At 44.0% G+C, this 144,179-nt stretch overlaps 1 protein-coding gene and 1 non-coding gene across 3 annotated transcripts; both read left to right on the top strand.

Annotated features, from left to right (window-relative positions):
- The first annotated feature begins 38,668 nt into the window (after positions 1-38,668).
- On the top strand, positions 38,669-98,220 carry ATP6V1H (ATPase H+ transporting V1 subunit H). Of its 2 annotated transcripts, XM_038766602.1 has the most exons (14): positions 38,669-38,746; positions 41,361-41,505; positions 50,760-50,862; positions 53,495-53,584; positions 56,161-56,274; positions 57,585-57,689; positions 61,384-61,437; positions 69,152-69,249; positions 71,068-71,260; positions 76,206-76,384; positions 78,145-78,270; positions 86,639-86,740; positions 88,794-88,907; positions 97,838-98,220. In XM_038766602.1, exons 2-14 carry the CDS (start codon positions 41,393-41,395, stop codon positions 97,896-97,898), a joined length of 1,452 nt encoding a protein of 483 aa, XP_038622530.1. In that variant the 5' UTR covers positions 38,669-38,746; positions 41,361-41,392; the 3' UTR covers positions 97,899-98,220. The 2 variants fall into 2 exon arrangements, with proteins under 2 accessions (XP_038622530.1, XP_038622531.1); XM_038766603.1 differs by lacking the exon at positions 61,384-61,437.
- Positions 98,221-110,730: 12,510 nt separating this feature from the next.
- On the top strand, positions 110,731-110,868 carry LOC119945602. The gene has a single exon (XR_005456264.1). It is a non-coding gene; the product is annotated as a small nucleolar RNA SNORA7 (small nucleolar RNA).
- The last annotated feature ends 33,311 nt before the right edge of the window (positions 110,869-144,179 follow it).

Here is a 144,179-nt window from a genome sequence, read left to right as displayed (position 1 = left end):
TTTGCTAAAGTCCAGGGCATTGCTAACACATGCTCCATTTCCCTCTGTAGGCTAGCCACATATTATTAATATCATGGGGCTCCCGAGGACAGTTTTCTCCAGAGAAATTCTCTCCACTAGAGAAATCATCAACTTTTTCCATAAATAATTACCAGATTTTTCTGCCCCCTGCCTTGTCTCTCCACTGGGTTGTGTGTTATTGGCCCTGATTGGTCTGTTTCCAATTAGAGAACCTCTGGAGGTGGATTGTCATCCTTTATCCGCAGTGTCCTGCTGGGATTAATAGAGGCCTCAAGAGTGCCAACTCAGGATGCACTGCCTTCTTCAATGGCTCTCCGCAAGCTTGGATTCTCTTCCTGGCTCTGCCACTTGTCTGCTGACATTGGGCGAGTCACTTAACTTTTCTGTGCCTCAGTTACCTCACCTGGAAAATGGGCTTTAAGACTGTGAGACCTCTGTGGGACAGGGGCCGTGTCTAACCTGATTAACGGTGCCCGGCACATAGTAAGCGCTTAGCAAATACCGTAAGAAAAAAGCCTGACCATCTCGGTCTCCTGCCGTCGTTCCTGGATTTGTCGATTGTTCTCATCTTGCACCCCTGTCCTTCTCCAAGTTTGGGTCGTCTGTAGAGAAGGAAACTTAGGGCACCCACCCCAGGTCCCCACACTTTAGGGTGTCCCACCCTTCCACAGAGTAGCAGAACTGCCTCATCTAGGAGAATCGGCTGAGGTGAAATCAAATTGACCTTGGAGCCAACAGGCGGGCCACAATCTTCCCTCCTGGGGAATCATGCCTTTTGATTCATATTTAGGGAATTGTTTGGTCAAGGAAGTATCCTGGAGGGTCTAACACACACTAGCCATCGAATTGTGGACCAAACCCACCAAGCTAAGGCAAAGCGGCACCGAGGGGGAAGACCTCTGGGCTCTAAAAAAGAGATTCACATTCAGACCCCTGGTTGGCACTCGCTACAGTTCCAGGTGCATTCTGTAAATGGATGGAGGCATGTCTTATAAGTGGATTATGTGAAAAGAAGTGAGAGAGGTAAGCCAATGATCAGGGAAAAATCTGTCTCCCTTCAAGCAGATTTTTATAAGGGAATTGACACCGTAGGAATCCAAGGACCTGAGAAGGGAGTTAACCCTCCCTCCAAACAATCCAAATTGGTTCATGAGCAAATTTTTCATATTTGCTAATTGATCATTCACTTTACTGAATTGTAAATAATTATTTACAATAGTTATTTACATATAGATTTGTTATCTATAAGCCATAGAATTGTGGACCAAACCCTCCAAGCTAAGGCAGAGCAGCACCAAGGGGGAAGACCTCTGGGCTCTAAAAAAGAGATTCACATTCAGGCCCCTGGTTGGCATTCGCTACAGTTCCAAGTGCATTCTGTAAATGGATGGAGGCATGTCTTATAAGTGGATTATGTGAAAAGAAGTGAGAGAGGTAAGCCAATGATCAGGGAAAAATCTGTCTCCCTTCAAGCAGATTTTTATAAGGGAATTGACACCGTAGGAATCCAAGGACCTGAGAAGGGAGTTAACCCTCCCTCCAAACAATCCAAATTGGTTCATGAGCAAATTTTTCATATTTGCTAATTGATCATTCACTTTACTGAATTGTAAATAATTATTTACAATAGTTATTTACGTATAGATTTGTTATCTATAAGCCATAGAATTGTGGACCAAACCCTCCAAGCTAAGGCAGAGCAGCACCAAGGGGGAAGACCTCTGGGCTCTAAAAAAGAGATTCACATTCAGGCCCCTGGTTGGCATTCGCTACAGTTCCAAGTGCATTCTGTAAATGGATGGAGGCATGTCTTATAAGTGGATTATGTGAAAAGAAGTGAGAGAGGTAAGCCAATGATCAGGGAAAAATCTGTCTCCCTTCAAGCAGATTTTTATAAGGGAATTGACACCGTAGGAATCCAAGGACCTGAGAAGGGAGTTAACCCTCCCTCCAAACAATCCAAATTGGTTCATGAGCAAATTTTTCATATTTGCTAATTGATCATTCACTTTACTGAATTGTAAATAATTATTTACAATAGTTATTTACGTATAGATTTGTTATCTATAAGCCATAGAATTGTGGACCAAACCCTCCAAGCTAAGGCAGAGCAGCACCAAGGGGGAAGACCTCTGGGCTCTAAAAAAGAGATTCACATTCAGGCCCCTGGTTGGCACTCGCTACAGTTCCAAGTGCATTCTGTAAATGGATGGAGGCATGTCTTATAAAGTGGATTATGTGAAAAGAAGTGAGAAAGGTAAGCCAATGATCAGGGAAGACTCTGTCTCCCTTCAAGCAGATTTTTATAAGGGAATTGACACCGTAGGAATCCAAGGACCTGAGAAGGGAGTTAACCCTCCCTCCAAACAATCCAAATTGGTTCATGAGCAAATTTTTCATATTTGCTAATTGATCATTCACTTTACTTATTCATGATCTTGGTTTGTGAGCCCTCCAAGGTATAAGGACCATGTCTAATTCCCATCAGTGTATTCTCTTCCCGCTCTTACTGGAAAGAGAACGGGCTTGGGAGTCAGAGGACATGGGTTCTATTCCTGGCTCTGCCACTTGTCTGCTGTATGACCCTGGGGAAGCCACTTAACTTCTCTGTGCTTCAGTTACCTCATCTGTAAAATGGGGATGGAGACTGTGAGCCCCACGTGGGACAACCTGATTACCTTGTATCTACCCCAGTGCTTAGAATAGTGCTTGGCACAAAGTAAGCACATAACAAATACCATCATCATTATTACTATTATTACCCCAGCACTTAAAAGGGTGCTGGGCACTTAGTAAGCACTTAACAAATACCATAATTATTATTATTACCACCCACGCAGCAGGAGAGTGAAGGTGGCCATACCTATTGTACTTGGAAAGACCTAAAAAATTTCTAAATATGTGTGAGAATAATTAGATTAGAGACTAATCACCAAAATCAAGAAGATTGATGGATTTAATGACCAACGGAAGCCTTCGCAATCACATATCACTGTCGGATGAAAAGGAATACCCGTCGGATTTTACAAACTAACCTCTGTGCATGAGCCCCAAATTCAATGGCGTAGATTAGATTCAAGTTAATTTATTCTACTAACTCCTAATTCTACTGTGCCATGAGCATGCCAGCACACCATAAAGACACATCACAGTGCTCTGCACACAGTAAGCGCTCAATAAATCCGATTGAATGAATCGTACTTTATTGTGAATGGCCCCCTGAAAGCCCATTCAACTGTAGTATGACTGATTCACAACACACACCCACACAGAGACACACACACACACACACAGTGTTGTCTACACTCTCTAACGGCACAATCCAGCGTATTGGATCCAGATTCACATAGCGCTGGCTTAGTCAATGACTCACGCCTATTATACTAAATGCTGAGCTGTGACTCATATTGCACTGTGTAGGGATCTGACTGACACTGTGCTTGTTTGAATACTAGCTCACATTATGACTCACCTGGAAGTTTGTTAAGTACCGTTTCACAACATTCTTCATTGTACGGTGATTCAGACAGAACTCACACTGAAATCTGACTCTTCCCATGCTACTTCCAGGCTCTAGCACAGGTGGACTGCCCCCGGGGGAGCATTCAAGCGTCATTTCTGCGGTGCTAAGTCCTGACCCTCATCCGAGGACACGTAATGAGTGTTTTGGAAACACACTCAAGGGTCCCCCAAGTTCAATTCCACCACGAGAAAGATAATTGAGACTGAGTTTCGCCAAAGCCCTTAGTAGTACCCTCCTTCAATGGGTGCATTTCTGTAAATAACTCTATCACAACGCTCTGGATCGTTCCACACTGGATCTCTAGAGAAGGCCCATAAGGCTGATCTTGGAGATGGAGAAGCTGGCCAGGAGCCTAGCTTGCCCTGATGTTGCAGCACCTGGGCTTGAATGTTTCTTCCTTCTCCAATTCGATCTCAGTCACGGGGCTGGGGCAGTGAGGGGTTGTGGTTATGGACAATCGGAAGCCTTCCCTTCTCCACTTTTTGGAACCAATGCTCCAAGGCTGTCAAAGTCCTGTTTCCATAACGACGCCGTGCATGGTCCAGAATTTTTGACAGAATGTGAAGTGAATCAATTCTAGACGGTCTTATCATAAACGGTGCAGGGGATAATCAGTGGTTTCTATCACTGTGTGGGGCAAGGAACAGCTACTACTCTAGTGGGCTGAAAAGTCAAATCCCGGCTGCCCCTAGCTTGCTCAGAGGACCTGGGTTCTAATCCTGGCTCTACCCCTGGCCTGCTGTGTGACCTTGGGCAAGTCACTTAACTTCTCTGTGCTTGGGTTACTTCACCTGTAAAATGGGAGTTCGAAACCCATTTCCCTCCTATGGAGACTATGAGCCCCATGTGGGACGGGGACTATGTCTGTCCTGATGATCTTGTATTATCAGCGTAAGCGCTTAACAAATGCCATCATTATTATTATTGATACAGATGGGCGTACTGGTTCATTGAGCAGACTTGATTTTGCCCAGGGGCAATAGCATCGGTATCACCCTTCCTTCTGTCTAATTAAAGGAAGAATTCTTCTGTAGGGCTCCCTGATCTCCAGGATGCTTTCCCAAGCGCTAGACATGCCATAAATAAGGAATCAATCTGGGGACGGAGCGCCTGCTTGATAACAACCCAAAATGATCTTGGAGAAATTTCAAAGTCTCTAATTTCCACGAACAGCTTTTTACTCCAATGGTGTGAATACCACATTCAAGCGCAATTCTGATGATCTTGATCGGGCTGGTTTTTCTTGGGGATTGAGGGTGAGGCATGATGAGTTTTTGAGGCTTTTCAAATTTTTATTCTGAGGGACTACGGGGACACTAGATAAACCAGAATCACTTAGATCACCGCGGGGCTTTTGAAGTGAGAAAGGTCCTTGAGAGTGACTCAAATGAGAGCCGGTCCATTGTGCCTCTTAATCCTCCATTTGCCCCAGCGAGTCAACCTCCCTTAGAGGGATGAATACGTTCGGTGTCCCCCTTTCCTGCAGCAAGGAGCTATGGAGAGCCACCTGTGTCGATGGCCATCCTTCGATGGCCCGATGGACAAACCGTGGATTCTCACAGGAGAATGGAATGGCTGGGCTGGGGAAGAGGTGGGAGCTACAGAAAACGGGGCATGATGGCAAATTCTGGGACAACTCGCCCTCGCTTCCTAGGCGCTACTTTTCAGCTCTGCCTCTGAGCAGCCCAGAAGGCCTCAGAAGGGAACTGTGGCCGCAAGCGTTGTTATTGTGACTCTCGAAGCCCAAAGAGGAGAGTGGAGATGTCTAAAAAGCTTCTAAATAGAAGACTCACAGTGCCCAAGGGGTGGGTAAGAAAACCCTTTCGGAATCAAATTTGTTCCAAGTTCATGTGTTGCTCCCATAAAAGCGCTCCTTGGTCCAGAGATAGTCAGAAGGCTTTGTGCTTAACCATTGTCTTGATTCGTCTTTCCTCTTGCTTATTACATGGGGTTTCCCATTTTTTTTAATGGAATTTGTTAAGTGCTTACTATCTGCCGGGAACTGTACTAAGCACAGGGATGGGTACAAGCTAATAGGGTTGGACGCAGTCCACGTCCCTTTTGGGGCTCACAGATGAGGTAACCGAAGCACAGAGAAGTGAAGTGACTTGCCCAGGGTCACACAGCGGGCAAGTGGCAGAGGCGGGATTAGAACCTAGATCCTTTGGACTCCCAGGCCTGTGCTCTATCCATTAGGGCACGCTGATTCCACCTGTACTTTAAGTTAGGGGAGCAGCGTGGCTCAGTGGAAAGAGCCCGGGCTTTGGAGTCGGAGGTCATGTGTTCGAATCCCGGCTCCACCACTTGTCAGCTGTGTGATTTTGGGCAAGTCTGTGCCTCAGTTACCTCATCTGGAAAATGGGGGTTGAGACTGTGAGCCCCACGTGGGCTAACCTGATGACCGTGTATCTACCTCAGCGCTTAGAACAGTGCTTTGCACATAGTAAGCGCTTAATAAATGCCATTATTATTATTACGGTTTATTTATGTGGCTGATATATTTCAACAACATGTTAGATCCCTTCGTACCAGCCAAATAAATCAGCAGGGGCCAAGAGGCCTGGGGTCTGAAAGAGATCAGAGCGTGGGCGGGAACAAATTTTAATGGAACTGAAAAACCCAGCCCACAACACTGGTCTATTTTCAGGCTGTGGCTGCACTCTGCCATCAATCAATCAATCAATCGTATTTATTGAGCGCTTACTGTGTGCAGAGCACTGTACTAAGCGCTTGGGAAGTACAAGTTGGCAACATATAGAGACAGTCCCTACCCAACAGTGGGCTCACAGTCTAAAAGATGTATACCCTGGCACACCTACTCTTGGGAAGCATTGGGAATGGGGTTGTGTGTATGTGTGTATGTGTGTATGAGGCAGGGTGGGATGGTTTTCAGGATTCAACTCAAACGCACTCTGTAACCCCTGAAAGTGAAACTGGAGCTAAGCCGGACATTAAGGATTGGGAGAGAGCAGCAGGAGAGAGGCCTGGAGAGGCAGTGGGAACCAATTTAGGATTGGAGACTCGGCTTCTAGTCTCCCAGGTATCAGGAGTCCGGGTCAACGTTGGCCACTGATGGTGTGGGGACAGTTCCATCCCTCCCTCCAACCCTATTTCAAATGGCTCGTTGGAAAGAGCCCGGGGTTTGGAGTCAGAGGTCATGGGTTCAAATCCCTGCTCTGCCTACTGTCGGCTGTGTGACTTTGGGCAAGTCACTTTAATTCTCTGGGCCTCATCTGTAAAATGGGGATGAAGACTGTGACCCCCCTGTGGGACAACCTGATCACCTTGTAACCTCCCCAGCGCTGGGAACAGGGTTTTGCACACAGTAAGTGCTTAATAAATGCCATTATTATTATTAGAGACACCCTCACACACTCGGCTTTCTCTTCCTGGTACCAGTAGTTGTTTCCAGGTGGAGGCGGCGGTCCCATTGGGCACCAGGGAGGGTTTTCTGGGGGATGCTGCGGTAACCGCTCCGTGCCCGTCCCCTCCACACCTCTCCCGGCCCCCAGCCCTGTCTCCCCTACTCCTGTCGCTGACCTGCCCTCCTCTCCCTCTGCCTCCTTCTACCCCGAACATCTGGGGGAAAAAAGGCGGAGAGGAGGGATGAAGGGAAGATTTGGGAGCAGAGGGGTCCCCAAGCTGGCCTACCTCCAGGTTGCCTCTCCTCTTCCTCCTCCTTGCCCACTCCCACCCCTCGCTCGCCTTGCACTAGGTGGACCGGGCAGGATCAATCCATCAATCCCTGATATTTATGGAGCGATTACTGTGTGGACGGCACTGCCCTAAACGTTTGGGAGAGTACAATAGAGTAGGTGGTGATAGAGTCCTCTGGATATTCAGGCTCACCGCCCCTCCGTCCCGCAGCTGATGAAGGGGGTGTGTGCTCTCCTGAGTCTCCAGCAGCAGTATGGCGTAGTGGGTAGAGCACGGGCCCGCATGTCAGAAGGTTATGGGTTCTAATTCCGACTCCACCACTTGTCTGCTGCGGGACCTGGGGCAAGTCACTTTAGGAGAAGCAGCATGGCCTGGTGGCAAGAGCCTGGGCTTGGGAATCAGAGTTCGTGGGTCCTCATCCCAGCTACGCCACTTCTCTGCTGTGTGACCTTGGCCAAGTCACTTCACTGCTCTGGGCCTCAGTGACTTCATCTGTAAAATGGGGATTGAGACTGCGAGCCCCACGTGGGACAACCCGATTACCTTCTATCTTCCCCAGTGCTTGGAACAGTGTTTGGCACATAGTAAGTGTTCAACAAATACCATTATTATTATTACTATTTACTTCTCTGGGCCGCAGAAAACTCATCTGTAAAGTGGGGATTGAGACTGTGAGCCCCACGTGGGACAACCCGATTACCTTGTATCTTCCCCAGTGCTTGGAACAGTGTTTGGCACATAGTAAGTGTTCAACAAATACTATTATTATTATTACTATTTACTTCTCTGGGCCGCAGAAAACTCATCTGTAAAGTGGGGATTGAGACTGTGAGCCCCACCTGGGACAACCCGATTACCTTGTATCTTCCCCAGTGCGTGGAACAGTGTTTGGCACATAGTAAGTGTTTAACAAATACCATTATTATTATTACTATTTACTTCTCTGGGCCGCAGAAAACTCATCTGTAAAGTGGGGATTGAGACTGCGAGCCCCACGTGGGACAACCCGATTACCTTGTATCTTCCCCAGTGCTTGGAACAGTGTTTGGCACATAGTAAGTGTTTAACAAATACCATTATTATTATTATTATTATTTACTTCTCTGGGCCGCAGAAAACTCATCTGTAAAGTGGGGATTGAGACTGTGAGCCCCACGTGGGACAACCCAATTACCTTGTATCTTCCCCAGTGCTTGGAACAGTGTTTGGCACATAGTAAGTGTTTAACAAATTCTATTATTATTATTATTATTTACTTCTCTGGGCCGCAGAACACTCATCTGTAAAGTGGGGATTGGGACTGTGAGCCCCACGTGGGACAACCCGATTACCTTGTATCTTCCCCAGTGCTTGGAACAGTGTTTGGCACATAGTAAGTGTTCAACAAATACCATTATTATTATTATTTACTTCTCTGGGCCGCAGAACACTCATCTGTTAAGTGGGGATTGGGACTGTGAGCCCCACTTGGGACAGGAGGTGGGTCAACCCTATTTGCTTGTATCCCCCCGGCGCTTAGTACAGTGCCCGGCCCATAGGAAGTGGTTAACAAATGCCATAACTATTATTAATAGTTATCTGAGCTTCTCTTCCAGGTTCCCCCCAGGCAGGCCTTCGGGGCAGGGCGACTGCCCATGGCCCTAAAGCCACAAAGCAAGTTTAAGCCCCCCTCCTTTTCGCCAGTAAGTAATAATAATGATAATAATAATGATAGTGATGGTATTTGTTGAGCACTTACTGATCACCTTGTAACCTCCCCAGCGCTTAGAACAGTGCTTTGCACATAGTAAACGCTTAATAAATGCCATGCCATATGTTGCCAGCTTGTACTTCCCAAGCGCTTAGTACAGTGCTCTGCACACAGTAAGCGCTCAATAAATACGATTGATGATGATGATGAAAATGCCAGCCCAAGTGTCTGGGCCCAGAGGGGCTCATTCCCCTGGCCCAATTATCCAATTGAACTCTGCTCCTGACTCCCGCCCCCAATCCAGAGGGCACAAATCTCCTTTGGCTGTAAGAAATGCCCCTGCAGGGGCACTGATGACCATGCCCTCCCCAGGCCGCCAGCCCCCAGCAAGCCTGCCCTGTCGGCAACATATAATAATAATAATAATAATTATGATGGCATTCGTTAAGCGCTTACTATGTGCAAGGCACTGTTCTGAGCGCTGGGGGGGATACAAGGTGATCAGGTTGTCCCACGGGGGGGCTCACAGTCTTCATCCCCATTTTACAGGTGAGGGAACTGAGGCTCAGAGAAGTGAAGTGACTTGCCCAAGGGCACCCAGCAGACATGTGGCAGGGCCAGGATTGGAACCCATGACCTCAGACTCCAAAGCCTGGGCTCTTTCCACCAAGCCAAGCTGCCCTGTCCTTCCCGCCCCCTCCACAATACCCCAAAGGTCAGTGGGAGCAGTTGGGTGGGGGGAGAAGGGAATGGAGACCCCCCCCCCCCCCGAAACACATACACACATAAACACATTCCCAAGCCCCCAACCAGCTCGGCCCCCTGGATGGTTGGAAAGTTCCTTGTGGTCCTCCTGGACAGAAGAGACAAGTGACCCACCCACCCCCTGCCCCCAAACGGGAAGAGTGGCAGCTCCCCCAGCCCAGTCCCCTCTCCAGCTCCAGCCTCCTCCCCAACTCCAGTCCCCTTCCCTGCCCCCTTCCCAGCTCCAGGCCCCTTCCCAGGCCCCTTCCCATTCATTAATTCATTCAATCGTTTTTATCGAGCGCCTACTGCGTACAGAGCACTATACTAAGTGCTTGGGAAGTACAAATCGACAACATATATAGTCCCTACCCAACAACGGGCTCACAGTCCCCAGCCCCCTCCCCAGCTCCAGGCCCCTTCCCAGCCCCCTGCTCAGCCCCAGCCTCCTTCCTAGCCCCCTCTCCATTCATTCATTCATTCAATCGTATTTATTGAGCGCTTACAGTGGGCAGAGCACTGTACTAAGTGCTTGGGAAGTACAAATCGGCAACATATAGAGATAGTCCCTACCCAACAACGGGCTCACAGTCCCCAGCCCCCTGCCCAGCTCCAGTCCGCTTTCCCAGCCCCCTCCCCAGCTCCAGCCCCCTTTCCAGCCCCAGCCCCCTTTCCCAGCCCCTTGGCCAGCTCCAGTCCCCTTTCCCAGCCCCCTGCCCAGCTCCAGTCCCCTTTCCCAGCCCCCTGCCCAACTCCCGTCCCCTTCCCAGCCCCCTGCCCAGCTCCAGTCCCCTTTCCCAGCCCCCTGCCCAGCTCCAGTCCCCTTTCCCAGCCCCCTGCCCAGCTCCAGTCCCCTTTCCCAGCCCCCTGCCCAACTCCAGTCCCCTTCCCAGCCCCCTGCCCAGCCCCAGTCTCCTTCCCAGACCCCTCGCCATTCAGTCATTTATTCAATCGTATTTATTGAGCGCTTACAGTGTGCAGTGCACTGGACTAAGTGCTTGGGAAGTACAAATCGTCAACATATAGAGATAGTCCCCACCCAACAACGGGCTCACAGTTCCCAGCCCCCTTTCCAGCCCCCTGCCCAGCTCCAGTCCCCTTTCCCAGCCCCTTCCCCAGCTCCAGTCCCCTTTCCCAGCCCCTTGGCCAGCTCCAGTCCTCTTTCCCAGCCCCTTCCCCAGCTCCAGTCCCCTTTCCCAGCCCCTTGGCCAGCTCCAGTCCCCTTTCCCAGCCCCCTCCCCAGCTCCAGTCTCCTTTCCAGCCCCCTGCCCAGCTCCAGTCCCCTTTCCCAGCCACCTTCCCAGCCTCCTCCCCAGCTTCAGGCCCCTTCCCAGCCCCAGCCCCCTTTCCAGCCCTCTGCCCAGTTCCAGTCCCCTTTCCCAGCCCCCTGCCCAGGTCCAGTCCCCTTTCCCAGCCCACTGCCCAGCTCCAGTCCGCTGGCCAGCTCCAGTCCCCTTTCCCAGCCCCATTCCCAGCCTCCTCCCAGGCTTCAGGCCCCTTCCCAGCCCCCGGCCCAGCTCGTCCCCTTTCCCAGCCCACTGCCCAGCTCCAGCCCCTTGGCTAGCTCCAGTCCCCTTTCCCAGCCCCTTCCCCAGCTCCAGTCCCCTTTCCCAGCCCCTTGGCTAGCTCCAGTCCCCTTTCCCAGCCCCATCCCCAGCTCCAGTCCCCTTTCCCAGCCCCATGGCCAGCTCCAGTCCTCTTTCCCAGCCCCTTCCCCAGCTCCAGTCCCCTTTCCCAGCCCCTTGGCCAGCTCCAGTCCCCTTTCCCAGCCCCCTCCCCAGCTCCAGTCTCCTTTCCAGCCCCCTGCCCAGCTCCAGTCCCCTTTCCCAGCCACCTTCCCAGCCTCCTCCCCAGCTTCAGGCCCCATCCCAGCCCCAGCCCCCTTTCCAGCCCTCTGCCCAGTTCCAGTCCCCTTTCCCAGCCCCCTGCCCAGGTCCAGTCCCCTTTCCCAGCCCACTGCCCAGCTCCAGTCCGCTGGCCAGCTCCAGTCCCCTTTCCCAGCCCCATTCCCAGCCTCCTCCCAGGCTTCAGGCCCCTTCCCAGCCCCCGGCCCAGCTCGTCCCCTTTCCCAGCCCACTGCCCAGCTCCAGCCCCTTGGCTAGCTCCAGTCCCCTTTCCCAGCCCCTTCCCCAGCTCCAGTCCCCTTTCCCAGCCCCTTGGCTAGCTCCAGTCCCCTTTCCCAGCCCCTTCCCCAGCTCCAGTCCCCTTTCCCAGCCCCTTGGCCAGCTCCAGTCCTCTTTCCCAGCCCCTTCCCCAGCTCCAGTCCCCTTTCCCAGCCCCTTGGCCAGCTCCAGTCCCCTTTCCCAGCCCCCTCCCCAGCTCCAGTCTCCTTTCCAGCCCCCTGCCCAGCTCCAGTCCCCTTTCCCAGCCACCTTCCCAGCCTCCTCCCCAGCTTCAGGCCCCTTCCCAGCCCCAGCCCCCTTTCCAGCCCTCTGCCCAGTTCCAGTCCCCTTTCCCAGCCCCCTGCCCAGGTCCAGTCCCCTTTCCCAGCCCACTGCCCAGCTCCAGACCGCTGGCCAGCTCCAGTCCCCTTTCCCAGCCCCATTCCCAGCCTCCTCCCAGGCTTCAGGCCCCTTCCCAGCCCCCGGCCCAGCTCGTCCCCTTTCCCAGCCCACTGCCCAGCTCCAGCCCCTTGGCCAGCTCCAGTCCCCTTTCCCAGCCCCTTCCCCAGCTCCAGTCCCCTTTCCCAGCCCCTTGGCTAGCTCCAGTCCCCTTTCCCAGCCCCTTCCCCAGCTCCAGTCCCCTTTCCCAGCCCCTTGGCTAGCTCCAGTCCCCTTTCCCAGCCCCTTGGCCAGCTCCAGTCCCCTTTCCCAGCCCCTTGGCCAGCTCCAGTCCCCTTTCCCAGCCCCTTCCCCAGCTCCAGTCCCCTTTCCCAGCCCCCTGCCCAGCTCCAGTCCCCTTTCCCAGCCCCCTGCCCAGCTCCAGTCCCCTTTCCCATCCCCTTCCCCAGCCTCCTCCCCAGCTTCAGGCCCCTTCTCCTCCCCTTCCCCTTTCCCAGCCCCCTGGCCCGCTCCGGCCCCCTTTCCCAGCCCCCGTTCCCAGCCCCCTGGCCGGCCCCAGCCTCCTTCCCAGCCCCCTCGCCATTCAGTCAGTCGGTCAGTCAGTCAGTCAGTCCGTCGTACTCGCTGAGCGCTTGCAGTGCGCACAGCCCTGGACTAAGCGCTCGGGGTGGGGTGGGGTCCCCAATCGGCAGGAGAGCCGGGCCGGTGCCTGAGCGGGGGGGACACTTACCCTTTCGGCCGGGTGGGCGCCGGGGGAGCCGGGCCGGCGCCGGGGGGCCGGCTCCCGGCCGGGACCGGCCGGCTCAGCGCCCGGGGCGGGGGACGGGGGCGGCGGCGGCGGCGGCGGCGGGCACGGCGGCCCCGACATGCTTCTGCGGGCCGGGCTGCTCCGGGCTCGGCCCCCTGAGGCCCATTTGGAGGCCCTTCCCGCTGGCCCGGCTCCCCTCTGAGGACCCCTCCATCCCTCCCTCCCCTCCCTCCCTCCCTCCCTCCTCCTCCTCCTCCTCCTCCTCCTCCCTGCCCGCCTCCAAAGGAAAAGCAAGCGGTCGATCGATCGATCGGTCAGTCAGGCGGTGCCTTGGCCGCTCGTGTCCCCCCAGACACCTGCGCGCTCTCCTGGGCTCCCCGCCCGGCCGGCCCGGGCGCCGCGGCCCCGGGGGGGAGACGAGGCTGCAGGGGGGAGAGACAGACAGACAGAGAGAGAGGAGGCTGCAGGGGGGAGAGAGGGGAGGCTGCAGGGAGAGAGAGAGGAGGCTGCAGGGAGAGAGAGAGAGAGAGAGGAGGCTGCGGGGGGGGGGAGAGGAGGCTGCAGGGAGAGAGGAGGCTGCAGGGAGAGAGGAGGCTGCAGGGGGGAGAGGAGGCTGCAGGGGGGAGAGAGGAGGCTGCAGGGAGAGAGGAGGCTGCGGGGGGGAGAGAGGAGGCTGCAGGGAGAGAGAGGAGGCTGCAGGGAGAGAGGAGGCTGCAGGGAGGGAGGAGGCTGCAGGGGGGAGAGAGGAGGCTGCAGGGAGAGAGGAGGCTGCAGGGAGAGAGGAGGCTGCAGGGAGGGAGGAGGCTGCAGGGGGGAGAGAGGAGGCTGCAGGGAGAGAGGAGGCTGCAGGGGGGAGAGGAGGCTGCAGGGAGAGAGGAGGCTGCAGGGGGGAGAGAGGAGGCTGCAGGGGGGAGAGAGGAGGCTGCAGGGAGAGGAGGCTGCAGGGGGAGAGGAGGCTGCAGGGAGAGGAGGCTGCCCGGGGAGAGGAGGCTGCAGGGGGAGAGGAGGCTGCCCAGTTAGAGGAGGCTGCAGGGGGAGAGGAGGCTGCAGTGAGAGGAGGCTGCAGGGGGGAGAGGAGGCTGCAGGGAGTGGAGGCTGCAGGGAGAGGAGGATACGGGGGAGAGGAGGCTGCAGGGGGAGAGGAGGCTGCCGGGGCAGAGGAGGCTGGCCGGCGAGAGGGGTAGTGGTGAAGGCGGGATTGGAGGAAATGAGAAGTGAAGCGGGAGCGCCAGGGGCCCCCGAGGGCCGGGTAGAGCCCGCAGACAGACCCCCCGCCGCGCAGCCAGACACGGGGACAGGGACAGGGACAGGGGCAGAGGCAGAGAGGAACCCGGGCCGCCGCCGCCGCCGCCGCGGCAGGCGGGCTCCCCTTCCTCCCTCGCCCCTGGCCGGCCCCAGGCGGCAGCGGCGGGGGCCCCTCGGAAGCTGGGCACGGCCACGCTCGGCCGGACCACAGGAACAACAGCTAACGGGATCCCCTTGCTTGGGCCGCCTCCCTCCCTCCCTCCTTCTCTCTCTCTCTCTCTCTCTCTCTCTCTCCCTCTCTCTCTCCCTCTCTCTCTCTCCCTCCCTCCCTCCCTCCTTCTCTCTCTCTCCCTCTCTCTCTCTCTCCCTCCCTCCCTCCCTCCTTCTCTCTCTCCCTCTCTCTCTCTCTCCCCCCCCTCCCTCTCTCTCCCTCTCTCGTCTTCTAGACTGTGAGCCCACTGTTGGGTAGGGACCGTCTCTATATGTTGCCAACTTGTACTTCCCAAGCGCTTAGTACAGGGCTCTGCACACAGTAAGCGCTCAATAAATACGATTGAATGAATGAATGTCTCTCTCTTCTGTCTCTGTCTCTCTTTGCCAGTCTCGCCCTCCCTCTATCTCTGCGTCTCTGTCTCCCTCCGCCCATCTCTTCCTCCCCGTCTGTCTCTCCCTGTCTCCCTCACTTCCTTGCTCACCCCTCATCCACCCCGCCAAAGTCAGCGTGGCCTAGTAGAAAGAGCCCGGGCTTGGGAGACAGAGGACGTGGGTTCTAATCCCACTCCCACCACTCGTCTGCCGGGTGACCTTGGGCAAGCCGATTACCAACATCTGTAAAATGGGGATTGAGACTGTGAGCCCCACGGGGGACAACCTGATTACCTTGTATAGTAATGGTATTCGTTAAGCGCTTACCATGTGCCAAGCACTGTTCTAAGCGGTGGGGTAGATACAAGGTTATCAGCTTGCCCTATGTGGGGCTCACAGTCTGAATCCCCATTTTACAGATGAGATCACTGAGGCACAGAGAAGTGGACTTGCCCAAAGTCACCCAGCTGACAAGTGGCAGAGTCTGGATTAGAACCCACGACCTCTGACTCCCAAGCCCGAGCTCTTTCCACTAAGCTACACTGCCTCTCTTGAATGCATGGGGACATGCATTCACTCCCCTTTTAGACTGTGAGCCCACTGTCAGGTAGGGACTGTCCCTATAGGTTGCCAACTTGTACTTCCCAAGCGCTTAGTACAGTGCTCTGCACACAGTAAGCACTCAATAAATATGATTGATTGATTGATTGATTGATTCTCTTATATCTACTTGTATCTATCCCCAGTGCTTAGAACAGTGCTTGGCACATAATACTCACTTAACATTCATTCGATTGTATTTATTGAGCACTTACTGGGTGCAGAGCACTGTACTAAGCACTTGGGAAGTACAAGTTGGCAACATATAGAGACGGTCTCTACCCAACAACAGGCTTATAATAATAATAATGTTTCTCGGGGAATCACAGGCAATCGACATCTGTGTGTTGCATCTCTAATGAACACGGGGCTTGAGTGGGCGGGGGGCAGGATGGAGTAAATGCTCAATAAATATTAGTGATTAATTGATTGATTGTGGGGGCCTAAGGATGGGTGCTTGTGGGGCCTTGGGAAGTGGGAGAGAGAGCACCAGGCGAGGCTGCTGGGCCTGTGGGCCGTCTGCGTTTTCAGAAATTGGGTTTGTCTCGTCCGGCTTCCGTGTGTCATTTTAATTTCCGGGCCGGATCCCGGCCGTCCCCACCGAGTGGCCTCGTCTCACCTTTGCTCCCTCCCGGAGACTCGTTTCCCTGCCTCGCCGCCCCAGTTCGTTTCCTCTTTCCCTTTTGGATGGAGTAGATGCCCCCGGGCATCTTGGCCCATCTCCAGCTCGGCCCGGCCCACTCTGGCTCCAATGGAGAGACAAGGACAGGCCAGCTCCAACGCCACTACGGCCACTGAGTTTTTATAGAGCCCTGGACCCCAGGAAGGAAACACCGCAATAATAATAATAATAATAATGATGATAATAATAGTATTTGTTAAGCGCTTACTATGTACAAACCACAGAGTCCGAAGCCGCAGAGAGGATGCCGCCCTAGCCTTGTCCCCAGACCATCCTTCCCTTCCTCCCTCTCTCTCCCTCTTTCCTCTGTCCCTCTCCTAGCCTTCCTCCCGCTTCCCTCCTTCTCTCCCTCCCTCCCTCTCTCTTTAATAATGATAACAATGATGGTATTTGTTACTATGTGCCAAGCACTGTTCTAAGCGCTGGGGTAGATACAAGGTGATCGGGTTGTCCCACGTGGGGCTCACAGTCTTAATCCCCATTTTTTACAGATGGGTAACTGAGGCCCAGAGAAGTTGTGACCTGCCCAAAGTCACACAGCTGACAAGCGGCGGAGCCGGAATTAGAACCCATGACCTCTGACTCCCAAACCTAAGCTCTTTCCACTGAGCCACGGAATCCTCCCTCTGTCTCCCGTCCTTAATAATAATACAGTGCTCTGCACGCAGTAAGCACTCAATAAATACGATTGAATGAATAATAATTATGGTACTCGTTAAGCACTTACTATGTGCCAGGCACTGTACGAAGCGCCGGGGTAGATGCAAGCAAATCAAGTTGGACACGGTTCCTGTCCCACATGGGGCTCTCAGTCTCAATCCCCACTTTATAGAGGAGGTCACTGAGGCCCAGAGAAGTAAAGTGACTTGCCCAAGGTCACACAGCAGGTAAGTGGCGGGGCCGGGATTAGAACCCACGTCCTCTGACTCCGAACAACTCAAGCCTGCTCTTTCCTCCCTCCTTCCCTCCCTTTCACACCCGCGGAAGCAGTGTCGGGCTGTGGCACTGACATTGGCACTGACGCTGGCACGGCGGCTACTGCCCGGGGCCGAGGGGCTGCTGTCAGGGAGAAGAGAGATTTCCCTAGGAGCTAAAAACTGACCTGACTCAGAAATAACATCATGTCATTCAATCAATCAATCGTATTTATTGAGCGCTTACCGTGTGCAGAGCACTGTACTAAGCGCTTGGGAAGTACAAGTTGGCAACATATAGAGACGGTCCCTACCCAACAGTGGGCTCATTCATTTCCTCCCGGTGCGCTGGAGCCTTGGTGATACCAAGGACCGACAGACAGAGACGGAATGGGGCTCTGGGGAGACAGAGAAGGGGAGAGGCAAAGAGACCCAGGAAGACAGAGAGACAGGGAGAGACCGGGAGAGAGAGAGAGATATTGAGATTGAGATTTGAAACTCCCAGGGCAAAGCTAGGGGCATCCTCCTGGCTTTTATAGAGTCCTGGACCTCAGGAAGGAAACACCATAATCATAATAATAATGATAATAATATTATTTGTTCATTAATTCGTTCAATTGTATTTATTGAGCACTTACTATGTGCAGAGCACTGTACTAAGCGCTTGGGAAGTACAAGTTGGCAACATGGGGCATGGGGGAGATAGAGAAAGGGAGAGGTGGAGAGACACAGAAAGAGAGAGAGAGAGGGAGATATTGAGATTGAGATTTGAAACTCCCAGGGCAAAGCTAGGGGCATCCTCCTGGCTTTTATAGAGTCCTGGACCTCAGGAAGGAAACACCATAATAATAATAATAATAATAATAATAACAACAACAATAATAATAATATTTATTCATTCATTCATTCAATCATATTTATTGAGCGCTTACTGTGTGCAGAGCACTGTACTAAGCGCTTGGGAAGTACAAGTTGGCAACATGGGGCGCAGGGGAAACAGAGAAGGGGAGAGGCGGGGAGACACAGAAAGATAGAGAGAGAGGGAGATATTGAGATTGAGATTTGAAACTCCCAGGGCAAAGCTAGGGGCATCCTCCTGGTTTTTATAGAGTCCTGGACCTCAGGAAGGAAACACCATAATAATAATAATGATATTATTTGTTCATTCATTCGTTCAGTCGTATTTATTGAGCACTTACTGTGTGCAGAGCACTGTACTAAGTGCTAGGGAAGTACAAGTTGGCAACATGGGGCGCGGGGGAAACAGAGAAGGGGAGAGGCGGAGAGACACAGAAAGACAGAGAGAGAGGGAGAGACCGAGAGAGGGAGAGAGAGAGAGATATACTGAGATTGAGATTTGAAACTCCCAGGGCAAAGCTAGGGGCATCCTCCTGGTTTTTATAGAGTCCTGGACCTCAGGAAGGAAACACAATAATAATAATAATAATAATAATAATAATAATAATAATAATAATAATAATAATAATAATATTTGTTAAGCACTTACTATGTGCTAAGCACTTTTCAAAGCGCTGGGGTAGATACAAGGTAATCAGGTTGTCCCACGTGGGGCTCCAAAGTCTTAATCCCCATTGTACAGATGAGGGAACTGAGGCGCAGAGAGTGAAGTGGCTTGCCCAGGGTCACACGGCAGATGAGTGACGGAGGCGGGATTAGAACCCACGTCCTCTGACTCCCAAACCCAGATTCTTGCCATTAAGCCACGTCCCCGGGGGCTAAGGAAATCTCTAGCCATTGCCCACTGAGGAAAATTACAATTCGAGAAGCAGCGTGATGTGGTGGATAGAGCACGGGCCTAGGAATCAGAAGGTCATGGGTTCTAATCCAAGCTCTGCCACTGGTCTGCTGTGTGACCTTGGACAAGTCACTTCACTTCTCTGGGCCTCAGTGACCTCATCTGGAAAATGGGGATTGGGACTGTGATCCCCACAGGGGCCAGGGACGGTGTCCATCCCGATTTGCTTGTATCTACCCCAGCACCTAGTACGGTGCCTGATACATAGTAAGCGCTTAACACCATTATTATTATTATTATTATTATTATTATTATTATTATTATTATTATTATTATTATGTCCTTCCACTGCCGCTCTCCGAGGTGCTGAAGGCATCAAGCCCCGGCCCGCTTGGCCCCTTCGGGCTGCCCGGGCAACTGTAATAATAATAATAATGATAATAATAATAATAATGGCATTTATTAAGCACTTACTATGTGCAAAGCACTGTTCTAACCGCTGAGGAGGTTCCAAGGTGATCAGGTTGTCCCACATGGGGCTCACCGTCTTCATCCCAGGGCCGGGCTTTGGAGCCCAGGCTTTGGAGTCAAAGGTCATGGGTTCAAATCCCGGCTCCGCCACTTGTCAGCTGTGTGGTTTTGGGTGAGTCACTTCACTTCTCTGAGCCTCAGTTCCCTCATCTGTAAAATGGGGATGAAGACTGTGAGCCCCCCGTGAGACAACCTGATCACCTTGTATCCCCCCAGCGCTTAGAACAGTGCTTTGCACATAGTAAGCGCTTAATAAATGCCATTATTATTATTATTATCTTGGTCCTGGAATGAGCGTGGCCCTGGGATGAGCCCTGACTTGGGATGAGCCCGGCCCTGGGATGAGCCCTGACTTGGGATGAGCCCGGCCCTGGGATGATCTTGGCCCTGGGATGAGCCCTGGCCTGGGGTGAGCTTTGGCCTGGGATGAGCGTGGCTGGGACCTTCCTGACCAGACAGGCCTATTCATTCCAGTTTAATTTGGCAGCTCCCAGGTCTTAACGAAGAGCCATTCCCCTGGAATCGGTGACAACCAGGGAAGGGAGGAAATCAGGAGTGTTGTTTTCAGTGGAGCTCTTTTCCAGCCCAAACTCCTGGTTTTGGGGAATTAAAACACACACAGGAATTAAAACACACACACACACACACACACACACACAACCCCCGCCCCAGTTGGAGAGGAGGTGCATGGCTGGTACTTGTCTGGGGTGGGAATTTTTTTATTAACCTGGAGCTCGGTCTCAAGACATGAGACAGATGCTCTGCCGGCCCCAGAGAAGGCAGTGGGGAGGAGGAGGAAGAGGTGGAAATGGAAAAATAGAAGGAGGAGGAAGAAGAGAAGGGATGGAAAAGGAGGAGGGAAGAGGAAGAGGTGAGCCCACTGTTGAGTAGGGACTGTCTCTATATGTTGCCAACTTGTACTTCCCAAGCGCTTCGTACAGTGCTCTGCACACAGTAAGTGCTCAATAAATACAATTGATTGATTGACTGAAAATGAGGGAAAGTGGGAGAGGAGAAAGAAGAGGAGGAGGAGGCCACCACCAGATAGGGGGCCCTGGAGCAGGGTGGAACAGGGGCATAGACCCCTGAGGCGCGGAGGGAAGGGAGAGGTGGAGGGCACACCCTGTCAGGGGCTCATTTGATCTGAACAGAGGAGCACCTGGCAGCCCCGGGAGCCGCAGGGAAAACTGCCTTTCCTTGAGCTCCAGGGAGCCCTGCAGTTGCTTAGCAGCAAGGCTGGGCCTCCCCGCCACCGGCCGATGGTGAAGGAAGGACCGTGGAAGCCAAGCGGGCCGGGCTAGGCCAGGCCGGGGGGCCAGCTGTGATTTAGTCTGGGCGGGGACAGGTGGCTTCAGACCTAGGGAAGTGGGGAGACAGAGCCGAGACTTCCCCCGGGCCTCTGGTCTTCGAGGGGTGCCTTTAAACTGAGAAACAGGGGCAAGCGACTTTACCCATGGTGTCCGCTTCCTACCCCTGGCCCACGTCCTACCTCAGGCCTGGAATGCCCTCCCTCCTCACATCCACCAAACTAGCTCTCTTCCCCTTTTCCAAGCCCTACTGAGAGCTCACCTCCTCCAGGAAGCCTTCCCAGACTGAGCCTCCCTTTTTCTCTGCTCCTCCCCCATCCCCATCACCCCTACTCCCCCCCTTCCCTGCCCCGCAGCACTTGTATATTTGTACATATTTATTACTCTGCATATTTTATTAATGATGTGTATATATCTATAATTCTATATCTTTTGATGCTATTGATGCCTGTCTACTTGTTTAGTGGTCTGCCTCCCCCCTTCTAGACTGAGAGCCCGTTGTTGGGTAGGTTATACCCTATATATGTACCTGTATATACCTGTATATATGTATATATGTTTGTACATATTTATTACTCTATTTATTTTACTTGTATATATCTATTCTATTTATTCAATTTTGTTAGTATGTTTGGTTTTGTTCTCTGTCTCCCCCTTTTAGACTGTGAGCCCACTGTTGGGTAGGGACTGTCTCTATATGTTGCCAATTTGTACTTCCCAAGTGCTTAGTACAGTGCTGTGCACATAGTAAGCGCTCAATAAATACGATTGATGATGATGATGCTCCTCCAGGCCCTAGCACACATCACATTCATTCAGTCGTATATATTGAGCGCTTACTGTGTGCAGATCACATCACACATGGGAAGCAGCGTGGCTCAGTGGAAAGAGCCCGGGCTCTGGAGTCAGAGTTCATGGGTTCGAGTCCCGGCCTACCAGTTGTCAGCTGTGTGACTTTAGGCAAGTCACTTCACTTCTCTGGGCCTCAGTGACCTCATCTGGAAAATGGGGATGAAGACTGTGAGCCCCACGAAGGCTCCCTGGGCCACGAGGGGACAACCTGATCACCTTGTAACCTCCCCAGAGCTTAGAACGGTGCTTTGCACATAGTAAGCGCTTAACAAATGCCATAAAAAAAGTGCTTCAAAAAATACAAAATTCCCCACTTGGATGCTGAGGATGCATTCGAGTAATCTAAACAGCTGTTCAAATGGCCGGATAATTAGATTATTGGATGATCCAGGCCAGGGATTGTCTCTTCTATCTCCTTGATTCATTAGAGTGCTTGCAAACAGTAGGAGCTCAAGAATATACTATTGCTCTGGGTGTGTTAGTAATTCATTCAATCGTATTTATTGAGCGCTTACTGTGTGCATTCATTCATTCAGTCAGTCAGTCGTATTTATTGAGCGCTTACTGTGTGCATTCATTCATTAATTCATTCAATCGTATTTATTGAGTGCTTACTGTGTGCAGAGCACTGATACTAAGCGCTTGGGAACTACAAGTTGGCAACATACAAAGATGGTTCCTACCCAACAGCGGGCTCACAGTCTAGAAGGGGGAGACAGACAACAAAACAAAACATATTAACAAAATAAAATAAATAGAATAGTAAATTTGTACAAGTAAAATAGAGTAATAAATCTGTACAAACATATATACAGGTGCTGTGGGGAGGGGAAGGAGGTAAGGCGGGGGGATGAGGAGGGGGAGAGAAAGGAGGGGGCTCAGTCTGGGAAGGCCTCCTGGAGGAGGTGAGCTCTCAGTAGGCTGGACCCCAGGAAGGAAACACCGTAATAATAAATAATAATAATAATAATAATAATAATAATAATAATACATCCAGTTCATCATCCAGATGATGATGCAGAGCACTGTACTAAGCGCTTAGCACTGTACTAAGCGCTTATGACAGGCTCAGAGATAGCAATGATGATGATGATGATGGTGGCAATTTGTGACACGAGAGCACCCCAGTGCAGCAATTCGGATTCATTCATTCATTCATTCATTCAATCGTATTTATTGAGCACTTACTGTGTGCAGAGCACTGTACTAAGCACTTGGGAAGTCCAAGTTGGCAACATATAGAGACGGTCCCTACCCAACAGGGGGCTCACAGCCTAAAAAGGGGAGACAGACAGCAAAACAAAACATATTAACAAAATAAAATAAATAGAATAGTAAATATGTACAAGTAAAAATGGAGTAATAAATCTGTTCAAACATATATACAGGTGTTGTGGGGAGGGGAAGGAGGTAAGGCGGGGGGGATGAGGAGGGGGAGAGAAAGGAGGGGGCTCAGTCTGGGAAGGCCTCCTGGAGGAGGTGAGCTCTCAGTAGGATGGACCCCAGGAAGGAAACACTGCAATACTACTACTACTACTACTACTACTACTACTACTACTACTACTAATGTAGTAATAATAATAATAATAATAATAATAATAATAATAATAATAATAATAACAATGCATCCAGTTCATCATCCAGATGATGATGCAGAGCACTGTACTAAGCGCTTAGCACTGTACTAAGTGCTTATGACAGGCTCAGAGATAGCAATAATGATGATGATGATAATGATGGTGGCAATTTGTGACACGAGAGCACCCCAGTGCAGCAATTCGGCTTCTGCAGTGATCCGTCGTCCCAGCAGATGTCACCGTTTGCCCACCTTTGAATTTTCAGGTAATTCGGTTAATAACTAACCACAAACTCAGCAACCTCATCTACTTCCCACCTGGGCTGAAGCACCTGTCTTCTTCCCACGTGTTTAAACTGAGGCCTGGGTCCAATCAGAGAAAGCCAAGTCGCCCTGGCCCCGCTTCCCTGCTCTGTAACCTTGGGCAACTCACTTAACTTCTCTTTGCCTCAGTTTCCTCATCTGTAAAATGGGGATTAAATACCTGTTCTGCCTCCTACATAGACTGTAAAGTACTTGTGGGCAGGGCATGTGTCTGCCAACTCTTCTCGCCTACTCTCCCAAGTGCTTAGTCCAGCGTTCTGCACACAGTAAGTGCTCAATAAATACAAGGGATTGATTAATATCGGTGAGCCCCATGTGGGGCAGGGACTGTGTCCAACCTGATTAACCTTCTTGTCCAACCTAATTATCTTGTACCCGTCCCAGTGTTTAGCACAAGTGCTTGATATACAGGATGCTGAACCTGCTATTTCCCCCAACTGCTCTCCAGTGATAAATGAGCAAATGAGAGCCCCACCCCAAACTTCTCACACGTTCATCTGGAAACATGCCACCTCATACTAGCAACAATGAGAACAACTGTGGTATTTGTTAAGCGTTTACTATATACACTGTACTAAGCACTGGAGTAACAGATCAGAATGGTCTCTGTCCCAGTTGGGTTAGCGGGGAGGGGAAGCAGGTATTTAACCCCCGTTTTACAGGTGAGGAAACTCAGGCACAGAGAAATTAAGTGAATTGCCCAAGGTCACTCAATAGACAAATAGTGGAGCTGAGACCATTATTATTATTCCTTCTACTAATAATAATTATTGTGGTATTTGTTAATCAATCAATCATATTTATTGACTGCTTACTGCGTGTGTTAAGCCCTGACTATGTGCCAAGCACCGAACTCAGACCTGGGGTGTATACAAAATCATAAGGATATACACAGTCCCTGTCCCTCTTGGGGCTCAGAGTCTAAGAAGGGGGGAGATCACGTTTTGAATCCCCACTTTGCAGATGAGGAAAATGAGGCACAGAGAAGTTAATCCACTTGCTCATGGCCACACAGCAGACAAATGGCAGAGCCGGGATTAGAACCCAGGTCCCCCGCTTCCCAGGCCTGGGCTCTTTCCGGTAGGCCACATTGCATGTTTGCTGCCTTTCTCGGCTTTGGCTTCCCTCTAGGCCTGAAGCAGGCAGCGCCGAACCTAGCAACCGTGGCTGAGAAGAAGGGGAGAGACACACATGTGATTCTTGGGAAAGATTCCCAGTTATTCCAGAGGGTTGTCAACGGGACGGTCTGCTGTGAACGGGGAACTTTGTGTCTGACCACTTCCCCCGTGGTTGTTGAGCATCTGAATCATTGCTTCCCAATACTAACCTGTTCCTCCTGACAGGGAAGCAAAATAGTCATAAGTTCCACGGGAGGGAATATCAGGAGACTCTGACTAAAGGCCCATATGGCTCCTCTGCTCCCCGAGGAGCTGCCATCAGCACTGCTGCCTCATGCAGGCTTGGCCATCCTTGGGGCTACAGAGCTCGGGGCGTTTGGGGGCAGAGGTTGTCATCATCAATCGTATTTATTGAGTGCTTACTATGTGCAGAGCACTGTACTAAGCGCTTGACTGCACTAAGGTTGTCGGGGACAAGAGGGAGGAAGTGAGTGGTGGGAAGGGGGTGAAGCCTGACAAGAAAGGGGGAATGGGGCTGAATGGTGAGTGGTACAGGATGAGGTAGAAGAAGGGAAGCAGCGTGGCTCAATGGAAAGAGCCCAGGCTTTGGAGTCAGAGGTCATGGGTTCAAATCCCGGCTCTGCCAACTGTCTGCTGTGTGACTTTGGGCAAGTCACTTCACTTCTCTGTGCCTCAGTTACCTCATCTGGAAAATGGGGATTAAAACTGTGAGCCCCCCGTGGGACAACCTGATCACATTGTAACCTCCCCAGCGCTTAGAACAGTGCTTTGCACATAGTAAGCGCTTAATAAATGCCATTAAAAAAAAAGAAGTCTCCTCAGCCACCCTCCATCTTGCACTGGTTCCTTCTTCAGTCACCTCACCCTTCCTCTCTCCCTCCCTCCCTTCCCACCTTCACACATAATCTTTCGGGAGAGGTGTGGAGGCCTGGGGCTGCTCTCTTTTCCTTAAAAATCCCTTCTGTTTTTAGATCTCTTTGTGGGGGAAAAAGCCCATCACTTGAGCCTCTCAGGTCAAAACCTTTCAGGAGTGAGCAACCAAACACAGCCTAGACTTACAATCGAGACCACAGTTGCATTTTGTATCAATCAATCATTGGTATTTATTAAGCACTTACTGCATACAGAGTACTCTATGAAGTTCTTGGGAGAGTATAATTCATCAGGGTTGGTAGACATGATTCCCTCAGTGGCCTAGTGGAAAGAACATGGGCCACAAAGTCAGGGGATCTGGGTTCTAATTCTGACTCTGCCACTTGCCTACTGTGCGACCTTGGGAAAGACACAACTTCTCCGTACCTCAGTAACCTCATCTGTAAATTGGGGATTAAGACTGTGAGCCCCACTTGGGACAACCTGATCATCTAGTATCCTCCCCAGCGCTTAGAACAGTGCTCTGCACATAGTAAGCTCTTAACAAATGCCATCATCATCATTATTACTATTATTATTATGAGCATGAAGACTGTGAGCCCCACGTGAGACATGGATTGTGTCCAACCTAATAAATTTGTATCTATCCCAGGGCTTATTACGGTGCCTGGCACATAGTGAGTGCTTAACAAATGCACTTAAAAAAAAAGGGAGCTTACAGTCTAGAGGGGGAATGTCAAAACCGTACATCTTGTGAAGAGAAAGGTCTGTGGGTAACATATTTCTTGCTCTCTTTTCCCTGGATCCTTAGTTTAAAGGGACATCTGCATGATATTTTGAAAAAAACTGGTATTAGAAAGGCTAGCATACTCCTGTTTTACTAGCATTAGGCAGAATGGAATTACAGTGACTAACGAACAGTGATGTCTGTGCTTTCAGCAGAGCAGTTTTAAATAACGCCCTGATTGGTTTTCCAAGTTCTCATTATGCTTTCAGGAGGCATTCTGGATATCCCTCTTGAAATCCCCAGGACAAGCAGCATCTTGTCCTAGTGAGACACTGATTAGTATTAGAACTCTGCTCCCCAGATTCTCCCCTCTCCCTGATGGTGTGTTTATAATCATGAACTTTGTACTATGACCTCCCCTGGGGACCAGTGAGAGTGCAGCTGGTGGGAAGTGGGCAGGAATTGAATTAGAGTTGTGGTATTTAATGGTGGTGCGGGAAGGAAGACCGCAGAAATACACTTGTCTTCCTTGCTCCTCTTGGGTGTTCAGCTTTTATCCTGACTCAACTACTGAATCAGCCTCCTCGCAGACCTCCCTGCCACCCGTCACTCCCCTCTCCAGTCCATACTTCACTCTGTTTTCTGTATCTTTTTTTTAAAATATCATCCTGTGTATATCTCCCCACTCCTTGGTGGTGTTCTTCGTAGAGCAGGCACTCAAAAAGCACCACTGATTGACACCTCCAAATGGTCGCCCATCTTCTCATTGAGCAGAAACTTCTGACCACGGTCTTAAAAGCACTCAATCAGCTGTTTCTTCACTCCTCTCCCACTACACTTCAGCTTGTAAGCTTCACTCCTCTTGAGCCAACCTACTCACTTGTGTCTTGCTTTCATCTCCCTCACTGCCAACTTCTTGCTTGTACCCTGCCTCCTTCCTAGGAACCCCCCCACTCTTCACATCTGGCAGACCACTGTTCTTTCCATCACCTAAACTCTTTAAAGAACATATCTCTCCCAGGAGGTCTTCCCTGATTGATCTCTTATTTCCCACCCTATTTCCTCCACCACTGCCACTTAAACATTTCCACAACACTCAGACACTCATATCATCCTTTTGCTTATTAGTACATATCTTTGTACTCTATTGCTTCCTCCTAACTGTAATTTATTTTAGTATTCATCTTTTGCTAGATTGTAAGACCCTTGAGGTCTAGGGTCATATCTGCTAACTCTAATGTGCTCTGCACAGAGCAAGTGACCAATATATACTATTTATTCGTTTGACTGATTCAACACATTTTGTTCACATGTCCAGGACAACCCTTAGATTTCCGGAAAATTAATTCGAGGTGATTTTGGGCACTGCTTTGGCACAGTCTGATTTATTTTAATAATTGTAATAATGATATCTTTTAAGCACTTACTATGCGCCAGGCACTGTACTAAGTGCTGGGGTGGATACAAGCAAATTGAGTTGGTCACAGTCTCTGTCCCGTGTGGGGCTCACAGTCTCAATCCCCATTTTACAGATGAGGTGATTGAGGCACAGAGAAGTGAAGTGACTTGTCCAAGGTCACAAGCGGACAAGTAGCAGAGCAGGATTAGAACTCATGACCTTCTGACTCCTGTGCTCTAATGCACTACGCCATGCTCCTTTTCACCCCTAGTAAATAATTTTGTCAAACCTCTAAATGAAATCCTCTGTAAGAGCCAGAGCCTTGGCCAAAGAATATCGATTGGTCACCTCAGGAAGACTACCCTTTTCCTGCGGACATTTCTCCCCGCAGTCGGGAGGAATTCACAGACAGGCTGGAGGTGTGGAAAATCCAGCCCTCTGAGAAGATAAGATTCATTATTTCTTTTGTTGCTGAAACATAATTTTCAGCTCTTCTTTCTTGCCAAGGTCTCAGGCCTGAGTTCAAAGACCCCAGTTAACTGCTATTAAGAACCGCAGGAAGCTTGGCATGAACTGGCGTAGAAAGCTCTTCAGTCTGACAAGATTTCACTGGGCAAACAGCAGGAGGCACAGAGCGCAATACTGGTCTGGGGACGAAGATTTTGAAACCTTCTGTCATCAGACAAGGGGAAAGTGGGAAGGCTTGGGACTTTGGAAAAGCAATTTGATTTGCCCTCAAGCCCATCCAGGGGATAGGAGGTGAGACTCTTCAGATCAGTGGGGCCCCTAGGCAATTTGCAGCTATGGAGTGTTGCACCCTAGACTTCTGCTGAAACTGAAAAAGAGCACCTTTCCTCCCTGAACCCCCAGAACAGGCTGCAGTAGGACTCAGAGGCCTCGCGTTCCAGCCACAGCACTTTCCTATTGGGAAATTCCTAAAGGCTTTGGATCTGAGCATTCTCGATACAGAAGATGATTTCTGGCCAGGTCCTCCAGAGGAACAGGACGGAAAATTAATTAATTAATTCAAAACGGTATTTGTTAACCGCTTTCTATCATCAATCGTATTTATTGAGCGCTTACTGTGTGCAGAGCACTGTACTAAGCGCTTGGGAAGTACAAATTGGACAAGTAGCAGAGCAGGATTAGAACTCATGACCTTCTGCCTCCTGTGCTCTAATGCACTACGCCATGCTCTTTTTCACCCCTAGTACATAATTTTGTCAAATTTCTAAATGAACTCCTCTGTCCCTGTAAGAGCCAAAGAGTATCAATTGGTCACCTCAGGAAGACTGCCCTTTTCCTGCGGACTTTTCTCCCCGCAGTCGGGAAGAATTCACAGACAGGCTGGAGGTGTTGAAAATCCAGCCCTCTGAGAAGATGATAAGATTCATTTCTATGTTTCAAGCACTGTTTAAGCACTGGGGTAGACACAAGCTAATCAGGTTGGAAACGGTCGCCGTCCCACATGGGTTCACAGTCTTAATCCCCATTTTACAGATGAGGTAACTGAGGCCCAGAAAAGTGAAGCGCTTTGCCCAAGGTCACACAGCGGACAAATGGCAGAGCCGGGATTAGAATCCGTGACCTTCTGACTCTCACGCCCGTGCTCTATCCACTTTGCCATGTGGCAGGGCTGGGGGGGAATCTGTGAGAATGTGGACTAGATGGAGAGCAAGAAAGGGAGAGAAAGGGAAAAAGGAGAAAGGCCTGGGGCGGAAGGGATTTAAAGCAGCCCGATCTAGTGGAAAGAACGAGGGATTGGAAGTCAGGAGTCCTGGCCTAGCTTTGCCTCTAGCCCGTGGTATGACCTTGGGCAAGCCATTTAACCTCTCAGGGCTTCAGCTTCCTGTATGTAAAATGGGGATAATGATCCCTGTCTCTCCTTTCCTCAAAGGGATGTTTTGAGAATGAAATGAAATACCGTGAAAAAGTTTTGGAAAAATCCAAATGCTATATAAAAAGTGAGGTACTTTTCAAGGGAAGATCTTTTAAGGTTCTCTTATTTAAGGGACCTGTGAGAAAAATCAGTCAATCAATAAATCAATGGTATTTACTGAGCGCTTACTATAAGCACTCAGTACACTATAGTACAGTGCTCTGTACACAGTACAGTGCTATAGTACAGTGCTCTGCACACAGTAAGCGCTCAATAAATATGATTGAATGAATGTGCAGAGCACTATACTAAACGCTTGGGAGAGTAAAATACAGCAGAATTAGCAGAAACGTTCCCTGCCCATAATGCGTTTGCGGTCTAGAGGGGAGAAAGACATTAATATGAAAAAATAATTTACAATATATAATTTAAAGATATGTACGTACGTGTTGAAGGGTTTGGGGTGGGGTCAAAAAGTAATTTATATGTGTTAGCCCACTCCCGGTCATTTTATCTAAGCGATGATCACTTTAACAAGGCTGATTTAACCAGATGCAAAACCTATTAGGCTTTTGACAAGAAACCCTTAGAACAGTGCTGTGCACATAGTAAGCGCTTAACAAATGCCATTATCATTATTATTATTATTATTGCAAAGATGAGTAGCAGTCAGGAAAGCAGGGGAATTCTCTCTCACCACTGCCATCTTCTGCAGAGAGGAATTGCCAGCAGTAAAACCTGTGATAAGTATGTTTGTGATAGACCCTGAACGGAGCGGCAGGGAGCGTGAAAGGAAAAAAAAATCAAATTTCAAATGACCTTTTTATTTTTCCCTTTTTATTCCCTGTTCAACCGCTGATAAATAATAATCACTTTTTAAGGAGCCTCTCTACTCAGGAAAATGCATTTTACATTTTACAGGGGTAGAGACCCAATGGGTTAATCCAAAACTTGGGTTTTCTAACTCCTAATTCTAAACTCCAGTCATTTCGTTAAGTACTATCTTGAGGTCCCCAAAGCTAAAATTGCCTAAGAAACAGCCACGGTGTTCATTAGGTGGCAGAATTTACAGCCTGAAAGACTTAGGTTTTACATTCCGCAAAGGCACAGCCACGTTTGTCAGCAGAACTGAAGCGTCCTCGGAGATTAATTACATCTAATGGTAGATAAATCCCTATGCTTGGGAAGAATACAAAAAAGTCAGGCTCTAGCCTGTCCACTAGGATTGACATCAGAACAATTTTTGTCTCTAACCCTCTCTGTAAAGATTGAAGTTCCACAGAGATTGGCTGGCTCCTTCCTAACAATATCTGAAGCTGGTTAATAGCCAGGAGATCGAGGCCAGAAGATCCACACATCCCTCCTCTTTCCTTCGCCACATAAACACATATCCCTTTCTGATTATCTCCAGAACGCAAACCTAATTACCTAGAAATGATTTATGCTGATAAAAGTCACCCCTAAGAGAAAAGGCAGTCATTATTAATAGGACCCTTTGCAATCCCCTCTGATGGCCCTCACATCTCAATAATGAAAAGTTGGCAAGGCTCCCACTTGGGCTTGGCTTCTAATTCCTTTAGATCCACCTTCCTTTACCAATAAAGAAGACTGAATAACTCTCGAAAGCTCTTACCTTGACGTAGTACAGGGCTGCGGTGTCTTCCTCTTCATCTTTTCTGTTTTCCTTGGCCCGGTTGGCATTGTAGCTCTGAGTTCTAACGAGGAAGAGAATTTGCCTCCACATAGATGATCCTGGGGACTGTTTCTGGAGTCCCGCCTTGGTGGTCTAGGAAAAATTGGGATGTTGTTCTTTCACCATCGGACATAAACACATCTCAGCGCCCGGGGACTGATGCCAACAGAGTCAATTCTGCCTCTCCATTTCAGCAAGAGGCTGGGCCCAGCCCTCAGTGGGAGGCTTACAGAGGGCAAGGCAGAAAGGATTATCTGTTCCTTGGGAACCAGCGCTTGATCCATAGTCCTTTAGGCATATTGTTCCAGTGGAAAGACCAGTGGGTCTTAGTGGATGAGGAAAGCATTCAGAATGAAGAAAAACGTTCCCGGGTCAGATCCAGGGTGAGAAGTTTTGTAAGGGGCAAAAATCATCCACAGACTGGCGGCATAACTTAATGTCCTACCGTTAACAGTCTTCGGCTGCAGCTCCTGGAAGAAAGAAGGAATTAGGCATGGAGGTGACACAATTCTGCTCTAGAGACGCGTGTGAAACAGCCAAGTCTTGCCTAAGTCAGTCGTATTTGTCAGTCTTGTTCTGCACCGCTGACTGAACAGATGGTCTAGAGTTAATCTGCCCCGGATCACTGAAGAGAGCCTTTGAGTAGCAGCTCTGTCTGGAGTGAGGAGCTTAAACTGAACTGAAGCTGCAACTTAAGATCAACTATTAATAGACGCCTTGCCTTTGGTGATATGGTGCTACCAGAGGTTATTTTTCCAGATGAGTTCCTTATTCATTCAACTGTGATACGAACTGGCACTCAAACTTCACCATTTACTTCTACAGTAATTTGTTCTGTTGATAGATAAAGGTTCATGTGAGAACGGGAAGGATTGAGGGAAAAAAAGAAAAAGAACTGTGACATCATTAGAGAGCAGTAATGTTTGCTAAATAACGACAACCCTGGGGCCTGAAACTCAAGTTGACACACAGGAGTGAAACCCATGTTAATAAAGAGAGAGAGGGGTCGTTTTTTTCCCCAGAAAGAACAGAGAAGTTCATGGGGGATACGACTGAAGCGGAGCGGGGTGGTTGGACTCCCCTTGGCCACTCCAAGGTGGGTGCTCTTCGGCAGTCACTTTTGATCCCCGTGGGACTCCAGGAGGTTGGGAACTCCTGAACCACAAAGACGAGAGCCAAGCTGCTCTACCCTCATGTAATAATAATAATAACGGTATTTGTTAAGCGCTTACTATGTGCCAAGCACTGTTCTAAGCGCTGGGGTAATAATAATAATAATAATGTTGGTACTTGTTAAGCACTTACTATGTGCCAAGCACTGTTCAAGTGCTGGGGTAGATACAAGGTAATCAGGTTATCCCACGTGGGGCCCACAGTCTTCATCCTCATTTTACAGATGAGGGAACTGAGGCCCAGAGAAGTTAAGTGACTAGCCCAAGGTCACACAGCTGACAAGTGGCGGAGCCTGGATTTGAACCCACGACCTCTGACTCTAAAGCCCGGGCTCTTTCCACTGAGCCACGCTGCTTCCCGTAGTAGTTCCCGCAGAACTCCGTGGGTTAGGACCCAGACCATATTCGACAGGAGCGGCCTTCGCCATCCTTCCGCAAGGAAAGGGTCCTGGGGGATGGAGAAGGGGGTCAGTTTAGGCTCTGGGGATCCTCAAGTCAACCAAGCGCTTAGTCCAGTGCTCAGCACGCGGTAAGTGCTCAATAAATACGATTGAATGAACTTGAGGGGCTCTTTGGGGAGTCAGAGAGGTAAGGAGAGGGGTGTTGTCTGCCAGCCCCAAGAGTGTCTTCAACTGAACTAGAAAACAACATAATTTACCCAAGAGAAATACGTCTGCATTCCGTTTCAGAAAACACCATAATTTACCCAAGAGAAATACATCTGCATTCCGTTTCATTCATTCATTCATTCATTCATTCATTCATTCAATCGTATTTATTGAGCGCTCACTGTGTGCAGAGCACTGTACAAGTTGGCAACATATAGAGACAGTCCCTACCCAACAGCGGGCTCACAGTCTAGAAGGGGGAGGCAGAGAGCAAAACAAAACATATTAACAAAATAAAATAAATAGAATAAATATGGACAAATAAAATAAATAAATGGAGTAATAAATACGTACAAACATACATACATATATACAGGTGCTGTGGGGAGGGGAAGGAGGTAAGGCGGGGGGGGATGGAGAGGGGGGCGAGGGGGAGAGAAAGGAGGGGGCTCAGTCTGGGAAGGCCTCCTGGAGGAGGCCTTTGTATAGAGAAGTAGTCTCCACTCCAAAGCATCTCCTAGGGCCTGCCACAGCCTGGGAAAAAATAATAATAATAATAATAACAATAATAATACTGGCTAGTGTTCATACTTCTGTCCACTGGCAACATGTGTTTTTGAGTTTGAAACTAAAACTCTTTTGAGCTTTAAAAGTGAAAAGTAAAGAGATCATGGAGTGACAGAGTTGATGGTCACAAACTTCTGCTTGATACCGAGAGGGATAAAGTGACTTACCCAAGGTCACACAGCCGACATGTGGCCACGCCGGGACTAGAACCCGGATCCCAGAGAAGCCGCGTGGCTCAGTGGAAAGAGCACGGCCTTTGGAGTCAGAGGTCATGGGTTCGAATTCCGGCTCCCCCACAAGTCTCTTGTGTGACCTTGGGCAGGTCACTTCACTTCTCTGTGCCTCAGTTCCCTCATCTGTAAAATGGGGATTAAGACTGTGAGCCCCACGTGGGACAACCTGATCACCTTGTAAATTCCCCGGTGCTTAGAACAGTGCTCTGCACATAGTATGTGCTTAATAAATGCCATTATTATTATTATTATTATTATTATCTGTAAAACGGGGATTAAGACTGTGAGCCCCCCGTGGGACAACCTCCCCAGCGCTTAGAACAGTGCTTTGCACATAGTAAGTGCTTAATAAATGCCATTATCATTATTATTATTATTATTATTATTATTAAGTGCTCAGTATTGTTACTACTATTCATTCATTCATTCACTCGTATTTATTGAGCGCTTACTGTGTGCAGAGCACTGTACTAAGCGCTTGGGATGTACAAGTCGGAAACATATAGAGACAGTCCCGACCCAACAGCGGGCTCACAGTCTAGAAGGGGGAGACAGAGAACAAGACAAAACATATTAACAAAATAAAATAAATAGAATAAATATGGACAAATAAAATAGAGTAATAAAACATTATAGAGCTATAATTCTATTTATTCTATTTATTCTGACGGTTTTGACACCTGTCTACATGTTTGGTTTTGTCGTCTGTCTCCCCCTTCTAGACCGGGAGCCCGCTGTTGGGTAGGGACCGTCTCTATATGTTGCCGACTTGTACTTCCCAAGCGCTTAGTACAGCGCTCTGCACACAGTAAGCGCTCAATAAATACGAATGAATGAATGAATGATTGAACGACGGACTCACCGTCTAGAAGGGGGAGACGGACAAAACAAAACATGGAGACAGGTGTCCAAATCGTCAGAACAATTAATCAATCAATCAATCAGTCGTATTTATTGAGCGCTTACTGTGTGCAGAGCACTGGACTAAGTGCTTGGGAAGTACAAGTTGGCAACATATAGAGACAGTCCCTACCCAGCAGTGGGCTCACAGTCTAGAAGGGGGAGACAGAGAACAAAACCAAACATAGTAACAAAATAAAATATGTTATTTTATTTTATATATGTTAATATATAAATAGATAAATAGATATGTACTAGTAAAATAAATAATTAAATAGAGTAATAAATACAAACAAACATATATACATATATACAGGTGCTGTGGAGAAGGGAAGGAGGTCGTGGCTCTGTGGAAAGAGCCCGGGCTTTGGAATCAGAGGTCATGGGTTCAAATCCTGACTCTGCCACTCGTCAACTGGGTGACTTTGGGCAAGCCACTTCACTTCTCTGTGCCTCAGTTCCCTCATCTGTAAAATGGGGATTAAGACTGTGAGCCCCACATGGGACAACCTGATCACCTTGTAAATTGCCCGGCGCTTAGAACAGTGCTGTGCACATAGTATGCGCTTAATAAATGCCATTATTATTATTATTATTATTATCTGTAAAACGGGGATTAAGACTGTGAGCCCCCCGGTGGGACAACCTGATCACTGTAACCTCCCCAGCGCTTAGAACAGTGCTTTGCACATAGTAAGTGCTTAATAAATGCCATTATCATTATTAGTATTAAGTGCTCAGTATTGCTACTACTATTCATTCATTCATTCAATCGTATTTATTGAGCGCTTACTGTGTGTAGAGCACTGTACTAAGCGCTTGGGATGTACAAGTCGGAAACATATAGAGACAGTCCCGACCCAACAGCGGGCTCACAGTCTAGAAGGGGGAGACAGACAACAAGACAAAACATATTAACAAAATAAAATAAATAGAATAAATATGGACAAATAAAATAGAGTAATAAAACATTATAGAGCTATAATTCTATTTATTCTATTTATTCTGACGGTTTTGACACCTGTCTACATGTTTGGTTTTGTCGTCTGTCTCCCCCTTCTAGACTGTGAGCCCGTTGGTGGGGAGGGACCGTCTCTATCTGGTGCCGACTTGTAATAATAATAACGATGGCATTTATTAAGTGCTTACTATGTGCAAAGCACTGTTCTAAGCGCTTGGACTTCCCAAGCGCTTAGTACAGTGCCCTGCACACAGTCAGCGCTCAATAAATACGATTGAATGAATGCTTCTCTATTATTATGAGAAGCAGCGTGGCTCAGTGGAAAGAGCCCGGGCTTTGGAGTCAGAGGTCATGGGTTCGAATCCCGACCCCGCCAATTGTCAGCTGTGTGACTTTGGGCAAGTCGCTTCTCTGGGCCTCAGTTACCTCATCTGAGAAACGGGGATGAAGACTGTGAGCTCCCCCCGTGGGACAACCTTGTATCCTCCCCAGTGCTTAGAACAGTGCTTTGCACATAGTAAGCGCTTAACAAATGCCATTATTATTATTATTAATAAATGCCATTATTATTATTAATGAGAAATACGATGTTGGGTAGGGACCATCTTCATAGGTTGCCGGCTTGTACTTCTCAAGCGCTTAGTATAGTGCCATGCACACAGTAAGCGCTCAATAAATATGATTGAATGAATGAATGAACAATGCTATCAGTATTATTATTATAATAAATGCCATTATTATTATTAATGAGAAATACAATGTTGGGTAGGGACCATCTTCATATGTTACCGGCTTGTACTTCTCAAGCGCTTAGTATAGTGCCATGCACACAGTAAGCGCTCAATAAATATGATTGAATGAATGAATGAACAAATGCTATCTGTATTATTATTAAGAATAATAAATACCGTTATGATTATTAATGATAAATACGGTGTTGGGTAGGGACCATCTTTATAGGTTGCCGACTTGTACTTCTCAAGCGCTTAGTATAGTGCCATGCACACAGTAAGCACTCAATAAATACGAATGAATGAATGAATGAACAAATGCCATCATTATCATTATTATTATTAAGGATAAATACGATGTTGGGTAGGGACCATCTTTATATGTTGCCGCCTTGTACTTCTCAAGCGCTTAGTATAGTGCCATGCACACAGTAAGCGCTCAAAGAATACGATTGAATGAATGAATGAACAAATGCCATCATCATTATTATTATTATTAATGATAAATACGATGTTGGGTAGGGACCATCTTTATATGTTGCCGACTTGTACTTCTCAAGCGCTTAGTATAGTGCAGTGCACACAGTAATACTCAATAAATGCGACTGACTGACTGAATGAATGAATTAACGAATGCCATTATTATTATTATTATTATTAATGATAAATACGATGTTGGGTAGGGACCATCTTTATAGGTTGCTGCCTTGTACCTCTCAAGCGCTCAGTACAGTGCCATGCACACAGTAAGCGCTCAATAAATACGACTGAATGAACAAATGCCACCATTATTATTATTATTAATATTGACAAATACCATATTATTAATGATAAATAATTAACATTAATTAGTTAATGGCATTTAATTAATTTAATTTGTTGATGCCATTTGTTAATTAACGATAAATAATGCCATTATTATTAATAATAAATGCCATTATCATCATTAATGATAAATAGGATGTTGGGTAGGGACCATCTTTATAGGTTGCCGCCTTGTACCTCTCAAGCGCTCAGTACAGTGCCATGCACACAGTAAGCGCTCAATAAATACGACTGAATGAACAAATGCCACCATTATTATTATCATTATTATTAATACTAATATTGACAAATACCATAATTATTAATGAGAAATAATTAACATGAATTAATAGCATTTAATTAATTTAATTTGTTAATGCCATTTGTTAATTAATGATAAATAATGCCATTGTCATTAATAATAAATGCCATTATAATCATTAGTGATAAATAGGATGTTGGGTAGGGACCACCTTTCTATGTTGCCACGTTTTACTTCTCAAGCGCTCAGTACAGTGCCATGCACACAGTAAGCGCCCAATAAATACGACTGAATGAACAAATGCCACCATTATTATTATTATTAATATCGACAAATACCATGATTATGAATGATAAATAATTCACATTAATTAGTTAATGGCATTTAATTAATTTGATTTGTTAATGCCCTTTGTTAATTAATGATAAATAATGCCATTATTATTAATAAATGCCATTATTATCATTAATGAATGATAAATGATGCCATTATGATTATTAATAAATGCCATTATTATCATTAATGAATGATAAATAATGCTATTATTATTATTAATAACAAATGCCATTATTATCACTAATGAATGATAAATGATGCCATTATTATTATTATTATTAATAAATGCCATTATTATCATTAATGAATGATAGATAATGCCATTATTATTATTATTAATAAATGCCATTATTATCACTAATGAATGATAAATGATGCCATTATTGTTATTATTATTAATAAATGCCATTATTATCATTAATGAATGATAAATAATGCCATTATTATTATTAATAATAAATGCCATTATTATCACTAATGAATGATAAATGATGCCATTATTATTATTATTAATAAATGCCATTATTATCATTAATGAATGATAAATAATGCCATTATTATTATTATTAATAAATGCCATTATTATCATTAAGGAATGATAAATGATGCCATTATTATTATTAATAATAAATGCCATTATTATCATTAATGAATGATAAATACTGCCATTATTATTATTATTAATAAATGCCATTATTATCATTAAGGAATGATAAATGATGCCATTATTATTATTAATAATAAATGCCATTATTATCATTAATGAATGATAAATACTGCCATTATTATTATTATTATTAATAAATGCCATTATTATCATTAATGATAAATACGATGTTGGGGAGGGACCACTTTCTGCGTTGCCGCCTTGTACTTCCCAAGCGCTCAGTACAGTGCCACGCGCGCAGTAAGCGCTCAGTAAATAGGGCTGAATGAATGAATGAATGAAGGCGTGGCGTCGTCCGGGGGTGGGTCCCGCGAAGCGCGGCCCGTTTTGCCTTGGGCCTTCTCGGCCCCCGTCGCGCTTCTCGCGGGGTGGGGGGGGGGCGGGGTCACGTGCCCCGCGGAGTCACGCGCCGTGCCGACCCACGTGCGCGCGTGGCCACGTGACCCGGCCGATCGGGCGCCCGGCCCGCGCAGCCGCAGTCGGCGCTGCCGGTGGGGCCATCTGGTCGACCTGCGTCCTCCGTCCGCAGCCCCCAAGCGGTAAGCGGCGGCCTGGTGATGGGCTGGGGCTGGGGCCTGGGCCTGCTGTGCACTGAGCTAAACGTTGCGGGGAGGGGGTGGGAAAGCGAGACTCAAGCGCTTACTACAGTGCTCTGCACACAGTAAACGTTCAATAAATACGATTGATTGATTGAAACTCCCACCTTCCTGAGTCATTCCTCCTAGTCTCCTCCATCCTCCCCGCCTTACCTCCTTCCCCTCCCCGCAGCACCTGTATATATGTTTCTACACGTTTATTACTCTATTCATTTACTTTATTTGTACATATTCTGTTTATTTTATTTTGTTAATATGTTTGGTTTTGTTATCTGTCTCCCCCTTCTAGCCTGTGAGCCCGCTGTTGGGTAGGGACTGTCTCTAGATGTTGCCAACTTGGACTTCCCAAGCGCTTAATACAGTGGTCTGCACACAGTGAGCGCTCAATAAATACGATTGATTGATTTACTTTATTTGTACATATTCTATTTATTTTATTTTGTTAATTTGTTTTGTTCTCTGTCTCCCCCTTCTAGCCTGTGAGCCCACTGTTGGGTAGGGACCGTCTCTCTATGTTGCCAACTTGTACTTCCCAAGCGCTTAGTACAGTGCTCTGCACACAGTAAGCACTCAATAAGTACGATTGATTGATTGATTTACTTTATTTGTACATATTTATTTTATTTATTTTATTTTGTTAATTTGTTTTGTCGTCTGTCTCCCCCTTCTAGCCTGTGAGCCCATTGTTGGGTAGGGACCGTCTCTCTATGTTGCCAACTTGTACTCCCCAAGCGCTTAGTACAGTGCTCTGCACGCAGTAAGCACTCAATAAGTACGATTGATTGATTGATTTACTTTATTTGTACATATTTATTCTATTTATTTTGTTAATTTGTTTTGTTGTCTGTCTCCCCGTTCTAGCCTGTGAGCCCACTGTTGGGTAGGGACCGTCTTTCTATGTTGCCAACTTGTACTTCCCAAGCGCTTAGTACAGTGCTCTGCACACAGTAAGCGCTCAGTAAATACGATTGATTGATTCATTTACTTTATTTGGACATATTCTGTTTATTTCATTTTGTTAATTTGTCTTGTTGTCTGTCTCCCCCTTCTAGCCTGTGAGCCCGCTATTGGGTAGGGACCATCTCTCTATGTTGCCCACTTGGACTTCCCAAGCGCTTAGTACAGTTCTCTGCACACAGTAGGCGCTCAAGATATACGATGGAATTAATTCATCCAGCCCCCTCCTTCCTCTCCCCCTCTTCGCCCTTTCCATCCCCCCCGCCTTACCTCCTTCCCACAGCACCTGTATATATGGATATATGTTTGTATGGATTTATTACTCTATTTATTCTACTTGTACATATCTATTCTATTTATTTCATTTTGTTAATGTTTTGTTTTGTTGTCTGCCTCCCCCTTCTAGCTTGTGAGCCCGCTGTTGTGTAGGGACCGTCTCTATATGTTGCCAACTTGGACTTCCCAAGCGTTTAGTCCAGTGCTCTGCACACAGTAAGCGCTCAATAAATACGATTGAATGAATGAATAGGCTGGATGGCTCCAAGGCTCCTGTCCGGCCCAGCCCGGGCCTGTTTGTCCCGCCTGGGCCCGGCTTCTTGTTGAGGCATCAAGCCATCAGATGGGGAAGATTAGACAAGAGCTATTGAAGGTCAGCTGCTGCTGTTTGGGGTGTAAATTTGAGCCTTTTTGTGGCCCTCCCCTCCTCCAACCGCTCTGACGGCAAATCCCTGCGCGGGCGAACTGTGGAGGAAACAGACGTTTGTTCCGGATGGAAAAGTCCTTTAGCAATGTGGCTTGGGCTATCTGGGGATGACCCAGGTCTTGTCATGATGCAATAAATTCCTATTCATGCCCAACACTGAAATTTGGCAGAATTTTTAATAGCGTTCCTGCTATTTTTGACCGGATCAGGTCTTGAAAATGAAAAATTTAAAGAGATTTCCCTTCTGCCTTCAGTCGTGTTTCCATTTAACTGACAATGCAGCCGTTTTCCGGGAGGCAGTGGGGCCCAGCAGAAAAAGTCCTCTGAGTCAGAGGACTCTGAGTTTTAATCCCAGCTTTATCACTCACTTGCTGCGTGGGCAAGTCATTTCTCTGTGCCTTAGGTTCCTCATCTTTAAAATGGAGATTCAGTGCCCATTCTCTCTTCCACATAGACTGTGAGCCACACGTGGGACAGTGACTGTGTCTGGCCTGATTATCTTTTTCTATTCTATTGCTTAGTACAGAGCTGGGCACGTAGAAATGCTGTACAGATGCCATTATTATTTATTCTGGCAGGGCCTGCCTCTTTTTGTAATTCTTACAGCAAGGAGAAACTTGTAAAAGGACAATAAGGAATATTTTGGGAAAAAAACCTTTTTCTAGAAATTAGGGACAGTATTGCTTTGGTGGCACGACAGATTTGGAGAGGTTTACTGTCTCCAGTTATCCCATTTCCTCCTAATCCCATGGGGTGTCATTTTGGCACCCTAGGAAAATTTCTCAGTCAAGTTTCAGTGAAGCTTTCCCGGGCAAGTCTGGAAGGATTCAAAGATTTTATCTTTTGGTGTCCTGATCAAGTCTCCCATCTGACTAAATCTGCTTTGATTTGTCGAAGATCTGTTCAGAGTCTCCGGACCGCTAACCTCGATGACCAAAATGGATATCCGGGGTGCCGTGGATGCCGCCGTCCCGACGAACATCATTGCGGCCAAGGCAGCCGAAGTGCGGGCAAACAAAGTGAACTGGCAGTCCTATCTGCAGTAAGTATCCATTCTCTGCCAAATGGGACAGTCAGCTACTTCCCTTCCTCCTCCGCCACCAGACTGGTTTTTCCTTCTGCCAAGTTGTTCTGAGAGCCCCTGGAAAGATGCTATTGGAAGTGGGCGGAGAAAGCTTTGTCTTTACAGTAAGGAATTTGTTCTTTGTTAGGTTGCGATTTAATGCCTGGGATCTTTAGGGCAGAGGTGCATTTAAATAGAAAAATAAGAATTTGTTCTTTGTTAGGTTGAGATTTAATGTCTGGAATCTTTAGGGCATATGTTTGGTTTTGTTCTCTGTCTCCCCCTTTTAGACTGTGAGCCCACTGTTGGGTAGGGACTGTCTCTATATGTTGCCAATTTGTACTTCCCAAGCGCTTAGTACAGTGCTCTGCACATAGTAAGCGCTCAATAAATACGATTCATGATGATGATGATGTGCATTTAAATAGAAAAGTAAGCGTTCTGGGTTGGGAACAGACCCAGGCTGCTCTGATGTAAATGTTGGTTTTTATAGATGGTGGAAAGTGATATGGGGTATGTGGAAGAACTTCAAAAAATGAACTGTCTTGTATATACGGGTTGTGTTGTGGAACCCCGGAAACTTATTTATTTTTTGGCCAGAAAGAGTTTAAACTATAGTGCAAAAAGTCTAATTCTGGTCCAGTGGCCTCTACAGTTGCTTCAATGAGGTGTGCACCATTCGTTCTGACTGTCATTCCCCCTTAGCCATAGCAGCAGATGAGGATTTTTTCAAAAGAATGATGACAAAGTAATCTTTCACTTCCTCCCATCTACCCTGGTACCTGTATATTCTTTTCCCTTTCCTCTTGTCTTTTCATATGTATACTCTCTCTGTTCACTCTCTCTATTACACGCTCCTTCACCCTCATGTTATCCTTTTCCGTAATGGTCTCTCCCTTGCAGAATAGATTGTATATTCTCTTCAGGTGCTAAGTGAATGCCGTGATTTCTCCTTGAACCCTCTAATCAGTTTTTCAGAATTATTCATTCATCTTAGGGAGCGTGGATTGTGGAGGGGTGGTGGGCGGGGGGAAACCGAGTTTATTCTTTTGAGCTGATCCTGTCATGGACGATTGCCTTGTGGTATAGGGTCATGCCTTATTGTCTGAATTTGTATTTTTTGAGATGGGTATTTTATACAAGTTAATCAGGTTGGATACAGTCCCAGTCCCACATGGGGTTCCAGTCTAATTAGGATGGAGAACAGTAATTGACTCCCCCATTTTACAGATGAGGAAACTGAGGCACAGAGATGTTACGTGACTTGTCCAAGGGTTCACAGCAGGTGAGTGGCAGAGCTTGGAGTAGAACCCATGTTCTTTCCACTAGGCCACTCGGCTCCTGTGCTGTGGACAAACAACAATTTCAAGTACATTCCTTTCTTTTTGAGCTTTTCAATTCAACTCAATCATATTTATTGAGCGCTTACTGTGTGCAGAGCACTGTACTAAGCGCTTGGGAAGTACAAGTTGGCAACATATAGAGACGGTCCTTACCCAACAGTGGGCTCACAGTCTAGAAGGGGGAGACAGAGAGCAAAACAAAACATATTAACAAAATAAAATAAATAGAATAAACATATACAAATAAGAGTAATAGAGCTTTCACATGTGGATAATAATAATAATGGCATTTATTAAGCGCTTACTATGTGCAAAGCACTGTTCTAAGCACTGGGGAGGTTACAAGGTGATCAGGTTGTCCCACAGGGGGCTCACAGTCTTAATCCCCATTTTACAGGTGAGGGAACTGAGGCACAGAGAAGTTAAGTGACTTGCCCAAAGTCACACAGCTGACAAGTGGCAGAGCCGGGATTGGAACCCATGACCTCTGACTCCAAAGCCCGGGCTCTTTCCAGTGAGCCACGCTGGATCACTCTGTCATTCACAAGTCCCTGAAACATTATAAACAGAAGTGTTAAAGAGGGGCAGAGAATAGAGGATTTTTCCAAAAAGGGAGTGCTTATTAATACTCCACTTGGTGCAGTGAGAAATGTTTGAAGATTTCTCCTGATAAACTTTTGAAGTTGGACTCATCTTCATTTTCTGTAACCTAAAAGTTTGTGATGGAAAGTTTGTTCATCTCTGCTGTCTTCTTTTTGATTTGCCGACTAGTGCCAGTTCCCCTTATTAAGTGAATAGAGGAATGCTGCTCGGTAACATTAGGTTGTATCACATATGTGGAAATTTTGAAGTAGATATTCTTTTCCCGACAGACAGTTCAAACATAAGTCATTCCATCAGCTCTCTACTTCTCATTTTTCCGATCTCTTCTCCCACCATATCCCAGCTGACACTCATTATCCCCTCCCTGTGCTTTGTTCTCAGGTATTCCATCTCTCTTTTTGAGATGGACTGAATTCAGTGTTCAGGCTGTGTGCTACTCAGGAGAAAATCAAGAGGCTCCAATCTGAGCTGGTTTGGCTTGTTTGCGGTGATGCCCCAGAGGCATCTGTAGTGCGGCAAGTCAGTAGGGTGTTGTCTGTGGCCCATAAGTTACTCCCCCGCTTTTCTCTCAAGGCTAGCATTGTCGGCCTTTGAGTAGCCTTTTATGTGACTGCAAGTGTACGTACTTCTGAAACGGAGTGCCGGTAATCAGATCTTTTTTCTTAAAAGTTGTCCCGATCTAATCTTATGGAAACTTTTCATTCGTGTGAAACGAATGTAACGTCTTCGTTCCATTCGTAGGATCATAGTTTTGCTTTGTCAAATATCAAGGATTTCACCTGTGGGTTTGTATTTTGTGGTGATTTAATTATAAATAGCTTTATATAAGGGAGTGTCATAGCAGGACACAAAAATCAGGTGATTAGAGAATTCCATTAGCCTAGGAAAGCGAATATATTTAAACAGTGGCTCAGCATTTTTGACATTTCAGGATGATGGTGGCTGTGAGAGGATATCAGGACCGTGGATCATGACAGAGTATGGTTGAAGTTGGCTACTGACACCCCATTCTGGCTTTTGGGAGAAAAAAACTGGGGTGTTGCCTATGTCATCTTTTAGTCCTTCCCTCCCCACCGCCTCAGGTTAGGAAAGGAGGCTGGAGTTGGCCCCCAGTGCAGGTTGATGGCCGAATTACTGCCCCTGCTGCTTTGCTTCTAGAGGAAGAGTGCTGTGCAGTGGATGGGCCTCTCCCTTCCCCATCCTTTTGCTCGTTATTTCACCTTCTTCCCCCACATCCCTGTCTATGTCATGCTAGCTTGAGTTGTAGTGGAAACTAATGGTGTGGAAGGCAGCTGAGCGGTCAAAGAGGAGGACAGAGGAGCGCCCATCATTAAAAAAAAGGCTAAAAAAACGGTCATTGGAGAATATGATGAGTGCTACCTTGGGAAGGGTGTGCCAGCTAGGTTTCAGGGGGTCAAAATGAGAATTGGTGGGGGGACAGTAAGGCGACAGGTGATATTCTATTGAAGGAGCCCGGACAGGAATGGGAGGAAGAAGACTGGATGAAGAGAAGCTCTTTCCAGTGTCGGGGAGATGTGGGAATGTTTGAAAGCTGAGGGGAAGCATCAAGAGGAGAATGAGAGGTTGAAAATAGCAGGAAGGGAGTAGCGGAGGATGGGAGCAAGTGTTTTTGCTTGGGGATGGGGTCTGTGGCTCCAATAGAGACAGACAGACAGGCTCTCCTTAGGGGCCTGGGACCCTTCCTCACTGGGGACAGGCATGAGCTTGGGTGGGTCATGCTGGGGGGCCCCATGACCAACAGGGACTGGGTAACCCCCTTTAGACTGTAAGCTCTTTGAGGGAGGGGAACGTGTCTACCAACTCTTTTGCACTGTGCTCTCCCAAGCGCTTAGTACAGTGCTCCTCACTCAGTAAGCACTCAATAAATATCAGTGATTGGGTAACTGGGAATGATAGTAATTAAGGTACTTGTTAAGTGCCAAGTGCCGTACTAAGCAGTGAGTAGATGAAAGATCATCATCATCAATCGTATTTATTGAGCACTTACTATGTGCAGAGCACTGTACTAAGCGCTTGGGAAGTACAAAGTACAAAGATCATCGGATTGGACATGAGCCGGGCCCCAAATGAAGCTCACAGTCTAGTTGATGATGATGATGATGGTGTTTGTTAAGCGCTTACTCTGTGCAAAGCACTGTCCTAAGCGCTGGGGAGGATACAGGGTGATCACATTGTCCCACGTAGGGCTCACAGTCTTAATCCCCATTTTACAGATGAGGTAACTGAGACACAGAGAAGTTAAGTGATTTGCCCAAAGTCACACAGCTGACAATTGGCAGAGACGGGACTTGAACCCATGACCTCTGACTCCAAAGCCCGGGCTCTTTCCACTGAGCCACGCTGCTTCTCTGTAGAAGGGAGTAGGATCGAGTCCCCATTTTACAGATGAGTAGCTGAGATGCAGAGAAGCGGTGACTTGCCCAAGGTCATACGAGAGACAAGTGGTGGAGCTGGAATTAGAATCCAGGTCTCTGGGTGCAGGGCACAGTACTAAATGCTTGGGAAAATTGTTTTCTACAGAGTTGATAGACATGTTCCTTGCCCATCACGACTTTACAGTATTCACCACCAGAAGTACTGAAATGCCAATCAGTTAGTAGTTTTGACTTGTCACTGGTTCTTTTAAGAACTCAATCGATGGAAAATGGTATCTCTGGATTTTGGCATTTGCCAGAAATTAGCACCCCGCTGTTCTTTTCCTAACTTCTCCATCTCTGGGCAATCTGTGTCTTTCTCAATCAATAAGTAGTATTTACTGAGGGTCTATTGTGTGCAGAGCACTGTACTAAGCACTTGAGAGAGTCCAATAGAATAATAGACATGATTTTATTTTATTAGTATGTTTGGTTTTGTTCTCTGTCTCCCCTTTTAGACTGTGAGCCCATTGTTGCATAGGGACTGTCTCTATATGTTGCCAACTTGTACTTCCCAAGCGCTTAGTACAGTGCTCTGCACACAGTAAGCGCTCAATAAATACGATTGATGATGATGATGATGATTCCTGACCTCAAGAAATTTACAACCTAGTGGGGGAGGCAAGGCACTAAAATGATTTTCAGGGAGGAGGGAGGGACAGGAGGAAGCAGTAGAGTATAAAGAAATGGGTGTAAGTGTTCCAGAGTGATTGAGAGGGTGTGAGTGTCCTTTGCTTGGATGAAGCAGAAGGGCTGAGGTGGCCAGTAGGATGGGGAAATAGGAAATAGTAGGAAATAGTAGGAAATAGGATGGGGAAATGAGCAGTTAATCAGGGAAGGCCTCCCGCAGGTGATGGGCTTTCAGGAAGGTTTTGAAGATGCCAGTCACTTTCCAGGAAGGGAAATGACAATCATTTTATCACCAGATCATATTTGGACCCCAGGCTAACTTAGGTTTGAGAGAAATCAAGGCAGACGAGCTGGTACTAGTACTTTTTGGAGTCACTTAACTCAGGGGTTGGAGAGAGATTGAGATAAGTCCGCAAACGGAGATTTAGTTAGAGGCACATGAGTGAAAGCAGAGGGTATTGAAGTTATGCCATATTTGTTTGCTCTAAACCGTATTTATTCATCCCCGACTCTTACAGAACCCTTGGGTGTTTGTCCTTAGTCAGATCCATTAAATGCACGTCATCTTTGTGATTACAAAATATACATCCTTTGAGGAACTGATTAGACAAAATGTTTCCACCAAGTTAAAAGCTGCATTTAAATCCCCCCCCCCCCCCTTTTTTGGCTTGCCTCACTATTTCCATTATTAAATGGTCTTCTTAAATTTCATGTCTTCCCCCTGCCTTATTAGATCATTCCCCTCCCATTCCCAGAGTAGGACTTCCAAAAATATCAATAATTCCGTACTTTTCTCTGAGAAGTCTCCTTTGCATAGATCAGGCCGAGCTGGGCTCTGATGCTTCCATTGGATAAATGAAGTTTAAAGAAAGAGTGGTGTTTATGAAGACTGTGAGGAAGAGGAAAGTGGGTATGGGGGAAAGTGAGGCTGCCTTCAGCATTTGAATCCTTTCACCGCTATTCTACATAGAAAAGTTTGACTTTTTTGAGATCTTAATCTAGATTCAAGGGATTCTGTAATATCTGTACTTTCCCAATCAACTTTTTTAAGTAACCTTCAAATAGAAATCAAAAGACATTTCAAGGAGAAATTAGCTTTCAAGTTTTGTATGGTTAACCTCAAGAGAAAAAAGCACTTCTCTGGATAACCACTTCTTTTGTGATATGTTTTTGGTTTTTCTTTTCAAGAGCGCAAACCCTGTGTTAGGCAAACTCCTGCTTCAGTGTTCCTGTGCTCCGACAGGCTCGTGTTCGATGAAGGTTCTCTAATTCCTTAAGTGTGTTTTTGCAAGATGGCTAGTGAAAATTTGCACTATGGCAGAGTGAAGCATTCCTACTGGAGTGACTTATTAGATGATGAATTTTTGTCTTTTTAAGATTGTAGATAAAATAAGCGTGAATTCTTGCTTGTGGGAAGATGGTGGGGAGGGGCCCTGGGATTTTGAATAGTTCCTAGAGAAAGCTGAGTAAATACTTTGTTAGTAGCCTGTTATTTTCTTCCCACACCCTAGTCCAGGAGAGAACGAAGCCCTGTTTGACCTTCAAGGAAAGGCTTTAAACAAGTCAGCAAAATGTCCTGTACTGTGCCGGACTGGTAACTCACCTGTCATTCCAGCTCTGAAGTGGCTGTCTTTTTTTGTCGTTTTCTTTTGACTGATAAAGGTCATCAACCAGAGGTGAGATGGAAGGCTTTGGTTTAGCATGAAAGATGCTCAGTCAGCCCAGAACTATTCCAGAGGTCTGGTTTTAGAGGCGTCCGTATCACTCGAGACAGTGATTTCCCGAAAAGGAGGTGACTTATTTGTGAGATGTCCCAAGTACTCTTTATGAGTTGCCGGGTACCAGCGCTTTCATCGCTACTTTGGATCATAAGCATAGTTTCTTGTTTGAAATAGATGTTTAGCCACCCTGTTTGGATTGTAGGTTTTCGGAGAGTGCCTGCTTTTTCTTGCAGTGCATGAATTTGATAATGAGCTGGAAGAAACAATATTTGCAAGGAGTATACTGGAAGCATGCTCCTGGAGTGAATGTGTTGGAAATTCATTTTCACTCCTTGGGTTAATATTATCTATCTGAATATTTTGAAGGAGGAAAATGAGAGTTTCATAATCTGGAATTTAAAAATGTGCTGTGCTTTATCGTGAGGTGTATTTGGGAAGTGCTGTAGGTAGAGTTTGTCTTGAATCTTTATAGTCTGGGGAGCATATGGAAATTTACTGCTGTAGGAAGTTGTGGAGGCAGAAAATATCAATTGGTACTAGAAAGATTTGAATAAGTTTGTGAATGAGAGACTCATAATAGACCATCAGGAAGAAAGTCAGACAAATTATTTTTGTTTCTGAATCCGCCTTCACAATTTATTACGGTAACAATTTCAGAAATTGTCACCTTTTTTTATTAATTGACCAAAGTCAACTAAAGAGTCTTATCAACCTAAATGACTACTTCCTTTTTACGAAACTCAGGTGACCTTTGCTGAATCTTGGCTGTTAACTAACCACCAAGGCAAGCACCAAAAGTTTGAATTCCACCTAAAAGAAGGTGAATGTTAAAAATAGAATTGTTTCAAACAATATTTTGTATTGAGCACTTACAGTGTGCAGAGCACTGTACTAAGCAGTTGGGAGAATACAGTGCAGTAGTGTTAGGAGATATAATCTCTGTCCATAAGGACCTTAGGGATTGAAGACAATTTGTTAAAATCAATTTCTTTTAGTGACAAGAATTCTCTGCCCTTGCCCTGGCTAAGATTTCTATACCACCATGGATAGCTGACTTATTCAACTTTCTAATGAAACCTGCTTAACTGAAAGGTGAATTTTAAAAATTTAGTCTTAGCCCTCTATGTGAGTACTTTCACGTAAATTTATTTCTTTTTCTGAAATTTAGGATGTCCTGGCATTTACCAGATTGAAGTATCTTCCATTTTTCATCTATTTAGTTTTAGAGGTTAATGTCAGAATTTTAAACCTTTGCTCAACATTAAACTCAATGGATTAGTGAAAGAGATGCGGTTTTTGTTCCCTGTAGATCTCTCCTTAACTCTGATGTGAAAACATTAAGGGAAAAAGTCCATGGACCTGAAATAATTCCCCAATTCTAGTCCCATTCATTTGTCCCAACCTGGTGTGCAGATGCTTATGTATTTTAGGTACAGTATAAGTGATTTAGAATTGTGTAAAAAAAGATTCGGCTTTTCAGGACTCAACAGAGTCTGGTTTAGTAATTGTTTTTGCTGAGAGCCATCCTAGGCTTATCTCTCCTTGAGTGAGGGCTTCATAAAGAGTAAGAGGCAAGATTGAAAACAGAGATGACTTCTTGGTGGGGGACACCGTGGCTACCAGAGCTTGGACCATCATACATGTATATATGTTTGTACATATTTATTACTCTATTTATTTTACTTGTACATATCTATTCTATTTATTTTATTTTGTTAGTATGTTTGGTTTTGTTCTCTGTCTCCCCCCTTTTAGACTGTGAGCCCACTGTTGGGTAGGGAGTGTCTCTATATGTTGCCAATTTGTACTTCCCAAGCGCTTAGTACAGTGCTCTGCACATAGTAAGCGCTCAATAAATACGATTGATGATGATAATGATGGTGGGAATAGTGTGACCAGGGTGAGGTGGTCACTGATTGATCTCTTCGGTTACGTTTGCACCGTGGGTAGGATTTTACTGTCGTATTGTCATTATTGAAAGCGAAGGACAAGTCTCTCTCTCCTTTTCTTCTTCGTTCCCTCCCTGCTTTTAGTGTGCAGTGGAGAGGCAGCCTTTATTTTTGTAACTGAGTTAAGTGGGTTATCAAGTTCTACAGAAAATCGGCCCTTTGGGAGTGTGCGGAGACCAATTCACTTCACTTCACTTCTCTGGGCCTCAGTTCCCTCATCTGTAAAATGGAGATTAAGGCTGTGAGCCCCACGTGGGACAACCTGATCACTCTGTATCCTCCCCAGCGCTTAGAACAGTGCTTTGCACATAGTAAGCGCTTAACAAATGCCAATTATTATTATTATTAATTGTAGTTGGAGGGCTTTTTGTTATTTCAGTGAATTCAGCCTACCCAAGGTGGGCCAGAGTTGAGCTACTTATTTGACCACAGGCACTTTGTAGGTTTGTTACCTTGGACTTCTGTCTAACCCTTCAACAATAGAATGGTTCCCCAGTCTGACTTCCGCTCAGTTTGGCACGAACCAAACAAATCCTGCTCTTTTATTCCTAGGGGCCAAATGATTTCAAGTGAAGACTGTGAATTTATTCAGAGGTTTGAGTTGAAGAGAAGTGCAGAGGAGAAACAAGAGATGCTCCAGAATGAAGGCAACCAGGTGAGTGATCGTCCAGACCTGTTCGATCCTTCCCTCTAACTAGTTAGTCACCTTGCAGAAAGCTTAGCGATTTGGTAATGTGTGGTGCCTTTGACACCGTGTATCCCCAAACAAAAATTCATTGTCTTTTCAGAATCAATCAATCAGTCGTATTTATTGAGCACTTACTGTGTGCAGAACACTGTACTAAGCACTTGGGAAGTACAAGTTGGCAGCATATAGAGACAGTCCCTACCCAACAGTGGGCTGTGAGAAACCTAATTTCATTTTTAAGCAGTGCTCATGCCTTTTTTACTCTGCTTCTTGAATTGAGCAGTGTTTTGAAGACTCTTTTTTAATTAAAAATAAAATCTTTAGGGAAATGCCCTCCAGTGTATATTCTGTATATCAGGTGTTAGCATCTTTTGATACCTCGGTCAAACTTTGGTTAGGAAAGCACTTAATTCCTGAATGCTATGATTCTTTTAACACACACTATTGATCAGTGTTCACTGGGATATTGGCCCAAACACATGTGGAGGAAGTACTTTCTGGTTTGAAAAAGAGAAATATGACAGTCAGTTTTGAGGGGTGGGAGGAGGTGAATATTTTCAGGAAACCGGTAGTACTTTGGAAAATAAGTTGGAAAATTTTGCTAATAAGAACGGACAGTACCTTTCAGCTACCTCATGGTAACTCAGTGGGTAACAACTGCCGGTGACTTTTATATTTGCAATAGATTACCAATGCCTCTTCCTGCCCCCTGCTTTCCAGCGTGTTCTTGCCTAACATTTCTGAATCTTTTGAAATTGAATGTTGTTTTTTTTTTAATGATGATTTGGACGGTTCAGTGTACAAGGTCTCCCAACATCTGGTGAATTTCTTTCCCTTAAAAAAAGGGTCCATGGTTAGTTATACTAGGTGGCTTTGACAGTCACCTGCCTGAAAGCAGGGGGCATGGCCAGATGAGCTTTCCAAGTCTCATTCAGCTTTGAATCATTGATCAGTTCACCATTCAACTAGAACATCATGTACCAGCCGGTCAATTCCAAAGAAACAACACCTCCGTAGATGGCTAGCTTCAGAGCGTAGTGCAAGATCAGACACCACGATCTCCAGAGCTCTCCCTGAATTGAGCCTCTGGAAGTGGCTTTTTTGGTAAGGGAATGTCACAAGTTGAATAGTAATCATCATTGTAGGGTTGAGCGCTTATTATGGGCCAAAGCACTCTGCACAAAGCATGGGATAGATATAAGGCTACTTGGGGAAATCTGTACTGAAGGCTCCTGGGTTTGAGTGATATATATATATATATGTATATATGTTTGTACATATTTATTACTCTATTTTACTTGTACATATCTATTCTATTCATTTTATTTTGTTAGTATGTGTGGTTTTGTTCTCTGTCTCCCCCTTTTAGACTGTAAGCCCACTGTTGGGTAGGGACTGTCTCTATATGTTGCCAATTTGTACTTCCCAGGCGCTTAGTACAGTGCTTTGCACATAGTAAGCGCTCAATAAATGCGATTGATGATGATGATGATCTCAGCTGGATGGTCAGAGATGGGGGAACCATGATTCTCTTCACAGCACCCACACCTGTTCCCTCCAACTAGGATGGCCATTTGCTTAATTTTCTGCTGGTCTGTCTTTGTCTTGTACTCTACAGCACCAGATCCCTTTGTCAGTTTTTTTATTTTTCAACATCCGGCCACCCTCTGCCTCAGCTCTTGTTGCTCAGCCCTGCAACCCAGAAGGGAAAGTCATGTTTTGGGGGGCCTGGGAGGGGGAAAGTGTCCACCCAATGTCATACTTGCAAATTTCTAGAAAAATCTTGAGTGTGCGGTTGTGACACCCTTACTTATGTGACGAAAGTTAGATATTAGGGTTGACCACGAAGTATCTGGAATTTTTTTAGTGCAGTAAGTGACCACCCTACCCCCAGTTAGACTATGTCTCCTTGTTTCCCTAGAACTTTGAATGTAGCCAAGTCGACTTGTGATCAGACTGGATCTTGTGCAATCACCTCTCTCCTTCCAACTCCCCCTGCTACTTCCCCAAACAACGGTCAGAGGTGGGATGGACTTGGATTGAGGCAGTTTGACTAATGCTTCTCTCTTCCAGCCCCTTCTCTCCACCCTGTTTGGGTATTAGGATGGACTTGGAGCCAGCTTTGGGAAGACTAGGAAGTGCTTAGGACAAGCTGACAATTTTTGATCTATTCAGAGCTCTAAGTTTTCCTCCCTGGCTGATTTTTGAAGGAGGTGTATGCTAATTCGTATTGACCACATCAATTCTATTCTTTAGCGTGATGAAGGGATTGTTTTAAAGGTCTTGAAGTCCTGCCATTTCAATAGTCACTTAAAATATCAATATTTTTTAATATTGTTAAACATTCGACATTCCATCATTTGAGCAAACAACAGTACAGTACCATAGTGCACCTGGTGTACTCTATCAAAAATTGTTGTTGGAAAAGGTATTTAATGGGTTGCCATGTTTAACACTTCCATCATCAAAACAAAGCAAATTGTCATTCTGGTGAAAATTTATGGAAGCCAGAAAAAACCCATCAGGTAAGTTTTTTTTGCAGAATTATGATGGAGTAAAAACTGTAACGTGTATAAATGTCAATCTCTCATTTCTCTAGTGTGCCAAAACGTTCATTAACCTGATGACTCATATCTCCAAAGAACAGACAGTTCAGTACATACTAACTATGGTTGATGACATGCTTCAGGTAGGTTTTTTTTTTAACCTTCATTCAGTCGTATTTATTGAGTGCTTACTGTGTGCGAAGTACTGTACTAAACACTTGGGAGAGTACAATACAACAATAAGCAGACACATTCCATGCCCACAATGTTATATGATGGTTTTGTCCTTTGGAACATTTCCTGTCCTGGATCCAGAATCTAAGGGATTTTATTTAGAAATTATAACTTTTTTCCTTATTCTGTGAGTTGTGATTTGGTAGTGATTAAAATTGGATTATTGAGTTGTTATCATTATTGTATTTCAGCACTTACAGCGCGTCGAGCACTATTCTAAGTGCCGGAGTAGGTACGAGAAAATCAGGTTGGACACAGTCCCTGTTCCACATGATGCGTAGCTTTCCTTATTTTCTGAGACGATTAGCTGGTGTTTTATAAGTGTTTTATAAACTTGGAATGTTCATCCATTATTTAATTGTGCTCTGTGGGTTAAAGTCATGGGAAGTTTACAGAGAGTATCTAAAGGAATAAATTCATTATTGTATCAAAGATCTTTAATTTTTATTTGTGGGTTCACGTCTTCATTTTGCCATCATGCCATTTTCTTTATCACTGGTAGGAATAATGGAGTTTTTGCCTCTGTTGTCCCCAGATAATTTCCCTTTAAATGGTAGCTAGCAACTTCTACAAGTCATTGCTTTGGTGACCCCAAACACCTAGAAAGGGGGGGGGGGGGGAACTAGAGAGAACAAACACACCAATTTTGCGGAGTGCTCGAGTGCTGTAATGAAGTCAGAGCTGTGGAAGCATCCTAGACTCCCCAAGGCCTTTGAACGGTTGCTCAGCCTCCTGTATTCCCCAGGCCCAGTCTTGGGAGTTTAGGTTGGAACTGGACCAGCCTGAGACTTCCTTAGTATTCCCCACCTCAGTAGCAACTGCAGCTCCAACTGAACATTCCAGCAGCAAAGAGGTGTAAGTTAGTTTTTGCCATCTTTTTCAGATTTGATGTGTGGTTTGGTTAAGCGCTGGATTGAGGTTTGGAAATCTTGGCCACGGATTCCACCTCTACCACTTAATCAAGGTGACTGAGAGAAAGTTGCCTGCCTGCCTGCTGTGTCGCTGGGGACAAATAACTTACCTGCTGTGTGCCTCACTGTCCTCATCTGTAAAGTGGGGATTAAATTCCCCGTCTCCCTCCCCCTTAGACTGTGAGCCCCATATGGGACAGGGACTGTGCCCGACCTCATTATCCTGCATCTTCCCCAGTGCTTAGTACTATACTTGGCACATAGTAAATTCTTACAAATACCACTATTATTACATAACAGTTCTTATAATCCTCTACATCGCATAACTGTATGAAGCATTCTTCCATATAGCAAAGGGTGAGTCATCCACTTTTGCGATTATGCAAGTCATTAAGTTTTACAGTGTCAAATCAAACACCGTAAAAAACGTGGTCCTTTTCAAGGTGCTTTGCCTCGGGCCCATTTTACGGCTGCTGGCACTGATGCCGAGCGGGTTGAATTTAATTAAAAGTATATTTTAAAACAGGGATTCTCAAAGTATCATCCCTAGGCCAAATGTGATCTGGGATGGCATTTTGTGGGGCCTGTGAAAGCTTATATGAAAGTACAATAATCATCTGTGTTTCAGTAAGAGAAACATTCAGAGGCTATATATTTTCTATATGTTGAAAAGTGGCATGATAGGGAAGTGCATGTAAAGACAGTTAATTGCTCATTGCCTTTTTTATGTTGGGCAAATTTTACTGTGGGACCCACCAACCAATTCCCCACTTATTAAGTGGCAGTCCTTGACTCAAAACCCTGGAAATTTAGATTTTTGAAGTGTTTTTGAGTTCCTGAATGAAGTCACTGTCAGTTCATAATAATCTTATTTTTCATCTATTTGTGATACCATTTTATAAAATCCTGCGTATTCATGTTCCTTGAGCCTGTTGCAAGCTTTAAAATGCTGAACGTTTTGTAATTGAAAATAGAGAAAAAAATGGGTTAAACAATAGTAAATCAGCCCTGCCATAATGTATGTCTGCATTTCACCATCTGAACTGAAAGCTATTGGGGAATGTCTTTACAACCATGATACTGGTTTGGAAGAAATGTTTTTATGCATGTACGTGATGTAAGCGCTACAGTTCAAGATTTCTGTAAAGCACGGTTCTTCAAAAAAAAAAAAACCCACTCCCATGTTCTAAGACAAATGGCTTGTTATAAAGTTCCAGTCCGGGATGTTAGTTCTAAAGCTAAATTTACTGACCTTAGGAACTGCGTAACAGTGTATTCAGATGATCAAGGAAAGGGTGATTCGGGGAGAAGGGAATCTAACCAGGAGAGTGGATGGCAAGTCTCAAACTGTGGTTGTTCTTTGCGAGCGCCTGTCTTGACTTTGAAACTGTTGCTCAAAAGAGACAGCTTCTCTCTACCTCTGAACCTTCCCACCCATCATCAACATTTTTGCTCTTCCTTTCTCGTAACAACTGGGAGATAGTGTTCACACGGAAGTTAGGGTTCTAAAAAATGCCATATATGTGCCACCTCCTGAAGAATCCATGTTAAGAAATGAAATGTTTTTCTTTCAGGAAAATCACCAGCGAGTTAGCATTTTCTTTGACTACGCGAAACGTGGCAAGAACACCGCCTGGTCCTACTTCCTGCCAATGTTGAACCGCCAGGATCTTTTCACTGTCCACATGGTAAACTTAATCAAGTCCCTCAGGCAGAGGAGGGGAAACTTCTCAACTGGAACGAGTCGTAACTCACCCTCACTGTTGAATCCACCTGTGTCTTTTAGAAATTGGGTGTTGGAGAATGTGGAAGTGAAAGGAAATGGACCATCTTTCTTTCCAAACTTCATGAAAACAACTACAGAGATAGTGTCCTGAAAGATAAACATTTGGGATATTTTTGTTAAGCAGGAAGCAGTACTGGAGTGACTCTTTTTTCAGGGGGAAGTGTGTGGCACAATGTTTTAAACTGATTACAGTCGAATAAGCTGGCACTGGACAAGGTCAGCTAAAGAATTACTGCTAAGGGTTTAAAGTGTAGTCTTCCTTGGATAAAGTTTCCTCTGCTAAAATGACAGCTTCACTGTAGTAGCATGGGAAATCACACTTCCAGCCCAGAAATGGTACTCTCACCTGAGGTCCTCGCACTGGCAGAAAATCTGCTTCTGGCCGGCTCTGCCCATCAGCTATTTAATCTTCCTCTGCGCAGCAAAACGTCTTACCTGAGGAGGAGGGAGGGAATGGAAGAGAAACACGCAGGATCAGGCAAGCAGGGGTAGAGACTGGGAAGACAATCTTTTAGTAATGTGCAAGAGGCAGGGAAAGCTCTCTGCCTCACTGGGAGAGAGGATTGCAGCCCTGTTGGGAGCATCCTCTGTTGACACCCTGAGCAACATTCATTGATCACCTTTTCCTGCTTTGCTCTCCACTGCCAGAGGCCTGGGCTGCCAGGGAGAAAAGGAACAGGGCCTGGGGAGTGGGGAAGGAACATCATCAGTAGCATCGATGAAAAGGAAGCCGTAGTCCAGAGTTGGGGGCCAGGGCTCGTGGGAAAGGGGGGAATCTGTTTCTTGTGAGAAGGAGAAATGAGTGGATGAGCACCAGGAACTTGAGGGTGATCATTTGTTGGCTACATTCTTTTCTAGCTGATAAAGCTGACAACTTGATTTTGCTTGTATTTCCAAGGGACTGTTTTATTCCTCAGTTGGTTTGAGGATGGTCCCTTGAGGGGTCTCTGTCCAGGTTAGAGAGGTTATAGCCAAGCATTTGTTTTGATATTAAGGAATACTTTGCTGAGCTAGAAAACTAAAATAGCCCACAAAATCTTTAAAGAAAGCTCATTGGAGTGGAGATTTTGATGTTGCCTTATGAGTAATTTTGTGTATTCTTGAGTTTTGAGGGTCAGCAAACACCCTTGCAGTGCCTTTGGAATCAGGATTCCCTGGGCATTTTGATTTTCATTTCATGCAATTCAAATTTCTTTTTTCCTGCCTTTCTAGGCTGCAAGAATTATTGCCAAATTAGCAGCCTGGGGAAGAGAACTGATGGAAGGCAGTGACTTGAATTACTATTTCAACTGGATAAAATCTCAGCTCAGCTCACAGGTAAAAGAAACTTTGGGTGATGAGCATCCCCTGCCAATGAATCAACCTCCCCCTCCCCCATTCCTGCGCAGTACATTGCTCGAGCTTAGGCTGTGGCTCAGCCAAAGGCCGCTCTGAGCTTGTGAAAGGAAATAGCTCTAAGCGGACTATTGGGTGCTGTCTCCTTCACTTGTGTCCTGCTCTGAAGGGCTCATCCCTTTTCCCTCTCGTCTTCTTTCCTCCTCCTCCTTATTCTGGGTCTCTCAAGCAACAGCTGCATGCTGTCTATCCCTTGCTGCTGTCTCACTCCATCGTATCTTCCTTGTGTGGGATATTGGGCAGTAAGTAGTGGTGAGTTTCAGCCATGGGGTCCTCTCTTTTCCAGATCCATCACAGCCCCACTCCTCAGCTCCCGGGACTGAGAACAGGCCGGCCGGCTAGGAAAGCAGCGGCCGGGCCATTTTTCCTTCACCCCCGGAGTGGTCAGGAGTGGTGGCCGGGCCTGATGGGAGCAGAGTGGGTTCCACTGACAGGGTTAGCTTCGATAGAGTCCCCAGGATCTTTCGTGAGTCTTACCTTAGCCTTCAAGGAAGAAGTGAAGGGGAGACTCCATGGGGACGTTTGGGAGGTGGTGAGTCCCTGGGAATGGATGATGGGTGTGAGTGATAGAAGGAAATGGATCAGCGGTAGCTTGATGGGAATGAAGGCTTTATCTCGGGCGAGGACAGTCATGGAAAGGGCGTTAAGAGGAGGAGCAGGCTGGGGATCGACATTGGGATTGCGAGAGACCAGTGGTCCACTGTAATAGCTGGGTTCTAATCCCAGCTCCGTCACATCTGCAGAATGAGCTTGGGCAAATCACGTAACTTCTCTGTGCCTCAAGTTACCTTACCTGCAAAAGGGGGATGAAAACTGTGAGCCCTATGTGGGACATGGACGGTGTCCAACCTGATTAGCTGGTATCTACCCCAGTGCTTAGTACAATACCTGGCACATAGTAAGTGCTTAACAAACTCCATAAAAAAGGCAGGAATAGGTTTCTAGGCCAATGTACATTTAGACTCCTTTCTGAAAGGCATAGATACAACTGTAATCTCTATTGTAGATGGGTGCGACTTTCAAAATGTCAGTAAAAAGTCCCTTGCAAAAACATTAGATTGAAAATATCTGATTTTTCTGACATTTTGTAGGGGACTTATTTCTGAATAATGAGAATTGGAATACCAGTGTGATCATCACAGATTAAATAATTTCAGTGGTGCTTGAGCAATGTGGAAATAATATAGTGGCAAAAACTTCTGTGAATTGTAACCCTTCCATTCCTTCGTTGATTTTGGAAAAAATGCCGGTAGAAGGGCTAAACATTTTCACTCCAGTTGAATTTCTTAGGAGAACCGTGAAAGCACACTATCTCAGAAATTGATAGGTGTTTGAAAATGGGAAACAGATTTTAAAACCCTTCTTTCTCTGGATCAGAATTCTTAAACACAGCTAACACCATCTCAGTCTTATCATGTCTATTTTAAAAATGTGTTCTTGCTTTAATCAAGCTGTCAGCATTCTAACATAACCAACACTAATATTTCCATCAAATTTTGTTCTGAAATTCAATCTTTGACTTTCAGGAAAGGGAATTGGTAGGAAGGAAACTTAGGTTAGAATGACCCTCAGTATTTCTCTTAAGCCCTGGCTTCCAGTTCTCTTGGATTAAAATTTCCACTAACGCTCATAGCTAACAGAATGGCAACCTTCCTGAAGGAGCAATTGCTGTGGTTGCAGTTTTTAAATCAGAAACTGCTTTTTTCCTGTAGAAATGTAAAAAAAAAGCTTGCAAATAACATCTACATATTCACAAACTTCTGGATAAAAACCAAACAAGTCAGGAAGGATCTTCAGTTCTCTGCAGCTGTTTCTTTCTTAAACTAGCTCTTCTGTTTCAGATAAATGGATCCAAAGCGGGCTCTCTGCAAAGTTCTTGGTGTTTGCTTCTTTTGTCAGGAGTTCAGGAGCTCAGAAGATGAGGATGGTGGCATTGAGGCTTTTTAGATATCTGCATGTCTTCTTGCTGAAATAGCATACTTTTCAGGTTCTTGGTGCTTTACTGGGCTCTGACATCAATTTCTGCTTGCCTGTCTAGTAGAGCTTTGTGTCTATACTTGAAGGTGGGACACTTGTTAACATTTCTGCTCATGTGCTAGCATCGACCTCGATCTTCTGTTCTTCCAAGATTGCTGTGGTGCTGTTACTTTGGGTTCTGTTTACTTTTTCAAACACCAGAAAAGCGCGGTATTTCTCGAGGTGCCTATAAATGTTTTTTCACAGAGGGTCACTGTGTTTACCAGTTCACCATGTTCTGCTTCCCCTTTGGAGGGCCTTTTTAGAACACGGAAGCAGTTGCTAGGCTGTGTAGCAAGGCCACTTCAATGACGGATTAGGTTCCTTTCTGAACTTAATGTGCCTTGTGTTTATGGACAAGAAGCAGCATGGCCTAGTGAATAGAGCACAGGCCTGGGAATCAGAAGGACCTGAGTTCTAATCCTGGCTCTGCCACTTGTCTGCTGTGTGACTGTGTGCAAGTCACTTAAATTCTCTGTACCTCAATTAACTAATCTCTAAAATGGGGATTAAGACTGTGAGCCCATGTGGGACATGGACTGTAGCCAACCAATTTTTTTTCCTTTAATGGAATTAAAGCATTTACTCTGTGTCAGGCACCCTACTAAACACAGGGGTAGATACAAGCTAATCAGATTGGACACAAGCGGCGTGGCTCAGTGGAAAGAGCACTGGCTTGGGAGTCAGAGGTCAAGGGTTCAAATCCCGGCTCTGCCAATTGTCATCTGTGTGACTCTGGGCAAGTCACTTCATTCTCTGTGCCTCAGTTACTTCATCTGTAAAATGGGGATTGACTGTGAGCCCCCCGTGGGACAACCTGATCACCTTGTAACTTCCCCAATGCTTAGAACAGTGCTTTGCACATAGTAAGCGCTTAATAAATGCCATCATTATTATTATTATAGTCTCCCCATTTTATAGATGATGAAACTGAAACTGAAGAGAAGTTAAGTGACTTGCCCAGGGTCACACAGCAGACAAATTTTGGAGCCGGGATTAGAAACCAGATCCTTCTGACTCCTGGGCTGGTGCTCCATCCACTAGGCCAGGCTACTTCTATCTTGTATCTACCCCGGTTCCTAGTACAGTGCCTGGCAGTTAGTATGTGCTTAACAAATACTTTTTGTGTGTGTGTGTGTTTGCACACACACACTCATTTACACCCCGCCCCCCCCCCACTTTGGTTGCTGAAGAAACACTTAATGGAAGTAAGTCTTGAACAAGGCATAAAAACATGATAATAATACAGAGCTAGATCTTCTTCTCATAGGAAAAGTTAGGCTTTTAAATTCAGTCAACATAGTTCGTTAGCACCAGTAATAATTTATATTTATACTAAGTCTATGTAGTGGTAGAGCTTCTTTAAAAAAAGATAGCTTATGTTAGAGAATCTGTTAAAGATCTTCATACTACTTAACTCTTGAAGCTGTGTTTTTTTATTAGTTAGTAGAATACTGAATAGAATGGAAAATTAGAAATCCTTTCCCTACTAAATAGCATTAAGAAGAAAAAGGATTAAATTAGCTTTGCTTAATTCCATACTGTGTGAGGATACATTTAAAAAACCAAACTAAGTAATGAGTTATTTATTTTGCAATAGAAACTTCGTGGTAGCGGTGGTGCTGTTGAAACAGGAACGGTCTCTCCAAGTGATGTGAGTATCGAACTTCTTTAATTCGCCAGCCCCCAGAGCATACAAGCTTTGAATTACTGAAAAGAGTAACACAGATAAAGTTAGGAAGTTTAATAGTGCTAGTAATATGTAACCTGTCCCACAAACCCTCCACTAACATCAGAGAGCTTTTGGATAACCACTTGAGGTTTTCAAAATGTCATTTTTAGTAAATAAACGCGTTCGGTTTTCTTGCTCTAAGTGGACTTGTGCACATTGGGATTAGAAACAGTTTATATGCCTGCTCCAGTCTAAATTAGTTCTTCTAATTTGAAGCCTGTTAACTGTTCAAACTAATAAGTTACCTTGCAGATGATATTGTTGGGCAGAGAATGCTCAGTAGGTATATACCTACACACACTTTATAGGCATTTGTGGCTATGCCTATGTAGGCATTAAACAAACAGTGTGCTTAGTGGTTAGAGCAGGGGCCTGGGTGTCAGAAGGAAGTGGGTTATAATTCCGGTTCTGCCACATGTCTGCTGTCTGACCTTGGCCAAGTCACTTCACTTCTTTGGGCCTCAGTTGTCTCATCTGTAAAATGGGGATTAAGAGTGTGAGCCCCAGTGGGACAGGGACTGTTTCCAACCTGATCAACTTGTAACTATTCCAGCACTTGGAACAGTGCTTGGCACATAGTAAGCCTTAACAAATACCATTATTATTATTTATTATAAAAACTTAACTGTGAGCGCACACCTGTCTGTTCTAAAAATAGAATATGTTTGGTGAAAGTTAGGATTTAGTGGTTGTATGTGGAGGAGGAGGAGGAGGGAAGGGGAATTCTCCCTAAAGGATTAAAGTGACTGAAACAAACGTGGATGACTACCCTCTTGTGGGTCTGAATTAATTTCATAGTGGTTATAGAAAATAGCACTGGCCAGAGTACGTGTGTTAATTTAGTTTTTTCTCTTCTAATTAGTCCAGGATTTCACGGTTGAGGAAAATGTATGTATTTAACATTATATGCCATTCTGTTTGGCAAGATTTTGAAGAAAATGCCCTTATGTGTTTAGATTTATGGTTTTATTTCTGTTTGGATTGAAAAAACTGCATCTGGCACTGTTTTAATGTTTAGGCATACTTACAGGTTATTATGGCTTAGGTGATCAGAGCCCTAATGCCAGACCTTGATGTAAAGTTATTTTGACTTATGTGATGTAAAGTGGTTTGGTACAGCAGCAGTTCATCATTCTGCCACTCGATGGAACTGTAGAATAAAAGTTTCCTGATAGTGGTGCAAAATAAGACTATTTTAACCAGAACTAATAGGTAACCAGGTGTAAATCCAAATGTTCCAAGGCTATCCTTAAAACTGAGCAGTCCACTTAAAAAGCTATTCTATTTAAAATGTCATTGCAGAAGGTGGCTTTGCTATTAAATGCGCTGCCCTGGCTTTTTTGAATGTGGAAGTAGTAAGTTACATTAACTGAAATGTCCTGTCTTTGAACCTTAATGTAGATAGAATTCTTAGCAGTTTTGACTTGCTACATTATGGGCTAAAAGTGGCCTATAGAGCCACTGCTGCTTTAAAAAGATGCTTGCTACACAAGTGTCCATGTGATGTAAAAATCAGTGACCCAGGGGCTCTGAGGAACTCCATCAGCTCTCCCCCTTGTACTCTCATCCTTATGTTCATTTTCTTCCACTACACCCCAACTAGTGTTCTTCATTCCCTTCAAGCTAGCCTACTCACTGCGCCTCATTCTTTTCTCCCCTTCTGCCCACCCATATCTTCTCCCCTGTCTGGAACATTCTCTGCCTTTACGTCCAACAAACCACTGCTGTCCCCATCTTCCAAGCCCTAGTAAAAAAATCCCATCTCCTCCAGGATCCCTTCACTGATGAATTCCATGCCATGTTAGGATTTCACCACTCCCAAACCCCCACTCCCCACAGCACTTATGTTTATATCTATTCCTCCCAACTACATGTAATTAACTTTGGGGGTCTTCCTTGCTAGGTTATAAACTCCTTGAGGGCAGGAATCACATCTCCTAATCTTACTGTACTCTCCCAGGAAGCACTTAGCATCGTGTTGAGCACACAGGTGCTCATTAACTTGACCGATACGGCTGTTTTGCTCAAATCTGAGCATAGAAGAAGGAAGGAGTCTCTATTCCCTTTTTTTCCCCCTTCCATTCCTCTCAAGTATTTCACTTAGTAGAATGTGCCAGGGAAAAAAAAAAATGTTCTCTAGAATGCTTCCCCTCTCTGTCTTTCTTTTGGACTGTCAGTCACCTGCAGTGACTTGTAGGAAGACTGAGTCTTCCCGGTTTTAGTTGCAAGGAGCCTGGGGATCCAGGTTATTTTGTTTCCCACCTGATCCCAGTGGGCACCCTGAAACAGAGGGATGGTCCACTGCTGACCAGTATTCCCCAGGTGTGGCCTGCAAGGGCATCAGAAGCAGTTCCCAGGGACTTCCCCTCCTCTAGACTGTAAACTTGTTGTGGGTAGGGAATGTGTCTGTTTATTGTTGTATTGCACTGTCCCAAGTACTTAGTACAGTGCTCTGCACACACTAAGTGCTCAATAAATACGATTGAATGAATGAATGACTTGTCCCACCTTCTTTGTGTTGGTGTGAATTCCCTCCTGTCATATCCCCTTCCCCTGTTTTCATTCATTCATTCATTCAGTGGTATTTATTGAGCGCTTACTGTGTGCAGAGCACCGTACTAAGCGCGTGGGAAGTACAGATCGGCAACATATAGAGACAGTCCCAACCCAACAGTGGGCTCACAGTCTAGAAGGGGGAGACAGACAACAAAACAAAACAAACAGGCAGGTGAGAATGAGAAGCAGCATGGCCTTGTGAATAGAGCACGTGCCTGGGAATCAGAAGGACCTAAGTTCAAATCCTGGCTCTGCCACTTGTCTGCTGCGTGACCTTGGGCAAGTCACTTAACTTCTCTGTGCCTCAGTTACTTCATCTGTAAAATGGTAATTAAGACTGTGAGTCCCATAGGGGACATTGTCTGTATCCACCCTGATTAACTTGTATATATCCAGTGTCTGGCACATAGTAGGCTCTTAACACCATAAAAAAAGAAATTTCTCTTCCAAGTGGGTGACTTATTTCCAAGAAATGATCTCTTCTTAGTACAGCGCTCTACACACAGTAGGTGCTCAGTAAATGCTAGTGATTAATTCAGAATTGGATTCCAGTGGGATGCTTTCTCAGTGCTGTTAGTCCAGAATCCACTGTTAATTCTAACTGCGTTTGGATAGTCTTTGCCTTAGAGATGAATAAGTGCTAATAGTGGGCAAGATCAAAAAAAGACATTGGGTTACAAAGACAAGTGGGATTTTCTCAGCGCTTTGAATGCTATGAGCAGGACCCAGTAACATACCATGGCGGAAAGTATATGTGGCATCACTTAAAAAAAAAATCACTTCAGCAACTATTTGGAAAGGACCACGGATATTGTTATGACTCAAGACCCATAACAGAACCAGTTGCAATCACACATCTTGGGGAAGAATCTGTTTTTCACATGACTGTGAAGGTGCTTATTGTTTTAAATCCAACTTGTTTCCCTTTTTCACCAAACTCTCTATTGCTAAATTAAGTAAAGGGAGTTTCATCAGTGTTTCTGACATGAAGACCTGCCCGTAGTGTGGTGGCAAGACATTTAGCCTTTTAGGTACTGTGTTAATTTAAAACAGTATTTTTGATGGAAATCAGTATTAAACTTTTAAGGAACAAGATACCAGTTTTTCATTGTTGTCTTTGAATTTAGCCGGGTCCTCTAATTCCACTCTCATCACTTACTAAAAGTTTTAGTATTTTAATAGTTAAATTGGAAGAGTTTTGCCGGGGGAGGCGTATGTGTGTTTTTTCTTCAAATTATTAAAACTATTGAAGTAAGTGTCCTTGCGAATAGAAGCTGTTTACTGAAATGTGTCCTTGATGATGAGACAAGGAGTCTACCAGAGATGTGTGAGGCACTCTTTTGACCATGATCAGTACAATCCATGTAGGACATGCGTTTGTGTTGGTTTTTCCTCACTTAAATTCATGAAATGTTCAATGCAGAAGAGTTGATCCTTCAACCAGTGTAAATTTGCTAGTTATTGTCTTTAAGGCATAAGTGAAGTTTTGTGTTTCACAGCTTGAGTATTCTTATACAGCCTGTTCTCCCAAAGCATGAGTTTTCTCTCTCATGTTTTGGGTACTGTGCATGCTTAAATTTTCTGGGTGGTGAAATTTTTGCATTTCTCAGGCTATTGAATAGCAAAAAGAATACCTAGAAGTGTCAAAGTGCTTTGAGAATCTGATTTTTTTCCTTTCAGCAGCTGATTGGAAATCACTTTTTAGAATTGATTATAGCTATTAAATGAAATAAATTCACCTTAGGGGAGAATTTATTGGAAATGTGCTGGCTCTTCCACAAACACTAAGAATGAGCTACTTTCTTGGTTTTATATTTTAGGTACAGTAGCAGTTTAAATGCAGGGAATGGATTGCATTGCAGAACTGCAATATTTTATTTGCTTTTTTGATAGTTTTGGCCATTTGACTTAAATAATAATAATGGTATTTGTTAAGCACTTACTAATGCTTAATGATGTGGTTTGGACTCAATGGACAGAGATATCCTTTTAAAACGTTATTTGGAGGAAGAAAGCTGCTGATTCAGTAGTTTAGAGATTTTAAAAATCAACTAGTACCTAATTTTTTGGGTTAGAAATTTACTTTGTTGGTTTTTTGCATCAAGTTTAGAAGGATGACTTAAACGGTATATTATCAAGATGCGGTTTCGACCTTGGATGCAAGTAATAGGATTTTTTTGGAGGTCACCTAAAGGATATTTTCTCAAACTCCCAAAAAAGCAAGAGGCCACGGCTGGAGTCATATATTTTCATTTGAAGTCGTAGGTTTGTGTAGGATCCATCAGCCTATTCTTGAGTATCTGGGAGAGGAGTATCACTGGGAGAGGACCATTGGGGTGAGATGCTTAAATTATTTCCCCGACCCTGAGCCTGCCTTTCTTCTAGCCACCTTCCTTGCTACTGTACCCAAAGGCTATTGTGCAAGCGCCCTTGAGACTTCAGTGATCTGGTCTCACTACTTCATATTGCAGGCCAGACCTGAAACGTCCCGTCACAACTCACCGCATCTGTGTGGCAGTCTCCTATGCATCAGTTCTCCACCCCTGGTGTTATCTGAGCAGGTGCTTCCTTCTGTGAACAAAAATGATCAAGCATCGCCTGCTGCCAAATGGAAATCCAGTTGGAGCACATCTTGTGGTGTCGCTTGCTTGGACTGAGATTTCTTAAGCTTAAATGGAAAGCTCCGGCAGAAAATAAATAAGATACGCACTGCATAAAGTAATTAGAGTGTGTGAGGGGTAGGGAGGAGAGAAACGGGATTGAAAGCATTCATTAGCATTTTAGGAGAATGTGCTGCAGAGGAAATTGAAACCCTCCTGTTCAATCCTTTCAGTCTCTCTTCTACAGATCGTAGAAGAAAAACCAGATTAATTAGGACAGAGCACACTTGTGTTTTATTAGCTGCAGTTCTGTTGTGATGAACTGTAAATTCAGGGTATTTAAATGGGAGAAAACAGTAAACCAAAGACTTCTTTTCTCTCCCCAGTTCACATAAAACTTAGAATATTGAAGACTTTTAATAAAGCAGAAGATGGCGCAGTTTTATTGAAGACTTTGGTCAAATCTGCAGGCTTTGCAAGAAGCCTTGCCCTTTAGCATTCAGAGCACTGAGTTTGTTTGAGGTGAAGGTCAGGAGCAGCGGGCAGACTTACTGTAAAGTCCTTCAGGGGAGGCATCTTTAATTCTTAATGCTGAGCTAGTGCACCAGCCCGCCAGGTATGGGGCCATTAGCAAATATTTCCTTCGGTAGGGAGACCATGAACTTGGAGAATGAAACTTGGATGAAAATCCCAAGAATCAATAGGCTTTGTGACATCTTTTAACACTACAGGTAGAAAGAGCAGAGAAGAAAAGCCTTGTGGAGCCAAAATGTGCTATTTGAAGGGCATTCTGTTATCCTCTGGATTAGGAGAAAATGGAAGAGAGGGGTACAGTGCTCTTAGCTGCACTCTTCGTTTTACCTGAAAATTGCTCAAGCCATCTCTTTAAATGGGAATTGAAGAAGGGCAAAAAAATGCTAAAATCCTCCTCTTTCAGAAAGGAAAGCACTACCATTATCTGTGCCTTTTCCCATTAGGCAGAGATGTGGTTTTTCCACCAAAGGCGATGGTTGGAAGCCCCAGATTCACTGTTCCTTGGCCATTAATACTTATCAGTGATTTTAGCTGAGGTCCTTTCAGTTATTTTATTTGGCCTTTGTGTAAAAGTGTTCATCTTCACCCATCATCTCCTCTTAGGTTTTTATTCACCAAAACAAATTTTAGGACATCTAAAATGAAGTTTCTTGCTTACGCCAACACTTTCTAGTAAACAGAATATAATTCATAGGCTAATTAATGAAATCAATATTTGTGTTGGCACTTGGTAGCGTTGAACAATTTCTTGGTATTTAATTTCAAGGCACGAGTTTAGAATTTTTTGTTGGCAGCTCACATTGGCTTTGGGAAAATTCAGCACTGTTGGGCCAGAGATGCCAGGCCAGGGGCTGTGGAACGAGCATTTGGCTCCATTGGCCTGCAGTTGTGTTAGGAAGACATGATTCCATGTGTTTCCAGAGACTTTTCTCTTGGGCAGAAAGCAACAGGCTCCCAGTCCCTCCTTGCAGGGTGACTGGCAGAAAATCAGTGCCAAAGCAAGATTATGCCAGCAGCTCTGTCGCCCCTTCTCCCTCCTGAGCGAGTGGGAATGGTTGGTGGTGACCAAATTTGGGCAACTCTTTGGAAAAGTCCATCTCCCCCTTCTGCGTTTAGGGTGGACCTGTTCAGGAGTGTCAGATTTAACCATGAGGAAGCCATTCTAAAGAGTAAAACATAATTTGAAGTTGATTTAGCCAGTAAATGCCAATTAAAATGTGGACTTCAGATTCCCAAGTCCCCGCCACCCACTGTGTTTGTAGTGTCTCTGAAGGGTTAAAAAATAGAGAATGGGAGATGCCTGAGTCCTGGGATGACATCCACGGTGGAGCCGGAGCCCTCCGGCTGGGCCCTTGCAGTCACCTTCCTTGAGCTGGAAGGGGCCGCTTAGCCCACCTCCTGCCCAAAACCGGGTCCTGCCCAGAGCTCTGGTAAAGTCCCTCACCCCAAGACCCACAAATTAAAAATAGGTCTCCAATATTTTGGGAGACTTGATCTAACAGCATGATAAGACAAACTGCAGGTTTATGCGTAGTAGTATAATCCCATTTTACTACATTTAGAATTTTGCAGAATTTGGCAAGTCGCTCCTGATTCACGCTTCTCTGTATTATAGTAATATGCCAGGGGTGATGGTGCTGAACTCTTAAAATGGAGTAAAAAGTACATCCACTGTATCAAGTGTATAAGATAATCTTAAATTGGTTGACATTAGTTTGGTAGGCAAAACTTCTTAAACTTCTGAGAAGCAGTTGTAGCTGGAAATGAAGACAAACATTTAGGATTAACTTTTTTAAGAAGACTCCTAATTTTGGAAGATTCCAACAACCATCAGGATAAAAGTTGAGTGAAAGTTTTATGACTGGGTATTCTCATTATTTTTAGGTGTCCAGGCTCTCATACTTTTCACTTGCATCTTTCAAGACCCTTATTTTCTTTTCTCTCAGAGTTCCCAGTATGTCCAGTGTGTGGCTGGATGCCTTCAGCTGATGCTCCGAGTTAACGAATATCGCTTTGCCTGGGTGGAAGCTGACGGAGTAAATTGGTAAGTTTTTTGTAAGACTCTGATCCTGAAAACCTGTTAGAACACCTCTGCTAGTAATTCTCAAGTTCATTTGGACCTTGAATTAGAGGTGTAGGAGAACTTTGAAAGTAGGATCTGTTACCTAGTTAACTGACATTGGCACGTGGAGATAAATGTCATACGGGTTGGATTGGGGTTTCTCATCCTCGGGGTCAAAGTGGGGCACTACGTTCTGGGTAATTGGAGGCATGTAAATTCTTAAATCCAGGCAGCTGAATAGGCTTGACCATGGATTGGGTAGCAGTATTATCTTCCGACACCACAGCTGAATGGGTATACATTAGACCCTGGAAGAAAGATTTTATCTCTCTGTAGTTGTGACTGAAATGGTGGTCTCTCTGCTCAAGCAGTGGTATTTATTGAGTGTTTACTGAGTGCAGAGCACTGTACTAAGTGGCTTGGCGAAAGTAAAATAAAAGACAGTTAAGTGTGTATGCAATCCCTGCTCACAAGGAGCTTATGGTCTACAGGGGGAGATGTATTCAAATAAATTATACAGGAAAAAGTATACTGTAAGGATGTATACATAAGTGCTGTGGGGTGGGGGTGAGTATCAAAGTGCTTAAAGTTACACAACCGAGTGCTTAGTCTACCAGCAGGATGGTCTAGTGGTTAGAGGATTGGCCTGGTAGACAGAAGGACCTGGGTTCTAATCCTGGCTCCACCATCTGTCTGTTGTCAGAGCTCTTTATGAAAGATTTGCATTTTAGAATATTGAGTACTTGGTAATGAATACAAGCCACATTTTAACCAAATTAAAGCTGCTGATGTTCACTGGGCCATGTTTACTTCCACAAAAAGGGTTTTTCTAGTGCTGTTAGAGAATAAAATCTCCAATGCCACTCAGGAAGGATAACCATTGTTGAAGACTGTTACTCCATGGTCAGTAACACCATACTATCACATGGACCTTGTAAATGCCTGGGGACACTTGGTTCTCATTCCCAACCTGGGATGGGATAGTCTAGGGAGGTATTCTACCCCATTCCAGGTGTCTGTCCGATCTTGTGTGCTCAGAGAGGAAGGGGCTGAATGGGATGGAGGGTGCGTAGCTCTCATTTTAATCCCTAGTGGTGTTTGGTTAGAGGGAAGTAGCATGGCATAGTGGATAGAGCGTGGGGCTGAGAGGCAGAGGGTCATAGGTTATAATTTCAGCTCCATCACTTGTCTGCTTGACTGATCTCCAAAACCTGCATTCTGAGTTTTTGCATTAGCTGTCAAGTCCAACATTTTACTTATTCTATTTCCTGTAGCCTGAATAGAAGTTTGGTCTGCCAGATGAATTCTTAATCTTATTTATGTCAGTGGTGACAGATCCAAGTGATAATAATATTGTCTTAGCCATCAAAAGTAGTTAGTACTAGTTGGTGTACAAGGGGGTTCCTGTCCTATAGAGTGGCTCCATGGAGATACAGCAGAAAATACAGCCATTTGAGATTGAAATTTACAGCTGAAAGGGTGAGTTGTGGCCATGAATTCCAAACCAGAGTGGTGGCCAGTTTGTATTTTTTCTGCTGTTGAAGACTTTGTAATAAAGCTATTCTTTTTTTTTCCATTCCCCCTCTATTTTAGACCAAATGCAGGAAATACATTTCAAATAGTGTCTATTCTCCTGTCTCTTAGACTGTAAATTCTGAGTGGGAGAGAGACTCTGTCTAATGTGAATATACTGCATTCACCCCAGTGTTTAACATAGCGCATGGCACATTGTAAGCAATTAACATATACCACAATTATTCAACGTATTTACTCTAAACTTTTCTCTAAATTTCTTTTTAGTATCATGGGAGTTCTGAGTAACAAATGTGGCTTCCAACTTCAATATCAGATGGTTTTCTCGATTTGGTTATTGGCCTTTAGTCCTCAAATGTGTGAATATTTGCGTCGTTACAATATCGTCCCCGTCTTGTCCGATATTCTTCAAGAGTCCGTCAAAGAGAAAGTGACTAGAATCATTCTTGCAGCATTCCGGGTAAGTGACTACAACTGGGACACCGATCAGTGTATGTACTAGAAAGCTTAATGGGGAAACGGATCGGTGAACATTCTTCAAATCTATGCACTTACAAACTGTATCAACTTATCAAGTTTGGACACTTAGTAGTTGACACAATAATAGGTCGAGTCGAAACACTTGACTGGATTTTAATATCAAAATATTTGTATGTTTCTCAGTGATTGGAGTCAGAGTTCATGGGTTCAAATCCCGGCTCTGCCAATTGTCAGCTGTGTGACTTCGGGCAAGTCACTTCACTTCTCTGGGCCTCAGTTCCCTCATCTGTAAAATGGGGATTAAGATTGTGAGCCCCACGTGGGACAACCTGATCACCTTGTATCCCCCCAGCGCTTAGAACAGTGCTTTGCACATTGTAAGTGCTTAACAAGTACCATCATTATTAAGAAATACCATCTAACTCAGGGGCAAGTTAGCTTCAGTTAGGTTTTTTGTTATCATTTTGTAGTCCAAAAATTGTGGACTTTGGGGAAGAAAGTGGGCTTTTTGAGATCCAGCAGCTACCTGCCCCTAAACCCAGTGGTCTATATTCAAGTTGCTCATTATTTCATTATTATTTCAAAGTTTCTTGGCAGGAACTGACCATTAAGCAGGCCAACAAAAAGCCCCTAAAGACTGCTTGGTGAGCACACGCCACTGTCAAGGCATGGTTTCTTGGTTTAGCAGTTATTTCCAAGTGGAGACCATACCTCCACCATTGAAATTTTCATTATCAATTGGCTGAACTCCGAATTCTCCGGGCACACCACGTACCTGTGCAGTTAGTTGCCATGGCCCAGATATGCGGGATGTAACTTCACCAGTGCCGTCCCTTCCCCATTGTTTGAAGCAGAGGAAGACTGGGCTGCTACTGCTCCGTGAACCACGTTGGCCAAAGCCTAAACTCAGTGTGCACGTTGGTCCAGAGCTGCAGATAGGAGGACTGAATTATTGGGGAGATTGAAGAGAGAATCTGAAAGGATCTTTATTGACCTTCACTGCTTCCCCTTACCACTCCATTGCAGGGACTCAGTTGCAGCTTTTCACTGAAATGACTTAGTTCCCTCCTTGACTAACACCCGATTTTTAATTCACTCAGATTTACTGTGTCTACCGTGCCCAGACTAGAATTTTGGGGCGATCTTAAAACTGAGATACCTAACACCATTTCTTTACTTTTTGATATCCTTGGAATTCAGCTGAAGAAAGGGGGTGAAGAAAACAATTAGATGAGAAAGACTTGTAAGCTTTGAGTCCCACATAATGTTAATCCAAATAAGGTTGGTGAAGCTGGTTGTTCAGTCAATTAAATCCTACTTGTGTGTTCTTTCCTGTCACTTAGTACCCAGTACTTAATAAAAAAAGCATGGGCTTCGGAGTCAGAGGTTTTGGGTTCTAATCCTGGCTCCGCCACTTATCAGCTGTGTGTTAAGGCAAGTCAGTTAATTACCTGTGCCTGTTACCTCATCTGTAAAAGGGAGATTTAGACTGTGAGCCCCATGTGGTTCAACCTGATAACCTTGTATCTACCCTAGCACTTAGAACAGTGCTTTGCACATAGTAAGCGCTTAACAGATACCATCATCATCATCATCATGACTACTCTTACTAAATTAATTTCCTTTTGGGAGAGCAGTTGTGCTTATAGTAGTAACACAACCTGTAATTTGCAGTATTAGAGACTCTCTGGAACTAGCCCCATCATATGCAATTACATGCATTTTGGGATGCTGAAATTTTTTTCTTCTTGTAAGACCAAAGAACACTGGATGAGCCGATCAATTCTTTTGAGTTCTACCCTACTGTAAGATGGCTTCTGGGCCATTTCCTGCCCATCAGCTAATTGGGGATATCATCTGACAGGATTGCCATGAGGTTGAATTTTTTAAGTGTGTTGAGTTTCTTGGAGACAGGGGGCTTGATGTGCAGAAATGAGATAAATATGAATTGTAGCATATGATAAGCAGAGATGATGCTCGAGTTCAGCTGTTTTAAAGTCTGCTCTGTGACTGGGGCAGCAGATTGATTAGCTTTTACTGGCTCCATCAAAGATGAGTTAACAACATCCTATGTGCAGCAGCATTAACAGTGAATTCTTACCCACAAGATTTCTGACTTCAGATAGGCATCCCTATGTCCCTTAGCATGGGAGAGCGAACAGTCCATACCAATGGAGCTGAAAGAGCAATGTTTTGCTCTTGGAGCAAGAAAAAAGTGATCACTTTGACCTTAGGGAGCTTTCCTGAAGGCTGCTTATAAAATGCTGCTAAAGAAGGTTTGGAATTGTGAAGGTGCCAGGAGAAGGCAACAATAGGTAGGCGACGGGCCAAATTCAAGCAAGATCCAGGTTTTCTTCCCAGTCCTTGCCTCCCCCAACTCCTCGGGCAACTGGGGCCATCAGGGCCACTGTGGAATTTATAGCTTTGTGGCCCGTGGTCCTACTAGGTTAACGTTGGGGGCTGGGGAAGAACCCAACTCCACTTGAGTTACTCCAGGGTAGTGACTTGCAAGATGTTTGGCTATGCTTGAGTTCACTCTAGCAAGGCTGAAAGCGGGATTGTGTAATTGCTACAAAATCATCAATCGTATTTATTGAGCGCTTACTATGTGCAGAGCACTGTACTAAGCGCTTGGGAAGTACAAATTGGCAACATATAGAGACAGTCCCTACCCAACATTGGGCTCACAGTCTAAAAGGGGGAGACAGAGAACAAAACCAAACATACTAACAAAATAAAATAAATAGAATAGATATGTACAAGTAAAATAAATAAATAAATAAATAGAGTAATAAATAAATAAATAAATAGAGTAATAAATAGAGTAATAATCAGTAAAATGATTTGACCTCGGGATATACATCCTATATGATAGGGCCTGATCCGCATTATTACAAGAGTGGGGCGGACAACATCAGCAAGAGTTTAAACTTGCAACCGTTTAAGGGAATGAGCTCAATTGTGGATTGGCACGCCATACCTTGGGTCAGCTTTCCTTTGTTGCATCTGGTGTTCAACTTCCTCATTGCTGAAGTGTCCTAGAGACAGAGCACTTCAAGGCTTTTATTTTTTCCTTCCCTCCTTGTTTTCCTCCAGCTGCATAAAATATCTGACAGAGCTAATTTGTGTCCATGTGCTTTTCGAAAGCAGCGTGGCTCAGTGGAAAAAGCACAGGTTTGGGAGTCGGAGATCATGGGTTGTAATCTCGGCTTCGCCACTTGTCAGCTGTGTGATTTTGGGCAAGTCACTTAACTTCTCTGTGCCTCAGCTACCTCATCTGTGAAATGGGGATGAAGACTGTGAGCCCCATGTGGTACAACTTGATTTCCTTGTATCTACCCCAGCACTTAGAACAGTGCTTGGCACGTAGTAAGCGGTTAACAAATGCCATTATTACTATTATTATTTTAGGCTGGTTCTGACCTGGAGCAGTCAGCAAGGGACTGACAGAGAACTTGAAGCCAGTACACTGAAAACCAGGACTTTATTATGGCTTTCTTTTGTTCTCCAAATCCCTGATATCTTCTCAAAGACTTAGCAGAGATATTCTGTGTTACATCCTAAATCTGCGGAAGGGCAGCTTAATGCTAAAGAAGTCAGAAAGGTTGTTGAACTGCCATAAACTGACCCAATCCAGCAGCTGTTGAGCTGTTTCAAATGTAGCTGGGAATTAGTCCTCTCTGTTATTTGAAGCAGGTGCTGGGCTGGTGGGTTTGCAGTTTTTGGGATTGCTGGGTGCTGGCTAGGTTCGCAACTGCCTCTTTAATGCATGAAAAATAGAATGTTTAGGGGAGTTGACCGAATCCTACGTATCTTTCTCGAGAATCTTTCTCCTCCCTTGACCCTTCCGTGGCTTAGTGATCTCTGCGGCGGTCCATGTTGACTTCTTTAGCTTGTGTTTTTTCAGTACTGATTATGAGAGGATTCTAGAGCCAGTGGAAACAACTGGCATCAGTAGCGAGTGTGATTTCTCGGGTTTTGTTCTTTTATATCCTAACAGTAAGATTGAGCTGCTGCTCATTGTTTTAGACTTCCTGGATGTTGTGGCAGTGGTCCATTCTCCTGCCATATTCAGTTATGGTCTCCAGAGTGAAGGATTTGGAGTTAGGGCTTCCTGTTGGGTTGGGGTTGTGCTCTCTGGACTCATTTGGGGGCTTCTGGTGTGGTGTGAAGTGCTGGGGTTTCCAAAACTATTAGTTCAATCAGTCAATAATATTTATGGAGCGTTTACTGTATACAGAGCACTATACTAAACGCAGGGAATGGTACAATATAACAGAGGTGGTAGACGTGTTCCCTACCCACAAGGAGCTTACAGTGTAGACGGGGAGAGTTCAGCTGCCTTCAGGATTGTGACGTCTGTACTCTGGGTAAATATTGGCCCTGTGTGTTAGTCTAAAACAAAATGGACCAAGAAAGAGAGCAGAGAGGCAAAATAATGAGTTGGGGAGTGAGGGGGAAAAGAAAGATGAGTCCAGAAAGGGAACCTGGAAAAATGAAAGAAACAAGAGGATTCAAAAAGTAAAAACGGTTGGCAAGAGGGAAAGGGATAGAACCCGAAGGAGAAGGATGTAGGATCGGAGGATGTTCAGACAGAGAGAAAGGAATGCAAAATGGGATTTAGAAAAAGCAAAGGAAGAAAGAAAATGAAAAAAAGAAAGTGAAGAATGAGGAGGGGGGTACCAGAAAGAAGAAACATGAAGGGAGATTGAAAGAGAATGTGAACTTGTAGATAGTGAGATTTTTAAATTTTTTTAGGAGGGTGGGGGTCGACTATGTGCTAACGGGTTTGGGGAGGGAAGGAGTTTCAGGCCAAGGACACAGCACAGTGTTGGAGTGAAGAATTTCCTGTTATTCTTTGACCTCTGGTGTTTCCCAAGTTTTGTCAGTTTTGAAATGTATATGTTTTTATGTTTTCCTTTCAGAACTTTTTAGAGAAATCCACCGAAAGAGAAACACGCCAAGAGTATGCCCTGGCTATGATCCAGTGTAAAGTTCTGAAACAGCTGGAGAACTTGGAGCAGCAAAAATATGATGATGAAGATATTAGTGAGGATATTAAGTTTCTTTTAGACAAACTTGGTGAGAGTGTCCAGGATCTTAGGTAGGTAATATAACATACCTAGTGGAAATTTAAATAAGCAATCTGCTTCCTAGATTTGACTTTTTTTTCCTAAGCTTGTAGGAAAATTTTTTGAAATAAATCTCAGTTGACGTTTTCCTCCCATTTTCTTTGGAGTGTGATGATTTTTTTTTAATCAAGTTCGTAATTTTGTCAATATGCTCTGTGTTCCCTGTATTTATTTTTAGATTATGCTCATCAAGACACTTTATCAGAATGAAGCATAGGTTAAGATTTCCAGATTCAGCTGTCACTCATTGTAATATGGGTCCACAGTTCTAAGACCTAAAATTAAATCAAGATCAGGGAAAATAAGAGCAAAAAAAGGAATATTTGGCGTTAGATCCTGTTACTGTTATGTGAAACATTGGCTGATGTGAGAGGCTGGTAAAAAAAAAAAAAAATCTTGGCAGACAGCTCTGTCTTGATATAAATACAGTAACAGAGCTATATTACTCATCTGTAATTGACTAAACAATTCTGAGTAATTTTGCTTTTTTAAAAAAGTATATCAAGTCTTGGTTCAGGAACCAATTCAACATTTATAAAGTTGTTCCTATTGCAAAGTTTCCACCTTGGATAACAACTTGGTTCATGAAAACTGTGTTCAATCCACCAGTTAATTTTTGGAGGCCCTGAATTGAACTATTTCCTGGCCGAGATCATTCTATAGTTATAGCTGTGTTCTCTTACTATTCAATTAAAAACAGTTCAGCAGCTCTTCTATTCTTGATAACATACCCAGAATGAACAGGTAACAGTGGTAGCTGGCATTTCAAAGGATGCCACTAGCCTATTTATTTTTTGTTTGTTTTTGCTAAGTGCTTGCTATGTGCCAGGCACTGTACTAAGCGCTGAGGTTGATATAAGATAATCAGGTTAAATTATCACCTAAGGCAATGATGATTTAATTTTCATTTTTTGGAAGGGTGAGGAATGGTCATTCTAAGCTGCCTGAAGAGTAGTTTTATTATGCGGTTCCTGTGGGAAATGGGGCATGCAATGAGGTGTACTTTCGTCTCTTGTCACTTGAAGGTTCAGACTGTGTTGGGAAGCTGCTTTTGCTCACTTTTTATATGTGTCTAAAGCAGCCAATATGTTTAGAAACTGTTCCATTATATGCCAAGATGTTGCTGTACACAAGGACAAATTGCTGGTTACTGCAGAACAAATCCTGGTAACATGTAGTTCAGTCCATCAGTTCATTATTGAAGGCTCAGAAGGCTCATTTCCCGGCCCAGGTGTTTTTATAAGTCATAGCTATGTCCTTTTCTTGTGCATCTGAAATGAGGACAGGTACTCTCCCAAGTGCTTAGTACACCCTCAAGCTCAAGAATCTGTGAAAGTGTAACGTAAGACTATTTAGAGCATAGCTTAGTATTTCTTTAAGATTTGTTGACCTCTTTCTTTATAGTTCTGGGCACTTGGGTACCTGCTGATATTTTCTGTAGTGCCCTTGTAAATGGTAGAATATATGTGTATTACCACCAAATTGCCTTAGAAATGCCCTGATTAGCTGTTTTGTACAGTGCTAAGTGCTTAGTACAGTGCTCTGCACATAGTAAGTGCTCAATAAATACGATTGATGATGATGATTAATCAGGTGAACTTAATGGCTCAGGGCAACTGTTTCCCAACCATTTAGGAGTAAGAAAAACAGTGTTTCCCTGTGACTCAACCTGTTTCTAGAAGGATCCTCTAATGGCAGGTTTTACTTAACAGCTATATTTAAACTTTCCCAGCTCATTTGATGAATACAGTTCAGAACTCAAGTCGGGAAGATTGGAATGGAGCCCTGTACACAAGTCTGAGAAATTTTGGCGAGAGAATGCCGTGAGGTTAAATGAAAAGAACTATGAACTGTTAAAGTAAGTTTAGGAAATGAACTTCTGATTCCTTTGTACCATGAACTATTTTGTGTGTTTTTTCATATTAAGTTGAGCTCAAATTGTGGTGATTTTCGATCTGAAACAGTGTTCACCTCTTTGCTTTCCCTATGTGCTGTGTATTTACTCCTATATCTTCAAATAATTTGACAGTTACTGATCCAGGTAAATATTTGTGAGACTTTCACAGGGGTTAATTTAGATCTAGGCTCCTGTTTGTATATTCACCAAAACAGATCTTGTTTTTTGGGTGAGCTGCCTAAAGGGAAGTGAAAATAGAGAAAGAGATGATATGCCCTCAGACGCCTGGTACAGTGCCAGATATCCTTTGGATGCTCAATAAATGTGATTTATTGAGTACATTATTCTAGGGGACAGGTAACATGAATCTGGTAGACTAACTCCTTTGCTTACAGGCCAGAAGTCTTGCACCATTTAAACCCATAACTTTTTAAGTTGGCACTCTTAATGCCCAAGAGATTCTTTTCTAAAGGTGTTGAAGGGGCTGTAGACTCTCTTCCCTATGGATAGAAGCCCAGTCCCGCCAACGGGGAAATGCACAGGTGTGTTCATGAAACTCATTTTGCATTTTCCTACTGAGGGAATTCATTAGACATTTAGGTGAAAGTGATACAGAAAGGAAATATATGGATCAAATGCTTTAAGCTAAAATTTGCACTTTGGATAGTCCAATCACTTGTACATATTGGGTGACCTGGTTGTTGTGTGTCTCCTCCTCCTAGACTGTGAGCCCGTTGTTGGGTAGGCACCATCTCTATATGTTGCCAACTTGTACTTCCCAAGCACTTAGTACAGTGCTCTGCACACAGTAAGCGCTCAGTAAATGCAATTGAATGAATGAATGTTGTGAATTGGATGGTTTCAACTGCCCATGCTCCCAAGAACAGAATGATTACTCCTTGCTTCTGTTAAAGATAGAAAAGAAATTATGGTGGGGTGGGGTGGGGTGGGCAGAGGAGGCAGAAAATTGGGATTTTCAAGTATGCAAGGAAATCCAAGTAGTGGGGTGTTGTTTCAGTGTGAGTGTGTGTGTGTGTGACTGTGAGTGTGTACACACTCACATTTGGTTTTAACAAGTAACTCTTTTTATCCTAAGCTATTTTGAGGGACTCCAAAAAAAGGGAATCAAGAAAAAGATACTTGAACTTGATGGTAGCTTTTTCAGAAGCATTAGAGAAATTATCCTCACCTTGTTCTTGGGGAAAGTAAGCTAATTGCATTTGAGTAAAAATAGAAATCTTGTACCAGGTCTTTGTTCTCAAATGCAGCCGGCGTCCAAAAAAAAGAGTAAGCAAGCATGCTATTTCATTTTAAGATGTTCTTAATTTCAAGAGGAAGGCCTGTCTCCTCTTGGTGCAGCCAGTGTCAGAATGTAGCTGCTGTGGCCACAGGAAGGCACTTCTGGCCCTCAAAACTGTGTGATAATTGAAAAGCAGTAATGAATCCAAGAGTATCTAAAGCTGAACTGCCTTCATTTCAGTCTTAAAATTAATACTATTGTTTTGGGTCACTTCCTGAAGATATTCCTTTTGGCCTCAACTGTACCCTTGTTGACTTGTAATTTGCTAGGTTTTGCCCGTGCCCTCATTTTACCTGTGGAAGAAACAAAGCTGGCCTTGTTTAGCTGGCAGCTGAGAGTACCAACCATAATCATTCAGTCATATTTATTAAGCGCTTACTGTGTTAGGAGCACTGTTCTAAACGCTTGGGAAGTACAATCCCGGCTCTGCCACTTGTCAGCTGTCTGACTTTGGGCAAGTCACTTAACTTCTCTGTGCCTCAGTTACCTCATCTGTAAAATGGGGATTAACATTGTGAGCCCCCCGTGGGACAACCTGATCACCTTGTAGCCTCCCAGCACTTAGAATAGTGCTTTGCACATAGTAAGCACTTAATAAATGCCATCATTATTATTATTATTATTATTACAGGTCGGCAACATATAGAGACAGTCCCTATCCAACAGGGGGCTCACAGTCTAGAAGACTAGCACATCAGCCACTCTGAATTTATGCTGATATTTCACCAATTCATGTTCATCAAAAATTGCTGAGTGGGAAATAACCTCTTATGGGCATGTTTTGAGTGCCAAGTTCAGCACCAATAATAGTAGTAGTGGTGGTATTTGTTAAGTACTTACTAAATGCCAGGCACTGTACTAAGCGCTGGGATAAGTATAAGCAAAGTGGGTTAGGCACAACTTCTGTGCCACAGTCTGATCCCCATTTGACAGATGAGGTGACGGAGGCACAGAGAAGTGAAGTGACTTGCCCAAAGTCACACAGAGACAAGTGGCAGAGCTGGGATTAGAACCCAGGTCCTTCTGATTCCCAGGCCATGCTCTACCCACTAGGCTATGCTCTACTCACTACACCATGATGCTTCTCTTCCTTCTTTCCTCTCCTTCAAATAGGACCACCAGTGTCACTTATTACACTTACTGAAGCACACACATTTGATGAATATAAAACGTTTTTGTCAAGTGATGGACATGCCTGGCAGAGATCACGGAGCTCAGCACAGTCTTCTAGAAATCTTGTTCAGAGACCTTAGCGGGTATGGAGAGGAAGAGGCCTGCTAAACTGCTCAAATGGAGGACTGTAGCCCCATCTGGTACTCTGTCTGCCATCCCCTTAGCTAGATGAAAGTAGAAGGGAATGGGAGAGCCTGACACTTTGAGCATAAACACACCATTAATGACTTAGGCCTAGGTGGTGACTTCAGCATATTTATTAGCTATTGATATTTTGAAAATAGAGTTCTAGCAAATGTTTCATCCCAAAAGTTTCCAACACACTTGACCTCTTTCCTCAGTATTCTCTTTAGCTCGTTCATGCTTTTGCATATCTTAAAGAGCACAGTTTCATCCTGCACTATATTCAAGGGATTAGAGAAGATGCCTTTGCCTGCAGAAGGTGTGTTTTCTGTCACCTGTGGCGTGAAATTTTGATCCTTAATTGTAACCTCTACTGATACTAAAAATTGGGATGTTTGTCCCAGTTTTGTCCCCCTTTTAGACTGTGAGTCCACTGTTGGGTAGGGACTGTCTCTGTATGTTGCCAACTTGTACTTCCCAAGTGCTTAGTACAGTGCTCTGCACACAGTAAGCGCTCAATAAATACGATTGATTGATTGTCCCCTCATCCTTACTTACTGTGGGCCAAGCACCATGTTGAGTGCTGGGGAAGATACCATACAGTTAGATAGAAACAGTCTTTGTCCTACGTGAGGCTCTCAGCCTAAGCCAGAGGGAGACCAGGTGTTTCATCCCCATTGTACAAATGAGGAAAAGTCAAGTGACTTCTCCAAGGTCACACAACAGGCAAGTGGCAGAGGTAGAATTAGAACCTAGGACTTGTGACTCCCACTTTCTACTAAGTCTCCAACAACTAGAAGTTATTGCAGAAACCAAAGTGAGTAATTTGGGTGGGACTCCTGATTCAGTGGGGTGAAGCCACTAGAAATGCTCACTTTCTGAATTTTTTTTTTTAAAGCTTCATCTCCCTGTTTTTCAGCCATTCCAAAACAAAGATCGGAAATGGTATTTTTTTCATCCCAAGCCTTTGGCAACTCAAGTGTATTGAATGTGTTTGTTTTATACAAATTATTTATGAGATTAAGGACCTCCGGTACATTGTGTGGAAGCACAGTCTCTTGAAATGCTCTTCCTATCATAGAGAAGAGCACATTCTGTTTTAGGCTCTCCAGCCCTGTGCTTAGTGCTAAACGGGAAATAAAACCCGTGCCTCTTGGTGAGTTGATGAATAACCAAAAATAATGGCATATTTTGCTTTTCCCCTTTTATTTGGGTGGCGATAAGAGGTGTGGGGGACATTGTTTTGCTCTTCCTTCACCTTTTATGTTAGAGGCTGATAGATGAGGGGACAAGCTCTTACCATTCTTTCTAGATAAACTGAGGGATGAAATGGTGAACCTCAGTCTTTCTCATTTTTCCCAGACTCAGTTTGTCAGCTGGAAAGCATGTTGGTTGCTTTCCCAAGTTTCCCAAGTCATGGAGAAAGCCACTTGTCGAATCAATCAGTGGTATATATTGAGCACTGCTGTGTGCAGAGCACTGAACTAAGTGCTTGGGAGACTACAGTACAATAGAGAAGCAGCGTGGCTCAGTGGAAAGAGCCCGGGCTTGGGAGTCAGAGGGTCATGGGTTCAAATCCCGGCTTTGCCAATTGTCAGCTGTGTGACTTTGGGCAAGTCACTTAACTTCTCTGTGCCTCCGTTCCCTTATCTGTAAAATGGGGATTAAGACTGTGAGCCCCCCGGGGGACAACCTGATCACCTTGTAACCTCCCCAGTGCTTTGCACATAATAAGCACTTAATAAATGCTGTCATTATTATTATTATTATTAATAGAGTTGGTGGCCACGATCCCTACCCACCAGTCTGTAGTGGGAGACAGACATTAAAATAAATTACAGTTAGGGGAAAGTGGCAGAGTATAAGGATCTCTATATAAATACAGATGGGGCTGAGGATGGGATGGCTATCAAGTGCTTAAGGGGTACAAATCCAATAGCAATAAGCAAGGCAGAGAAGGTAAGACCAGTAGGGAAAATGAGGGCTTAGTCAGGGAAGCCCTTCATCTCCAACAATGCAGCAGTAGGTGAGCTAAAGAAGTCACTTTTTAGAGGAGAAAGGGTCAGAAAAAAAGTATCTACCCCATTAGAAAATGGGGAATGCCTGGGTCTAGCTCTCGGAAGGAAGAAGGAAGGAGGGGTAGCCAGAGTGGGCCCCGAAGAAGCCACATGAATCTTATTGTATTCACTGAGCACTTGGACACTGATAGAAAAGAAGGTGATTAATAAAGATGAAAAGAACTAGAACAAAGGAGTTTTAAAGAAGTAGACTGCACAACCTAAAATTGATTAGGAAGGTAGAGAGAGAGAGTGTGTACGTTTGTACATGTGCCTTCCTACCTTGGGCCCTCAGTAAACTTGTGGAGACACATCTTAAAGCAGGGAAAGGACACTGCCAGTCTCTATTGCTCCCTATCCCTTTCCCCCTTCCTCTCCTTCTCCTTGAAATCACCTGAGTATGGTCTCCTTTGTACTCCTGTGTATGTCTGTTTTACTATTTTAATGGCCTATTTTTCTTTTTGTCATTTGATTTCTGTTCTAACTATAACTTAGTATCTTGACAGTTTGTGTCAACTGTCTCTCCAGCAGACTGTAAACTCCATCATATAATTTCTTGTATATTCCCGAGCGTTCTGCACCCAGATCGAATGACAGATACAGCCCATTGTAAATTATGGTCCCCAATGCCTTGCCCTCTCTGACTCCAGTCCAGTTAATGTGTTGTTTGTGACCATTCCGATCAGAGGCCCCATTGTGAGCTTTTCCCAAATCTCTCTTGACTTTAGCAGTAATTTTAGTCTGTTAGTTATTGGGACCTAAGTTTGACTTTGCATTCCCTCCAGTTCTCCTGTTCTGTCTCTGAAGCCATAGTGAACTCTGAGGCATTTCTGGCTCAGTGGCAGGCGCACAGGTTTGGGAGTCAAAGGTCACTTGTCCGCCACTTGTCAGCTGTGTGACTTTGGGCAAGTCACTTAACTTCTCTGTGCCTCAGTTATCTCATCTGTAAAATGAGGATTAAGACTGTGAACCCCATGTGGGATAACCTGATAACCTTGTATGTACCCCAGTGCTTAGAACAGTGCTTGGCACATAGTAAGTGCTTAACAAATCCCATCATCATCATCATTATAATTATTATTATTACCAAAGTGACCTTTAGTTTTGGAAAGTAATTTTACATGATAGTGGTGAGAGAAGCCTTAGGGAGGAAGGGGTTTCAAAATTAGGGTTTTAGTGAAATGGTAAAAAGCCATAGTTAGGTGGGGTCTTGAGGAAAATATTTTGTGGAAGTAAACTGTCAGGGTTTATTCATCTCCATTTCTGAAGGCTATTCTAAATGTATTTACTCAGTCTTTTGTATGTGTCTAGGTGTTTTTCTCCTTTGAGACGTAACCACAGCCATCTCACGTAATATCACCTTCTCTGCGTGGTTGGATTGTTTCCAGGTTTCCATATTGTTTAACCTGTTCAAGACCTATACGTTATCCACGTTCAAGAGTTCTCACTGTGGGCAGGGAAGGTGTCTGCCAACTCTGTTGTATTGTACTCTTCCAAGTGCTTAGTACAGTGCTCTTCACCCAGTAAGCACTGAATAAATGCCATTGATTGATGTATCATCTTCAAATGCTTCTCCTTAAGTGAACTATTAATTATTCAAAATAATTCTGGTATTTGTTAAGCACTTATGTGCCAAGGACTATACTGGGATAATTAGATCGGTTGTAGACTCTGCCCCAAATTGACGCTCACGATCCAAGGGGGAGGGAGAACAGGTATTTCATCCCCGTATTCCAGAGAAGAAAACTGAAGCATCAAGGAGTTATGACTTTTCCAAGGTTACACAGCAGGCAAGGGGCAGAGTCTGGTTTAGAATCCAGATCCACTGACTCCCAAGCCTGTGTTTTCTCCTAGACCACACTGCTACTTGAAATTTATTGAAGATTTCATGTGGGCTTTTTTGGAACTCTTGTCTTCATCCTTAAATTTTTAGTATCCAGGCTGGTGCAGTGTGAGTTATTAACAAATATCTGTACCAGCCCTCCCCATCTTATTTCTAGATTGTACCTCTCTCGAGGACCAGGAACCATGAATAATTTTCATTCATGTACTTTTTCCCAGTGCTCGGTACAGTGTTTTGCACATCTCTATGTGTTGCTGACTTGTACTTCCCAAGCGCTTAGTATAGTGCTCTGCACACAGTAAGTGCTCAATAAATACGATTGAATAAATGAATAAATATTATTATTAGGGAAGCAGCTTGTCCTAGTGGAAAGAGCACAGTTCTGGGAGTCTGAGGATCTGGTTTGTAATCTTGACTTTGCCACGTGTTTGTTGTGTGACCTTGGGGTTGTCGCTTTTCTGTGCCTCAGTTCCCTCATCTGCCAAATGAGGATTCAATACGTGTTCTCCTTCATACTTATGCCGGGAGTTCCATGTGGGACTCAACTGTTTTATATCCACCCCAGCATCTATGAAATTAATAAGAGCATGAGCATCTCTGTATCTATGAAATTAATTCATGTCCAGACTTCTCTGATTCTCTCTGGTATTTAAAAAAAAACCCAAAACAAACAAAAAAACCTGGGCCTGTCATTGCCATATTTATTGAGCACTTACTGTGTCCAGCACACTGTACTAAGCACTTGGGAAGTACAATTCAGCAACAAACCATGCAGTAGTTTCCCAGTCCACTGCATTATTCTTTACCCAAATTTCTGTCATTCAGTAAGTAATGTGTGGAGCTTGGAAACTGGAAACCATCTGCTTGTACACTTTATTATGTGTTCCCTGGTGATTAAAAAATAGTACTGTGCTTGGTATATGGAAAAATAGAGTCTTGGTGTTGATCTTGAACGTTTACTACTGTTGTATTCACCCAAAAAATGAATGCACTTAAAAAATGCATTTGATCACCAAATTCACCGAATTTGGTCCATCCTTTTTCTTGAATTTTGGCGGTTTCACATTTCCATTCGATTTAAGTGTGTTCAAAGAAGTCCCTTTAGAATGTAAGTTCCTTGTAAGCAGGGAGCCTGTCTACCAACTCTGCTACACTGTACTCTCCCAAGTGCTTAATACAGTGCTGTGTCCATAGTACGTGCTCAGTCAATATGACTGATACAAGATTTCAAATCATAAACTGAACATTCAACAGTTTAAATGATTATTCCTTACCCCCAAATTTTGCGGTTAAGTTACCTGCCATGCTTTGGCTTTTTTTGTTTGTTTGTGTATCCTGTTTCAAATTGATCTTTGTTTTTCTGAAAAAAATAGTTTCTCCTCACCCTCGCATGAAAGAAGCAGTTGTTAAGCTATTTAATAGAATTTACAATCTCCAGCTTTCACTGCAGGTAATCACTGGTTGAAATTTAAAGAGGCTGTGTGCTGTGTTTGAAAGAAACTCTAAATGTGGAAGAAATGGAAGCATTCCTTTCAGTAGAGAGAAAATTCTTAAATATTAGGTTAGTGGGTCTCTGAAGCATTCAGTTTTCCCTTGTTATTTTCAGTTCCTTGTATGCAGCCAAGCACTCTGTACAGGACATGGCTCCAGGGGTGCTCCAGAAATACTTATTGCTACTACTTTAGTTAAGGTTATTACGCCACTTTTGTAGTCTGACTTTTTAATTAAAGAATCAACTGGTTTCATTGTATTATTATTGCCTTTTAAGAGCTGCTAAATACATTGCTCAGGGCAGGGAAAGCAGAAAATGATATCTTTCTTACTTTGATTTAGAATCTTGACAAAGCTTCTGGAGGTTTCGGATGATCCTCAGGTGTTAGCTGTTGCTGCTCATGATGTGGGAGAGTACGTCCGACATTACCCGCGGGGCAAAAGGTAAGAAAAAGACCCATCTGATTATCTCATATCTCCCCTAGTGCTTAACACAATGCTTGGAACATTGTAGGTGCTTAAGAAATACCGCAACTATTATTAAAAAGGGCACTTTCAGTATTTGCAAAACTGTTGGTGCCTCACTTAAAAAAAACCCGGTTCTTAAGAAGCCTCTATTAAGTAAACAAAAGCAACTATACGTTTTTGAGAATTGTGAATGATTGCTTTTGGTACATTTAATGAAAGACTATTTGTAATATTCTTCAAACTGAATCCTGTTTTATCCAGTGACTTCATTTCCTAACTAGGGATATTTTCCTTTCCTGCTCCTGCCTCTGTCAAGGGCTTCCCCAAAATCATACCCTCACCAAGAATGGTGTTGGGACAGAAGAGTGAGGGATTAAAGCTCACTGGTCCAAGGCTATTGAGGTGTTAAGTAGTCTCTGAACCACTGCTACCACACATCCAAACTAAAGCATTCTGTGTGGGTCGAAGGGTAAGTAACACCCCGAAAACCTCAAGCAGGTGAATTTTCACGCGGCCCCCACAATTGTAGTATTATCTCTCCAAGGTTGTTTCTGGGGGAGTTGTCCTAAGCCTCAGACATTTCGTAACTGGGGCCTTGAATGTTCTGAAAGCATGTTATAATTGCCGCCCTACATGTGACAGGCTAGCCTAACTGGCTGTTCCGTCACAATCCAAGGAATAGTTTTTTTTCCCTGCTCTACTAGGAGCCTGAATAAACTTTTAGGTACTTTTTGTGATAACGTTTGCAAAAGTTCAGCCCAGGCATGGAAGGATCCAAGAAGTAGATTCCTAAACTGGACAGTTGGCCAATTGGGACAGAAATACAGCAGGGCTCTGTCTGGAAGCCACCCCATTTCCACAAAAATGTAAATATTTTGGGAGGTCACGATTCAGTTATTCCACCGAAATATCTGAAAACCTCCTCCTTTATTTCCTTTTGTAATTGTGGTATTTGTTAAGCGCTTATTGTTTGCCAGACATTGTACTAAGCACTGAGTAGATACAGGATCATCAGGTCATACAGAGTCCCTGTTCTACTTGGAGCTCACTGTCTAAGTAAGAGAATAAAGAGGCACTGAATCCTTCTTAAATGTGAGCTTTCTCTTTTTAAGGAGCTAAAAGTGGGTGGGTTCCTGCTGAAATAAAAACAGGTAGTCATGGCCACGATCGATTCATGTTTGTCTGATACCCACTGGGTTTGTGGCCCTGCACTACAAAGGGGGGAAGAGTAGCTTCTGGATTCTACGAGCTCGCAGGCAAGGAGAGGACAGAGAGAATCAGAAGTGTTGAGATTAAAACCGGCGCTTTAAAAAAAAAACTTTATTAACTTCATTTTGGAATCAAGCTTCATCCTGCTTAGGTCTCTCCGAAGAGGTAAGAGTTGATTCTGAACTCCGAATATGGGAAGGACACTGGAGGATGTGTATAATCGTAATAATCTTTGTAGATCCTAATAATAGTTGTGGTGTTTGCTAAGTGCTTACTGTGGGCCAAAATTTGTGCTAAATGTTGGGGTAGGTCAAAGTTAATCAGGTTGGACATAGTCCCTGTTGTAGTCCGTGGGGGAGGGAGAACAGATATTGAATCCCCATTTTATAGATGAGGAAACTGAGGCTCAGAGAAGTTAAGTGACTTGCCCAAGGTCACACAGCCAGCAAGTGGCAGAGCCAGGGATTAGAACTCAGGTTCCTTGACTTCTAGGCCTATGCTTTTTAATGTAGGCCATGCTGCTTCTCTAGGTGAAGTCTGGAGTAGGGAGAGTTTACATGGAGTGTAAAGGAAGTCAAGGGAAAGGTTCGCCTAAGTGGAGGGGATTGTCCAAGGAATGATATTGATTATTTAAGAAATTGAAATAGTGAATTTACACATATACTAACTGGACAGTGACATAAGACATGGCACCTTACACTCTCATTATACAGCTCTGTATGTCTAAAATTCTATGTTGTCAAGCAGAATTTCATAATCCTTGCAAGCAAAGCGTTAAAAGTAAATGCAGCATATTCAAAAGGTCTCCTGTGTTTCACAGAGTTATTGAACAACTTGGTGGGAAGCAGCTAGTAATGAACCATATGCATCATGAAGACCAGCAGGTTCGCTATAATGCTCTTCTGGCTGTGCAGAAATTAATGGTTCATAACTGGTACGTGGAGTTTTTCTTTTTTATTTTTTTAAATAACCCTCCCCCATCTTTCAATCCACTTGAAAACTTTCGAACTCCATAATCTGAAGAGGTCCTTATGTACATTTTTGGTGAAAGGTTACTAGTTTTGGCTAAAATATTAAAACAATGTTTTAATGTCCGTTTCCGCTTCCTGACTGAGGGCAGGGAAAGTGTTTACCAACGTGTTGTATTGTACGGTCTCAAGCACTTAGTACAATGTCTGCACCCAGTAAGTGATCAATAAATACCATTGATTTGCAACAGCCGTGAAATGGCAATTTTAGAATATGGACTCTAGGTTAAGCATTCAAAAAGGAATGTGCACAGAGAGAACCAAAATCAAATGCAATGATCCGTATTTACCAAAATTTCTTTGACATAAAGGAATTAATCTGACTTTGAAGCATTGAGTGGAAGTGACTCCACAATTATCCTTGAACAATAGGGATTTAAGCAAGCAATTACCGATGATTTGAAAGACTGTAAGTGGCCCAGCAAATTTCATTTCATTTGTCAATTTGAATTAGAGTTCACTCGTTCACATTAACCCAATTAATCAATGGTTCACTAAATGCCTTAACATATAGAGAAGCAGCGTGGCTCAGTGGAAAGAGCCCGGGCTTTGGAGTCATCATCAATCGTATTTATTGAGCGCTTACTGTGTGCAGAGCACTGTACTAAGCGCTTGGGAAGTACAAGTTGGCAACATATAGAGACAGTCCCTACCCAACAGTGGGCTCACAGTCTAAAAGGTCAAAGTCAGAGGTTATGGGTTCTAATCCCGGCGCTGCCACTTGTCAGCTGTGGTGACTTTGGGCAAGTCACTTCACTTCTCTGTACCTCAGTTACCTCATCTGTAAAATGGGGATTAAGACTGTGAGCCCCCCGTGGAACAACCTGATCACCTTGTAACCCCCCCAGCGTTTAGAACAGTGCTTTGCACATAGTAAGCGCTTAATAAATGCCATCGTTATATAGTAATTAATTGGAATTCATGTTAGCAGAAATCTTATTCTACCCCTTGGCTGTGGATACTGCAAGAGCAGTGAGTGAGCTCAAGCGGGGCAGAGGAAGAGATGGCCATAGAGGGGGAGGTCTTGGGGAGTCCTCCATTACAGATGGGTCCCATGATACAACTCATATCATATATGGTTTTATTGTGGGATGTGGCTTCACCAGGACACACATACTCTAAGGCAGGATTTCTTTCAGAACCAGTGTCAACATGACAACTAATCACTACAGGTAAGAGAAAAATTACGCTCTAAGCTCCTCCCTACTCTCTTATCCCCAAAATGTCTCCCACGCCCTACCCATCTCCCTGGTGTAATACACCACTCGTAAACATGAATTGAAACTCCAGTGATGGCTGCCCTCTCTCCTCCTACCCATCCCAGCTGAATCGGCAGAGATGGGGCAGTCCTCTCCCCGCTCATCCTGCCGCACCATCTCTATTCGTGTCACTGACATTTTGGGGTGGGGAGGTGGAGCTAGTAGCCAAGGAAGGGGGTGGGAGAACCGATGGTGGTTGCTCCTTAGATTAAAATGAAAGCTAAAATATAGCACAAAATTACTGTGTAGCAGGGACCTCTAGAATGTAGGCTTGTTGTGAGCAAGAAGTGTGTCTACCAACTGTGTTACACTGTACTCTCCCAAATCAGTGTTCAATAAATTGATTGATTGGGGAGACAGAGGCGGGGAAGGGAGTAGGTAGGGAATTGTGGAATTTGATATGCACGTTTGATAGGCATGACGTGATATGTATGGAGAGAAGCAACGTGGCTCTATGCCTCAGTTCCCTCATCTGTAAAATGAGGATTAAGACTGTGAGCCCTCTGTGGGACTACCTGATTACCTTGTATCCCCCCAGCGCTTAGAACAGTGCTTGGCACATAGTAAGCGCTTAACAAATACCACCACCACCACCATCATCATCATCATCGTATTCCAAATATTAAGCATAGATCTGTGTTTGTGTGTTTTTCTAAAACATATTTTGTTGCTTCTGAGGACAAACAGACTTAAATCTGAGATGCAGCATAGGATAGTGGAAAGAGCATGGCCTGGAGTCAGGGGACCTGGGCTCTGATCCTGGCTCTGCCACTTGTATACTGTGTGACCTTGGGCAAATCATTTAACTTCTCCATGCCTCAGTTCCCTCATCTGTAAAATGGGGATTCAATATGTGTTTTCCCTCCCACTTAGACTGTGAGCCCTTTGTGGGACAGGGATTGTGTCCGAACTGATTATCTTGTGTGTACCCCAGTGCTTAGTGTGGTGCTTGGGACATAGTATATGCTTAACAAACATTTATTGTTGTTATTATTATTATGCCCCATGAGGGCCTTGGTTGTGTCTTTTGCTTCTGGTGTGCAACCCCAATCACGTAGTACAGTGCTCTGTACACAGGTATGCAGCAGATGTCACTGCTTGATTAATTCTGCTTCTTGGGTGTAGAGATGATGCAGAATCTGGGAACTTCTCGTTTTAATATTTAATCAGTGTTATTTTGTGAGGGCCTACTGTGTGCAGAGCACTGTACTAAACACTTGAGAGGCTACATCAGAAGCAAGTAATGAGACCTATGATAAGTGTGTCCTAGAGCATCTTATGTGTGACTTGCTCCACAAGGGGAATGCTTTGTCCTTGCCTGGTCATGCCAGCAGATTCCAGTTTCCCTCCAAGATTGGTTTGGTTTGTTAGCCGGTGCCTATGACCCTCAGAGAACATCTTCAGGAGGCAAGGGAGTGGGAAAAGACCTTTTAAAAACCGGTCCATGTCGAATGCAGATTGTAAGATCTTTGAGAACTGTTGTTGTACTGTCCCACACACTTAATGCAGTGCTCTGTGTAGAGTAACTGGCTCAGATACCATTGAGTGATAGCCAAATTGTGGTTGAGGGAGGGAGTAGGTGGGGGTGATCCTGAAAGAAGGATGGGATGGCAGTACTTTCTCCCTCCATCCTCATTCTCTCTCTTTTAGTTTCAGGGATCAGGGTCACTCGTGATTTGGGGCTGTATTTATCCATCAGACTTCTTGGCCTTCTCCTGTCTAAGCAGTGGAAGGCTGTACCACAGCTTTAAGGATGCACCGGGAATAAAAAAAGGGAAAGACTAGAAAGCCAGTGATTTAAGCAAAGGGAATTAACTGTGACTGCTGTTTTTCTCAGCTGTCATTTATTTGTTACATTTGCAGAAGGTTTTTCTTGGTGTGGGGGAAATAAATGGATGTTTCACGATTGACTAATCAAGGTGTCTAGCAGAAGTAAAGAACCTGTCATTTTTAGTTGTTGCTTTTTGGACTAAATAGCACCTGATATTCACCCCACCTTCAGACCACAGCACTTATGTATAGATCTGTAATTGTTTTTGTTAATGACTTTGGGGGCAAGGAACGGATCTACCAGCTCTGTTGTAGTTTCTCAAATGCTTAGCACAGTTCTCTGCACATAGTAAGCACTTAATAAGTACTATAGATTAATTATCCTTAAGCTGAAATTATATTTACTGTACATTTTTGGAAGACTCACACAGAAATGTAGTAGATATTTAGGCATTTCTTGAAAAGCCTAATTCTAGTGTTACTGGGAGTTAAAGGACAAGTTTTCACCTGCTGTTGTCTGTTGAAAGAAGTGTTTGTGCTTGGTTGAAGGTGCCAGAATGGAGAAGTGGGTGAGAGTTCAGTGATGTCTGTTGCTGTTGAAGTCTCGGAAATATTTTGTTCTGTGACCACAGGCTGCAATTATTCTCCTTCCCTTCCCATAAGATGTACTGCTGAGTGCAGGGGGGCACAGCTGAGCGTGTGGATGGCTCAGTGCAAGCCATCACTGCTACCGCAAAAATTACTCAAGCACACGTTCCACTGGTGGTCAGACACCCTTTTCCTCCCTCGACCATTGGTGTCTGAGCTTTGCTCATTCTGAAAGGCAAGGGGCCAGAAGACGTGCCATAATGGGGTTTTTATGGCTGAGGTGAGCAAGAGAGTCTCTCTGATACACTCACACGCACAAATGCACTCTCGCTCTTAGCAGTTTTGTCTTCAAACCGCAGGACAATTCTACATCTCCTTTGGGAGGTGGAGCTGTTGATCTGAAGTACAGAAGATCTATCTAGAGTTTAGAAGAGCTATGAGTTACTAAAGGACTGGACCTTGCACCGTGCCATAAAGTAATTAGGGAATCTTCCCGCCTCCCCCTCGCCCCCCGAATAGATAGATGTCTGTCTCTAGATTGTAACTGTGGAGACGAGAAGGCGTTGCCGTGGCAACAGCCGCCGCCACAGTTGTTAGCTACCAAATTGACGTAAACGTCTGAGGTCAGTCCGCACGCCCCCTCAGCCAGAGCGTAGGTGGATGTGAATCTGTCTGGCTAGGCCAGTACGCTGCACAAACCCACCGGCTAATTTCCAGGACCGGGCATGGCGGCAGTTGCTCTCCCAGTTGAGTGGAGAAGGCTCACCTCTAGGGTGGGCAGCTGAACTGTGCAGTTTGTGGATGCTTTGATATAAAGCGAACTTTCACGTTCAGAGGCTGCTGCTAGTGGTGGGATTTTATCCATTGTGTGGCTCTGGCTGAAAGGACAGTCTTTCCTTTCAAACTAGGCACATGTGAAGGTAGTCGGGCAGCTGTCGTAGCCCCTTGCCTAAAGGTGATGAGCGACGTATTCCGTAACAGGGCCGTTAACGTGCCAGGGATGCAACCAAGGAGTCGTTCAGCCCCCATACCACCGAGAGCCAACGTGGTGCTGCTACTCCTGCGGCTTCAAGTGATCCCTCCGTGTGGCTGACTCCCAAATCTTCGTCTTCTCCTCTTAACAATCTCACATCGCTTCCTGCCTCCGGGACATCTCTACGTGGATGCCCAAGATGGATTGGCAGGCTCAATATGACCAGAACTGAACTTCTCCTCTTCCCGCCCAAATCCTTTCCTCCACGTAACTTTCCCATTAAAGGAGACAACCCCACCATCTTTCCTGTACCTCAAGCCCTTGGAATTAGTAATAATTATAATAATTATTATGGCATTTAAGTGCTTACTAGGTGCCAGGCACTGTACTAAGCATTGGGGTAGATACAAGAAATCGGTTGGACCTCGCAGTCTCAATCCCCATTTCGCAGAGGAGGTAACTGAGCCCCAGAGAAGTGAAGTGACTTGCCCAAGGTCACACAGTAGACGAGTGGCAGAGCTGGGGTTAGAACCCGTGACCTTCCAACTCCCAGGCCCATGCTCTATCCACTATGCCAGTTGGCTTGCAAGGCAGATTGTAAGGTCCTTGAGGGCAGGAATCAGTACATTTTATTGTATTCTCCCAAGCACTTAGTATAGTGCTCTCATAGTAAATTCTATTGATTGATAAATCTCAGAGCTGCTTACACAGGCACTAATGCCCGAGTCTCATCAAGTAGCTGCTGTGCCACACAAATGCCTAGGTGGGCTCCTTCTCCTTGTCAGCAATTGCGAGTTCCCAATCTTATAAATCACTTAGAGAACAGTGCAAGTAAACTTTGGTACCTGTTATGCAAGTTAATATGTGTCATTGTAGGTCTTCCTCTTTGCAGAAAAGTTATTTTCTGGCTGACAGCCAAGTTATTTTTCTGACGAGCTTCAGTTCTGATACGTGACATGGTAATTTTAAAGCTTTTCTTTGTAGTAAGGGGCCTGATTAAAATTCATTTAGACACGGTTCTCTTTTAACCTCTGAATGTTCCTTTTGGTATAAACTCAGAGCTTTTAAAGATCTTAGTCTTTTCCCTCCTTACTTTGGGTGCAAAGAACTGGGCCTGCTAATTTGAAATTATAAGAAAAAAGGGCCTTTCAGAACTGATAACTATACTTTAAATTGAGCGCTTAGGCCAAGAAGCAGCTGGCTGTTTAAATCAAGGAGGAAAGAAAAATATTTGGTTTTAATGTAAGAATAAATCACAACAGACTGAGTTGCAGTACAGATTGTGAATATCAGCTGATTACTTTTTGTGACATAAAATTGGCCTTCTAGTCTGAGAGCCCTTATTCTTGCAAGTGTTTTGTAACATCAGAAAAAAAAAATGTTGCTTTCGATTCAAAGATATTGGAGCCTATGACAGATAAATTTATTTTTGAGACTGCTACCCTTTATGACCTGTACTCTTCCAGGACATCCGGTGCAATTGAGAATTGCCTGATTTCCATTATGAGGAGCCAATGGCAGCAGTCCACTTCTGCAGAGACAAAAATCTCTCTCACGTAAGGGACAGTTAACTGTATGTCCTCTCCTGACAGGTCAGTTCAGGAAACTTGGAAAAGATGATGAAATAAGAGGCAATGCCATGTACTTAGGTTACCTGGCAGACCTTAATGTGACCTGAACCTCTGCCTTTGGTAGAATAGCTTTGAGAAAGGACATCTCGTAGGCTGAGTTATTTTTCAGTATTTATTAAGATTGAACATGTTCCCAAGCTTGTGTTGCCGTTTTTGTCTTTAAGGAAAGAATCTGTCAAAAGCAGATCCTAAGGTCTCACATGTGTGGTAGTGGTGTTTATTGCAAGAATTTAATAATGAGAGTAGGGGAAAAACAGTTCAAGCAAACGGGTAATGTCACCCATTAAGGGAGGTGTCACTCTAGGGAGTGGTTGGATTACAGTCTCACTTAAGAGAGCAGAAAAATGGACATGGGGCTTCTTGTTTGACTCATCACTGATCCAGTGGGTTTTTTTTTTCTCTGGTGGTCACCACCATTGTCAGTAATTTTCCCCTCAACGTGCTCTGCTGCTGCCACCATCCAAGCCATTTTCCCTTCCTCCTATCCCCAGCAATCCCCCTGTTGCCACAGTCATTCATTGAGTGAAATCCTTTTCAGGCCATATGTTGTGCGGGCTTTCTCTGCCTCTTGGGATTGAGCTGCAAAGAAAACTGTCTGAGTGAATGAGTGTGCTTGTGTGTCTCTGTGTGTCTGCTAGTCAAAGTACCATCAGTTCATGAATAAAAATTGACAAGATCGGGACAAGAACTTCTAACCCCTAGGCCTCAGACAACTCAGCTGTTGCTTGAAAAGTTAACTTCAAGACCATCTTGGGTTGCAGGAAGTACCTGGTACAGCTTCCTGAATTTTATACATTCTCTGTATATTTTCGTTTCCTCTGCAGTGTATCAGGATTACTCCTGCAGAAATGTCAGTTATATTTAGCCTGAAGTTGCATTCTTCCCAAAGATGCTTCACAAAGTTAGTCACTCCATCCCCTTCCATTCTCTCTCTTCTGATTTCCGTTAAGTTATGGGTAGCAGCTCATTACAACTTTAGCTTTGGCCTTGGAACAGCTGTTCTCACCATTTGGGGAAACTCATTTTCTTGTCTAGCTGTACAACGTTGTGGAAGAATTTACCGCAGATTGGTCTGTGGTTGTATGGATTAGAGCCTGGATCAAAGAGCTGCTCTGGCCAGCTACGTTCACAGAAGAAAACTAGAGCCAAATGGCTACAATTGCAGCAAGAAACTGAATGGGAGATGAGCAAGGTTTTGGGCAGAACCTCCATTATTTAAACCCTCTCCTTCCCATCCTCTCCCCCCAGCCTGCCCCTTGCGTGTTCCCTCCCACCAAGACCCATGGGATGTACCCACAGGTAGTTGTCCAAGCTTTACTCTTATCCCTCAGGGAAGCTTCCCAAAGCAAGACACAAATATCAAACCTGGTTGAGTTGGCTTAAATGGTTATGTTTTTTGTAAGGAAGTCCTTTGTCATGCTCTCATTGTGGCAGAGGACAGTAACCTCACACTAAGAGAAAAATTGTAGATCAGTTGTTATGACGAACATTTTCATCATTCACGTAATTTTGTTTTCCAAGAATGTTTTTCTAGTTTAAGTGCCCTGTCGTGTCCTTAATGTATAAATTATTCATTGATGATAAATGTAAAAGCTATCATTGCAGTTGATTATTTTCCCATTTTTTGTGGACACTGACTGTCACCAAACACTGCTTGATACCGGGGAAATGCATGGTTCATGGACTAGGAATAGTTGCTCTCCCACTCTTCCTTCACCCCCAATTTTTCTTCCCCTCTGTCCTTTCTGGCTGAAATGAATGTAATACTGCAGCCACCAACAGAAAAATCTCTCTTTGCAATGGGCAAGATGGTGATGGTTAAGATGTATTTGATTTGGGTCTGTTTACATCAGATTTAATTATCGTATTGCTCTCGAATAGAAAAATCTTATTAATCTTACCACAGGTTGGTTTCTCTCTAATGCTTTACCTGTATGTATGTTTCAATTCTTCGTAGCTGAAGATGTCCAGGCACCTTTGGGAATAGAAGCATAGGTTCATTTAGTACTTAGAGACACTTAGGGGAAACCCACCCCGAATAACTTGTTATGATTTGGGTGTCTAAGGCTTTTAGCCCACGTATGGAATGAAGCCACTCTGTCACTCCATTCCAACATCAACTGCCAGTATTTGGAAATGTGGAATTATATAACAGCACTTGGCTAAAAATACCAGAAACAGTTTTGAACCTGTTCCCTTGGAGTGATAAGGGTTTTACTGATTCTGAGCTGGAGGTGCTATTGCAGAAAAATGGGGTGTCAAATTGAGATTGGACCAAAGAATACAAATTACTGGACAGCTGGCCAGTTGTCAGGAGCCTGGACAAAATTACTCCCAGGCCTCTTCTGAATTTTCTGAATAAGATGACAAGTCAGATTAAAGCTCAAGGACTTTCTCAATATATATGTTTAATATTGTAGGACTTGGAAATTGGGAGTAGATTTCTAATTGCAGTTCTGTTGGGGGCATGTGAGAATCAGGTCTTATGGGGGTGAAAAATCTAATATGACAACACTGCCTGTCCACTTGATTTTGGTGGGAACCTGGACTTTGGACTCCCTCCCCCCAGCACAATCTGGTTGTATTAAAAAACTTACTTCCTTTGTGTCTTTCAGGGAATACCTTGGGAAGCAGTTGCAGTCTGAGCAACCCCAGACAGCCACTGCCCGAAGCTGAATTGGAAAATCCTTTCGCTGAATCTGAGGCTCTTCCTCCAGTGGCCCAGTAGGAGGGACGAGCTGGATAACTAGTTGAAAGATTAAATCATTTTATTTGTAACTTTGGTCTTCTACTGTGGAAGCTCTTTTTTCTCCCCCTAGTTTTCTTCCAATGCTACTGTAATGAAACTCAGTGTACGTTAAGCTCTATCATTTGAATAATTTAAAATCGCACTTCCTAGAGCTAAAACAAATATGGCTGTTACAGGTACTGTCTTTGTTTTCTGTATTTATTGTTGTCTTGAGATTGATTATTATTAAAGGATATTCATTCCAGACCATTCATGTCTGAACTTTTTCATCTTTACTGTCTACTGAACTTGGGATTTATCTGAAGGAAAGAGTGAACAGTTGCTCCTTTTGGAAGAATTATGCTGAAAACATTTTCACGAGGAAGTTTTGGTAAGTCAGAACTATCATTTGATCATTCAAGGTATTTTCCAACATGCACAAATAAAAATAAAAAATTTTGGAACACTAATAGAGCTATCTTTTTTTTTTTTGGTCATCTTCTCCAAGTTCAAAAATTGACCAGGAATCACAGCCACCAAGTGTTGGGAAAAAGAAAAGTTACCTTTGTTTCTGAATGTCTTTTTGTCCATATCTTTGAGACATCAAGGGGAGAGGAGAAATGTAGAAATTCTTCATTTTTTTCTCCCCCAGTTCCAAGTCAGCTCGGTTATTGAGTTCTTCATGCATGTTTGATTGACTTTAATTCTGTAGTTGAGTCTTAGGCATAAACAGCCTCTCAGGTCCGCGGTCGGCATTGTGCTTCGCACCTTGCAACACCCAGTGAGCTCTGGGACCGATCCTCCGCCGCCTTTTCCCACGGAGACTCCCATCATCCTTAAATAAGTTTGCAACTTTGACCCTCCAATAAATCTAATTCTCCCTCTTCTGTCCCCAAGGAAAAGCGAGTAGAGTAATTGTCCTGAAAGCCACCTGGACCCACCTTGGATATTCTATGTGATCAGGAAATATTTCCTCTATTTCAGCTACTGAAGAAAAACGTGCAGTTTTGGAAGCATAAAGTAAGCGAGACTCCACAGGTGCCCAGGACTGGGTGCCTTGGAAACAAACTTTGGCATCTATTTTGTAATCCCAGCACAGAAGAACATGTCCACTAATTCTGATGTATTGTACTCTCCCAATCGCTTAGTACAGTGCTCTGCACGTAGTAAGCACTCAATAAATATCATTGATTGGATCTAGCAAAACATATTATGTGAGTTTGTTCTTGTGACCTGAACCAAATATTCCCTCCGCTCAACCTCAAGTTTTGAGTATCTGTTGGAAGCTTTAAATTAATCATTCTCCAAAAAATATAAGTTAGTACACCTTCTGTAATGGCTGTAAATAAGCTGATCGTACTAGTCGTTTATATGCCTGATAGTGAATCCACTCTTTCTTTCCAGGTACAGTTTCGAAGAATGATTTTGTGTTTGTGGCTCCTAGCCAAATAGCCAGGTACCGTTTCAAAGAATGATCTTGTCCTTATGACCCCTAGCCAAATGGCAACTTGTTTTGAGGTTCTGTTAATTTGTAAAAGGTTGAAATAGCTTAAATGTATTGTGAATATCATCACTTTAAATTTCAGGGTCTTTGGGCAATGGCTAAGGAAAATCAGTTGTGTAGAGCCAGAGTCCAAGAAACAGTCTTCCCCTACTTTGATGATGTGTAAGCTTGTCTCTAGACCGTAAATTAGCCTATACTGTAATCTCGTCTCTAGACTGTAACTCCTTGTGGGCAGGGAATGTGTCTGTCTACTGTTGTAATGTACTCTCCCAAGCACTTAGTACAGTGTTCTGCACACAGTAAGCACGCAATCAACATAATAGCTGCCCTCAATATAGAGAGGAGGGGCCGGGCCACTGACAAACTCAGTATCTTAGAGAAGCAGCGTGGCTCAGTGGAAAAGAGCACGGGCTTTGGAGTCAGAGGTCATGGGTTCAAATCCCGGCTCCGCCAATTGACAGCTGTGTGCCTTTGGGCAACTCACTTAACTTCTCTGTGCCTCAGTTACCTCATCGTAAAATGGAGGGCTGTGAGCCCTCCGTGGGACAACCTGATCGCCTTGTAACCTCCCCAGCGCTTAGAACAGTGCTTTGCACATAGTAAGCACTGAATAAATGCCATTATTATTATTATCTTTCCAGGAATCACAATCCAGGACCACAGCCAGGACTTGCATCCTGTTCCTATCAATGTCTCTCCCTTACTAAATGGCATTTTCTAACTCAGTGCCCTCTCATCCCTAAATTGTTTGGCAAAATAACCATATTTGAGGGTCAGACTTCCAGGATTATTATTCATAATATCTCGTGGTGCCTGCTGACATATCGTCAAAAAATCAAACTGACCTGACTTCAACAAGAACATTTGTTGAAGTTCTATCATCAGAAGTTTCAGTTGGGACAGGTATGACCCAGTCCCGGCTTTACAAATGGACAGACTAACATCCTTCAGTCAATCAATAGTATTTGGTTGTTGTTTGCAGAGCACTGTACTGAGTGGCTGGGAGAATACAACAGATTCTGTAAAAATGGGGATTAAGACTGTGAGCCCCCCGTGGGACAACCTGGTCACCTTGTAACCTCCCCAGCGCTTAGAACGGTGCTTTGCACATAGTAAGCGCTTAATAAGTGCCCGTTATTAATTAATTAACAGAGGTAGTAGGCAGGATCCATGCACTCAAGGGGCATACAGTCTAGTGGGGAGAGACACTAAAATAAATGACGGGGAAGCAAGAGAGTTTAAAGATCAATTTATCAACGGGATTTATTGAACTCTGTGTGCAGAACACTGTGCTAAGCACTTGGGAGAGTACGATACAATAGATTGGGTAGACACGATCTCTACCCACAGGGAGCTTACCATTTACAGGGGAAGACAGATTTTAAAATCAATTAGGGGAAATAGTAGAATATATATATGATGTGGGACTGGAGTAAGTGTCAGCGTGATTATGGGTAGGGAAGATCTGTAAATAATTGCCATGGGTGTGGAAGGTTAGGAGAGTGAATGTCCAAGTGTAGACATTAGCTCAGTTCCTTCTCTCTGAATCCACACACAAGTGGATGACTTTTGATAGGAGGGGATTGGTCTCTTTGATTAGAGATGTTGATGGGGATAGAGTCTATCTCTTCCCTGATAGTGAGGCTACTCAGTTTCCCTCGGGGAGGGGATGAGGGAAGAGAATCAGTCAATTGATGGTAATTATTGGATCTTTAAAGCATGTGCAGCACATTACTAGGCACTTAGGAAAGTGCAATAGAGTTAATAGAGTCCCTCTCCTCACAGAGTTTACAGTCTAACAGAGAAGGACACTGAAGTACACTATAGATAGGAGGAAGTAACAGTGTATAAGATGTGGATGAATGTTATGAGGTGGGTAGTCATGATAATTATAATGGTAATACTAAGCACTTACTATGTGCTCGGCACCGTACTAAGTGCTGGATCGATACAAAGGAATTGTGTTAGACACAGTTCCTGTCACACATGGAGCTCAGTCTTAATCCCTATTCGACAGGTGAAGTAACTGAGGCACAAAGCTATGAAGGGACTTGCCCAAAGCCACACGGAAGGTAAGTGGCAGAGCTGGGATTAAAACCGAGGCCCATGCTCTATCCATTAGGCCGGACTGCTTCTCTTAAGTGCTTAGGTGGCACAAAAGTGCTGATGTTTGCAATGGGTATTATCACGTGGGGAGGTTTAGAAATCAGGGGAGGCATCCTGGAAGACGACATATGACTTGAGAAGGGCTGTCAAGGTTAGTAGAACTGGTAGGGTAAGGAGAGCGAAACAGGCCCAGAGAAGGGTGTGAGCCAGGGGTCCGAAGAAACAAGGACAGGAATGAGGCAGTGAGTTGGTTAGCTTGAGAGGAATAAGGAGAATAAACTGGAGTGCAGTGAGAGGAGTGGATAAGTAGGAGGGAGAGAGACGACTGATGGCTTGAAAGCCAGTGGCTAGGAGTTTCAGCTTGATGCAGTAAGGATTGGCGACCACTGCAAGTTTTTAAGGTGGGAAGAGGTATGTGCAAAACCAAGTTTTAAAACGCCGAGCCAGGCAGCATGGTGAAGTATGGACTGGAGAGGGGAGAGACTGATGTGGGAATCATGCCAGGATACGACAAATGCCTGGGCCAGCAAATGGCTATTTGCATGGAGAGAAAGGAGTGGATCCCGCAAAGGTGGAGGAAAGATTGGTAGGATTTGGCGACCGACTGAAAGAGAGGGAGAAACAATGGTTAACACAATATAAATAGTGTTCCTCTATCTCTGGTTTAGTTCCCGTCGGTGAGACTTGGCTGCAGTTGGTCTCTGGGTTTTACATCTCATGGCCTGAGTTTGAACCACAGCTCCTAGGTGAGAAAGGAGACACCACTGTGGGGCAAGCTCCCTTCTCCCAGGATCCCAGCAAGCTGAGACACAGAGAAGTTAACTGTTTTGTGCAAGGTTACATGGCAGTCAAGTGGCACACTAGGTTTGGGATCCAGATCCTCAGACATAGGGACCCGTGCTCTTTCCAGGAGGGCATCCTACTCCCTTCTGTCCCTGCTTTAGGCTTATTCTGTGTCCTTTGCGGAGTTTAGTGTATTGATGGGTTTACAGTCATTGATTGGATCTTATGGTGCTAAACATTGGGACATCCTCATCAATGGTATTTATTAAGCACTTCTTATGTACAGATCACTGTACTAAGTGCTTGGGAGAGTACAGCAGAGTTGGCAGAAACGCTCCCTGTCCACAACGAGCCTATAAAAACTGGTCTCCCACCTAAAATGGGGAGTTCATTTTCCCAGGATGAACTTTGGATCAAGTAGCTCTCTTATCAACAAAATGTCTAATTTGTGAAAAACAACAACTGCCCTTTCCCTTTCTGTTTAGCCACATTAAAATAATTAGAGTTTTTGTACAGTTACGATCATTATATGAAGTCATGATAATAATAATAATGGCATTTGTTAAGCGCTTACTATGTGCAAAGCACGGTTCTAAGTGCTGGAATCTGAACACTTCATGTCAAATTTTTTTAAAGCATCTACAGATATAACTTTCTGTGGTGAACTTGATTTCTTTTGAGATTGTTTTAAATTCCTTCCGTTCCCATTACATTGTCTTTGGAAACAAAATGAGAACATTTTGGAATAAGTTTTGAATCCATTCAAAGTGAGTAGGTGTGAAAATTACTTCCCCAGATTTAGCATTAAAACTTTCTGAATAAAAAAAAAAATTGGAATGCAGAGGTTGCACAGTGGACTTTGTGGAGATTAGGAGCCCATATGCTTAAGGATAGAAAAAAAACCCCAAAAAACATAGACCACGATTGGACATAGCATGGAGAGAGGGGAATGTGTACAGGAGGAGAAAGGGAATATTAAAATCAAATTGAATCATTGATTTGTTCTTTATATGCAAATTATATTTAACAAGAGTCAGATGAAATTGAGTGTAATGATCCCAGCGCTTGCCATTTAGGGAGCTATTGGAGCTGTGAGAAGGGGTTGGAGAGTGTGTACATTTATTTCACCAGTCAATGGACATGCCAGCATGAACTCATTGTGCTGCAGAAAGCAGGGTAGCTACGAAGAAAGATTCTCCCACCTCTACCCACCACCTAAACCCATGCTTGGTACCCCTGGTTTTCATCCAGAAAGGAGAAGATTGTTTTGTCACTTCCACCCCTATTGTTCATGTGTTGTGAACACAGCTAAGGCCAGGGTTTTATTAATGCACGTTTTCATGCTTTTAATCCATGTCCAATCAAGGCAAGATGCTGTCTGCCATTTCACAATGATCACTGAGCAGCAGTTAGAAGACAAAGACTCGATCTCAATGGCCCTTTGTTGATATATTGATTTCCCTGCCATTGTCAGACTTCTGGCTCACCAGATGTTTCAAAGGTTTGAATTGAAGAGGAAATGAGGAGTTGAATAATTTTGACTCTGATCTGTCTGGATGGATAAAGTCAGGGATGCTTCACCCCAAGTCCCTTTATAGAGCTGGGCCTTCAATCCCAAATGAACCCTATCCGTCAACACCCCTTCCTTCACTTGTCTTCTCAGACTCCTTCTTTCCAGGGAATCCCAACCCCTATCAGCTGACTTCCTCCTTCCCAAGAACCAGGCGGCGATCCTTAAGTTTGTTGTAATTCTTGGCTTTGGAAGATTATGATCACCAGCAGGACCCCAGCAGGACAAGCCCTCCTAAAATCCCACCTCCAGTGAACCTTCCCCAACTAATTCCCCTCAGCGTTACTCCTATCAATTCACCAGCCACCCTTCACTCTTCCGAGTTTATACCCATACTCAGCATCTGTGCAAATTCAATTATCCATTTGAATATTTTCTCTTGGAATGGTTGTTTTTCCTAATGCTTCTATTATAATTTGAGGGTGTATTCCCTCTTCTACAAAATCTGAAACCTCCAGAAGGGTGCCATGCTACTTCCTGCAGTTTGGCAGTCCAGTGTCTCACAATCCCTTCATGCCTAGATTCCAGATGCTTGGAGATTAAATCCCCTCTCCCGTCTTCTCTGCTTTGGGTGACAATTTGAACTCTGCCTTTCAGCAGGAAGCCTGCCAATAGGTGAGCGGTTGAGCCACATCTGTGAATGCAACCTTGTAAGAACAAAAAAGCTCTTTTACTGGCGGTGCCCTGCAGTGAAATGAATAAGTGAAATCAGCATTCTACTCTGTGTCAGGTAGACCGATAGTCCATTGCCTAGTATTTATTGCTGAATCGTACTTTCTAAGCTCTTAGTACAGTGCTCTGCACACTAAGTGCTCAAGAAATATGATTGAATGTATTTATTGAGTAATCAGAGTGGTGTACCCTGCTGTAGACTCTCCCACCTCCAGTCCCTTGCTCATACTGTTCCTCCTGGCCTAGGCACTCTCTTCCCTCTTCTCCAAACCCACTGGACTTCAGTTGCCCCATCATCCCCATCTTCAAAGCCCTCCTAAAATCCCACCTCCAGTGAACCTTCCCCAACTATTTCCCCTCAGCGTTACTCCTATCAATTCAACAGCCACCCTTCACTCTTCCGAGTTTATGCCCATCCTCAGCATCTGTGCAAATTCAATTATCCATTCGAATATTTTCTCTTGGAATGGTTGTTTTTCCTACTGCTTCTATTATTTTCAAATATTTTGAATGTCTGTCTCCCCCATGAAAATGTAAGCTCCCTACGGGTAGTCAATCAATCAATTAATTGTATTTATTGAGCGCTTACTGTGTGCAGAGCACTGTACTAAGCGCTTGGGAAGTACAAGTTGGCAACATATAGAGACGGTCCCTACCCAACAGTGGGCTTACAGTCTAGTCATGTGTCTGTTGCCTCTGTAGCACTGTCCCGAGCACCTAGAACAGTGTCGTAGCCAGGAGGTGCTCAGTACAGGTCCTCATGGGAAGAGGAGGAGAGCCAGGCCTTCACCCATTAACGGTCCTGTAGGGCCGACAAGATAAACACCCGCTCGACAGATGAAGGTACGAATATTTACTGCATCATCAAGGGTTGATGGAGAAGAGAGGCTCATGGATGGGGCTGGGTGAGGTCGGAGGGGTGAGGAAATGGACATGGGGCTTAGTAATGAAACAAGCTGAATTAGTTGTCTTTGGGGGAATGGATCAGGATCTATATTTTGCTGATACATTTTTTCCCTTTTGAAATTTTATCTCTGTTTCCTTATTTTATTTTGTTGGTATGTTTGGTTTTGTTCTCTGTCTCCCCCTTTTAGACTGTGAGCCCACTGTTGGGTAGAGACTGTCTCTATATGTTGCCAACTTGTACTTCCCAAGTGCTTAGTACAGTGCTCTGCACACAGTAAGCGCTCAATAAATACGATTGATTGATTGATAAATCCAAGCTTACCTCCTCCAGGTAGCCTTCCCAGACTGAGCCCCTTTTTTCCTCTCCTCCTCCTTATCCCCCCGCCCTACCTCCTTCCCCTCCCCACAGCACTTTATATATATCTATTTGTACAGATTTATTACTCTATTTTACTTGTACATATTTACTATTCTATTTATTTTGTTAATGATGTGCAAATAGCTTTAATTCTATTTGCTCTGATGATTTTGACACCTGTCTCCGTGTTTTGTTTTGTTGTCTGTCTCCCCCTTCTATACTGTGAGCCCGTTGTTGGGGAGGGACTGTCTCTATATGTTGCCGACTTGTATTTCCCAAGTGCTTAGTACAGTGCACTGCACACAGTAAGGGCTCAATAAATACGATTGAATGAATGAATGAATGATGCCAAAACAACTGGGATTTGATTTCTACTTTGTCAACAGTGTGAGAAAAGTGATGTTGGGAATGGTAGCGGTTCTAATCATCTTGGGGGAGGTGCGTGTGCCTTGATTTCCAAAACCCAGCACAACTCGGAACATAGAACAATTTCTCTTTTAATAATGATGGCATTTATTAAGCGCTTACTATGTGCAAAGCACTGTTCTAAGCGCTAGGGGAGGTTACAAGGTGATCAGGTTGTCCCACAGGGGGCTCACAATCTTAATCCCCATTTTACAGATGAGGTAACTGAGGCCCAGAGAAGTTAAGTGACTTGCCCAGAGTCACACAGCGGACAAGTGGCGGAGCTGGGATTTGAACCCATGACCTCCGACTCTAAAGCCCGTTGCCCTTTCCACTGAGCCACGCTGCTTTTGAAATCAGACTCCAAAAGCCCCCCCGAAATCAAAGGTGGACTCAGAATATTACCAGCCATTAATTTTGTTTCTTTCCTACTGGATCATCTGTGTATTCATTAAACTGATATAATTTGCATTTTAAAACAACATCCTTTCTTCAGCCTGCTTTTCCCAGGCATCGTCCACACCGCGCATTCATCCTGAGGAAACCTAGCTCTAATCACTTTCTTTTGTCCCTGTGTGCACCTCTGGGGGTTGTGTAGAGGTGGAAAGAACTAGGGATTTGAGTTGAAACTCTTAACAGTTTCCGTGCGCTCCCTCTTTTGTAAGCGGCAGATGATAAAGTCTGTGATTCCTATTTGAACTAATGGAGCTAATTCAGGGGGTTGTGTAGAGGTGGAAAGAACGAGGGATTTAAGTAGAAACTCTTAACAGTTTCCTCTTTTGTAAATGGCAGATAACAAGAAATTCTGTGATTCCTATTTGAACTAATGGAGCTAATTCATTCAATCGCATTTATTGAGCACTTACTGTGTGCAAAGCACTGTACTAAGTGCTTAATGATCCCTCTTCCTACTGGTGTTGCTAGGAACTAGTGGTGCCATGACAGCTGCTCCAAAAGGAGGACAGACTTTCTGGGCCAACTGGGTGAAGGGGAGATAATAATAATAATAATGTTGGCATTTATTAAGAGCTTACTATGTGCAAAGCACTGTTCTAAGCGCTGGGGAGGTTACAGGGTGATCAGGTTGTCCCACGGGGCCCTCACAGTCTTTAATCCCCATTTTACAGATGAGATAACTGAGGCCCAGAGAAGTTAAGTGACTTGCCCAAAGTCACACAGCTGACAGTTGGCAGAGCCGGGATTTGAACCCATGACCTCTGACTCCAAAGCCCAGGCTCTTTCCACTGAGCCACGCTGCTTCTCGTGACGATGCTGCTGTGGCACTCTCAGCTACCTCCTATTTGGCAGAGGGGTCAGGAACCCGGTGATTACTCCTGCCTCCATCATCATCAATCGTATTTATTGAGCGCTTACTATGTGCAGAGCACTGTACCAAGCGCTTGGGAAGTACAAATTGGCAACATATAGAGACAGTCCCTACCCAACAGTGGACTCACAGTCTAAAGGAAAACTACTGAGTTGTATAACAACTCCTAGGACCTCCTCTAGCCTATAAACTTACTAAGGGCAGGGAATTCATTCAATCGTATTTATTGATCGCTTACTGTGTGCAGAGCACTGTACTAAGAGCTTGGGAAGGACAAGTTGGCAACATATAGAGACGGCCCCTACCCAACAACGGGCTCACAATCACAGTCTATGTATTCCCTGTGCAGGCCTTGGACACCGTAGGAAAGAGGAGTACGGCAGATCATTTTTTCTTTTCATGATGCAAACAGTTTATGTGGCACAACAATATTCTCTATTCTTTCTCAGTGAAAAGGCCTTAAAAGTGAGAGGTGGTGAAATGAAAAAGAGATTTGTCCAAATGAAGCAAATGTGTCTGTTAGATTGTACTCTCCCACGCTCTTTGTACGGTGCTCTGTCCACAGTATGCACTCAGTAAGTACGATTACCTGACGTGTTTATCTAGTGAGAGGCAACAATCGGGATTGTTTTTGTGACCTCCCCCTGCTATTTTGAATCATAGATTGTATTATTATATCATCAGCTCCTCGAGGGCAAGGACTGCAACCTTCCTTTTATCGTGTGTTCCCAATCACCTAGTCCAGTGCCCTGTGGATAGGTGTTCAGTTAATACTGCCGATGATGGCATGGTTCTACATATCGGTTTCCGTGCATCTGAGATGCTGCTGAATTCACCAGCTGGTACCTTTGTGGTTCTTCTTTTGTGGGACGGAGCCTGTGGAGAGGGTCTGCGCTTGAGTCATCGTCAGGGAATGGACTGGGGAGCTGCATTGGGAGCCGCAGGTTCTCGTGACTTGTTCTCCGTTCGGTGGGTTGTCGATTGGTTGAGGGAGCGACATTTGCCATGGGGCAGAGAAACTTGGTGTGCCCGCCAAAACTGAAGCTAACAAGAGGCAGCGTGGCCTTGTGGTTAGAGCACACAAGAACCTTGGCTCTAATTTCAGCTCTGCTACTTGCCCGCTGTGGGATCTTGGGCAAGACCCTTCTCTGTTACTCAGTTCCCTCAACTATAAAGTGGGGATTAAGACTGTGAACCCAGTGTGAGACATGCCTAACCTGATTAGTTTCTATCTACCCCAGGTATTAGTAGAGTGCCTAATATGTGGACAAAGGAGATTTTTAAAAAGCCACGAGGCGCCTACCATCACCAGACGATCCTACAAAACTCCCAGCTATAGGCTCAATGGTTGAGGAATCTCAAGGCTCATCTGAGCTCACCATACCTATCTGCTCTCTTCTCCTGCTATTGCCCAGTCCTCTGTCTTTGCTCCTTCCAAGCAAACTACTAGCTGTACTTCACTCTTGACCTCTCCTGCCTCGGTTACCTTCAATCAGTCATTTATTGAGTGCTTACTGTATGCAGAGCACTGTACTAAGCGCTTGGGAAGTACAAGTTGGCAACATATAGAGACAGTCCCTACCCAACAGTGGGCTCGATCATGTGGTTCAGATACCTTCCTTCCTCATCCCAGACAGACCTCTATTCAAATCCCACCTCCTCTAATTGGCTTTCCCACGCTAATTTCCCAGCACCACGAGCCCTATCATCCCTTCAATCATGAACTGATTAATATGCCCACTTAGTTTATTTTCAGTTATAAATATTTTCATGTTTCTCCCATAAGTGTGTAAGCTCCATGTGGGGAAGGAATGTGTCATTTCATTATTCTGTACTTCCCAAGCATCTACTACAGTGCTAAGGAAATGCTGCTGCTGCTATTATTCCATAGCTAGGCTCAGACCTGGAAGTTGCTTTGGAACCTTTTTTGAAAGCTTTGTGGTATCGAAACCTTGCAAATAGTGACTTGAAATGTTTTTGTGATTTGGGGGAGGAATTTGAACAGAACATCCCTTGGAGGCTTGTCACTGGATCTTTGGGATCCTGTAGCAGGTGGAGGGCTGGGGGCGGGGGAAAGGGGAGTGTCCTGATTTCTGATTTCTCCATCCTTTTTTTTATGGTATCTGGTAAGCACTCGCTATGTGCCAGGTACTGTACTAAGTGCTGGAGTAGATACAAGCCAATCAATCAATCATATTTATTGAGCGCTTACTGTGTGAAGAGCACTGTACTAAGCACTTGGGAAGTACAAGTTGGCAACATATAGAGACGGTCCCTACCCAACAGTGGGCTCACAGTCTAGAAGAGGGAGACAGAGAACAAAACAGAACATATTAACAAAATAAAATAAATAGGATATGTACAAGTAAAATAAATAGAGTAATAAATACGTACAAATACATACATATATACAGGTGCTGTGGGGAAGGGAAGGAGGTAAGGTGGGGGGATGAGGAGGGGGAGAGGAAGGAGGGGGCTCAGTCTGGGAAGGCCTCCTGGAGGAGGTGAGCTCTCAGTAGGGCCTTGAATCAGGTTGGACACAATCCATGTCCCTCATGGGGCTCGTAGTCTGAAGCCCCATTTTTCAGATGAGGTAACTGAGGCAAAGAGGATTTTAGTGACTTGGCCAGGGTCACAAGGTAGACTGGTGGCAGAGCCATGCTCTTATTCACAAGGCCATGCTACTTCTCTCCTGCTTAAGCGTTAGGCGAGCAGGGACCGACTGGTATTTGGAATGTTGGGATAATAACAATAATAATGATAGTATTTGTTAAGTGCTATGTGCCAAACACTGCTCTAAGCACTAGGGGGGATACAAGGTAATCAGGTTGTCCCACTTGGGGCTCACAGTCTTAATCCCCATTTTACAGATGAGGCAACTGAGGCACAGAGAAGCTAAGTGACTTGCCTAAAGTCACACAGCTGACAAGTGGCGGAGTCGGAATTAGAACCCATGACCTCTGACTCCCAAGCCCATGCTCTTTCCACTGAGCCACACTGCTTTTCTGGTAATGGGATTGTATGTGATGGTAGTGACAGTGTGGCCGGGAAGCAGGTGGGCTCAGAATAGACTGCTGTTTTTTCTGTTGTTGTTTCTTATTTGTTGAATTTGGCCTGTTACTTTTTTTACTCTGGGTCTGCCCTCCTTCACCCTCTCGGGGTCGCACCCGGAGAGTTTCCAGTGCTCTACCAGTTTTGACTATGGGAGGGAGAGTCAAGCAGAGATATATCCATTACATTTCCAGCTTGGCCAGGGGCTAGTGAGTGGAAGGCCATCTGCTACAAGTCAAAACTCACCCACGCTGGGCAGCAGGGGCATGGGAGAGAGTTTACTGCACGGAAGGAGGCAATGGAAACCACTTCAGTATTTTTACCGAGAAAACTCGATAGATACACTACCAGAACAATTGCAGATGGAATTGGGGCCTTGTAGGAGAGATGTGTCCATGGCATCGCTATGGAGCAGAGACGACTCAACAGCATAAGACAAGACAAGACTGCGCTCCTTGTTTTAATTTGTGAGCCCTTGGTAGGCGAGGTCGGTGTCTAATTTGGTCTACTTCATCTTCCCAGGACTTAGTACGGCACTTTGCACATTGCGAGAGCTGAAAATTTGTTGTAGTTGACTGAGGAATCACTTTATAGCTCCATCTGACACTTATAGCTCCATCCGATTCATCTTTCTATGTTCCTATCCTCTTCTGTTCCTAAGAACACTCTTTTAGCACATATTTCCCTTCATGTAACTTAACTCTGTGGAAGAAAGGTCCTATATAAAATGAATGTGGAAAAAAAACCCTGTTTTTTTAAAGAGGTGAAAATAGAGTAACTCCTATGCAGTAGTGTGTTGAGATTCATTAATTTTAATCTGCTGGTTTTTATGGTATCATGAAATGGGCTTATTCCTAGGCCATATCTTTATAAGTCAGAGGCAAATATGTTGATAATCAACACAAATCAGGAACATAAGTTGAACATTATTAGCAATTTTTGATGGAGATGTGTCCATGGCGTTGCTGTGGAGCAGAGACGACTCAACAGCATAAGACAAGACAAGACTGCCCTCCTTGTTTTAATTTGTGAGCCCTTGGCAGGCGAGGTCAGTGTCTAATTTGGTCTACTTCATCTTCCCAGGACTTAGTACAGCACTTTGCACATTGCGAGAGCTTAAAATTTGTTGTAGTTGACTGAGGAATCACTTTATAGCTCCATCTGACACTTATAGCTCCATCCGATTCATCTTTCTATGTTCCTATCCTCTTCTGTTCCTAAGAACACTCTTTTAGCACATATTTCCCTTCATGTAACTTAACTCTGTGGAAGAAAGGTCCTATATAAAGTGAATGTGGAAAAAAAACCTATTTTTTTAAAAAGGTGAAAATAGAGTAACTCCTATGCAGTAGTGTGTTGAGATTCATTAATTTTAATCTGCTGGTTTTTATGGTATCATGAAATGGGCTTATTCCTAGGCCATATCTTTATAAGTCAGAGGCAAATATGTTGATGATCAACACAAATCAGGAACATAAGTTGAACATTATTAGCAATTTTTGATGGAGATGTGTCCATGGAGATGCGTCCATGGAGATTTTTGATGGAGATGCGTCGCTGTGGAGCAGAGATGACTCAACAGCATAAGACAAGACAAGACTGCCCTCCTTGTTTTAATTTGTGAGTCCTTGGTAGGCGAGGTCAGTGTCTAATTTGGTCTATTTCATCTTCCCAGGACTTAGTACAGCACTTTGCACATTGCAAGAGCTTAAAATTTGTTGTAGTTGACTGAGGAATCACTTTATAGCTCCATCTGACACTTATAGCTCCATCCGATTCATCTTTCTATGTTCCTATCCTCTTCTGTTCCTAAGAACACTCTTTTAGCACATATTTCCCTTCATGTAACTTAACTCTGTGGAAGAAAGGTCCTATATAAAATGAATGTGGAAAAAAAACCTATTTTTTTAAAAAGGTGAAAATAGAGTAACTCCTATGCAGTAGTGTGTTGAGATTCATTAATTTTAATCTGCTGGTTTTTATGGTATCATGAAATGGGCTTATTCCTAGGCCATATCTTTATAAGTCAGAGGCAAATATGTTGATGATCAACACAAATCAGGAACATAAGTTGAACATTATTAGCAATTTTTGATGGAGATGTGTCCATGGAGATGCGTCCATGGAGATTTTTGATGGAGATGCGTCGCTGTGGAGCAGAGATGACTCAACAGCATAAGACAAGACAAGGCTGCCCTCCTTGTTTTAATTTGTGAGCCCTTGGTAGGCGAGGTCAGTGTCTAATTTGGTCTACTTCATCTTCCCAGGACTTAGTACAGCACTTTGCACATTGCAAGAGCTGAAAATTTGTTGTAGTTGACTGAGGAATCACTTTATAGCTCCATCTGATACTTATAGCTCCATCCGATTCATCTTTCTATGTTCCTATCCTCTTCTGTTCCTAAGAACATTCTTTTAGCACATATTTCCCTTCATGTAACTTAATTCTTTGGAAGAAAGGTCTTATAGAAAATGTGGAAAAAAACCCTATTTTTTTAAAAAAGGTGAAAATAGAGTAACTCCTATGCAGTGGTGTGTTGAGATTCATTAATTTTAATCTGCTGGTTTTTATAGTGTAATGAAATGGGCTTATTCCTAGGCCGTATCTTTATAAGTCAGAGGCAAATATGTTGATGATCAACACAAATCAGGAACATAAGTTGAACATTATTAGCAATTTTTGATGGTTATAGGATTCACAAAATCAGAAGATTCACTCTGTCATTCTACAAGTCTCTGGTGGAAATAAAGTATGGTGGATGTTTTCTCTCAAAAAGAAAGCACGAATCAGTTGCATTATTCAGATCACTAAAGCCGAAGCACAGTGGAAAATTAAACCTCCAAACATCAAAAGGAAATGAAGAATGGAAAAGGTTACCATGGAGAGACCCAACCGACGGAGTAAGTCAAGTATAAAATGGATTATCAGATGATTGACAAGCCACATATAATCTCAAACTTTATGCAGTTCAGTAAGTTCAAAATAAAATGCAATCATTTTGTGATTAGCTGAAAGACGCAATTGCACAAGAAACCAGAGAGAGTAGGAAGAGTGAGGGGAAAAGAACAAGAGAGAGTTATCGGAAGTCTCTCTTTCTTGAGCAATGCAGAGCCTGTGAAGCAAGGCCCTTGATGTTTGAGAGCTTTTGACCACCCACTCAGGAAGCCTGCCTGCCGTTTAATGTAGCTGACTAGCCACTTAAGTACTAGGAGTGGAAAGTACCAGAAGTGGAATGTGCTTAAAGATAGGTCATAAATTATGACTTCAGTCTTTCAGACACCCCTGCCAGGGCAGCTGCTGAAATCAGGCCCGGCATTCTGTCTTGGGCCCCTGTTGGCCTGCGATATGCGGCTTTATCCTGTGGAGAATAGTTAGACCTGTGGCGATGACAGAACCTGAGAGGCAAACAGGTGAGACATATTAGCCTAATAAATCTAGCAGATTTTTGTGACTTGGTCTCGTTCGCCCTAATGAAGGAGTTCCCAGCCCAAAAGTCAAGTTAAAGTGTTTCTTTTTCCCCCTCTGTAGGAATTAAAAGTGCTTGCTGTCCTACTGAGCTGCCACGTATTCCCTTTTAGAAATACACTGAAAATGTCATGTCATTCCTCTTGGTCTGGGCTCAGGAACCTATGGATCATGAGCTAGGTTTGGCTGTCTTTGGAATCAAAGAAAGCACAATCTTATGCCATTTGCGTTTAAACTTAAACGTTTGGGATTTTCCCCTATGGGAGGCCTAAATGGAGTTAGAGTTATTTGGCTTATAGTCAATTAGAAGCTGTGTTTTATGATTGTTGTTGAAGTCTAGAAACTCTCAGGGATCAGTTAACCCTGCAAAATGAATGATTAATGATGCTGTTTAATGGATCAAATTGCGAAGTTAAGGTTCAATACCTGTAACCTTGTGTGCAGCTTTAATTGCTTTTGGCATTCGCTTCCTTTTGTTGCTGTGTGCTCTTAAGTTGCTGTTTCATTTCCATCTAGATGTTCCTGACATCACCGTCATTGTCCGTAACTTGTATTTAATCTGGAGCAGTAAAATCTCAGAGGAGATGGCAGAACAGTGGACTCCTGGGAGACAGTGATGAAAGCTAGACCAGCCTGGTGCCCAACTGCTAGAAGTGGGTGTCTCTTAAATCAGAGACTTCAAGAAGATCATGACGCCAAGAGGGAGAAATGAAACTAGGCAATTAAGGTAACATTCTTTGGGGCGATTTAAATTCACATTTGACATTGAGATGATTCTCAGCTGCCCAACAGTACCCAGCCTGCTACACTTGAGCACATGGAAAATATCTCACCTTTAATAGCATCACCTCAACCCTCAAATCATTTATTGAGCCCCCAGAGAATGGATGGTGTCATACCTGAAAAAGGGGTTAGCCATTTAAAATTCTTCTGACTGAAATTTCCTTTTAAAATATAATCTGACTGTACTGTTACAAGTTCAAGATTTTTTTTCTTGAAGAATGAGGAGATCTTGACTCGTCTGAAAGCCGAGAGAAGGAAGCTGGTAATGTGGGAGCAGTTGCGGCTCAAAGTGCAACCAGTCGGGAGGAAACATGGGAAGACGCAGTGACATTACCTCAAAAGGCAGGAGGGAATTTGAGAGTTGTTTTTCATAAGCACTTCATCTATGTAGAGCACTCCTCTAAGTGCTTGGGAGAATACTTTTTGTTGGCCTATTTGCAAATTATTCCATATTTCATGTATGCAGAGGGCATTGCAGGGATTTTTGTAGGATGGCAGAGCAGGGGGAGAGAGCCTTAAAACTTTATTTAACCTGTATTTTTGCTTTCAGCCAGAGTAACTCCTAAATCACCCAATGATGATTGTGATAATTGGTGTTTGTTAAGCATTTGCTGTGTGCCAAGCAGTGTACTAATTGCTGGAGTCAGAACAAGATAGCCAGGTTGGATACAGTCCCTGTCCCACATGGGGCTCACATCTAAGGGGGAGGGAGAAAGGGTATGGAGGATAGTTATCTATTCTCATCTATTCAAACATTTGCATAAAGGCAGATTCCACAGTATCAGTTTAATGCATTTCAGAGTCTCCTCGCCCTGTGGAAATAACCATATGTATACTTCACAAGAGTGGAAAGGAATTTTTGTTGGGTGAATGAAAAAAGTAGAAAGAAATTGGTTGGCCCAGCTGGTAGGCAGTTGGGCCAAAAGCCTCAAAGGGCCTGCTACTTGCCTGTCTGTGATCTTAGGCAACTCAATTAATCTGTACCTAAATTTTCTCACCAGTAAAATGGGGATTCAATGCCTATTTGCCCTTTCCCTTAGGCTGTAAGCCCCAGGTGGAATAGGGACTGTGTTTGACCTGATTATCTTGTATTTTCTCCCAGCACTTAGTACAGGGCTTGGCACAGTGTAAGTGCCTAACAAATATCATCATCAGCATCATATTACTATTATTATCAAAGGAGCCCAGTGAAGCAGTGTGGCGTGGTAGAAAGAGTCTTTAATCCCAGCTCCCCCAATTGTCTGCTGTGTGACCTTGGGCAAATACTTAACTTTTCTGGGCCTCAGTTTCCTCATCTGTAAAATTGGCATTAAGACTGTGAATCCCGTGTGGGACAGAGACTGTGTCCAACTTGATTAGCTTGTATCTACCCCAGCGCTTAGTACAGTACCTGGCATATGGTAAGTACTCAAATGCCACAATCATCATCATCATTATTATTATTAGAAAAAAAGGAATGTCAGAATGGGAAAAGAAGGTTTTCGGGTAGTAGGGGGGTTATAACTGGAAAAGAAAGCGGTCAGGGGATGTGATGGTGGAGAGAAATTAAAAGTCCTCTAGCCTCAGAAGTTTGAAGGTAAAGGGAAAAGAGGAGGTGAGACCTTAACTGAAAGGTATGATGGGGTCAAAGATTTTTTTCTTGAAGAATGAGGAGATCTAGACTCGTTTGAAAGCCGAGAGAAGGGAGCTGGTAGTGTGAGAGCGGTTGCAGCTCAAAGTACAACTAGCCGGGGGGAAACACGGGGAGACGCAGTGACATTACCTCTAAAGGCAGGAGGGAATTTGAGAGTTGATTTGTCCTCCAAGAAAATGCCCTGCTTCCAGTCCACCTCTCCAAATCTGGAGTCTATTGGCTTGATCGCTCCAGTTGATCTGAATTCCTAATCTCTGCTTTCTCATGCACCTTTACAGACTGAATGAACTCTTTTCCCAGTAACCGGTCCAGTGTTCCTTTTCATAACGTCGACCCAGTAATTTCTGCTGCTATACTGGTTTAGATGAACTAAACTATATGCATTACCTTTTAAGTTTTTACAAAGTAAACGGGCTTCCTGGAAGCTTTAAGTGTAATTTCTTTTTGGTCACTGATTCTTGGCCAACTACCTATATGGCAAGCCCAAGCAAAACCAGTCCCCCTAAAGCAGCCTGGCTTCTGAAGCCTTTAGAAGTTCGGGACTCTAATTCTTATGAGAGATGATAGCCATCAAACACCTAATGTCTGTGCTCTTTTGAATATACTTTTTTTTCCATCTGCCTCAGAGTTCACATGAAAGTGGAGAACAGCATTTTCTCAAAATTGAAAGAAATCCTTTGAAGAAGAATTCATTTGAATCAACTAGCCAGTTGTGTAACTATAACTCCAGAGGCAGAAGTGGAAGGAGATTGATTATCAGAGGCATTCACAGGGGAAAGTCTTTTGTGAATAAAGCACTAAAGAATGGGGCCCATTTTCTTATTTTACTTTGTAGGTTTAATTAGATGGATCTGTTTAATCTACTAACTAGTGCACTCTCCCAAGCACTTAGTATGATACTCTGCACATAGTAGGTGCTCAGTAAATGCTAATTGATTGACAAGTAGATAACATGTCCACTCTAGTCTTTAGCTTGTCTCCCTTGAAGTTAGGTTAGGAAATGACAGAATCTATTGACGAGTAGGAATATTATAGGACAAGTAGCTATTTTATTTGCCTCTTTCCTCTGGTGGGAAAGCCGGAGCTGACATGTTAGACTTATACCCTCATTCTGGATAGGTAGAAATGGAAATTAATGTAACACGGTAAACCATAAACCAGGAACAAGAAGCTGAGTGGATGGGGGATTGTTTGTCCATCGGTTAACAATTTAATTCCTACTAGTGAGATCTGTTGCAATAAACGGTTGTCTTTTTGGCTGCAGCCATCCTGATTATTTACAAGAAGCAGCATAGTGTAGTGGAGAGAGCATGGGCCTGGGAATCAGAAGGTCATGGGTTCTAATCCTGGCTCTGGCACTTGTCTGCTGCGTGACCTTGGGCAAGTCACTTGACTTCTCTGTGCCTCAGTTACCTCATCTGTAAAATGATGATTGAGACTGTGAGCCCTATGTGGGACAGGGACTGTGTCCAACCCGATTTGCTTGCATCCACCCCAGCACTTAGTACAGTGCCTGGCACATAGTAAGCCCTTAACAATTACCATAGTTATTATTATTATTGATTATCTTGTTCAAACCAAAGGCCTCTCCTTCAATTGCAGTACAATGGGTTTCTTATAGTAATTACTATTCTGTCATCAGTATTGCTCATCTACTTTTCTTCAGATTCTTGGGCAGTGAATCCTTGACAAGCTTTCTCACTCGGCCCATGGGTGAACATTTCACTGTACACTATAAATGGGTGTGAGGACAGTACTGTTCTTTTGACAAGAATCAATACAACTCAGTACCATCATGGCACAATGTCTCTTGCCCCATAACTGGGCATTCACTCATTAAGGGAGCCTTGTTTGACTTTCTCTTTTTTTTCCACACGATTAATCTTGGGGGTTGAATTTTTCATTTTAAAAATTAGACTAGAAGTAATCAAAAGTTAATTTTTTTCCCCAAGTGAGCCTCAAAAATGCCTTAGCTGCTAGGTACCCTAGAGAGACACAGGAAATATTAACCAATGATGGTGAGAAATAAGAGGATAGGACACAAGGAGATGGAGAAGGTGGAATTTAGCTGGAGGGAAAAAACTGACCTGGACCTAGTCACAACCCGGGTTATTACCCAGAATTCACAGGCCTGGATCATATCTTAATGCTTTTCTGCATCAAATGACCGAAGTCCTATTATTATTCTCAGTTTACATTATAAATTGTAAACTGTAAATTGTATTTATCCATTCAAAGTACTTGCTGTTGCTCTTCTCTCATTCTCAAGAGCTTGACCGAAGTCAACTCTCTGACAAGTTTCCTTCAGTGTATTGCTTTCTGAAAATGCTTGAGAGGGTGCAGTGTTCTTCTGAAAGTCAAGGTCAATGGCAGCCCAAATGTAGGCAACCCCAACCTAGTGCCTACAGATAGTTAAGAATGGGATAAATTTATTTGTAAATTGCATCCTCACCTCTTTCCGTTTGGAAATGAGCGAGTGTACTGGATCTGAGAAATAACCACAGTACGGGATCTGACCCACGTTTGTGCTGCCGTCCATTTGGAAGTGTTTCCTGGGTTAAGAATGGCAGTTTAGGATTTGGATTGGACCTTTCTTCTTAAAGGGGATTTGGGGCAGCCTGGCTTTACCGCAGAGGTGTGGGGACTGGGAGGGAGCAGAATTAGAAGGGGCTGAAAATACTCTGCCATGTTTGTGAAGGCACCATTGGGATGTCAGTAAGGAGAATGGACCTAAACCCAATTGTGTGTAGTTTAATGCTGATTATCTGATGACACTAGACCAAAAGGGGATTCTGTGCAGTTTACCTTCCAACACTTTTGAGCTAATGAGATATGCCGTGTGGAAGGGTGAAGGGCTAACTTTTTTTTTTAATTGAAGCTTTTTCCCAGTTGTCTAACCCAAGCTGGTAGATACCATTATTTGGTCACACATGGGCCCTGACTTAGGTCTTTTAGCACTTTATAGTCTGTTTACATGGAAAAAGATGGATTCTTGGATTTAGGATTAGAAACAAGTTTCATTAAGAGCTTACCTTTTGACCCGTGTTTGGTACTTGCACTAAATGCGGATCCCAAACGTGAGTCAAAATCTCCATTTTAAAGTCTGAGCAGCATGTTTCCAGAGTTATCCTTAATCAGAGAATGAAACTTTATTAATTGGGGAGAAAGGGAAATGTTTTATTCTTATCATTAGCAAGTGAAACTTGAGGCTTTGCTTGACCCTTGGGTTTATAAGGCTTTGAACTACAGCCAGTAAAATGCATTACATATTCTTAAGTCAGCCATCCCTTGCTTTTCTACCTAACCAAAGAGTTATACTTTATCAAACTGTTAATGAAAATTTACTGCAGTCAACCAGCATCCCCCACCCAATGCCTCTGTTTATACACTTAATAAGTAGGTTTAGCAATCTTCTCCTCCAAAAGCATATCCTCCCACATCATCTGCTGGCTAAGGAGAGACATATGTGAAAGCTGTCAAGCCAGGTGATTGCTAGAATGATTTTTAACTCTGCACGAAGCTGTATATCACAGAGGCAAGGGCAGATAAAATCATTCCTCTGGTTCTTCTCTGCTGCCCCTCTCCACAACTGGCCTTCCTGCCTTTACCCATCAGTTGGAATGGGTTGGAAGAACACCAGGCACTTCTTCCTGGGGGAAAAGAGTGAAGCATTTTATGGCCTTTGGAGAACAAAGGACTTGGGTGGCCTGAGCTCCCCTTCTTCCTCCAGGGACAAATTTCCATTATCTTTAAATTCACAGCCTCCCACGTTCTTCCTAGTGGGGCTTTCTCTTCAGGAGTGTTGCTGAAACTAAAGAATCGTGTTTTTTAACTATACTCATCTGTTCACCTAATTTGGATCATGTAAATCCGATAATTCATCAGCCCACTCGTGTTCTTGGAAATGGTTAAATTATTTAGAATGGTCCTGCCAATTTACTGACTCCTTGAATCCTCTGTGCTTTCCTACCATTTCTGGAACTGCGCTGCTTGAGTTAAAAATGGATAGCCCCCACTGGGATCACTGCTGCAAACCCTGTGGCTGGATTAGAGAATGAGTCATGAAATGAAGAGTGAAAACTGCCTAATTTCAACAAGGTGAAGGAAGGTCAAACCTGTGATGCAGCACCAGAAACTTAAAAGTCAGCTTGCCTCAAAAATATAAAAGAGACCCGAGCAGGTTGCCAAATTTAAATAGTCCCAGAGGTAGGAACCTAGTTCTCCCCAGATGTATACTCCAAGCTGACATTACTGGGGTGTCCAGAAGCAGCGTGGCTCAGTGGGAAGAGTGCAGGCTTGGGAGTCAGAGGTCATGGGTTCGAATCCCTGCTCCCCCACATGTCTGCTGTGTGACCTTGGGGAAGTCACTTCTCTGGGCCTCAGTTCCCTTATCTGTAAAATGGGGATTAAGACTGTGAGCCCCACATGGGACAACCTCATCTCCTTGTATTCCCCCCAGTGCTTAGAACAGTGCTTTGCACATAGTAAGCGCTTAACAAATACCAACATTATTATTATTATTACTGGCAGTTCATCCTTGTACTGAGCTAAGACAAATGCACAATCCGTCTCTTCTGCATGTGATGCACAGATAACATGCTACAGCCATTTGTGGTTTCTCCTTGGGGGAAACTCCAGGATTGGGTGAGCAAGTATGCCACAGGGTATAAACCCCTGAGAGCCCGGCTCTGGCCTTGGACAGACAGATGCTCTGTTCCGCAGTCACAGGTGGCACCTGTACCTCAATCAGCCTTTTTCCGTTGAGTGCTCTGGCTTTCAGACACTGGATCAGCTCAGCAGAACCGATCACCACTTCTGAAAAGTCCAAGCACATGTCCCCTTGATGGTGGGATGGTCCCTACTCTCTCCCCAGTGAAGTGCACACATGGGTGAACTTCTCCATCATTGATGCCCTTTTCTAGAAGTAAGTAATCATTCGGTAAATCAATTTTATTGATTGAGCATTTACTGTCTGCAGAGCCCTATACTAAGTGCTCGGGAGAGTACAATATACAGAGGTGGTTGACATGTTCCCTGCCCACATGGAGCTTACAGTCTAGCAGGGGTGATAGACAATATAAATAAATTACGGAGAAGTGCCATGGGGCTGAGGTTGGGGTGGATATCTTTCTCTTTTCTCTTCCTCTCCCTCCTTTCTCATCCTTTCCTTCTCCCCACTTTGTGTCTTTCCCCTTTTGCTCTTCCCCCACCTCTCTACCCTCCCTCCCTGTCCTTCTCCCTTCTGCACTTCTTCCATTTCTCTCTCTCTCTCTCTCTCTTTATATATATATATATGTATATATATATATATATATATATATATATATATATATATTTGGAAAAATTGAAGTTGAAATACCATCTCTTGGATCTCAAACCATGGTGAAAAGCAGCATGGCCTAGTGGATAGAGCACAGGCCTGGGACTCAGAAGGACTTGGGTCCTAATCCCAGCTCTGCCACTTTTCTACTGTATGACCTTGGACAAGTCACTTCACTTCTCTGTGCCTCAGTCATCTCATCTGTAAAATGAGGATTGAAACTGGGAGTCCCTGTGGGACATGGTCTGTTTCTGACTTGATTAGCATGTAGCTACTCCAGTGCTTAGTACAGTGCCTGGTGTGTAGTAAACACTTAACAAATACCATTTTAAAAAAAGTCTGCTGGAAGTCTTGATGTTCCCAGTCATTCCTGATTGAGCTGTCTGTCTCTCACTCAATCTTGTTTCCCAGCGTTTCACAGTTTTAGCTCATCTGAAGTCTCGCCTCAGTGTTTCTCAGATTGCTGTACTCACAGAAAGTAGGTGCCTGGGTGCTGAAGAAAGAACTAAAGCTGAGCTTCTGATTGCACAAAGTTACGGAAGAAAAACACGTTCAGGAAACACAATCTCCCTCCCTGCTCCCCCAAGTGTAAGCTAAAATATTAATACAAAATATTAATTCACTCATTCAAACAAAATTAACAGGGAAATCAGATTGTTTTGAATGCTTCATATGAAAATCATTTTTTCGCCTGAAACTGAAATCAACTAAAACAGAAATTGGCTTTGTGCATCTGGGATAAAGTTCATTCTAATCACTTGCGATTGTTAAAATCTGGGATGAGGACAGAAATGTAGGAAAAGGTTTTCAGAATAGATCTGGCCTTAAGCGTATTATTTTAAAGAACCAATGAGTGTAGAGAAAACGTTCAAGGGAAATAAAGATAAATCATGTAAGACTGTTGTGCAGGGAGTTTTGAGCGATTGATTCTATTAATATCGATGCATTACTAAGTATATTGAGATATGTTAATAAAAATTCAAGCATAAACAAAGCTATCAAGGCTGTACCATTGACTCATGCGAGAAGAAACGTGCCACAGCATCATTAAAACCATTTCTCCCTGGAGTCTTTAATTCTGCAGTTCCTCCACAGAATTTTAATTAGAAAATGTTTTTTTTTCTTCATGAAAAATCTGAAAATTATTTAGTTGACTGAGAAAACAGCTTCAAACAGTTTGTTTAACTGATGAAAGGAGGAAGTGTGGAGCAAATATGTACCAGCAGAAGTAGTTATTTTTTAACCAGAGCTTTATTTTTCACCTATGGCTTCCTCTCTTCTAGTAAGAGTAGCATTAGTAGCATTTATTGAGCACTCAGTGCTGTGCACTGTACTAGGTGCTTGGGAAGTACAGACTTATAAAGTGACAGGTTACCTGCCCACAGGGAGCTTACACTGTAACGGGGGAGGCAAACAAAAGTATTTGCAGCTTGAATTCAAAAGTAGAATTCAAAATATTATAATTATATAATAATTTTACAATTATAATGTTATATATTATTGTGATGCAATAATAATAATTGTGGTATTTGTTATATGCTTGCAATGTGCCAAGCACTGTACTAAGTACTGGAGTAGATGCAAGCCAGTCAGGCTGGATGCAGTCCATGTCCTGCATGGAGCTTAGCATTGTGAGCCCCATTTGGGACATGGACTGTGTCCGGCCTGAATACCTTCTGTCTACCACAGTGCTTAGCACAATCCATGTCCCACGTGGGGCTCAAGTGCTTACAATGTCCCAAGCACTGAACTAAGTACTGGGGTAGATAGAAGGTATTCAGGCTGGACACAGTCCATCTCCTACATGGGGCTCACAGTCTTAATCCCCATTTTACAGATGAGGTAACTGAGGCACAGAGAAGTGAAGTAAGTTGCCCAAGGTTGCCCAGCGGACAAATGGCAGAGCCAGGATTAGAACCCAGATCCTCCTGACTCCCAGGTAATGCTGCTTCTCTGTAAACTCTTTGTGGGCAGGGAACGTGTCTACTAACTCATATATTGTACTTTTCTAGGGGGTTACTACTACTAATAATAATGATGGCATTTATTAAGCACTTACTATGTGCAAAGCACTGTTCTAAGCACTGGGGAGGTTACAGGGTGATGAGGTTGTCCCACGGGGGGCTCACCGTCTTCACCCCTATTTGACAGATGAAGTAACTGAGGTTCAGAGAAGTTAAGTGACTTGCCCAAAGTCACACAGCTGACAATTGGCAGAGGCAGGATTGGAACCCATGACCTCTGACTCCAAAGCCCGGGCTCTTCGACTGAGCCACGCTGCTTCTAGTGCAGTGCTCTGGACACAGTAAGCACTCAATTATATTTGACTGAAGTGGTTATATATGCACATGAGTACAAAAGAGAGTGTAAATAAGTTTGTAAGTGCTGATTGCCTCCCCCCCGCTCTCTCTCTCTCTCCTTAATTCATCTTCCATTTGCCCCTGCTTCCTTGAACCCTCCCAAAGTCTGTTGCCCTCTTCATGACTCTCTTCCAGTTGCCCTCTCCCTATTTCCTCAATCCATCCATTTCTTTCCCCACAGCTGTCCAGCTGCAGGACCTCACCAGAGCCACTTTCACCCATCTATCTCAGTACCTCTCCTTGGGTCAAAACTTCACGACAGGCCGCTCTTCTTCAAGGGCCACTACCCTGTGCCACCTGGCTCCCAGCCTCCTCCCCTCAGTCCTTTCCCCAGCATTAGGTTTCACCCCTTAGAGAGTGAGCTCCTAGCTGCATCTGTGACTTAAGATCCTGATCCATTTCACTCTGGGGGTCCACACAGACCATTTCCCACTGAGCTGATGGCTGGTCCCACGTAGGGCCTGGCCTCTACTTTCAAGACTGCTTGCATCTTGGCATCCCAATCTTGCTCACTCCTCAGCCTAAGGAGAAGAGCTCCGCTGCTGGTGACTGTGACATTTTACTTATACATTTTTACTATTCTATTTTATTTTATTTTATTTTGTTAATATGTTTTGTTTTGTTGCCTGTCTCCCCCCTCTAGACTGTGAGCCCACTGTTGGGTAGGGACCGCCTCTATATGTTGCCTACTTATACTTCCCAAGCGCTTAGTACAGTGCTCTGCACACAGTAAGCGTTCAATAAATACTATTGGATGAATGAATTAATCGCTGCACAGTGCCTAAAGAGGCATATTGCCCAAGCTAGTAAACAGAAATATCAGTGAAGAGGAATCTTATTCCATCAGGCATACAAATTTCTGCCATCCTTCCCCCTCCTCACTCCCGTGTATCTCCGGATCAAGTTCGGCTCCCTCTGTGTTGAAGCTTGTACCCACAATGGAAGTTGCCCTATCTTTTCTTTAAAAACACTATAGGCTAACAGCTACATGACAGAAATGATAAGCAGCACACTGTGAAATGAGTTTGCTGGATACCTCAAACCGTTGTTGATTTAGTTGACTTCCAAGTTGATTATGTTGTCAGATTGATCAGGTTTTAGTGCAGAAACCAGCAGATGGGCAGATTAGGCTTTATTGGGATTCTCAGTCTTCCCTGACAAAACAGTGTCCTTTTTGTTTGCTGTGTTGAAAGAGGAGAGACTCCAGTGCAAAACTGACCTGCATTTCCCAAATTGTGGAAATCTGCTATAAGGACAGAAATGAAGGTACTGATTCATAATCCAGGTTTCAGTGATTCTCCCCTGGCTGAAAACTTTCCAAAGACATGCTTCTCAAATCTGGAATTTTAAAGAACTTTATCTCCTTCTTTATATGCCTCATCACAGTCTGTGGCCAATTTGGTCACCTTTCCTGTCTTGATTTGGGATGAGATATGTTGGTGTACCACATTAGATTGTGCATTCCAGGGATAGGGAAGGCCTCTTGGAGGAGATGTGCTTTTAATAAGACTTGAAGATGGGAAGAGTGATTTTTCTGTCAGATCTGAAGGGGGAGAGACTTTTTAGACCAGAGGCAGGACATGAGCTGGCATTTAGTGGCAAGATAGACAAGAACAAAGTGCTGTGAGTAAGTTGACATTAGAAGAGTGAAGTGTGTGGGCTAGGTTGTAGTAGGGAATCGGGGGTAAGGTAAGAGGGGGCAAGGTGATTGAGTGCTTTAAAGCCTATGGTATGGAGTTTCTGTTTGATGCAGAAGTGGATGGGCCATCACTGGAAGCCCTTGAGGAGTGGGGAAGCATAGACTGAACAGTTTTATAGAGAAATGATCCAGACAGCAGAATGAAGTATGGCCTGAAGTGGGGAGAGACAGTAGGCAAGGAGGCTGATGCAGTAATCAAGGCAGCATGGGATAAGTGCTTGGATTAATTTGGTAGCAATGTGGATGGAGAGGAACGAGTGGATCTTAGCAATGTGAAGGTTGTAAAAGGTTCCTCTCTTTCCGCTGCAGGGATCTGTTTTGGGGAACATATTCTTAAATTCCAGGCTATCCGTTTCAATGGTTGTGTGCCGTGTCTTGCCTACACCTGAGAAAAGGGGGAGCTATCAGCAGGAGGGTGGACACAGATTATAATATGATTGGAAATAATTGTGTGGAGTCAGTGGGATGATGGTCTAGTAATCATAATAATAATAATGATGGTGGGATTTGTTAAGTGCTTACTATGTGGAAAGCACTGTTCTAAGCATTGGGGGGATACAAGATGATCAGGCTGTCCCACGGGGGGCTCAGTCTTCATCCCCATTTTGCAGATGAGGGAACTGAGACACAGAGAAGTGAAGTGACTTGCCGAAAGTCACTCAGCTGACAATTGGCGGAGCCGGGATTTGAACCCATGACGTCTGACTCCAAAGCCTGGGCTCTTTCCACTGAGCCAGGCAGGGCCTTGTAAACTGAAAGCGGAAATGGTACCGTTCAGGTAGAATGATCAAACCCACATCTCCTTAGAATTGGGTGGGATATGTCTCCTGTGAACCAGGAGACAATTTGAAGTCGGTGGCTATGAATCGAGCAAAAATACTGTGCGCAGAGCACTGTACTTAGTCCTTGGGAGAGTACAACAGAATTAGAACAAATGCTTGAAAACCCTTATGGGGGACCAAAGAAATCCGTTACCTGTTGTCATCCATTTGGTTGGGAACCCAGTGCTTAGAACAGTGCTTTGCACATAGTAAGCGCTTAAATAAATGCCATCATCATCAAATGCAGTGCTGCATCGTAGGCAGTGAGTGATTCTCTGGTGAGCTGTGATGGATGCCTAGAGGGCAGCTCCACCCCCACGGGTCAATGCAGGAAGCCAAAAAATGCCTCTCTCCTTCCTCAGTGGGTTGGATGGTGTACTCATCTGTATGTACAAGCCCATGGTCTGGCACACGACTCCATTCAGTTTTGACAGAGCCCACGTGCTCCTGGGAATTCTGTGGAATACAAATAACCATAGCATTTATTGATTGCTTACTATGTGCCAAGTGCGGGAGCAGACACAAAGTTATGAGACCAGATACAGTACCTTTCCTTCTTGGGACTCCCATTCTGTCTTATACCCATTTTGCGGATGAAAGAACTGAGACCCAGAGAGATTAAGGGACTTGTCTTTGGTTCCCCACTAGACCATTGGTGGAAGTGGGATTAAAAACCCAGGTCTCCTGACTGCCAGTTTTGTGCCTTTTCTACTAGGCAACACTGCTTCCAGATTTCTGCCACTTGTCAGACGTGTGACTTTGGGCAAGTCACTCCTCCGTGCCTCAGTTACCTCATCTGTAAAATGGGGATTAAGACTGTGAACCCCACGTGGGACAACCTGATCACCTTGTATCCTCTCCCAGCACTTAGAACAGTGCTTTGCACATAGCACTTAACAAATGTCAGCATTATTTATCATTTATTATTATTGTATGTAGGCTTTCTATATCCACGTATATAAAAGCAGAAAGGTAGTTGGCAGAAGTTGGGTGTTCTAGGCTCAGATGAAGAAGGTGATGGGCCAGCAGTGGGCTGCGGGAATCTTTGGAAGCCAGAGTGTATGTAAGCTTCTGGTAATAGTAGAGATCACTGCAATTTTTCCCATGGTCTGGGATAAATGCAGTAAAATAGCAGGCTTAGATCGCAACTGGAATGGACCCCTGTTTGAGTCATCTGTAGTGATATAGGTCATTTTCCCCATCTCAAGAGACCATTTTAGAGGATCCTGGGGAGAGGTGATTTGCGGTTCTCTGGAGAACTCAGAGTGGAGGAGAATAGGGGGAGTAGCTTTCATCAGTTTTAGAGGAAAATGAATGCTGTTTAGGATGGGTTAGGCAATGCTCAGCACAGAAGCAGTGTGACCTTAGTGGAAAGTGGAAAGTTCTCTGAGAGTCAGAGAACCTGAGCTCTATTCCCGGCTCTGCCACTGTCTGTTGTGTGACCTTGGGGAAGTCACTTCACTGTGCCTAATTTATCTCACCTGTAAAATAAGGATTGAGACCGAGTCCAACCTGATTAGCTTGTGGTTGTGGCCTTTGTTAATTGCTTACTATGTGTCAGGCACTGTACTAAGCACTGGAGTGGAGACAGACTGTGAGCCCACTGTTGGGTAGGGACCGTCTCTATATGTTGCCAACTTGTACTTCCCCAGTGCTTAGTACAGTGCTGTGCACACACAAAGCGCTCAATAAATATGATTGAATGAATGAATGAATGAACACAGTCCCTTTCCCATGTGGGGCTCACAATTTCAAGCCCCATTTTACAGATGAGGTAACTGAGGCTGTGCACTGGGTGGCCAGAGGACCAGTGTCATGTCAGACACTCCAGTTTTCAGCTGGCCTTCTCCCTAGGTTGAACACTTTTGTCTTCATATTTTAACTTTTGGCATTGAGGCCTGGGAGAGGAACGCAAAGATTCTGGAGCCTCTGGGAGGGTTAGGCTACTCCAGAGAAAAGTTCCCGTTTCTGCTCAGTCAGGCAGAGTTTCGCAAGAGAAGCAGCGTGGCTCCGTGGAAAGAGCACGGGTTTTGGAGTCAGAGGTCATGGGTTCAAATCCTGGCTCTGCCAGTTGTCAGCTGTGTGACTTGGGGCAAGTCACTTAACTTCTCTGTGCATCAGTTACCTCGTCTGTAAAATGGGGATTAAGACTGTGAGCCCCCCGTGGGACAACCTGATCACCTTGTAACCTCCCCAGCGCTTAGAACAGTGCTTTGCACATAGTAAGCGCTTAGTAAATGCCATTGTTATTATTATTATAAGATGGTGGCGTGTGATGTCATCACATCCTGCTGCGTGCCAGCATGGCGTGCGATGTCACTTGCGCCTCAGGGTCTGTTTTTTGCCGTGCTGTTGCTGGTCACTCTAGCCAAGGAATAAATCTAGGAAGGAAATTTGTGTTATGCTTCGGACTATCTAATTGACAGTATTTCACCTAAATGGGTGATTGTATTTGCCACTTATTTTCTTTGAGAGCTTTCATTTTCAAGTGAATGTTGCGTGCTTCTCTTGCCTCTTCTCCCTTGGTAGCCCAAGATCCTGCAACAAAAGAAGAGATGATACTGGATCAGGGGCTTGCCCCTCTCCCTTAACCTGGAGTTAAATACCTTAAGTTATAACGGTGGAGTGGGAAGAGAATATTCCATTTACCTTCATGATCATGCCAGCACTGCCTGAGCCAGCATGCCAGGCTGCTAGCCTGCAGTTGTCTGAGAGATCTAACAGTTTATTGCTGGGTGATATCTCAGTGGCTGATGTAGCATGAACTGTCAGCTTTCAGCGAAGCAAACCAGTGTCTGGGATGTCTGAGGCAGAGGAGGATAGTTCTTTATATGCAATAATCTGAAAGGAGGAACAATAACTCTCTGGACTGGTGAAAACCCAGAAGGAAGTAGGGAATCTCTCTCTGTGTCTTTCTCTCTTTCTCTCTCTCCCTTCCTCCATCCCTCTCTCTGCCTTTTATGAATCACACAGCAGCCCTGGAACTAGAATGCAGTGGTGTATGTTGCAACCACACTTCTGTTCTCAGATTGTAGGGAGGGCATCAGTTCTTCCTCTTGGTCACGGTGCTGATCTCCAAGATGGTGGAAGAAGGCCTTAAAAGTGAGATTTGCCCAGTCAGGTGGCAGAGGAGTGGCCGTTCACTCTCTTTTATTATTCAGTTCTTGACCCACTCTTCCCTAGCTCACACTTTTCCCCATCCTACACTACCTTTCTTACCGGGCTTCATTCTGCACTCTCTTATCTCCAGTCCTTGCTCACACCCTTCTTCTTGCCTAGAGTTCCTTCCCTCTTCACATTCCCCAGACCACAGCTCTCTCTCTCCCTTCAAAGCCCTTCTGAAAACCCTCGACCTTTCTAAGAGGCATTCCCTGATTAAGTTCCACTTCCCAAGGCTCTTGCATCCAACCACCATCCTCACTCAGCACATAAGTTTGTACACTTTAACAATTATGTTTATTTTTGATATATTAAATTATGTTTATCTAGTTCTCCTTACATACTTTTGCTATAAACAGCCATTATGGTCCATAAATGACTGTCTGTTGGTCTCTTCCATTATACTGTAAATTTCCAGAAGGCAGAGACCGAGTCTCTTATTCAAATGTATTTTCACAAGTATGTTGTACAGTGTTGTACAGGGTAAGTAGGCACTCCCTGCTCTGCACACAGTAAGCACTCAATAAATACAATTGAATGAATGAATGAATGAAGACTTGATTGATTGGATTCCAGGACCAGGTTTACTCTCAAACTGGCTCTGCTGGGCAGCTTTGAGGGCAGGAAAAGAGAGGTTTTTTCCTCTTCTAATCCCCCTTTCACCACTGTTTTGTTCCCATTGCAGCTCCTTTGGGAATGGGGTAGCAGAAGAGTTGAAAAGATGGAAGTCATGTGCCTTCATTGAGAAATGAAACAATCGTTTTCTGAAAGAGGTAACACACGATTGAATTGTTTACAAGTTCACTTGCATCAACCCGTTCTTCTGTTTGTGACTGGTCCCCTGCTCTTTGCTGCTGCACTTCTGGCATCCATAAAAAAATTCCCTCTTGAAACTATAACATTCTAACAGCTTGGGAACTGGAGAAAGATTAGGAATCGATGGCTTTGGTAAAATTAGCCATCTTGATGGACATTTGTCAGGCCAGTAGAATATTGACAACAATCATTTTTAGGAAGGCATATTTCCCAGTAGATATCAATTCTTTACTAAGGGGATCAAAACCAGATTGTTTCCTCCTTCATTTTCCTCTGTTCAGTCTGTATTTATCTCTACGACCATATGCCGTCGGTGCCCTAGAGCCTTCTAGTTTTGCAGCATTTATTCATGGACTCACAAAATCCTTCCTAATGCATTTTGTAGTGAAAAATGTTCCATGATGGAAAAACATGTTTCATTTGTATCGGTACTCCCCTTAGAGTTGCAAATCATTTTCAAATGTGTTGTTCCAGTGGGAGATTCTCTTCTAGAGCCATTATTTTCACAGCAGGTCTTCAGCTTGTTTGTCACTCAGGCCTGGCTTTCATTTCATGGGGCTAAAATTCCTCTCATGCAAATGTTTGTTTGAATAATTAAAACCCTCTGAACACACTCCTCTGTGTAAACATGTGCTGTAATTAGTAATTTTTGAATGCCCTGTGTCCCTTAGGTCTTTTTTTAATTTTCATTTTGGAGAATGTCAACAGGGGGTGTCAATAATTGGGCTGGGGTATTTTAACCACTAACCGCTCGCTTCAAACACCAGTTGGTTGGGAATGGCCAGTCTAGATGAGGAGACCGATTAGGAAATCCACAGTCTATGGATGACAAGCAAGGGTCACTCCAGGTCCCGGTTTGGTTTCAAAGTCACCACAGATGCCCACTGCGAGGAAGAAGGCAGGTTATGTGTTATGTGTCAGATGCAAGAGAAGCATTGGGAGCAACATCCAGGCTCCTACAGGCTCTTTGAGAATCTAGCCTGGAATCTGACCACTGCTCTGGCTCTCCAAAAACCCTGGCCAACCGATCCAGCAGTGATAATTAGTGAGTGCTTACTCTGAGCGGACCACTGCCCTATGTACTTGGGAGAGCACAATAGAGTAAGTGACACGGGCCTACAATTTAGTGTCGAGTTTTTAATACCCAGTCTCTTTCATGACAATAGTATCTTGTCCTTTCCAATGCCCGTTAATAACTAATGGTCAGTATTCTCCTTTAGGCTACCCAGGCAGCTTGGACTGCCCAAGAACCCTTATGTGCAGACCAATGGGCTGGTCTCATGTTAGTCTATAACGTTACAGCCATCTGTGTGGGTAGCTTCATGTCAGGGTCACCATCTTTTGGATATGCATTTGCGTGCACACACACACAGAGTCAATCTCATTCCAGGGTTTTAAAACAACCTGTCAAGGGAGCTGAACATTTTGTGTTTCCAAGCTAATGTAAGCTAGGCCTGACACCTGTCCCAAATGTTCACGGACAAGATTCATGAGAGAAGCTCTTTGAACAAAACTTGCTTTCCAAATCCGAGATCTTATAGTATTTTTCCACCCCCAATTTCATTTGTTAGGGAAGTGGTCAATATGTGTAATTTGATATTAGAGTTCTCTGTTCGTCCTGCAGCAGAGTCAGAGGAAGACTCTCTTCTGGGGAAGATAGCCCACTTAGTTCAAGTGGAAACAGCACAGTATTGACTTGTCGATGACGAAGGGGCCTCCTATCAGGAGTGACGTAGGAGCCTCAGTCATGCAAGTTCAGGACTGAGAACCTGTGCAGTGTAACTGTGTAGTGCCTGTGGCTTGTGCAGCCCCTCTTGAACTCTCTCATCCCTGCCAATTGTGTTCCCACTGGGGATCCTAATGCAGCAAGCAATTAGACAGGTAGGGGTGCAGCAGATTGTGGAGTGTGTCTTCTCTACTTTAGCCAACTTAACAGAACCAGGACTAGAACCCAGGTCTGACTGTCAGAGTAGTGCTTTTTTCCCCCACTGGACCAGTAGTGGGGTTCTTACATCTTCGGAGTTCTGCCCCATGGGCTGGGTGGATTATTAGAGGGCCTAATAGAAGTGGGGTAAAGGAGGAGATGGTGAAAGAAACAGGCAGGCAACAACCTCCGTGTGAATATGATTGTTCGGGTGCTTGGGGTTTATTTGCGATCCCGTTTGTGTTCATTTATCCTCTGACCTCCATGGAAACACATGTGACTTGAGATGTTGGAAAAGATGATGGTAGTGAGCTCCAGAAGCTGCCTCCTCACCATGGATCACATCCCCAACTCGACTGATGTCCAGTCTGCTCCCTGAAACTGTTTTTCCTCAGGTTGGGCACTGGGACTTTACTATATGCTACTTGGTGAGGTCAGCTGTGTTCAGTTGACACCTCTTGGGGCCCTGTTGCTTAAACTGTCTCCTTTAAGGCCCAGGTAGTACTATAGAGGCCATTTAATTTGCACGGATGAAGACTTTATTCTGAAAAAGACATTTTTCTAACTCTGGCCATTGCTCATGAGCCATTACCACAGGCAAGTCGAGGTTTCTTGCCATTATAAATGTATTACAGGTTTACCACAGAACATTTCACAACCTGATTAGCTTGTATCTACCCCAGCACTTAGTACAGTGTCTGGTACATAGTAAGCGCTTAACGAACACTCTTATTATTAATATTATTATTAGTAGTAATGATAATAATTTCCTTATAAGACATTAAGCATCACTAACTCTGACCATGGGCAATTAAATTGCAGCCCAGATTAAGTTTAATTTATCTTTTGGGGCAAAAGTGTGATGTCATAGACCAGATAGCTAATTTATTAAAGGGCAAGTAAATTTTGTAGAATGCCCTCCCTTAAATCAGACCTCTGAAAATTATTAATTTTCTACATTATAGGCAGGTGTCACCATAGTGCTATGTTTGAGGGAAAAGATCTTTTCTTAACCAGATCTTACAGACAAAAGTCACTATAGTGATATATTTGAGGGAAAAGAACTTTTTCTTAACCAGGTGAATCAACTCTCCTTTATTGTAAGGTATATCATGGAATTTTAGGTCCAAAATTTCATCTCTAAAAATATCACTTGTTTTGGTTGGTTATTCTCATCACACTAAGTCCCCTTTACCATCCCCAGTTCATCTTCCCTAAACGGAGATAGGAGGGGGCAAGCAAGAAAGGGTAGCAAGGGAGATCGAGAGTGATCATGGTTTCTCCATTTCTAACCCCTTTAACACCTAAAACAGATCTCTGCCTGCAGTGGCAGGTGGTGTCTGAGTTACTGACTCTTTTCATCTCCTTTCTGAGACTCCTACATGGGAGTTCCTGTGGAAAGATTGTTCATTCAAAGCGAGCCTGGATAAGAGGGTACAGTGAGTAAATTCCATCTTCCAGTGGAAAGTCATGTCCTTTCTTTTCCTCTTTCAAAATTTACCTCATACATAAGAATAAAAGCAGTGCCATTTCTGAGTCAGACCATCGATTTCCATCGGTCAGTGATATTTATTGATGCTTACTGTGTGCAGAGCGCTACAGTGTTTGGTCTTTGGCCATCACAACAAGATCTTGGAGTAGTTGCGTGATGGTTACCCTACTTGACATCCATCCTAATGTATGGGTGGACCATGTATCGATCTGCCTTTTTCCTCTTTTCCATCTCCCACAGCCCCTTTTTTCTAATGCCGAACAGGCTAGTGTTGATTGACTTACATATAGTTGCTAACTCTTCTCACCTAGTCAGGTAAGTAACTCCCAGAGATGATCTTATCTATTTTACCATAGGGATAGATGTCTTTTTTGGGAGGAGGCATGGGTCTGTGAAGTAAGCAACAGCACTCTTTCTTCAGAACAGAAAATTTTAATTCCAGTTGGCCCCCCCCCCCATTTTGCTGAATCATCAGGACAAGGCACTTGCTGTTTTTCCACCATTTTCCCAATTTAAACGAATGCAGAAGAAATGCTTCTGGCAAGCATAGCTAATTGTAATAATGTGGGATGGCGACGATTGAAACTTGAATGAATAATGAGGGCACTGAGTTGGCACTGAGTTTGCCATTGCCAGAGAAATCGTATCCTGTCAGCAACAGTGTGTGGGCAAGTTAGAAGGAAACATTGTTAAATTTTAGTCCAGTGATCCACTGACGGAGGCCAGGGTTCCACAACCCAACAGAGGAGGAGTTATGAGTTTTCCACACTTTTAGCTCCTTGGCTATTCATCAGTGTAATAATAATGTATTATTTACTGACTGATCAGCCCACTCCCGAGCGTGCTTAAAACGTGTCTCGGAAATAATTTAGAATGGTAATCGATCAGTCCTATTTATTGAGCACTTACTCTGTGCAGAACACTGTAAGAACCAGTTAAGAGAGTGTAAGAGTTAGGCATGATCCCTCCCTTCAAGGAGCTTACAGTCTAGCATTGGAGTAATGCACCAAGTAACGTCCCCATAGGAGGAAGCAATAGAGTAGGAAGTTATGCACATAAGTGCATCTGGGAATAGAGTATCCAAATGCTTAAGTGATGTAAAAGTGTTGAAGTAGCAGTTGGTGGGGGTGATGAGAGATGAATTAGGAAAGGCCTCCTGGGAGAGATGTGATTTTCAGAAGGGACTTGAAGAGGGAAAGTTCAGTGGTCTGCCAGCTGAGAAGGGGGAGGGAGTTACAGACAGAAGGGAGGGCATAAGAAAGCGGTTGTTGGCAAGAGACCAACTTGCAAAAATGACTGCACTGATCAGGCAGGAGTCATTGACTGCTAGTGTCATTTTGTATTTGCTTTTTTAAAAGGTTAATTGGAAATCTTTGACATTCTCAAATAATCAGCAAAAGAATGTTGAGTATCCACCTGACTGCTCTGAGCACTGAGTAGACAAGAATATTTGCCCTCTACGAGTTTATAATTCATCATTTCAAAGGGATGTCCTATTAGCCCAAGACCAGCCCGAGAGAAGTGGAGGTTCGACAAGGCTGCCAAACAAAAATTCCCTTTCCTCACTGGAATTTAGGCAAAAATTCCTCATTTTTCTCAAAAGACTTTAGGCAAAAACAGGATTTTCCTGGCCCAAATGACCAGGTAATTGTGATTGTTATCAGACCGAGTTCTCCTTGGGCAAGTAAGTGTTTCTATCAAGTCTAATACCTTGTCTCTCACTTACTCATGGAGTAGTTATGGACAAGGAATTTTTCACTTGCAAAAGTCTGCCTCTCAAATTCTTCACTGGATTAAGAGAAATGCTACTATTAACGAATGTAGTAAGGATGTGTTTCTTAGTTCCTGCAAAGCATTTTAACCAATATTTTAAGCAGCATTATAAATGCCAAGTGTTGTTTGAACTAAAACTACAAGATTATTGTGCAGTTTTGGCTGGCTCTGCTTCCATCTGTTCCCAGCTACTATTTGTGATGAATGATTCACAGACTTCTCTGTTAGAGAGATGCCAAGAAAATGAATTATTTGCGACTAAAGTTGGGACAATACCATCTCCTATGGGGCATCTTTGTCCTGAGCAACAAAATCTGGGCAACAAGTAGGCTAGTTAGATTTTGAAAGCACTGGGGTGGATACAGGCAAATCATGTTGGACACGTGTGGCTCACTGTCTCGATCCCCATTTTACATATCAGGTAACTGAGGAACAGAGAAATGAAGTGACTTGCCCGGGGTCACACAGCAGATGAGTGGTGGAGCTAGGATTAGATCCCATGACCTTCTCTATTCTATTCTATATATAGATAGATAGATATAGATATCAATATCGATATCTATATCTATCTATATATGTATCTCTATATCTATTCTATTTATTTTATTTTGTTAGTATGTTTGGTTTTGTTCTCTGTCTCCCCCGTCTAGACTGTGAGCCCACTGTTGGGTAGGGACTGTCTCTATATGTTGCCAGCTTGTACTTCCCAAGCGCTTAGTACAGTGCTCTGCACACAGTAAGCGCTCAATAAATACGATTGATTGATTGATTCTCTATCCACTATGCCATGCTGCTTGTCTTACTAATATGGATGTTGGTCGGTTATTGTTAGAAACTCTGATTCTTACCTGCCGCACTGGATGAGATGGTGCTTGCCTTCAGAGTCAGAAGTATAGAAGCCCTCCAATTTGATTTTCAGCAGGAATTTACAAAAAGAAAAGAATCCATAATAAATCAATGAAAAATGCCTCCAGATAAAGCTTTTAATTATCACAGTTTCTGTCTCTGCACCTCTGAACATCAGAAGCGGCGCCCTCATTAGCACTGGCTAGCCCTCTCTTTAGCACACATCTGCACCCTTGCTCTTTTTATGACTAGCCTAACCTGCCCCAGGGGGGTGACTTCATACAAAACTGCCTCTCCAAAGCTTTTGAGTGACCTAGACGTATGATTTCTGGAATAACAATTGTTTGTGACACACTTCATGTTCAAAGTGTTTTATTCATCCTCACCGATTAGCCCATGATACATTAGTTCTGTTAGGGGAAGAATATGCTTTCTGACAGAAGATGTGGTTTGTAAGCTATAGAACATATCTTATGGAGGAAATCCTCATTAGCCCATGGAAAGGCCAAGGAGTTTAATAGCTATTAAGCTTGGGCAACAGCTTGAGATGGATACATTGTTTGGTAAAACAATTATGGGAAGCAAAAAAGAGTACGCAAATAGAATTTTTAAATGTGCTTCTTCTCAGTGCAAGAAAAAATCCACTTGAGGGGTAGTGAGAGAACCAGGAATAGGTTTAGCCCCATATGTGACAGGAACTGTGTCCAATCTGATTATTTTGTATCTACCCCAGTGCTTAGAACAGTACTTGACACATAGTAAGTGCTTAATAAATGAAATAATGATAATAAAAAAACTTTTAATCTATGTCTATCTTGACTGATGAGAGGATATTTGGGGAATCTGATGGAGTTTTATAGTGGGATTCACCACTACCCTGGCACAGGCTTTAATCATCTCTCATTGCTTTCATCCAAAGCTGCATGCAAAATGATACAAGTTAATCAGTACTTTTGAAGAGTGTGTGTTCCTGTGTCACACCTTATATGCCCTGAATAGAAGGCTCTTAATTATGGGAGTGAATGGCTGACACCGGTAAGGACCTAGTTTCCCAGATTCCTTCGATTTCCCCAGATTCAAGGTCCTTTTTTTTTTTCTAAATGTGCAGCCCTATCTTGGGAGAGACAACAAGGAATATGTGTTTGGAGAACTTTTGTCTCCTCCTTTCGTATGGGTATGTTTGGGTTGGGATTTAAAGGTGCCCCAAACAAAACGTTTCATCGCTGTGTGTTAAAGTGGAAAGACCCGCTGAAAGCATTTCTTGAAAAGTTGCATTGACACAGAGCGGGACAAAGATCTTCCCCGCTGATGGAAGGCATGTTATCATTCGCACAGTGCCAATTAGCACAGACACAGTGGAGAGGTGAAGAACTGGCCAGTGAGCTCTGGGGGTAGGGAATTGCAGTGCTGTATGTTTTCACCCTTGGTTTTTTAGCCTCATTCTAGATTTACGGTTCTTCACACAAGGGAAGTTACCCCCTGCTTCTCTTACCATGACAGTACATTCAGTCAACTTGCATTAGCATTCCCTCTGGAGCACAGATGGAAAACAAGCCCAGTGTATTATATTACCTTGTGAAACAAGGTGAATTTAAAGGGCCCCTTAATTGAATTGAGGAAAAGAAAATTCCGTCTCTGTATGCTTAGCTTCCAAAGACCTAAATGTGTTTGGAGGATTTCAGAACCAAAGGAAGGGAGAATTTAGAAAAATTTATAGATGGTCAGATTGAGGAAGTCACTTTGATCAGACCAGTTTTAGGGAAAGAAATTTCCTCCAAAATGAAAAATTGTCTTTAGGAAACTCAATTCTCACTAATTACAACTTTGTACAATTAACTCATGCTGAATTTACAACCATAGGATTTATTATTGGATGGCTGAAAACACAGTTTGGAGTTCCAGAATGATATGCTGGAACAGAAATCACCAGGGGCACACTCATTGTTTCTTGAGACATATCTGATCTTGTGTGGTACTAGAATGTGGTGTTCTGGTTGAATAATTTAAAAATTAACATGAAACACTGAGCCTAGACACAGCACTGAAGTATTTGAAAGCAGGCAGATTAACTAAACTGCTGGGCCCATGCTCCTGTATGGTATGTTGATTTCCATTCTGTGAGTTTGTTTTCATTTGGTTGCAGCTTTAAACATATCTCCTGCCCTATACCATTCTGGGGATAATCCTGAGTCAAATAGAGAGTACCACATTATTTTTCAACACTTGGGAAGACTTGGAGGAGGGGATTTTCAGAGGAATAAAAGTCAAAAGCAATTTCAGCATCAACCTAATATGCAGTGGGTGTCATTTATTCAATTCACGTCACTTATTCAACTCATTCAATTGTATTTATTGAATGCTTACTGTGTGCAGAGCACTGTACTAAGCACTTGGGAAAGTACAATACAGAAATAGAGAGACAATCCCTGCCCACAATGAGCTCACAGTCTAGAGGCGGGGAGACAGCTGTCAGTATAAATAAGCGGACATCAATATAAATAAATAAAATTCCAGATATGTACAGAAGTGCTGTGGGGCAGGGAGAGGAGGTGAGAACAAAGGGAGCAAGTCAGGGCACCGCAGAAGGGAGTGGGAGATGAGGAAAAGTGGGGCTTAATCTGGGAAGACCTCTTGGAGGAGATGTACCTTGAGAAAGGCTTTGAAGGTGGGGAGAGTAATTGTCTGACAGATTTAAGGAAAGAGGGTGTCATCAGCCTGATAATGCACAGACTGTTCACTGAGAGTAGGGTGAATGGATTCAGGGAAAAACAGCTCTTGGTTTTATAGTAAGTGCTCAATAAATACGATTGAATGAAGAATGAATGAATTTAAACATGCTAGGTTCCTTAGGGAATCACCTGTGGCTTGTACATTTCTACACATTATCCCACCTTTGAGAAAAAAAAACCCTTCTGAAAGCTGTTTTCTAGCTTCCTAGAGATGCGAGAGGGGGGTGAAATCTCTGTTCAGTGAATATTTCAAAGTTCTGCAGGATCATGTATAGTGGCTTCCAAGGGTTTGTAGGCATCAACAATGAATTCAGTTGTGCAGTTGCTGAGACTCCCTGGGTTTTCATGCCAAACTTCAGGTTAGAATTGGATGATGTTGCAGAATCTTTGGATCAGGGATCATAGAGATGTGTAATTGTGATGAGCAGTCTGAATTTCGTCAAAAAGTGCCGAGAGCAGTTAGGCAAATCTAATGAATTGGTTTTGTAATATTTCTCCCCTCCCCAATTCTGATCTGCCTTGCCTTTACTCTTACTTCCCTTAGAGAATGCTTCTGCGAGACTCCTCATTTAAGAGTGGTGGTCTTTCGGATATGAGTGGGAAGGAACTTCCAGAACAAAGGGAAGACATGAGCAAGGTGTTGAGGGCAATAGAGATGATAAAGGTACAATACGTAGGTTGGTTTTTGAGGAGTGAAGTGTGTGGGCTGGGTTGTAGTTTGAAAGGAGTGAGGTTAGATAGGCATGGGTGAAATTATTGAGTACCTTAAAGTCAGTGGTAAGGAATGTCTGTTAGATGCGGATCTGGATATAAGCAACCATTAGAGGTTTTTGATTTTGTAGAACAATAATCTGGGCAGTAGAGTGACATATGGACTGGAGTGGGGAGAGATTAGTGGCAGGGAGGTTAGCGAGGAGGATGATGCAGTAAAGGTGGGAAATGACAAGTGCTTAGACGAACATGGTGGCAGTTTGGGTAGGAAACACAGGAGGTATTCTAGAGATATGAAGGTAGAACTGACAGGATTTGAAAGCAGACTGAATGAGCAGAATAAATGAGAAAATTGAGTCGAGGATAATGCAGAACATTTACCTGAATATAATAGAAAAGGGTGGAATAGCTTTTGTGGGGGGAGAGAAATCAGGGGAGTCAGGAAAGTAGGGAACAGTACAATTTACTTCTCTAAAAAAGGGAGGCCAAGCTAAAGGATGGTATAAGGGGAAGCTGGTATTTTCCTCTTCACTGTCCTCTTAGGAGATAAACACTGCTCAGCTGAAAAGCCATTAGGATTGTTCCTACCTAAAAACAACTGTATTCCTTTCTCCTGGATGAGATTTAGGATAAAAAAAATTCCTAAAATAATTCCAGCCCTAATTAGTCTTTTAACTTCCCTGCTTTTCCTCGCTCTTTCTTTGGGTATTCATGTATTTTTTTGGGGTCATTGGTGTCACACTGTTGCCAGGATTACGCTCCTCAACTTTGCTAATCGCTGGACGAAACTGCTTGACTAGCCTATTTCTCCCTGGGAACCTTTGCCTTCTACAATGCCGAGTCAATATACAATAACGACGCTGCACTCTGAATACTAGTAACACTTGTGAGTGATATAGAGGCCCTTTCCCGGACCATCATCATCACTGATGTTGACCTTTCTCTGAGTAGAGCAGTAACAGTAGGTAAAAGGCAGCGTGTCTTGTCTCTAGCAGCAGGAGAGAGGAGCCGAGGATGGAGGTTCAGTTGGAATTTCCCTTTCAGGTCACGGCCCTATCTCATAGCTCCTGCTCTGATGTATCTAAAAAAGTCACTCAGCCTGTCATGGAGATTTAAGGATTTTTTCCCCCCTCTCTCTAGAACCCTCTGGGTTTCTTGGGTAATGAAAATCTTGGATATGATCACTTGCTCTTCAGTTTTGTTCTTGAGGGTATTGCAGTTTGGCTTCACTCTGGGCGAGCTTTACCCTCAACTTTGCCCTCTGCTCTGCCCAGTGAAATGCAAGTCTGATAGGCTGTTTTCACTCCAAGCCCTGGGCTCCTAAAGTTATGAATAATGGAAGGGAGAGAATGAAATGGTGATTATAAATGAATAGTGAAATGTGACTTTCCTTGTCCAGAGGCTTTTTGACTTCAAATTATGATCCCCTAGCAAACTCTTTCTGTTTTCCTTTAATTTGGCATCTATTAACCAAAACTGTGTGACTGTAAATGTTGCCTCTCCTCTCCTTCAGAATTAAGGTTTTGTCGATACTTCTGTGAAGATTGGAACCCTCATTACATCTCTTGGCACTAAAATTCTCCAAATGAGATTTTGCCATCCATCCATCTCCTCTTTAGATTGATGGCAATTTTTCATGTGAATGAGGCCTGGCCTTGGCAGATTCATTTAAGGCTTGGACAGGTCTAAAAACAGATGTGGCCATGACTGCTTTCTGCTTGAAGAGCTGTGCTTTCTCCCAACACCCCTGTTGATTGAAGAAGATTAAAAAAATAATAATTTTTTTAAATACACAGGCCTCTGTGTACAGTGGCCACCTTCTATGATGGAGCATGCATTCTTGCTAGGAGTCCCATAGCTTCCCCTTCAGGTTTATTCAAAACCCTCGGGGCCTGGTTATATTTACAACCCATTTGACAACTTGATCTAAACCTCCAAAGTTTAATTCAGTTCCTTTCTCCTGTCTGAGATGAAGGTATCACTTTGAAAAAGCCTGGCTCCTATTTGATAGCCTTCCTAGCTCAATCAAGTCAGTAGAGAGCTTTTAGTTGGGGTTGTGGGCAAAACAGGCTTCAGTTTATTGAAAATAATGTAAAACAACAGAGTTCTCAGCAGACAGAGCAAAATATCTTTGTTGCCTCTTTAATTTCAGTTCTTTTGGTTTGGTGTATTTGCACGTCATAAGAAATGCTTATATGATATCAGTTTTTCGCTGTAGCCTGAACATGATACCCTGAGGATTCATTTGGTTATTAGAATGAGTTCATTAGGAATGATGAGTTCTGTGTGCTGATGAATTCCCTTGTAAATCAATGTGATGGAAGTCCAACGAGGTAATGGATTTATACGTACGTCCATCTTGCTTGGAAATTCTCATTTGCAGTATTTTTTTTCCCAGTCCGTCCTGAGGAGGAACACCTCTGGTAGAACAAGATGCAGCGTGGCTCAAGGGAAAGAGCACGGCCTTGGGAGTCAGAAGCCATGGGTTTTAATTCCGGCTCTGCCACTTGTCAGCTGTGTGACTTTGGGCAAGTCACTTCACTTCTCTGTGCCTCAGTTCCCTCATCTGTAAAATGAGGATTAAGACTGTGAGCCCCACGTGGGACAACCTAGTTTACCTTGTATCCACCCCCAGCACTTAGAACAGTGCTTGGTACACAGTAGGTGCTTAACAAATACCAAAATTATTATTATTATTAACTATGGATTCTGGTTTTTCTATGTTTAATTAGTCCAATTAAATGTATTCTCACCCGCTATTGACAGCTCTCCATTTCAGTGATGCCATCCTGGGGGAGTCACGTTTAATGCATCCATTAGTCCCAGTCCATACATACCTGAAATTAAAATGAACTTTCCAGACTGAGTTTAAACAAACAAGATCAAGAAAATCCAGTCAATGTTGGAAGTGCTCTTTTGTCAGCCTAAAATTGCTCATTCACTTGTCCCTCCTTGTTGGCCGAATAACCATATTCTTCCAGTATCCAGAGAAAATGTTAGGCCCTTTCAGAATCATTCTGACCACTTAGACCATCAGGGTATCATTATCCCAAAGCATTAATGTATTTAAGGTACTCTGTGCTCAGGTAAGAGGATCTGGTTTATGAGATGGTAATTCTCGGTTCGTAAGGTGATAGATGGATATCCTGGCTTTTTCTGCTACTGATAATTTGAATTGTTCTTCTGTTTCCCTGGAAACAGAGGTTGGCTTTGCAAAAGCTTGCCAACATGAAATTCTGAGAATAAAGACTGTTGTTCTGAACTTGGTGGTGTTTTTACTAAAAGGGGTGTTGGGATTGTTGTTGTCAACCAATACAGGAGGAATTAAGGAAATCTACCCTGTTCTAATTATAGCAAGAGGTGGGTGGGTGGGGGTATTTGTGGGGTGTGTGTGTGTGTGTGTGCGCATGCACGTGTGGTGGGGACACTTGCTTTGTTTTCAATGCTTCTCAAGTATTTTTAGTGGATCATTTCTGCTTATGCCTTGCTATTTCTCAGAACTTGGAAGATTTTGGAGTCTATTTTGGGTTTCTGAATTTTCAATGAAAATAAATGGGCAAAACTCCCAATATCTGTGCTACCTAGTATACTTGCCAGACTGCCAGGATGTAATTTCCACTCTCAACACTTCCCCAAGCCTAGAGACTCTTTGTCCGCACAGACTTCTGCTTTGTTAAATGTATCAGTCCTGGGGGCAACTTAGCAGGGGCCTCAGCCACTAAGGAACTCTATGTAATAATAATAATAATAATGGCATTTATTGAGTGCTTACTATATGCAAAGCACTGTTCTTAGTGCTGGCGAGGTTACACGGTGATCAGGTTGTCCCATGGGGGGGGGCTCATGGTCTTAATCCCCATTTTACAGATGAGGTAACTGAGGCACAGAGAAGTTAAGCGAATTGCCCAAAGTCACACAGCTGACAATTGGCGGAGCCGAGATTTGAACCCATGACCTCTGACTCCAAAGCCTGTGCTCTTTCCACTGAGCCATGCTGCTTCTGGTGTTTTGCAGA

The sequence above is a fragment of the Tachyglossus aculeatus genome, chromosome 25 (assembly GCF_015852505.1).
Source record: "Tachyglossus aculeatus isolate mTacAcu1 chromosome 25, mTacAcu1.pri, whole genome shotgun sequence".
In the NCBI taxonomy this organism is placed as follows: Eukaryota; Metazoa; Chordata; class Mammalia; order Monotremata; family Tachyglossidae; genus Tachyglossus; species Tachyglossus aculeatus.
This window is presented reverse-complemented; position numbering and strand designations above follow the sequence as displayed.

What these genes read in the sequence shown, in the direction of transcription:
- ATP6V1H (XM_038766602.1), top strand. Translation starts at nt 41,393, where the DNA reads ATGACCAAAATGGATATCCGGGGTGCCGTGGATGCCGCCGTCCCGACG. An exon ending in AACTGGCAGTCCTATCTGCA is followed by an intron (nt 41,506 to 50,759) that starts GTAAGTATCCAT and finishes TTTTATTCCTAG; the next exon opens with GGGCCAAATGATTTCAAGTG. An exon ending in AAATTAATGGTTCATAACTG is followed by an intron (nt 88,908 to 97,837) that starts GTACGTGGAGTT and finishes TGTGTCTTTCAG; the next exon opens with GGAATACCTTGGGAAGCAGT.